The sequence below is a fragment of the Oncorhynchus tshawytscha genome, linkage group LG05 (assembly GCF_018296145.1).
Source record: "Oncorhynchus tshawytscha isolate Ot180627B linkage group LG05, Otsh_v2.0, whole genome shotgun sequence".
NCBI lineage: Eukaryota > Metazoa > Chordata > Actinopteri > Salmoniformes > Salmonidae > Oncorhynchus > Oncorhynchus tshawytscha.
Genome location: NC_056433.1, coordinates 13375495 through 13489587, shown reverse-complemented (window position 1 = coordinate 13489587; position 114093 = coordinate 13375495). Strand labels below are relative to the sequence as shown.

At 43.0% G+C, this 114093-nt stretch overlaps 4 protein-coding genes and 1 long non-coding RNA gene across 11 annotated transcripts; 1 reads left to right on the top strand and 4 right to left on the bottom strand.

Moving 5' to 3' along the window:
- Positions 1 to 7940: 7940 nt before the first annotated feature.
- sytl3 (synaptotagmin-like 3) lies at positions 7941 to 22975 on the top strand. Of its 6 annotated transcripts, none has more exons than XM_024419719.2 (17): positions 7941 to 8064; positions 14065 to 14120; positions 14318 to 14597; positions 15074 to 15289; positions 15907 to 15974; positions 16362 to 16413; positions 17006 to 17072; positions 17825 to 17903; positions 18532 to 18653; positions 19009 to 19152; positions 19467 to 19639; positions 19834 to 19936; positions 20133 to 20303; positions 20457 to 20565; positions 20792 to 20897; positions 21602 to 21804; positions 22312 to 22975. In XM_024419719.2, the coding sequence occupies exons 3-17, from the start codon at positions 14500 to 14502 to the stop codon at positions 22401 to 22403; spliced, it is 1803 nt and encodes a 600-aa protein (XP_024275487.1). In that variant the 5' UTR covers positions 7941 to 8064; positions 14065 to 14120; positions 14318 to 14499; the 3' UTR covers positions 22404 to 22975. The 6 variants fall into 6 exon arrangements, with proteins under 6 accessions (XP_024275487.1, XP_042177445.1, XP_042177444.1 ...); XM_042321511.1 differs by having other exon boundaries at positions 7986 to 8064; positions 13417 to 14120; XM_042321510.1 differs by having other exon boundaries at positions 7986 to 8064; positions 13417 to 14213.
- Positions 18834 to 19139, bottom strand: LOC112249960. Its single transcript, XR_002953457.1, has 2 exons — positions 19057 to 19139; positions 18834 to 18972 (listed from the first exon to the last, which is right to left on the bottom strand). It is a non-coding gene; the product is annotated as an uncharacterized LOC112249960 (long non-coding RNA).
- Positions 22976 to 23109: 134 nt separating the features above from the next.
- On the bottom strand, positions 23110 to 84316 carry ezrb (ezrin b). Of its 2 annotated transcripts, none has more exons than XM_042321513.1 (15): positions 84164 to 84316; positions 82936 to 83045; positions 75699 to 75782; positions 57647 to 57742; positions 55377 to 55499; positions 55099 to 55250; positions 54514 to 54597; positions 54153 to 54299; positions 47933 to 48029; positions 35894 to 36057; positions 33943 to 34073; positions 31738 to 31898; positions 28597 to 28689; positions 27614 to 27886; positions 23110 to 24883 (listed from the first exon to the last, which is right to left on the bottom strand). In XM_042321513.1, exons 2-15 carry the CDS (start codon positions 82945 to 82947, stop codon positions 24719 to 24721), a joined length of 1782 nt encoding a protein of 593 aa, XP_042177447.1. In that variant the 5' UTR covers positions 82948 to 83045; positions 84164 to 84316; the 3' UTR covers positions 23110 to 24718. The 2 variants fall into 2 exon arrangements, with proteins under 2 accessions (XP_042177447.1, XP_042177448.1); XM_042321514.1 differs by having other exon boundaries at positions 82936 to 83041; positions 84164 to 84296.
- Positions 84317 to 85007: 691 nt separating this feature from the next.
- On the bottom strand, positions 85008 to 91532 carry rsph3 (radial spoke head 3). The gene is made up of 9 exons (XM_024419716.2): positions 91276 to 91532; positions 90804 to 90891; positions 90568 to 90709; positions 90300 to 90445; positions 89655 to 89858; positions 88862 to 89024; positions 88302 to 88388; positions 87781 to 87888; positions 85008 to 86604 (listed from the first exon to the last, which is right to left on the bottom strand). The coding sequence occupies exons 1-8, from the start codon at positions 91386 to 91388 to the stop codon at positions 87812 to 87814; spliced, it is 1020 nt and encodes a 339-aa protein (XP_024275484.1). The 5' UTR covers positions 91389 to 91532; the 3' UTR covers positions 85008 to 86604; positions 87781 to 87811.
- An 8182-nt stretch (positions 91533 to 99714) lies between these two features.
- On the bottom strand, positions 99715 to 106640 carry LOC112249957 (T-cell activation Rho GTPase-activating protein). The gene is made up of 10 exons (XM_024419715.2): positions 106494 to 106640; positions 105537 to 105621; positions 104444 to 104497; positions 103833 to 103896; positions 103535 to 103704; positions 102654 to 102815; positions 102415 to 102524; positions 101731 to 101911; positions 101398 to 101494; positions 99715 to 101226 (listed from the first exon to the last, which is right to left on the bottom strand). Exons 2-10 carry the CDS (start codon positions 105561 to 105563, stop codon positions 100070 to 100072), a joined length of 2022 nt encoding a protein of 673 aa, XP_024275483.1. The 5' UTR covers positions 105564 to 105621; positions 106494 to 106640; the 3' UTR covers positions 99715 to 100069.
- Positions 106641 to 114093: the final 7453 nt, after the last annotated feature.

The window sequence follows — 114093 nt, the reverse complement described above, 5'->3', positions numbered from 1 at the left end:
ATACGGATGTGCAAAGCTTGTAGTGTCATACCCAAGAAGACTTGACTTTAAACGTTGCCAAAGGTGCTTCACCAAAGTACTGAGTAAAGGGTCTGAATACTTATGTAACTGTGATTTCAGTTTATTTTTTATTTTTACATTTGCAAAAATGTCTAAAAACCTGTTATTACTTTGTCATTATGGGGTATTGTGTGTAGATTGAGGGATTTAAACAAATCTATTTTAGAATAAGGCTGTAACGTAACAAAATGGACAAGTCAAGGGGTCTAAATACTTTCCGAATGCACTGTAGATCCATCTACCACTCTGCTGAACCCCAAACACCCCTCTTTCATCCCAGAAAAACAAGGGGAAAGAGTGAGAATGGAAGAAAATACGAGGAAACCGGCATATAAATAGGAATTCTATTTGACTAAGTGATTATAATAGCTGGGACATTCTCAGGAAAACTCAGACATTCTGGAATGCAAAAGCTAGTAACGGCCACTGGCCGAAGGACTGAAACACTGCCAAAGTTTTTGACTCAGATGTCTGTGATTCGGAGAGTTGGCTGAAAGACATGGCATGGATGCTCAAAAAAAAGTGTTTAGTCTACAAGAACAAAAACAGGAAAACCACACATTCCACACACATGTTCATGGTTGCACTTGCCAAATGGTGTCATTGTATGTTTGACTAGATAGTGTTTTTATTTTGTTAATATCAATGTTTTTATATATTGAGTTTATTTTTATTGCTCTGTCACTGTAAATTAAAGGTTGTGAAGTTGATGTGGGGAATTGGGATTAAATTCTTGACAGGACTATTGGTGTGTGCACATAAGTATGTGGTGTACATGTGTTGTGGTTGCAAATACATGTACATGTGTGTACTTTGGTCGTGACAGGAACTTAAAGTAATACCAAGATTAGCATGACTCTAAAAGACAAAGTATACAGTGTATGAAACAAGATATGCAGTACATGACATCCAATGTACAGTTGAAGTCAGACATTTACATACACTTAGGTTGGAGTCATTAAACTTGTTTTTCAACCACTCCACAATTTTTTGTTTTTCCAATAATTGTTTAACTTAGAATTCAGTGGGTCAGAAGTTTACACTAATTATGTAATGGCTTTAGAAGCTTCTGATAGGCTAATTGACATCATTTGAGTCAATTGGAGTGTACCTGTGGATGTATTTCAAGGCCTACCTTCAAACTCAGTGCCTCTTTGTTTGACATCATGGGGAAATCAGCCAAGACTTCAGAAAAACAATTGTAGAACTCAAGTCTCATCCTTGGGAGCAATTTCCAAACACCTGAAGGTACCACGTTTATCTGTACAAACAATAGTACACAAGTACAAACACCATGGTACCACATAGATGTCATACCGCTCAGGAAGGAGACGCGCTCTGTCTCCTAGAGATGAATGTACTTTGTTGCGAAAAGTACAAATCAATCCCAGAACAACAGCAATGGACCTTGTGAAGATGCTGGAGGAAACAGGTACAAAAGTATCCATATCCACAGTAAAACAAGTCCTATATCGACATAACCTGAAAGGCCGCTCAGCAAGGAAGAAGCCACTGCTCCAAACCAACATAAAAAAGCCAGACTACGGTTTGCAACTGCACATGGGGACAAAGATGGTACTTTTTGGAGAAATGTCCTCTGGTCTGATGAAACAAAAATAGAACTGTTTCGCCATAATGGCCATTGTTATGTTTGGAGGAAAAAGGGAGTGGCTTGCAAGCCAAAGAACACCATCCCAACCGTGAACCACGGAGGTGGCAGGATCATGTTGTAGGGGTTCTTTGCTGCAGGAGGGACTGGTACACTTCCCAAAATCATTGGCATCATGAGGTAGGAAAAGTATGTGGATATATTGAAGCAACATCTCAAGACATCAGTCAGGAAGTTAAAGCTTGGTCGCAAATGGGTCTTCCAAATGGACAATGACCCCAGCATACTTCCAAAGTTGTGGCAAAATGGCTTAAGGACAACAAAGTCAAGGTATTGGAGTGGCCATCACAAAACCCTGACCTCAATCCTATAGAAAATTTGTGGGCAGAACTGAAAAAGCGTGTGCGAGCAAGGAAGCCTACAAACCTGACTCAGTTACACCAGCTCTGTCAGGAGGAATGGGCCAAAATTCACCCAATTTATTGTGGGAAGCTTGTAGAAGGCTCCCTGAAACATTTGACCTAATTGAAAGGCAATGTTACCAAATACTGATTGAGTGTGTGTAATCTTCTGACCCTCTGGGAATGTGATGAAAGAAATAAAAGCTGAAATCAATCACTCTCTACTATTATTCTGACATTCTTAAAATAAAATGGTGATCCTAACTGACCTAAAATGGAATTTTTGCTCGGATTAAATGTCAAGAATTGTGAAAAACTGAGTAGTTACCTAACATTCAGAGATTCAGATTGTTTAATAGTCACATGTACAGGGTTGCAGGTGTGATTGCAGGGTACAGTGAACATCTAAGGCTTGGAGCTCCAACATGCAGGACTAGTGAAATAAAATAATGAAAGTGGTAATGAAAATAATCGAAATAGAACTATGTACATCATAACTGTAGCAGTGATGAATATATACATGTCCATTGGGGTGGAGGCAGAGTAAAGGCTTGAGGGTGTGGGGTGGAATGATCATAGGGCGAGCAGCAGCATGACCACTGAGTGAAATAAAAACTCAAAAGTAATAATATACATATTAACAACTGCCACAGGGGGTCAACACTGGCTCAGTGAAAAGCTCCCACTTTTAGTTGGTCTTCTACTGGCATTATGTAAGTTGTCAGTCTTTCAGCAGTGTGCACCAATTTATCCACAACAAGCAACTGAGAAGTCAAGAGCATTTTGACATGAGTTAAACTAAAACATTGAATACCTACATTATTTTCCCATTATGTAAAACAATTAAAAGTTTGCATTTTCCTCACACATCTGCCCATAAGTAATGACAGCTATAGCGACAGTGTACAAAAATCTCTGCAAAGGATGGGCAGGAACGACCTTGGGGACTCATAAAGCCTTGTTTAACACAGCAAGACTGTAGTGGACACTAATATTTGTCATGAATGATATTATAAATATCTTACAGGCAACCTGTAATAAGACCTAGCAATTAGCCTATTAAAATGGTTCTCTGACTCCATAAAGATACATTAGGCAATGAGTTGACGTTGACTAACAAGAATTGGTCTGAGAATGAAACGTCTTCCTTTGATATAGACAATTAACATTGTACAATGAATGGATTCATATAAAAGGCATTAAGCTTAAGTTACAAAGCAATAACAAGCATTACAAGGCATTATTCCAAGCATATAGATCCTAAGGTTAACTCATAGGACAAAGCATGAACAAAGAGATGTTTACTAGGGCAGAGGCCTAGAAGTCTAGGAAATGAGAACTGATCAAACAACCTTCCTCTGTGGACTGAATGCAGGATTAGAGAGAAAACAAAAGCATTTAATTCCATTTATAACATCTGAAGGTGTAACCTTTCAACACCAAACCAACCACCATTGACCAATCAAACAATACCAAATTTACAGTGACCAAAACACTCCCAGATCCAATCTCCACAGGGTGTCACGGCATTTACAGGCTTGTGTGGGTGAGCAAACCAAAGTAAATAAGACTGAATTCCTGGGAAACGTTGGCCACCTGTTTTATATGTTATTTTGGCATTAATACGTGTCACATACCAGTTTGCTAACAATGTAAAAAAAAAATATATATATATATATATATATATATACACTGCTCAAAAAAATAAAGGGAACAATAAAATAACACATCCTAGATCTGAATGAATGAAATATTCTTATTAAATACTTTCTTTTCTTTACATAGTTGAATGTGCTGACACAAAATCACACAAAAATTATCAATGGAAATCAAATTTATCAACCCATGGAGGTCTGGATTTGGAGTCACACTCAAAATTAAAGTGGAACACCACACTGCAAGCGGATCCAACTTTGATGTAATGCCCTTAAAACAAGTCAAACTGAGGCTCAGTAGTGTGTGTGGCCTCCACGTGCCTGTATGACCTCCCTCCAACACCTGGGCATGCTCCTGATGAGGTGGCGGATGGTCTCCTGAGGGATCTCCTCCCAGACCTGGACTAAAGCATCCGCCAACTCCTGGACAGTCTGTGGGTAGATGGAGCGAGACATCATGTCCCAGATGTGCTCAATTGGATTCAGGTCTGGGGAACAGGCGGGCCAGTCCATAGCATCAATGCCTTCCTCTTGCAGGAACTGCTGACACACTCCAGCCACATGAGGTCTAGCACTGTCTTGCATTAGGAGGAACCCAGGGCCAACCGCACCAGCATATGGTCTCACAAGGGGTCTGAGGATCTCATCTCGGTACCTAATGGCAGTCAGGCTACCTCTGGTGAGCACATGGAGGGCTGTGCGGCCTCCCAAAGAAATGCCACCCCACACCATGACTGACCCACCGCCAAACCGGTCATACTGGAGGATGTTGCAGGCAGCAGAACGTTCTCCACAGCGTCTCCAGACTCTGTCACGTCTGTCACATGTGCTCAGTGTGAACCTGCTTTCATCTGTGAAGAGCACAGGGCGCCAGTGGCGAATTTGCCAATCTTGGTGTTCTCTGGAAAATGCCAAACGTCCTGCACGGTGTTGGGCTGTAAGCACAACCCCCACCTGTGGACGTCGGCCCTCATACCACCCTCATGGAGTCTGTTTCTGACCGTTTGAGCAGACACATGCACATTTGTGGTCTGCTGGAGGTCATTTTGCAGGGCTCTGGCAGTGCTCCTCCTGCTCCTCCTTGCACAAAGGCAGAGGTAGCGGTCCTGCTGCTGGGTTGTTGCCCTCCTACGGCCTCCTCCACGTCTCCTGATGTACTGGCCTGTCTCCTGGTAGCGCCTCCATGCTCTGGACACTACGCTGACAGACACAGCAAACCTTCTTGCCATAGCTCGCATTGATGTGCCATCGTGGCTGAGCTGCACTACCTGAGCCACTTGGGTGGGTTGTAGACTCCGTCTCATGCTACCACTAGAGTGAAAGCACCGCCAGCATTCAAAAGTGACCAAAACATCAGCCAGGAAGCATAGGAACTGAGAATTGGTCTGTGGTCACCACCTGCAGAACCACTCCTTTATTGGGCGTGTCTTGCTAATTGCCTATAATTTCCACCTGTTGTCTATTCCATTTGCACAACAGCATGTGAAATTTATTGTCAATCAGTGTTGCTTCCTAAGTGGACAGTTTGATTTCACAGAAGTGTGATTGACTTGGAGTTACATTGTGTTGTTTAAGTGTTCCCTTTTTTTGAGCAGTGTATAATCATTGAGTTAATAAAGCAGCATACAAACAGTCTATTTTTTGCTTTCTTGAGTAAGGCAGCTCCGAAATGCAGGTGTTTCAGCCTAGCTCAGTGCTTTCTGTGGTGGTGGGGCAGCCAGTGGAAAATAAGGAGCGTATGGGGTTGGTAATGTTCTCTAGTTGCACTGTGATTGGCTCAGTGTTCTGTCACTCATAGGGACACTACGTCACTGCAAAATCTACAGGGAGAACTAGAAAATTCAAGCCCCTTTGGTGCTGCCATTGAGTTGCATTAGAGGTGCCCATCCAAGAAGACTCAAGGTCATTGACCACAGATAAAATGACTGATCATGCCAACAGACTTAAAATCTTAGGTAGCAGTCATCATCATGAATCAAGTCGACAATCTACTTGTAAATCCATTTCAATCCTTGTCATATGAAGAGAAATTATGGAGAGAAATTATAGATAAAACGTATCGGTGCTCATTAGCCATTGGACATAAACATTACACAAGTTGAAAATCGCAAATTCAACAATGAGTGGTTTGGAAGGGATCAGTGGCTAACTGCAAGCATTGCAAAGCAATCACTTGCCGGCTATTCAGTGGAGTGGGTATGTGGTCCAAGTCTGGGTTTAAGGGTCTCTTTTCCAAACTTAAAATTATAAACGGTCTACATTGGCCATGCTGTCAATCCAGCATGACTTCTGCCGTGTTCAAAACAACTAGAAACTCGGCACTGGGAAATCTCTGACTTCAGTCAGTTCAAGACAACCGGGAACTAGCTCCGACTGGGAAAATACATTTTGAACAGGCATCTAACTTGGAATTCCAAGTCAGGAACTTGGGCCTAGACATTGTTTTTTCCAGAGTTCACAGTTGTCTTGAAAGCACCTTAAATCTGGAGAATGCCAGATTTTGATGACAAAGTTTGATGTCAAGATTTGCCCACTAAGGACCACCGTGCCACCTTCCTGTTCAAGTGAGCACAGCACAACAAGGTGAATTTATGCTGCTGCATAAATGATGTAATATGCCAGGGAGATATGTATACTGTAGCTAAGAAAGTAATGCTAAGTGTATGTTGTTTAGTAATCTGTTAATAGCCCATGTGCCTCACCCTAATAAGTAGGTCCCTTTCCCCCTCATAACTTAGCCTACTGTTCTGACTTGGTGGTGCACATGTAGTCTATAGCCTGTTTTAGAGAAATGTCACCATCAAATATTGTAAGAGCTTTCATTGTCTGCTTATATGCCCCCTTTATTTATCCTACAGTTCTGTCTTGGTGTACAGGGAGAATACTGTAAGCCAATGTTCTGAATTCTGTCGCTGTACAGTTCAAAAGTGCTGAACACATAGTTATATTGACTACATCCATCCTAACCCGCTCAATGTCTTAATCGAAATTACGGATTGCCTCTTATCTGCTCGTCGTCCCCTTATGCCATAGTTTGTACATCTCAATTGTCAGTAGAAACCACATTTGCTTCAGCAATTCAGCCATATCATCTATGTTTTTTTAAAGGCAGTAAATTAAGCTGAATTAACTGTTTTGCTGCCAGACAAGGCTCTGCTGATAGCCAGATGTAGCAATGATAAGGATTCACTCCATGGTGCTGAAAATAAATCTCTGCTGTTGAGACAGCTTTATGTAGGTACTAACAATTTGTGGGCACCATTTGTCAGCTTCATAGTGCAATTAATGCATTGCTTAGTGTTGTGTTGTGGCTTAGAGTTTTCCACACCAAGATTGACATGCTAAAATCGCCACTGCCTGAGAGGACCATAAAAAGTTTTTGCATATAGTAATTCAGAGTTCACCCTGTACAGATAGATACAAGTTACCACTGAGATCATACATCCATATAGATAGCATCAGAGTTATCCTCAATAAACAAGTTTCAGTGCCACGACTTCTGACGAAGCTGGTTTGTTCAGGCGGCGGTCGACGTCACCGACCTTCTAGCTATCGACGATCCACTTTTCATTTTCCATTCCTTTTGTCTTGTCTTCCATCACACCTGGTTCCAATTCCATCAATTACATGTTGAGTATTTAACCCTCTGTTCCCCCCCCATGTCTGTAATTGTTTGTTGTTGTGCTTGTGCACGGTATGCTGTTAGTTACCGGGTTTTGTTTGACCCATTTATTGAATTATTCTGTTGACGGTGGTTTATGGTTATTAAACACAACCGTTGTAAATCAGTTTCTGCTCTCCTGCGCCTGACTTCTCTGCCACCAGTAGCATCGCATTACATTCAGACAGAAACCAGACATGGATACTATAGTAGTATTCTACCACATTCAGTGCTCTGGATACTGTACCAAAGAGATAAAGGGCTGACTAGTCCTTAAATAAAAAATGGTCCTTTGTTCCTTGACCGTTTTCCTTGCAACTCCAGGTGTCAGACAGCACAAATTAAGGCAGAGCCTACAAGACAACAACAAAACCTCTCACAATGGGGTTCCATTAACAATGGCTAATTTTACAAAAATACTTCCTCCTCTGCCCCACACACACCCTAAACCGGGCCCTCAACAAAGAAAACCAAAGGAAGAAGAAACTGCACCCGGGGCCACTTCTACCAACCTCATTCACCTCAGCTCTGTCAAGCAGCAGTTGTGTGACAGCAGGAAGGAAGGAAACAGAAAGTGAAGTGTTTTCCTTGTTACCTTGGCTGCACATAAGAATCTGCCTCTCTCAGGGTGACCACGAGTCATACAAACAGCACTGCACTGAGGCCTCAGCTCAAGAGGTAAGATCCTGTCTTCATCTGACTGTTTAACTTTTTTTGGTGGGGGGCTTTGAGAAGAAACGGCTCATGCAGCTGATACAGTAGCTGTTCTTCAGTAAGTGCCACAATTGGTTTTTCTTTGTTTGATTGGTTTGCACGAGGCAATTTTAAGGATAAGATAAGAAACTAGGTATTCCATGAGGTCAATGCCTCAAGGCCTTGTCAGCTTGGTGGCCTCTACCTAACCCTGGCATTGCTGGATGATTATTAGGATTTAGTCCTTCCAGTTGCCATCCACAGTATAGGACTATTGCATATTCCGTTACTGCAATGTTCAGCAGTATACTAAGGAGGTAAATTACTTTTAGAAGTGATCTACAGCCTCTACAGAGCATTTAGGATTTATCATTATGACTGAGTGGTACTGTAGGTGTTTGAAATTGCTCTCATTCTGAATCTGCTGCAAAGCAATGCATAGGTTTCTATTCTGTGGTTGTTTCATCTGTGCTCTCTTTTAGTTGTCTGCATAGCCATGGCTCGGCAGCCAATGGGCGCTAGATCTCTTCTGTGAGAAACACTGTTGGAGTCACCACATGTCAATTCCATTTCAATTGAGTCAATTCAGGGAGAAACTCATTGCGTATCATTTGCTAGATTGACTGAATTTAAATTAAATTGATCTCAACCCTGGTGAGAAATGCAACCTATTTCAGAGGAGCTTTATTTGGTATCTGTGTTGAACTGTGAGGATACAGAAATGCAATGGTGGAAAAAGACTCCAACACTCAGACATCATTTACAAACTAAGCACGTGTTTAGTGAGTCCGCCAGATCAGAGTTATTAGGGATGACCAGGAATGTTCTCTTGAGAAGTGTGTGAATTAGCCCATTTCTTGTCCTGCTAGGATTCAAAATGTAAATAGTAATTTGTTGGGGTGTCGGGAAAATGTAGGGAGTAAAAATAGTCATTTTTATAAGGAATGTAGTGAAGTAAAAGTTGTAAAAAATATAGTAAAGTAAAATACAGATACCCTAAAAAACTACTAAAGTAGTACTTTCAAGTATTTTTACTTCATTACTTTACACCACTGAAGAAATGGTGGTGTCTCCTGTTGCTATGTTCATCTCTTCGGACGAGTTGAGTAAGGTAAGTAAGTATTGGTTAGCAGCGAGGTAACTTCTTCCAGGAAACGTTTCTATGCTTGGGTAACGTGTCTGTGGGCCCCATGAGTTCTCACAGCAGACAGACACGTATGTGGTCCCACACACATACACCGGGCCGGCTCCAGGCATAAGCGACATAAGCGGTCACTTAGGACCCCTGGCTGCTGTGAGAACGCACTATACTCTCATGGTGCCCACTTTTTTTTTTATTAACTCCGTCAGGGTCTCAATTTACTATTGAGAGTAAGAATAGTCAAATTCAATTTCATTCAATTTTAAAACTTGGTTGTGCATCAGCAGTTTCTCTCTTATTATGTCAGTCACTCAATTAGCTGACAATTGGTCAGCTATCTAAACTTGTGTTAATCATGGCCGAATACCAACCAGGCACATAGCGCACATGACTAGGGGGCCTGACCACCATGTGGCCACATTGATCTTGTTAGTCATTCTCACTCATATCATATTAACATGGCATAAGACAAATTGTGTAGAATTGTAGGAATTTTGCTTTCTGTCCTATTGCGGAAATTCTCGTTTATGTTTCACCTCCGAAGAATGACACAGGCTGATAATGCGTATTCACTAATTGGGGATGGGAATGTTGTGGTGATTTCCACGTGGAGTGGAAAAATAAAAACAAGAATCTGTCAGTGTAGCTAGCTAGCATGCTAACTTTATCTAGATAGCTAAAGTTATATGTTGTTGCTACACTGTATTCAAAAGATTAGCCAGATGGCTAGGCTATGGCTGGTTCTGGATTTGTCAGAAGTAGTTAGGGAAAACTTTGCCACAGATGGATAGAAAGTATCTTTGACTTTGCCATCTATTGTAATCTCTAAAGTTTTGGCATATTCTATATATTGCGGCAGCGAATGAGCCATAGAAAGAATAACATGAAGCTCCAGTAATATGGCTAGCCTAACTATTGAACGGTTTGGACTACATTATGATGGACACGGTGCAACCTTTAGTATTCTGCTGCAGGCTATTCGGCTTAGCTACAGCAATATCAAATCAGCCCGTGCCAGTCTTGGGGAAGCTACACTGAAAATATAGTTTACTTAGCTACCAATTACTTCACACTGGAACTTCAGTTACATTAAAGTTAGAAAAAGTAGTTCACTACATCCAAACTACTAGATAATTATCATATCTAAATCTGAAATGTCAGACCATAAATTTAAAAAACGGATCACTCTGGAGTCCGATGTCAACAGAATGTGTAATTTAGCCTAAACACAAAAATAATTAGGCACACAAAAAGTGTTTCAAGCTAAAATTAGGCAGGTTTTATGTGAAACAAGTCTGTAAATTCTTGCCAACTTCACCCATATTTGGTTTTCATTTAGCAAAAAAAGGATTGTGTAGTTCCAGTAGTTAGCTATACCAAATGTCAAAAAGTAATGAACAATTGAAAACACTACCAAGATTTGAATTTAGTTAGGCTACCACCAAGCTACTGTAAAATTTAATTAAACTAGAAATGTAATTACATATAGTTTACTACACTGGCCCGTGCACATGACATGGTTCTCACAACTAGGGGGAAGTCAAATGATACAAAGTACAATGACTTTGATCATGATGCATGCCGCAAATTATACTGTTATGTATCAACAACCTGAACGCATCTGACACGAAACAACAATAGAAATGTAACAGCACAAAATAGATACATCCGTAAAAAAATAAATGTGCGGATGCCTTTTCATTATCGGATAGACACTTGTGATTTCTAGATGCACTAATCAAAGCAGTAGCCTCGTACGAACCATCCTGATCTCACGAGCTCACATTCTGTTTCTCTACACGAAACACAGTCTGCATTAAACACTTAAAATACACACCCTCAAATTAAGTGGACACTTTTTTTTTATTAACAACAAATCAATACAGAAAGTACATGTATATAGATTAGTAGCACAATTTCTAACTTATTCAAATTCGTTTTTACTTACATTTGTATGTTGACTCCATATTGACGATGAGGTTCCATGCTTTGGCGGACTTTTCTTAGTGGATGTACAATCATTGCGAATTGAATTATTGGGCGTTTCAGGCTTCGAAGTGAACATATTTGTACACTCGCAAACTCAATTAAAAACGAGGGCTGACGTTGCAAACTTCCTTGGCTTGGCTAATTATTTGGACTGACGACAAATATAACCGAGGGAATTCCCCAAAGGACATAAGGCTGAGGGTTTAGGGCCGTCTACTTTGAGCTTGCAACGGAGCCAGAATGTGAGCTGGCGAGATCAGGGTGGTTTGTATAAGGCTATCAAAGCAGTGGAGCATGGTCAAACCATTCATCTCGGAGCGACGGGGGAAGCGGGATTCCAAAATGCAATCAATTTCACCATTTACAAAATACAGACTGGCTCAAAAATAAGTGAAACTTGACAAATTATCTAATGGATTATGATAATTTGCTGGTAAAGAAAAGTGGAGGTGCAAAACAATCCATTTGCTCCATAGCTCAGGCGAAAAGCTGTTTGTCTCAGCTAAAGATCGATTGTATTGCTCAGCTCACTCGCGACTCGCAAAGAGGAAGAACTTTGCAAGTGTTTCTGATTAATAAATGCCATGCTGGTTGGTGGTAACATTCAAATAAAACCCAGCCCTGAATAGATACGTAGACTGGAAATTATTAGCTTGTCATATCACAAGGCCTGTAGCATACCACACTGCATCCGACTGCTGGCTTGCCTCTGAAGCTAAGCAGGGTTGGACCTGGATGAGAGACCAGATGCTGCTAGAAGTGATGTTTTGGTGGGCCAGTAGGAGGAACTCTTTCCCCTGGTCTAAAAAAACCAAAACAATTCTCCAGGGCAGTGATTGGGGTCATTTCCCTGTGTAGGGTGCTGTCTTTCAGATGGGATGTTAAACAGGTGTCCTGACTCTCTGTGGTTGCTTAAGATCCCATGGCACTTATTGTTAAGAGTAGGGGTGTTAACCCTGGTGTCCTGGCCCAAATACCATGCTGGCTACCTAATCATCCCCAGCTTCCAATTGGCTCATTCCCTCCTCTCCCCAGTAACTATTCCCCAGGTTGTCGCAGTCAATTTACTGGTAAAAAAAAAAAAATAGGGCAAACGCACTGAAAATATCTGAAGTTACCACATTGGATTTCCACATCAACCTGAAATATATAATACAATGATTTATTGACTTAAATTGTTGTGTAAATTATGGACATTGTCTTTCAGACAAAAAGTAATAATTTTGGATGTTTAAAATGTCAAAATGTTCTCTCCGCCCCATGGTAAAATTGCAAGAAATAAACTTTCAAACTTACATTTTCTCTCTGCCGTCAAGAGAAGGGCCACTAAATTGTTATGCCATCCAAGAGATGGGGGGGCCCCCCCAACCAAATCTTGCTTAGGACCCCCAGAAGGACCTAAGCGAGTGTGTGTGTGCGCACATGCACACACACACACACACAGTGAGGTGTTCTACTGTCATTACTGTGGTGGATTGAATCAGGTCACCGTCACGTCTGGGAATTCATCATCCTCATTAACCAAGCATAGCCCTCATCCCCATTATCTACACATGGTGGTCTGCTAGTGCCGGTAATCATTAAATTAGTGCATTTCACCATGACAGTTTAACGGTTTAATATGACGGTCAGAAACAGACTGACATTTGCCATTGAAATGTAGTGCTGTAAATGGTATTGAAGTTAGGCTAAAGTCTGATGCTGCATTTGAAAAACAGCTCCTGAAAATACCTCGTATTTTTTATAAGCATAATTTCAACCCCCGCACACAGTTGAGAAACAAGTGGAAGAGCTACTTTTAGTTATACATGGAATATTAATATATTGTAATATTGTATAACTACAGTATATTATCAAAAGATAGCAGTTAACTTAATAGAAAACGTGTTACACTTGTTGCACTCTTTCTGCTCAGTGTCTCCTGTCCACTCTCTTTATCAGAAATGCAGAAAATGCATCCCAAATGACACCCTATTCCCTATCTAGTGCACTACGTTTGACCAGTACCCATAGGGCTGTAGGGAATAGGGTGTCATTTGGGACAGAACCATAAAGATGCTGCTGCTTTGCCATGGGGGATTGATCACATTCATTTTGACACCGATTGTTTACAGTGGCCCTCTGCTGTCATGGAGAAAGTCAGAGACAACACATGATGGCATCCAGTCACTAATGAGGCTCTTTCCCCCTTTCTCACCATGCTTTAGATTACATCTCCTCTCCCAAACCAAAATACACTCTGATGACGCTCTTTCTCACCATACTTCACATCCCGCCTCCCAAACTAAAAAAAGAAAAACAAAGACATTAATAATGCAGCGGTTGGCATTTGGATAATGTGTGTGTGTGATGCCTTCACTGGAGCATCACTACATTACTGTGGCAGAGTAGTCAGCTTGCTGTGAGAGGATCGGTGCATGTGGGAGCTGTGGCAGGACCAAATGGGATTTACTATTCTGAGCAAAGCACTGTGACATTAAGGACAAGTGTACAATACAGGAGTCGGGAGGAAGGGCGAGATACGTTCAATGGGATATCAGATGGCTCTGATACTGTAGCATTATACACATCACCAGTGGAGGCTGCTGAGGAGAGGACAGCACATAACAATGGCTGCAATTGAGTTGATGCAATGGCATCAAACACATGGAAACCATATATTTGATACCATTCTACCTATTCCGCTCCAGCCATTACCACGAGCCCATCCTCCCCAATTAAGGGGCCACCAACCTCCTGTGCACAGCATGTGGCATTGTCATTCTGTTGGTCTTTCCCTGTTCTGCCATAGTGAGTGGGACGTTACTGTGAGGGCTACAATGACTAAATGACTGGTTGCTCTTTTCTTGTCCTAGTGAACAAAGTGAACATCAGTCATCGGACTTTGTGAAGAGGATCCCTGCGACTATAGGTCAGAGTTTGCTTCTTGGATGCAGCACTATGAATGGGTTAGAGAGCAGAGCGTAAGAGGTAGTGCTGGTCACCAGAGCAGAAACATATCAAGGTCTGTGATGCGAAGCGGAGAGAGCTTCTGTGAATATCGTGAAGGGGACATGGGATGTCTCTGACTGTGCAGTGAAATCAACATGACTTTCATTCTGCCCTCAGTCTGGTAACAAGTGAAGACGTCGTCCAGCTTGAGGAAACATCCGGCACCGAATAAAAAGAGAAAGAGGGTGGAACAAAGGGAGGAGACAGAAGAAGAATACGCGAGAGAGAGAGAGAGAGAAAAGGAGAGACTAGAGAGGTAAAGTGGGGACGAGAGAAGAAAGAAACTCACATTTTTACAGATGGATCTGGGCATGCTCAAGGCTCTGGAGAGAGAGAAGGTTCTGGAGGTTCTTCAGAGAGACAAACTTTTACGCAGCATGGATGACGACAGGATAAGGTAGACAACATAATTTACTTCAGCCAAGCTTTTCACATTTACTGCATGGACACACTGTATAACAACAACACTCAGAGGGTACTTCAGGATCTGTGGAGACAATGACAACGCTTAACTGATGCTCCTCAAAATAGTATTCACAATCGTTGGTGTAAAATGTATCATTAATACTATAATGCATTTAATTAGAATGAATTGCCAGTGGCTGACTGACAGCAAAAGTGGATGCGAAGAGATGATCAGTACAGTTATAGCACTGCATATATCATTACTGTACCTCAGGCTGCTTAGGGCAGGACGGCTCATAATAATGGCCAGAACGGAGTAAATGGAATGGCATCAGACACATAGAAACCATGTGTTTAATACCATTCCACTAATTCCACTCCAGCCATTACCACAAGCTTGTCCTCCCCAATTAAGTTGCCACCAAGCTCCTGTGCTGTATCCCCACCTGCGACCATCTACTGTTACAGGAGGCTGAAGACGGAGCTACAGGAGATCCGAAGGAAAGGTGCCAAGAGTTTTGCCCGGCAGTACAGCGAAAGGACTTGCGCCCGCTGTCAGAGGCCGCTGGGAATATTCTGGAACTCTGGCGCCGTGTGCCGAGGCTGCAGCCACCGCGTCTGCAACAAGTGTCGCGTGGGCGTGTCCGCCCTGGACTGGAAGTGTACCGTCTGCCACGCCTACAGGTAGGAGGCATGTCAGTGCCGTAACATAGACTTAGATGTCAGAACCGTAACATAGAAAGTTATGTCAATACCAAAACTGTAACATAGACTCACATGTCAGCACTGTAACATAGAATGTTATGTAATTGCTATAACATATACTTTTATGTTAGTGCAATAACATATTGTCATGTCAGTGCCGTAACATAGAATGTATGCTCTAACCTCTAACCTCTAACTGTATGCTCTAACCTCTAACCTCTAAATGTATGCTCTAACCTCTAACCTCTAACCTCTAACTGTATGCTCTAACCTCTATTATTGGTATCCTCTATCCTTTATTCAATATTTTAAGGCGTGTTAAGATGTTGAGAGAATGAACTGACAAAATGTACAGTATTTCCTTTGTAATCTAAACCAGGGCTGTTCAATATCGGTCCTGGAGGGCTAAAACACTTCTGGGTTTCATCCTGTCCTTCTTATAAGGGACTAATTCTAACCTGGGACAACAGGTGAGTGTAATTTTCTAGCAAGTAGAAACAAAAACCAGAAGTGTTTCGGCCTTCCAGGACCAGAATTTAACAGCCCTGGTAAACAAAGGAAAATTTATCTTAAATCCATTTCTTCACACTTCTTAGGAAGGTTAAGATCAGGTCCGGGGAGTGGTTTTTGGAAGAAAGGGACAAGAAATTTCCACCTGACTCGGGTTTGTTTTCTTTACCCCTCACATGCCTAATTCTCTCATAAGTAAAATGCCAGTATGAAAAAGTAAGAACCCATATGCACTCATGAAACTACAAAAATGTAAAAATGCCTTGTATGTCTAAAAACACAGCTATACAGTACAGGACTAGTCAAGTAATACATCATACAGCTAGATGTGTTTCAGTTGTTTTGCATGGTATTGAAAAGTGGTCTTCTACATAATCTTCTGATGTGTGTATGGTTTAGAGAACTGCTTTGACTGAATAATGCATTGTTGCTGTCTGCTAGGACATTGCCCGGGAGAGTGGGATAGAGTCCATAACAGTAATATTTAATAGTGTATGTGTACTGGTGTTGGCAGCTATAGCAATACTCTTTTAATTTACAGAAAGGCATGAGACTGTTGGGGAGAAGCTACTAAAGTCTTACCAGAGGTTGAGGTGAGTCAATGGGCAGTCATAATTTATAAATGTATTGTATACTACTGTATTATGTGACCATAGTGTCTGATAGAGATATTAGACACAGATGGATGCAGGTATGTACTTTATCAATATTTAAAAACATGTAATTTCATCAGAAATTGGTGGGCAAAACACTGTTCAGTGAAAATATCACTTTTAAAAGCTCATTCTGTTAAGTCATGCCCAAATAATGGTTGACTTATCCTATACTTGTGTGGCCAAAGCATACATTTGTGAGAGGAAAAAAAAACACTTAAAAAACCCCACTTCAAACTATCTGACTGTTTCAAAAATGTTTGGCATTTTCTCATATAACGTGATGTCACGTTTTTGGCCGAGACGTCTCATTGGCTGGCCTGGCCAATCAGCTGTTTACTTGTTATTACTATTTTTAGCAACCAGTATACACCCACACCATTCAAACACAGAAAAACTGCTTATTTAACTACTTAATTACATTTGGGGGGGGAAGAAGAAAAACTATTTAACTTATATTGTGATGAATTATAGGTCATGTTTAATAGAAATATGGAAATAGCATTCTCTGTGTGTGTGTTTCACTTTCCAGTCATATAACAGTCGTTCCGCCAACCGCTACACCCTATTACGATGGTCCATCCTTCAGCAGATCAGGGGTAAGGTGAAATAAAGATATCCAAATGATCTACCACTTAAAAGGCTTTAAAAACCATCTGAGAAGTAACATGTGCAAAAATGCTTAACTTATTGTAAAAGGGCAGGATAAACCAAGTAAAAAGGTACACAATGTATAGCTAAAACTGTCTCACCTTACACACACAATAATGTCTCAAACAATGACACACCTGCTGTTAAAGGCAATTCCTTCAATAATTAGGTCAGCGGGACCACACCTGTGTTAAAACAGCCACTCAATTTACTAGCTAATCAGGATACAGACCCAATTAAAGGGATAGTTCACCCAAATTACAAAATGGCATTGGTTTCCTTCCTCTGTAAGCAGTCTATGGACATGGTCTGGCAGCAATCCATGCTTTGGTTATGTTTCCCTAGCACTGTTTCCACATGCTAACATTTTAGCGTTTGTGGCACAAATCCCACTCAAGTCATGGGCCCGATATTAGCATTTTTCGCGCATCATGTCCAAATCATCCAAAAGTATCTCAAATTGATTGAAGCTCAACAAGGTCACTTATAGAGGATTTGAACATGATGTCCAAAAAATCCAAGAGGTGCAATTGACATTGCAGCTATAGAATTGCCTGGAATTATGAATTGTTCAAATGAAAGGGATTCTGCATACAACTTATTTTATTCAATAAATAGGTTGTGAAGGGCTCACTCCTTCACAGTTTCATGAAGCACAATTATGACTTGGTCTGTCAGATGTATTGTGAATCATCTCTAGGGACTGAACAATTCCTTTAAAAAACCATTCACCAAGTCTATGGAGGACCTGATGGTTTCTCTCACAAGCCACATGAGAAGTAAGTGACTCTTTTGAGCCATTTTGGTATTTACGAAGAAAAAGGCTGCATTCCAAACACTTAAAAGACACACCCTGAGCCTCCCGAGTGGTGCAGTGGTCTAAGGCACTGCATCACTGTACTAGCTGTGCCACTAGAAATCCTGAGTTCGAGTCCAGGAAACTTCTGTCGCAGAAGTTTTCGTTGCAAACTTCCCTTGCTTGGCTAGTCATTTGGACCGAAGAGAAATATGGCTACAGGGATTCCCCCAAGGGCATAAGGCGAAGGTAAGTGGACTAGGGTGTGTCTTTTATGATTTTGAAATGCAGCCAAGGTCTCTGTAAAAAAAAAAAACTGTATGATCTTTCAATGTGAAGTAATTTTATGTACATCTTGGTGAGAACTAGGATCCAAGAAAATCAAAACAGTGACACATTTCCTCTGAGCGTTATCGCAAACCTTAATGTAATTTGTCGATAAGATATCCTTGCGATCAGTTGTCAGTGTTAAGGAAACCGCACCTAGGAAATAAGATAAGATATGATACTGTATCTATATTGAAGCTTGTTCGCAAGCAGCACGTCAGAAGTGCTATGTTATGGATGGAGACGGTCTGTGTGTGTTATCCGCCCTACCGTTCGGGTTGCAGGGTTCTCCAGGTCGCAACAGGATGTACGAGTGGAACAGGATCTTCTTACAGTGGACAACAGGCAGGGACAGAGCACTGGCTGGAAAAGCCTCTCTGACACAAACATCAACAAATACAACAATGTAAGAGAAACCAAATACATATCAACCCCTCAACTTTGTCAAAGTATTACACTATCAAGTCACAGACCACATATATTTCGTCAAACCCCTGGGGTAAAATCAAAGAGACTCCACCTACATATGACACGTATGACACTGACAACTATTTCAGACAGGAAAGAGGGAGACTTTAGAAACAGCTATTGGAACAACCTTTAATAATAATACACATTTCCATCTTGTCAAGAGGTTCAAGCCTCTCAGTGGAATGGCTAAGATGTTGGACTGACAGACGCAGGGACCCGGATTCAAGTACCAGTTGCGCTTCCCTGGAAATTCACTAGAAAATGAACAAAAGTATATTATATTTCAACAGACACAACCTCTCTCCTCACAGCTTACCAAAGGCCCCAGTCTTACCAACCTGTTCAAGAAGAGCCGGAATGATGACCAGAGCAGTTCCTCGTCAGGGGCGGATGAGGATCTTTCCCTGGGTTCAGAGTACTCATGGGGAAAGAGGGTGAGTTGAGTGCCCTGATGACGAAGAAAAGAGACATAAAGAACACAGGGACTTGTGCAACAGCAGCTCGTGCCAAACTTCACAATCTATTTGACATTTTATCAGATAAGGATTGTTGTTATGTGGTTGTCGTGTCTTTTTCATGTCCCGCATAGCTGCATAGTCTTGTCGCTGGCGGAGAAGCTAGAAAGGAATGCATCCAAATCCTCTGAATACATTACGTAATAGACCTGCATTATGCTGTGATAACATCCTTTTAAAGAGGCAATGTGACATGTTGATTTGTATATAAAAATATATATATAATATTACAGGGCAGTAGTGCTAGTAGCACTGGTACAGACTGTGGTCTCTTGGAGATCAACAGAGTGACAGGGGAGCTAAAGCTCGCCATCGCCTTCAACCACATCACTTCCTGCCTGGAGATCACAATAAACGGCTGCAGAAACCTGGCGTATGGAGATATCAAGAGGAAGAAGTGTCACCCGTAAGCATTATTACTCAATACACCAGATTATAGAAATAGGCCCTACCCATCATTGAATGCTGACTTGATTGGGGAGGCCCATTCTAGTAATTCTATGTCTTTCATAACAGATTATTACTCTCTGTTGTACTGATATATCCATTTGCAAACTAGATCTCTTCACGCTGTACTGTATGTGTCAACATCATGGGCAGGTACGTCAAAGTCTACCTACTGCCGGAGAAGTCTCAGAGCAGCAAACTGAAGACAACTATCAAGAGGAACACAACGGATCCCATTTATAATGAAATTTTACAGGTAAGGAGACAAATATTATGGGTCATATTCATTTGGACACTACAAAACATAGTAAAAACTTGTTCAACTGTAAATCAAAACAAGCTTCAATTTAGTTTCTAAAGAATACCCTAAACTGGCTTAAAAGTAGTAGGCTACATGGCAATGAAATCTCCTGTTTTTCACCCATCTACATATTGTATTCCCTGATGCACAGTGCCAGATGGAGAGCCCCTTGTTGTCCAGGAGTACTCTGCAGGTGTCTGTGTGGCACTCTGCGACCCTGAAGAAGAAGGTGTTTCTGGGAGAGGTCCTCGTCCCGCTGGAGGGCTGTATATTTAAGGACAGCACCACCCAGGGTTCCAACTGGTACCCCCTGTGTCCAAAGGTAGGGTATAACTGCTGACCATGAAGAAACGTTCACACAATACCCTTTATCTTTATAAAACAATATTTTGGGGAAAAAGTTTTGTTCAACTTGCTGGTGTGTCTCCTCTGTCCTCTCTCTATCTCACTCTCTTATTTCACTCTCGGTCAATAGCCTGAGAGTCCAGAAGGGAATGCAGTAGAGCAGGATACAGCAGGAGAACTGCTGGTCAGAATGAAGTTCACCTCCTTGTCCCAGCCGTCCTGGGTTTGCCACACAGATGGTAAGTTGACTCTCTACCGTTCACGCACCGAAACGTTTTGCTACAGAAAACAAATGTTTATATCTCAGTTAGTCCCTCCCTGTTTCATTCTATTTTCACCTGTTTGTTGTCTAATGAATAAGACCTCATTTTGAAACAGTTTACAGTGTGTTTTTACAGCACCAGTGGTCAGAAGATCCTTATATTGGTTTGAAATGACCTTGATTTCTTTTGTTCCTCCTCACAGCGGTTCATATTGGACCACATGATGTTGGTCAACTGACTGTTCTTGTCACTGGTGCCAAAAATCTGCCCACTAAAGCAAACAACAGTCAGAACACCTATGTGAAAGGGTAAATGTATGATTAGCGTGTGTGTTTGCTGGGGTGTGATATTGTGTGTCTGTTCTGTGTTGTGTGTTTATGTATCTATGAGTACGTGTTTCATGCATACATACAGTACGTGTGTGTTTTATCAACTATATGTTTATGTTAGAGGAATTTAATTATTGTGTTCCTTAACCAATTCAATTAAAACACTGTCCGTTTCTAAGAATTTGTAAGATTCTTATTTGCATAATGGACAGAGACCAGTCTCAAAATTAATCAATAGCGTAGAGCTCTGGTCATAATACCATGTACATTGGTTTATATACCTCACATTTTGTCATAAATGTCTCTCTTCCTCTCAGATACAATGGCAATATAGTTCACAAGCCTTCTCACATTGTCTGCCACCTGTTAAACAATCTACTACAAGCCCAAGGTCTCTCCCCTCCCTGGGTAGGGACAGAATGTCCTGTAAGGAACACAGTATTCCAGCCGGTCTGACGATAGCTCCATTCGGTTCTAACAAGGAACAGAAAGTCCTTGTTCTAATTCTTGACACAAGCTACACACATTATATTCAGTATTATGATTATAATAAGATTCATACATTCATACAGTAACAGAGTAGTATTCTGTTTAGTTATAATTCTAAGCTAAATGTATACATAATTTAGTCATTATTCATAAAAAATCCCATAACAGTTTATCTTTACATGTTTGTATTTTAGGTGCTTGACTCTTCCCGGGCCCAGAGAGCTGGTCCAGAGGACCCCTGTCCTGAAGAAGCCCAGTCCGGCGTGGTCTCACCAGCTGCTCTTCAGCAGAGTCACGCCCTATGACCTCCAGATCTGCACTCTGGAGCTTGACCTCTGGGACCACGCCACCTTTACCTTCTCAGACCGCCTCATGGGCTGGGTCAGAATGGAAGCCGGTAATATGGCTGTCTGTCATACCTTTACAATCATACAGTAGATTTGAATCAATTTGCATGAAAATGAAATGGCGTAAATAGAAAAGTTTGACCAGGCCCATCCAAGGGGGCTGAGATATATTATTCGTTTTTAAATTCTTCAACTGGGTTTACTTCATCTAATACCAACTCCAGTTGTCTAAAATCCCAGACTGAGTCAAACGTCAATGATAATTGAATTAACAAGAGCACCAATGTCCTATTTCACACGAATGGAATTTAGAGAGCCATCTGAGGAAACAGGTTTCACCTATTTCACCTTACAGGGTATTGAGGACTCTCTCTCCTTAGCATATAATTTCTCTTTTCATTCTCTCGTGCTCTCTCTCTCTGTGTGATGGACTCAGCTTAGTGCCGTCTCTGGTTTCACAGAACTATAAAACATTGAAAAAATATTTGTGAGAGGAAGCAAGGAAGGACTGATGATGTCACTGACCTGGCACTCTCTGTTAACCACGTGTTTCTTAGGGTCATCATGGCAACTGGTGCTGCAGACACCCAACATGTGGCATGACTTCAGTTTACCCATGCAAGCCAACATCAACAGCAGGAGAACATGATGTCAGAGTCAACAGGGAAAAAAGCAACTGGACTGGACACGGTCTCCCCACAAGAAAAACCTTGGCACTTTAAGGCCTCTATTCAATCCGTATCGCAGAAATTCAGCATAATTTAAAGGCAATGCTCCCACATTAGCGGAGTCTGCATTTACGGTAAACGTTGCGGATGTCGGCTCAATATGAAATGACTTTTACATTTCTGCAATACAGACTGAATAGAGCCCCTACTCTACCTTTACCTCTATTTGCACTGACTGTCAGGCCCTTGCTTAGTGAAAGCCCTCCTATTAACTATTTATGTTCAATTGATGACCTTTTATGTATTAAAAGGATGTTCTACTCAAAAGGAAACCTATTGTTCTTTTACTGTTTTTAAAGGGACATTCCACTCAAACCCAACATGATTTTTCCACTTTCCTTGGAAAATGGCCTACAACTGAGGTGTTCAAGTGGAAAATCATGTTAAGTTGTATTTTGAGGGGAATATTCCTTGTGCTTTAAGCATGCTCACCTGATAACATTGAATGAATGAAAGTCATTAAACATCTGAGAAAGTGACTGTCTACAACATAAGAAAACATGTGGTTGTCTCATTCTTTCTTAGTTTCTTCTTGTCCATTCTATTCATGAGTTTCTGTAACCTGTAGTTAACCCCTAGCTAACGTTTTTACCTCAAGTCAGAAGATCAGAAAGTGAAAACACAGTATGAAGCTGTAATCATAGATCTTTATTGCCAATATGCTAAACACCTCATTATAAAATCCAGTTGAAATAAAGAACAGCGAGCCAGCGGCAGCACTGTGTGTTTTGGTTATAGTGTCAGTAATAACCGAGTCTAGCACACATCCACAGAGAGGGAACGGTGAGACTGTATTCACGGTAAACGCTGCATGTGTCGGCTCAATCGGAAATTACCTTTACATTTCTAAAACGCAATCTGTAACGCTTCAGTGATGCAGACTGAATAGAGTCCTAAGTGTTTTTGTATAAGCATTTTTCTCCTGGAGAAGATGCACGTATGCCTTGGAAATGCTGCTAGCTACCGTGAACTGCATGGCAAAATGCTGCTAGCTACCGTGAACTTCATGGCAAAATGCTGCTAGCTACCGTGAACTTCATGGCAAAATGCTGCTAGCTACTGTGAACTGCATGGCAAAATGCTGCTAGCTACCGTGAACTGCATGACAAAATGCTGCTAGCTACCGTGAACTGCATGACAAAATGCTGCTAGCTACCGTGAACTGCATGGCAAAATGCTGCTAGCTACCGTGAACTGCATGGCAAAATGCTGCTAGCTACCGTGAACTGCATGGCAAAATGCTGCTAGCTACCGTGAACTGCATGACAAAATGCTGCTAGCTACCGTGAACTGCATGACAAAATGCTGCTAGCTACTGTGAACTGCATGGTCTCCTTTGATTTGATGACATACAGTGGAATATGTTCTAAAGTAAAAAAGAAAGTTAAAATTTACAAATAAATCTCTTTAATTTACTGATCTAAAAGAAAACCTTATGGAACACAAAACTATCATTATTTTGGTTGATATAGAACCTGATACATTTTAAATGTTCTTGTGATCATTAGTAGAATAGCAGAAATATACAAACCAAGAGGAAATAACCCTTTTTTTAAATGAACCATTTATCGTATAAATATGAAACTATTCATGATTTCCCAGATACTGTAGAGCAATATTAAACATAAATGAAAGTGTTCAAATATTATGGAAAAACACAATGAAACAGAACATAGTACACTTTTCTGCAAGTAAGAATATGAAGTTAATATACTGTATGTTCCCCTTTCTGAGTGGTCCCTGTCAGAAAAAAATAAATATATATTACCCTTTTTCAAAATTGACACCACATTTAAGAAAACACCAAAAAGCAAGGCTCTGATTGGCTGTACTTGATGTCTATCAGGTGCACATCATGGCGTACTATTACTGTGTAGTCCCACAACTCATCATCACACCTCTGGTTAAAAATAATGGTGAGTGATTTTGTTTGATCGCATCAAATTACATACAACCAAAACAGAAAGAAGATTTGTTATGCTAAAAGAAAATAATATATATTTTGGCACTAGTAAGTTTTCTGACAAGAATTTGAAAAGCCTTTTTACAGGAGTAAGTTCTCACTAAGGAGGAACTGGTAAAAGTGGTGAGGCAGATGTGTGTATCACTCACTCTCTTTATACTGCTCCTGTGTGTGTGTGTGTGTGTGTGTGGGGCAGTGGAGGGATTAGTTCAGTGACCATTCAGAAAGGGTACGTGGCTGTGTGGCCCTCATGGCCTCTGGGGAGGGGCCTTCTTATAAGGCCTCAAACTCATCAATCCTCTGCTTGGTGTTGCCCGATCGGATCTGCCGCAGGGTCTTGTACTTGTCCCGGCCGGCGCGCACGTTCTCCGTGTGGAGCAGATCGTTCTGGGTATGCTTAGTGTCGTCGCGGGCCTGGGCCAGCTCCGAGCTCAGGGCCTGCAAGGAGGAACACGATGAGTCAAGAAGAAGTCAACCAGGGAGGAACATGCCAAGGACATGAGTGAACAACAGGACAACAAGCTGTTGAAGATCTGGATTTGAACCAGATCTTTATAATAATCCAATAAATATATCCAGAATATTCTATATATTATATTTAGACACAAATAGTACGTATGCAGTGTTAAACGCTTCACTTCTGCTCAGAAGCAGCGCTATTCTGAGAAACTACCACAATGCTGACAGAGAAATTCCTCTGCTAGAGCTGCTTATTCCAGACTGACAATGACACATTCTCCTGGAAGGGAAACTCGAGTTGTTAACCATATATTTTCACCTACCATTTTAGCTCCCTGGTAACATAATTTGAATGCCATATTTGGCTAAGTAGTTTTCACCTATTAGTCTATAATTATCTGTTGTAGTGGACTACCGAGTAAATATACGAATATATGTAACTCTGTACCATCCAATCAGAATTAGCGATGTGACAAATGGAAAAATGTTCTAAACGTTTTAAACTGCATTTTTATCTGTTTTCCGTTAAAACAACAAGACAAATTCATTTAATTCCACATGAATAAAAAATGCAGAATATGGTCCTATTTCGCATGGTGGTTCTATTGAGTATGTGACTGCTAGGGCGCAATGACGTTCTATCTATCTATCTCAGCCATAGGTTGAACCTCAAACCTAACACTTGAACCCTAAGCCCTTTATCACATGGCCACTTGCTGTTGTGTTCGATAGTGATCACAAATTTGTAAGTGTTTTGGGCTAAATGAGTATTGACATGATGTCCACTCGACACTTTTTTTGCGAGCATGGTCTCCCGCGACCTGTCTTGTGCATGTCTCACTCGCCATGAAACAGTGAGAAAGGTGTAAAAACTAAATTACATCTCTCTACTCCTGCACAAAATATGTGCAAGTATATTGGTTGCCAGTGAACTCATCAGCTGATTTAGCTTGTTGTAGCCTGCCTGCTGCTAACTAGCTTCACTGACAAACGCAGGGATGGAATTTTAGCTAACTAGCTAAGGATGTTGGGCACTACTGATAAACAGTGTGTAGCTTGGCACTTAATTACGATAGTTTGACAGCTTGCTGATGAAGTTGTAGACATTTTCCCAGCAGTCATTCTGTACTTTAGCATGTTTCCAAAGCACCAATTGCCATGTTGTAACGTTGGATAGCTAAAAGCGCAGCGCAGCAGCAGACTCAATAGGGGCAGAGTAGGCTGTTCGCTGCTGTCGCTTGCCTTTCTAGGCCATTTTTCCACACGATGATGTGTGGAGTGCTTTATATCCGTGGTAAGTAATTTCAAAGACTCATATCTCCTACTAACTAACATCACTGTTGCATTAGCTATTTGTTTCATTTAAAATTGTCCCTTCATGATGATGTTTGGGACCTGTTAGTAGTAGTTTTGTGACCTGTTCGTCATACCGCTCAGGAAGGAGACGTGTTCTGTCTCCTAGAGATGAACATACTTTGGTGCGAAAACTGGAAATCAATCCCAGAACAACAGCTAAGGACATTGTGAAGATGCTGAAGGAAACAGTTACAAAAGTATCTATATCCACAGTAAAACGAGTCCTATATCGACATAACCTGAAAGGCCGTTCAGCAAGGAAGAAGCCACTGCTCCAAAACCAACATAAAATAGACAGACTTCGGTTTGCAACTGCACATGGGAACAAAGATTGTACTTTTTGGAGAAATGTCCTCTGGTCTGATGAAACAAAAATAGAACTGTTTGGCCATAATTTCGTTTGGAGGAAAATGGGGGAGGCTTGCAAGCCGAAGAACACCATCACAACCGTGAAGCACGGGGGTGGCAGCATCATGTTGTGGGGGTGCTTTGCTGAAGGAGGCACTGGTGCACTTCGCAAAATAGATGGCATCATGAGGTAGGAAAATTATGTGGATATATTGACGCAACATCTCAAGACATCAGTCAGGAAGTTAACGATTGTCCATTTGGAAGACCCATTTCCGACCAGTCAGGAAGTTGAAGCTTGGTCACTAATGGGTCTTCCACATGGACAATGACCAAGCATACTTCCAAAGTTGTGGCAAAATGGCTTAAGGACAACAAAGTCAAGGTATTGGAGTGGCCATCACAAAGCCCTGACCTCAATCCTATAGAAAATTTGTGGGCAGAACTGAAAAAGCGTGGGCGAACAAGGAGGCCTAAAACCTGACTCAGTTACACCAGCTCTGTCAGAAGGAATGGGCCAAAATTCACCCAACTTATTGTGGGAAGCTTGTGGAAGGCTACATGAAACGTTTGACCCAAATTTAACAATTTAAAGGCTATGCTACCAAATACTAATTGAGTGTATGTAAACTTCTGACCCACTGGGACTGTGATGAAAGAAATGAAGGCTGAAATAAATAATTCTCTACTATTATTCTGACATTTTACATTCGTAAAATATAGTGGTGATCCTAACTGACATAAGACAGGGAATTTTTACTAGGATTAAATGTCAGAAATGGTGAAAAACTGAGTTTAAATGTATTTGTCTAAGGTGTATGTAAACTTCCGACTTCAACTGTAGGTTGATTTTCAACCAGTAATATATGATTTAAGACTGAGTAATTTAATGAATCAATGAATTAAACAATCAATCAAGTGATCAATCAAGTGATACTCAACCCATTAAGCAACCAACCAATCCCTGCAAATTCCCACGTCTTGCTGCAAACTAATTGCTCTTACCATGAGCTGCCTCTGCACACGCTCGTTCTTCTCAGCCTCGGTGAGGCGCTCCTCTTCCAGGCGGTGGTCGTTGAAGCCCTCGTTCTGCAGGTCGGCACTGTACGTGCTGTTGTTCTCGCTGTCGTTCTGCTCCTCCACCATCAAAAAGTCATGGTTGTCCACAAACATGGGCACCTCCACGAACATGGGGGGAGGGGGCGCCTGAGTGGGGGCCGTCATCACCATTTGCAGCTCCTCCTTGGTCTTCAGCAGGTCGTCCTGGGCCTCCTGAGCCTGGGGGGGGTGGGGTGGGAGGACAGGGAGAGAGAGAGGGTTATTACTACAGAACACTCTGGAATGCCCCACATTACAATACAACCTGTTCTCATCTTGAGCCACAACAAAAAGTGATTCCATATCAAAGGTAGAGTAACTACAGTTACTTGACTGTGTGACATAGGCTTAGACTCAATCAGATCAAGCGTTAACCGGCGATAACCGACACCCGCATAGCTGATATATTGGCGTTGTCGGAGGTGTAACTACGTTGGTGCTGTCAAATCGGTGAGCAGCTGACCTTGTTCAATGTCACGAAGCCACAGCCGTCCCACTCTCGTTAGAAGTTCAGAGCGAGAAAATGTAGGCTATCAAGAAATAATAGCGCTCAAATTGAAAAATCATTCAACAAAGTAATTAGGATTTCTATCAGCCTAACGGTGGTGTAGATTACATCTCGCATTCCAGTGTTCAAACTTGTAAACAAGGCTGCATGGGATTTATGTTAATGCGACTCCATGCAGCCAATGGCAATATCCGCTTTAGGTATAGTGCCGGGAGCCGCTTGTGGATTTAACAGCTCTAATGCAGTTTCACCTCCGATACCGGCTAAAGCGGATCTGATTTAATAGAGCCTGATCGTGTGTGTGCGTATCCAACTGTGCGTGCTTGTGCATGCGTACAAATGCGTGCATGCATTTGTTCATGTCTGTGTGTGGGCGACTCACCCTGTGTTGCCATGTGTCAGCCTCCTCCTCCTTGCGCCTCTTGGCCTCCTCCAGCAGGGCGATCCTAGCTGTGTGCTCTGCCAGCTCCGCGGCCTGAGAGAGACAACAGAGGAGAGAAGGGAAAGAGGTGAGGACTTACACATGTGGGAGAGACAAGGAGGAAGACAGAGGAGGAGGGCGACAGGTCATGTTGAGACAGTCCAATCTGTCTCAACATGTGCTGGGGCTGGCCAGAGTCCAATCTGTCTCAACATGTGCTGGGGCTGGCCAGAGTCCAATCTGTCTCAACATGTGCTGGGGCTGGCCAGAGTCCAATCTGTCTCAACATGTGCTGGGGCTGGCCAGACTCCAATCTGTCTCATCATGTGCTGGGGCTGGCCAGAGTCCCATCTGTCTCAACATGTGCTGGGGCTGGCCATAGTCCAATCTGTCACATCATGTGCTGGGGCTGGCCAGAGTACAATCTGTCTCAACATGTGCTGGGGCTGGCCAGAGTCCAATCTGACTAAACATGTGCTGGGGCTGGCCAGAGTCCAATCTGTCTCAACATGTGCTGGGGCTGGCCAGAGTCCAATCTGACTAAACATGTGCTGGGGCTGGCCAGAGTCCAATCTGTCTCAACATGTGCTGGGGCTGGCCAGAGTCCAGTCTGTCTCAACATGTGCTGGGGCTGGCCAGAGTCCAATCTGTCTCAACATGTGCTGGGATTGGCCAGAGTCCAGTCTGTCTCAACATGTGCTGGGGCTGGCCATAGTCCAATCTGTCTCAACATGTGCTGGGGCTGGCCAGAGTCCAGTCTGTCTCAACATGTGCTGGGGCTGGCCAGAGTCCAATCTGTCTCAACATGTGCTGGGGCTGGCCAGAGTCCAGTCTGTCTCAACATGTGCTGGGGCTGGCCAGAGTCCAATCTGTCTCAACATGTGCTGGGGCTGGCCAGAGTCCAGTCTGTCTCAACATGTGCTGGGGCTGGCCAGAGTCCAGTCTGTCTCAACATGTGCTGGGGCTGGCCAGAGTCCAGTCTGTCTCAACATGTGCTGGGGCTGGCCAGAGTCCAATCTGTCTCAACATGTGCTGGGGCTGGCCAGAGTCCAGTCTGTCTCAACATGTGCTGGGGCTGGCCAGAGTCCAATCTGTCTCAACATGTGCTGGGGCTGGCCAGAGTCCAATCTGTCTCAACATGTGCTGGGATTGGCCAGAGTCCAGTCTGTCTCAACATGTGCTGGGGCTGGCCATAGTCCAATCTGTCTCAACATGTGCTGGGGCTGGCCAGAGTCCAGTCTGTCTCAACATGTGCTGGGGCTGGCCAGAGTCCAATCTGTCTCAACATGTGCTGGGATTGGCCAGAGTCCAGTCTGTCTCAACATGTGCTGGGGCTGGCCATAGTCCAATCTGTCTCAACATGTGCTGGGGCTGGCCAGAGTCCAGTCTGTCTCAACATGTGCTGGGGCTGGCCAGAGTCCAATCTGTCTCAACATGTGCTGGGGCTGGCCAGAGTCCAATCTGTCTCAACATGTGCTGGGATTGGCCAGAGTCCAGTCTGTCTCAACATGTGCTGGGGCTGGCCAGAGTCCAGTCTGTCTCAAGTGCTGGGGCTAATAAACTGGTGATGAGGTATAATGACTTCAGTGTGGGCCATAGAGTTAGATAGAAGACTCATATTTGTATCTGTGCCAACCTGGCATCTCTGACAGCATGGGCAGCACCATTAAAACTGGTTATATTCATCTGGAGTCCTCTATCTAACTATATGGTGTGGGCCATATAGTAGATACACCATTGTACCAGGGAGACCTGCAGTAGAGTACATTCGAGTAGAGTACAGTGCTTAGTGCTTATTGTAGGGCTCAGTACGCTGCTTTGTTGTTCACACACACACACACACACACACACACACACACACACACACACACACTTGACCATAAAACACCTCTGTCAAGTGTGTTCAGCTGTAAAATTGGTGTCTGGCCCAAAAAGGGCCAACACAGCCTCTATTGAAAACAGTCAACAGGTTGCTAGGCTAGACTGCTGCTTAGTCACTGGAGATTCCAGTCTACCGAGTTAAAGCTGAGGAGATGTTGAGAGAAACAGTAGATTGTGTTGTAATGTTCATACTGGTGGTGCCTGTTGTATATATGGGTTCATAGCGAGGCATTACATGTTTGAGGAAAGCCCCATTAGAGCAAAGCCTGTAGCGTATCCTACATTCTGTTTCTTCACAGAGACGGACCATTTTGGTGTTTTATAGTGGCTTATTGTCTTGTGTCTTTATCTGTTTATCATGACACATTGCTCTGTTATGGGGTTGGTTCAGAGTGGCTGTTGTCCCAACTTTTCCCTGTAAAAACAGCCTCAGTGTTCCACTGTCAATAGTCTTCTCCCTAGACTACAGGTTTACTGTCAGGTCTGTTACAGTGACCCTGTGTGTGGTCTGGTGCAGAGCAGGGTGCAGGGTGCAGAGCAGGGTGGGGTGGACACTGTCTGGCATAAAGGGATGTAGTCCACTTTTACTGTGGTGAAGGACATTATTACAGTAAGGTACAGAGGCGCAGTCTTCAGTGCTGCATGGAGGAGTTCATTTCAGCTCTGCACAGTGTGCTAGTGAGGTGAGGTTTGGAGTTTTACATGTTGAAGAGGTGGTGTCTAGGCTTAAGCTCAGCAGGCTAACACAGTCTGCTAACACAGTCTGTCACAGATAGGTCAATTTCAGAATTGTACAGTATAGTAGGGTTATAGCAGGGTTTCAATTTGCTGTGACATGGTAGCGTTATGGTACAGTGAGGTAAGGTTATAGGGGGGTTGTGGCATGGTAGCGTTATGGTACAGTGAGGTAAGGTTATAGGGGGGTTGTGACATGGTAGCGTTATGGTACAGTGAGGTAAGGTTATAGGGGGGTTGTGACATGGTAGCGTTATGGTACAGTGCAGTAAGGTTATAGTGGGGTTGTGACATGGTTGTAACATGATTCTGACATGGTTATAACATGGTTGTAAGATGTTATAACATGGTTGTAAGATGTTGTGACATGGTTGTAAGATGATTCTGACATGGTTATAACATGGTTGTAAGATGTTGTAAGATGGTTGTAACATTGTTGTATGATGTTATAACATGGTCGTATGATGTTTGTGTGGTGGTTCTCACCAGCTGCTCCTGGTTGTGCATCTGGTCCTGGGCGTGGCGGGCCAGCTCCTCCTTGGCCAGCAGGGCAGCCTGACGCTCAGCCTCCAGGCGGGCAGCCTCGTCCTCCGCCATCCTCCTCTCCACCTCCAGCTGCATGGCACGCTGCATCTGCTCCTGCAGGTCTGGAGTGGAGTGGAGAGAGAGAGAGAGAGAGAGAGAGAGAGAGAGAGAGGGGAGTGGGAAGAGAGAGAGAGGGGAAGAGAGAGTACAGAATATATATTTAATATTGAATACTGCACTGTTGTGAAGGGCTTGCAAGTTAAGCATTCCACTGCACTTGTGCATGTGACAAATAAAACGTGAAACTTGAAACTAATGTGGTTTCAGAGATGCTGGTTTAACACTTTTTCAGGCGTTGTGAGATCTGATAGTAGCCTAACACGATACACAGACTAGTAAGGCATCAAGGACGACCTGGAAAACCCCTAAAACACCCAAACACATGCTCCTCATGCAGGTCAGACTCAGAGAGACACTGACAGATAAAAGACAAATACACTTCTGCAAGACAGAGATATTCATAAACACATATAGTAAATAGTACCAGACATACTACAGAACTACACTAAGAAACACATATAGTACTAGACATAGCACAGAACTACACTAAGAAACACATAAAATACTAGACATAGTACAGAGCTACACTAAGGAACACATATAGTACTAGACATAGAACAGAACTACACTAAGGAACACATATAGTACTAGACATAGTACAGAACTACACTAAGGAACACATATAGTACAGAACTACACTAAGGCACACAGAGTACAGACCTACACTAAGGAACACATATAGTACTAGACATAGTACAGAACTACACTAAGGAACACATATAGTACAGAACTGCACTAAGAAGCACATAGTACTAGACATAGAACAGAACTACACTAAGGAACACATATAGTACTAGATATAGTACATAACTACACTAAGGAACACATATAGTACAGAACTACACTAAGGAACAAATATAGTACTAGACATAGTACAGAACTACACTAAGGAACACATATAGTACTAGTTATAGTACAGAACTACACTAAGGAACACATATAGTACTAGACATAGTACAGAACTACACTAAGGAAGGAACACATATAGTACAGAACTGCACTAAGAAGGACATAGTACTAGACATAGAACAGAACTACACTAAGGAATGCATATAGTTTTAGACAAACACTACAACCACATAGTAAACATAAGGTCAAAAACAAACTAACATTACAATCAGAACCACCCTAACAACTCTCTAACATTACAATCAGAACCACCCTAACAACTCTCTAACATTACACTTAAAATGTTAGTAAGGACATAGGACCGACCTCTGAAGCAGACCTTCAAAACGAAGTACAAAATCTTAGAAATGTATGATTGCATTATGGATAGTATGGAACCACCAGGCACTTACTGTAGTTACAGGGTTGTTCTACTTCCATGATGTAATCCTAAACCCTCTCCACAGCTATTCATGGAAATAATAATACAATAATAATCCGGTTAAGTAAATCCGACAGAAGGTATACGCTGTCTGCTAGACTGAATATGGAGATAAACCATGGTCATATTCATTAGGGCTCACCGTAGCAAAATATTGCAGAAATGTTTTGCAACGGAAAACAAAAGCAAGCATTTCTTATTGGACACGTTCAGGTAGTCCCTTCCTGTTTTAGTAGCTTTTCTTCCATTTGATGCCTAATGAATATGACCCATGTATAGTATAATAATATATAAGGTTACAAACAAAGGTCGATGAGGAAGCATTGACAGTCAGTAAATGCCTTATCAACCTGATAACTGATATCTAACCATGCAGAAACAATACCGCCGGGCTATCTAAGGTTCACCGGGACATAAAGTCACACATAGCACAAGGTATAGCTGTATACTACTACTTCCAGTAAAATAGAACTTCAATAGAAATTTTCAAACTATTTAAATGCAAATTGTTGTCAACAGAGTAATTTTCTCAAATATCATTACTGATTTAAGCTATTTAATGCGGCATGAAAATGCAGCACACACACCAACAAACGCATGTACACACACATTCTCTGTCTCTCTTACTCACACATCTCCCTACATTTAGGTGATAAATGTGCTCTGGTTGACCCTAGTATCCTCACCAGTCAGACCCTGTTCTCCCCTGGGCATACCTTTCTCTGCCTTCTTGGTCTTCTCCTCAAACTGGTAGAGTCTCATCATCAGATCCTGCTTCTCTCTCTCCATCTGCTCCTTCTCTCTCTCTATGGCCTCCCTCTTCTTCTTCTCGTTCTCCAGCTGGGCCCTGCAGATAAGAGAGGGCCGGTGTGAGACACAAAGAGAGGCTGACGTGTGCTGGCTAATTAAGTAATAATCACCCTGGGGTCATTGGCCCCTCTCGCTGTGTGATATTACACACATTGAGTAGAGACACACTTTGTACACACACACACACACACACACACACACACACACACACACACACACACACACACACACACACACACACACACAGTAGCAGGCATAAACTGTCATTCTACAGATACCCTTCATAGTTTGTTCAGTGATGTTAAATAAGCTGGTTAGAGAATCTAGACTAATGACACAAAAACACCCTTTCCCCTTTATTGTTGATGGTTGGCAGCATAGGGTTAGGTTCCTGTGTAAGGTTAGGCTCCAATGTAGGGTTAGGGTTAGGCTCCAATGTAGGGTTAGGCTCCTGTGTAGGGTTAGGGTTAGGCTCCAGTGTAGGGTTAGGCTCCAGTGTAGGGTTAGGCTCCAGTGTAGGGTTAGGCTCCAGTATAGGGTTAGGTTCCTGTGTAAGGTTAGGCTCCTGTGTAGGGTTAGGGTTAGGCTCCAGTATAGGGTTAGGTACCCGTGTAGGGTAAGGCTCCAGTGTAGGGTTAGGCTCCTGTGTAGGGTTAGGGTTAGGCTCCAGTATAGGGTTAGGTTCCCGTGTAGGGTAAGGCTCCAGTGTAGGGTTAGGCTCCTGTGTAGGGTTAGGGTTAGGCTCCAGTATAGGGTTAGGCTCCCGTGAAGGGTCAGGGTGAGGCTCCAGTGTAGGGTTAGACTCCAGTGTAGGGTTAGGCTCCAGTGTAGGGTTAGGCTACAGTGTAGGGTTAGGCTACAGTGTAGGGTTTAGGTTGCAGTGTAGGTTTAGGGTTAGGCTCCAGTGTAGGGTTTAGGTTCCAGTGTAGGTTTAGGGTTAGGTTCTAGTGTAGGGTTAGGTTCTAGTGTAGGGTTAGGTTCCAGTGTAGGTTTAGGGTTAGGTTCCAGTGTAGGGTTAGGGTTAGGTTCCAGTGTAGGGTTAGGTTCCAGTGTAGGGTTAGGTTTAGGGTTAGGTTCCAGTGTAGGGTTAGGTTCTAGTGTAGGGTTAGGTTTAGGGTTAGGTTCCAGGGTAGGGTTAGGTTCCAGTATAGGGTTAGGTTTAGGGTTAGGTTCTAGTATAGGGTTAGGTTTAGGGTAAGGTTCTAGTGTAAGGTTAAGATTAGGTTCTAGTGTAGGGTTAGGTTCTAGTGTAGGTTTAGGTTCTAGTGTAGGTTTAGGGTTAGGGTTAGGTTCTAGTGTAGGGTTAGGTTATAGTGTAGGGTTAGGTTCTACTGTAGGGAAAGTCCTACAGGTGATTGTGACGGACCCTGGCCATCTAAAATCATGTTGAAGAGCTGTGCGAAGGCCATCCTGTCCCGCTAAACACTAGAAGATACAGCAGCCAGCTCCCACAACCTTGTCTTTAGGTCGCGTCACTCATCCCAGAATGAGGTCATGCTACTGAATCATCAGTGCTACGCTGGGATTACTCTAGTTATGCTAGTGGCCTATCTCTGCAGTACTTCATGTACCTGTGAAGCCTGCAAAGCTGCTGAGCATGTCTTGCTATAATGAAGAGCATGCTATGCTTTGGAGCAAGAGATACATGCTAGGATATGATTCATGGCATATTTTTGTAACTTTGGCCAACTCCGATCATAGGATACAATATATCCCTTTTCGTGAGTGATATTCTGAATCTGATTATGTGTGTTTGTGTAGGGATGGAGCAAAAGCATGCACATACAGTAATTCTCCAGGAGAGTTGGCCACCCTAATTCTAAACTCACACACACACACACACACACACACACACACCTCTCCATCTGTTTCTGGTGTTTCTCCTCGCGGGCCTGGGCCTTCATCTGCTGTACCTCGATGGTGTCTGGCTTGCGGCGGCGCATGTACAGCTCATGGTTGCCCATGCACAGCTGCAGGATACGCTTGTTGATGCGCAGGCGAGGGGCAAAGAACACAAAGTCCTGAGAGAGGAAGAGATTAGAAAGAGGGGGGTAGGAAAAGAGAGAGAATGGGTAGAGAGAAAGGGGGAGGGGTGAGTAGAGAGAGAGAGAGAGGGCAGGGGAGAGTGGTGGGTGAGAGAAAGGTGAAGGAGGGTGGAGAAAAGAACAAAACTCAGGTCAGACTAAATGTTTTTGCAAACAGCCATCTTTAGTGTTTCCATAACGTTGAAATGACAAAAGGCTCTACTAACAGTAGGCAGGTGCAGAGTCCGAAACTCGACAACACCCATAGCGACCATTTAGTTTGGAATGGAAAGTTAAAATGGCAGCTGAAAGGAACAGTAGGGATGACTAAACCAAACCTTTAATTTGAAGGAGACACATCCCATCTGCGGTTACTGAACACAGTTAGGCGCCCCGCCCCCCATTTTTTCAACATTTGTTTACAGACAGATTATTTCACTTATAATTCATTGTATCACAATTCCAGTGGGTCAGAAGTTTACATACACTAAATTGGCTGTGCCTTTAAATAACTTCCATTCCAGAAAATGATGTCATGACTTTAGAAGCTTCCGATTGGCTAATTGACATCATTTGAGTTCATTGGAGGTGTACCTGTGGATGTATTTCAAGGCCTACCTTCAAACTCAGTGCCTCTTTGCTTGGGAATGGGAAAATCAGAAGACCTCAGAAAAAAATTGTAGACCTCCACAAGTCTGGTTCATCGTTGGGAGCAATTTCCAAAAGCCTGAAGGTACCACATTCATCTCTACAAACAATAGTACGCAAGTATAAACACCATGGGACCACGCAGCTGTCATACCGCTCAGGAAGGAGATGCGTTCTGTCTCCTAGAGATTAACGTACTTTGGTGCGAAAAGTGCAAATCAATCCCAGAACAACAGCAAAGGACCTTGTGAAGATGCTGGAAGAAACGGGTGCAAAAGTATCTATATCCACAGTAAAACGAGTCCTATATTGACATAACCTGAAAGGCTGCTCGGCAAGGAAGAAGCCACTGGTCCAAAACCGCTATAAAAATGCCAGACTACGGTTTGCAACTGCACATGGGGACATAGATCGTACTTTTTGGAGAAATGTCCTCTGGTCTGATGAAACAAAAACAGAACTGTTCCGCCATAATGACTATCATTATGTTTGGAGGAAAAAGGGGGAGGCTTGCAAGCCAAAGAACACCCTCCCAAACGTGAAACACGGGGGTGGCAGCATCATGTTGTGGGGGTGCTTTGCTGCAGGATAGACTGGTGCACTTTACAAAATAGATGGCATCATGAGGAGGGGATATATTGAAGCAACATCTCAAGACATCAGTCAGGAAGTTAAAGCTTGGTCGCAAATGGGTCTTCCAAATGGACAATGACCCCAAATATACTTCCAAAGTTGTGGAAAAAGGGCTTAAGGACAACAATGTCAAGGTATTGGAGTGGCCATCACAAAGCCCTGGCCTCAATCCTTTAGAAAATGTGTGGGCAGAACTGAAAAAGTGTGTGTGAGCAAGGAGGCCTACAAACCTGACTCAGTTACACCAGCTCTGTCAGGAGGAATGGGCCAAAATTCACCCAACTTACTGTGGGAAGCTTGTGGAAGGCTACCCGAAACGTTTGACCCAAGTTAAACAATTTAAAGGCAATGCTACCAAATACTAATTTAGTGTATGTAAACTTCTGACCCACTGGGAATGTGATGAAAGAAATCAAATCTGAAATAAATAATTCTCTATACTATTATTCTGGCATTTCACATTCTTAAAATAAAGTGGTGATCCTAACTGACAAGGAATTGTGAAAAACTGAGTTTAAATGTATTTGGCTAAGGTGTATGTAAACTTCAGACTTCAACTGTAGATTATGGTAATTCATTGTAACAGAACATACAACTCCTGTAATGAAGCAGACAATAAAACGTCATTTTCAAACATTTGCCAAAATGCAATTGGCAGGAAAATACCAATCTAAATGGCCCACCTGATAGTGTTTCCATAGTTACACAATCTCTGTTAGAATCTAAATATGCAACAACTAGGATGGGTTGTTACTATGACTAAGACGGGTTGTTACTATGACTAGGACGGGTTGTTAATATGACTAGGACGGGTTGTTACTATGACTAGGATTGGTTGTTACTATGACTAGGATTGGTTGTTAATATGACTAGGACGGGTTGTTAATATGACTAGGACGGGTTGTTACTATGACTAGGACGGGTTGTTACTATGACGGGTTGTTACTATGACTAGGATGGGTTGTTACTATGGCTAGGATGGGTTGTTACTATGACTAGGATGGGTTGTTACTATGACTAGGATGGGTTGTTACTATGACTAGGATGGGTTGTTACTATGACTAGGATGGGTTGTTACTATGACGTGTTGTTTCTATGACTGGGATGGGTTGTTAATATGACTAGGACAGCTGTTACTTCCGGCGCCGATAGAGATGGCCGCCTCGCTTCGCGTTCCTAGGAAACTATGCAGTTTTTTGTTTTTTTAACGTTTTATTTCTTACATTAGTACCCCAGGTCATCTTAGGTTTCATTACATACAGTCGAGAAGAACTACTGAATATAAGATCAGCGTCAACTCACCATCAGTACGACCAAGAATATGATTTTCACGAAGCGGATCCTGTGTTCTGCCTTTCAACCAGGACAACGGAATGGATCCTATGCGGCGACCCAAAAAAACGACTCCGTAAAAGAGGGAAACGAGGCGGTCTTCTGGTCAGACTCCGGAGACGGGCACATCGTGCACCACTCCCTAGCATTCTTCTCGCCAATGTCCAGTCTCTTGACAACAAGGTTGATGAAATCCGAGCAAGGGTAGCATTCCAGAGGGACATCAGAGACTGTAACGTTCTTTGCTTCACGGAAACATGGCTCACTGGAGAGACGCTATCGGAGGCGGTGCAGCCAGCGGGTTTCTCCACGCATCGCGCCGACAGAAACAAACATCTTTCTGGTAAGAAGAGGGGCGGGGGCGTATGCCTTATGGCTAACGAGACATGGTGTGATGAAAGAAACATACAGGAACTCAAATCCTTCTGTTCACCTGATTTAGAATTCCTCACAATCAAATGTCGACCACATTATCTACCAAGAGAATTCTCTTCGATTATAATCACAGCCGTATATATCCCCCCCCAAGCAGACACATCTATGGCTCTGAACGAACTTTATTTGACTCTTTGCAAACTGGAATCCATTTATCCGGAGGCTGCATTCATTGTAGCTGGGGATTTTAACAAGGCTAATCTGAAAACAAGACTCCCTAAATTTTATCAGCATATCGATTGCGCAACCAGGGGTGGAAAAACCTTGGATCATTGTTACTCTAACTTCCGCGACGCATATAAGGCGCTGCCCCGCCCTCCTTTCGGAAAAGCTGACCACAACTCCATTTTGTTGATCCCTGCCTACAGACAGAAACTAAAAAAAGAAGCTCCCACGCTGAGGTCTGTTCAACGCTGGTCTGACCAAGCTGACTCCACACTCCAAGACTGCTTCCATCACGTGGACTGGGAGATGTTTCGTATTGCGTCAGATAACAACATTGACGAATACACTGATTCGGTGTGCGAGTTCATTAGAACGTGCGTTGAAGATGTCGTTCCCATAGCAACGATTAAAACATTCCCTAACCAGAAACCGTGGATTGATGGCAGCATTCGCGTGAAACTGAAAGCGCGAACCACTGCTTTTAATCAGGGCAAGGTGACTGGTAACATGACCGAATACAAACAGTGCAGCTATTCCCTCCGCAAGGCTATCAAACAAGCTAAGCGCCAGTACAGAGACAAAGTAGAATCTCAATTCAACGGCTCAGACACAAGAGGTATGTGGCAGGGTCTACAGTCAATCACGGACTACAAGAAGAAAAACCAGCCCAGTCACGGACCAGGATGTCTTGCTCCCAGGCAGACTAAATCACTTTTTGCCCGCTTTGAGGACAATACAGTGCCACTGACACGGCCTGCAACGAAAACATGCGGACTCTCCTTCACTGCAGCCGAGGTGAGTAAGACATTTAAACGTGTTAACCCTCGCAAGGCTGCAGGCCCAGACGGCATCCCCAGCCGCGCCCTTAGAGCATGCGCAGACCAGCTGGCCGGTGTGTTTACGGACATATTCAATCAATAATTGAACCAGTCTGCTGTTCCCACATGCTTCAAGAGGGCCACCATTGTTCCTGTTCCCAAGAAAGCTAAGGTAACTGAGCTAAACGACTACCGCCCCGTAGCACTCACTTCCGTCATCATGAAGTGCTTTGAGAGACTAGTCAAGGACCATATCACCTCCACCCTACCTGACACCCTAGACCCACTCCAATTTGCTTACCGCCCAAAAAGGTCCACAGACCATGCAATCTCAACCACACTGCACACTGCCCTAACCCATCTGGACAAGAGGAATACCTATGTGAGAAAGCTGTTCATCGACTACAGCTCGGCATTCAACACCATAGTACCCTCCAAGCTCGTCATCAAGCTCGAGACCCTGGGTCTCGACCCCGCCCTGTGCAACTGGGTACTGGACTTCCTGACGGGCCGCCCCCAGGTGGTGAGGGTAGGCAACAACATCTCCACCCCGCTGATCCTCAACACTGGGGCCCCACAAGGGTGCGTTCTGAGCCCTCTCCTGTACTCCCTGTTCACCCACGACTGCGTGGCCACGCACGCCTCCAACTCAATCATCAAGTTTGTGGACGACACAACAATGGTAGGCTTGATTACCAACAACGACGAGACGGCCTACAGGGAGGAGGTGAGGGCCCTCGGAGTGTGGTGTCAGGAAAATAACCTCACACTCAACGTCAACAAAACTAAGGAGATGATTGTGGACTTCAGGAAACAGCAGAGGGAACACCCCCCTATCCACATCGATGGAACAGTAGTGGAGAGGGTAGCAAGTTTTAAGTTCCTCGGCATACACATCACAGACAAACTGAATTGGTCCACTCACACAGACAGCATCGTGAAGAAGGCGCAGCAGCGCCTCTTCAACCTCAGGAGGCTGTAGAAATTCGGCTTGTCACCAAAAGCACTCACAAACTTCTACAGATGCACAATCGAGAGCATCCTGGCGGGCTGCATCACCGCCTGGTATGGCAACTGCTCCGCCCACAACCGTAAGGCTCTCCAGAGGGTAGTGAGGTCTGCACAACGCATCACCGGGGGCAAACTACCTGCCCTCCAGGACACCTACACCACCCGATGTTACAGGAAGGCCATAAAGATCATCAAGGACAACAACCACCCGAGCCACTGCCTGTTCACCCCGCTATCATCCAGAAGGCGAGGTCAGTACAGGTGCATCAAAGCTGGGACCGAGAGACTGAAAAACAGCTTCTATCTCAAGGCCATCAGACTGTTAAACAGCCACCACTAACATTGAGTGGCTGCTGCCAACACACTGACACTGACTCAACTCCAGCCACTTTAATAATGGGAATTGATGGGAAATGATGTAAAATATATCACTAGCCACTTTAAACAATGCTACCTAATATAATGTTTACATACCCTACATCATTCATCTCATATGTATACGTATATACTGTACTCTATATCATCTACTGCATCTTTATGTAATACATTTATCACTAGCCACTTTAACTATGCCACTTTGTTTACATACTCATCTCATATGTATATACTGCACTCAATACCATCTACTGCATCTTGCCTATGCCGCTCTGTACCATCACTCATTCATATATCTTTATGTACATATTCTTTATCCCCTTACACTGTGTATAAGACAGTAGTTTTGAAATTGTTAGTTAGATTACTTGTTGGTTATTACTGCATTGTCGGAACTAGAAGCACAAGCATTTCACTACACTCGCATTAACATCTGCTAACCATGTGTATGTGACAAATAAAATTTGATTTGATTTGATTTGTTACTGTGACTAGGATTGGTTATGAATAGGACTAGGATAGGTTGTTACTATGACTAGGATGGGTTGTTAATATGACTAGGATGGGTTGTTACTATGACGGGTTGTTACTATGACTGGGATGGGTTGTTACTATGACTAGGACGGGTTGTTACTATGACTAGGATGGGTTGTTACTATGACTAGGACGGGTTGTTAATATGACTAGGATGGGTTGTTACTAGGACTAGGATGGGTTGTTAATAGGACTAGGATGGGTTGTCACTATGACTAGGATGGGTTGTTAATATCACTAGGATGGGTTGTTAATAGGACTAGGATGGGTTGTTACTATGACTAGGATGGGTTGTTACTATGACTAGACTGGGTTGTTACTATGACTAGGACAGGTTGTTACTATGACTAGGACGGGTTGTTACTATGACTAGGATGGGTTGTTACTATGACTAGGATGGGTTGTTACTATGACGGGTTGTTACTATGACTGGGATGGGTTGTTAATATGACTAGGAAGGGTTGTTAATATGACTAGGACGGGTTGTTAATATGACTAGGAAGGGTTGTTAATAGGACTAGGATGGGTTGTTACTATGACTAGACTGGGTTGTTACTATGACTAGGACAGGTTGTTACTATGACTAGGACGGGTTGTTACTATGACTAGGATGGGTTGTTACTATGACGGGTTGTTACTATGACTGGGATGGGTTGTTAATATGACTGGGATGGGTTGTTAATATGACTAGGACGGGTTGTTAATATGACTAGGAAGGGTTGTTAATATGACTAGGACGGGTTGTTAATATGACTAGGACGGGTTGTTAATAGGACTAGGATGGGTTGTTAATAGGACTAGGATGGGTTGTTACTATGACTAGGATGGGTTGTTACTATGACTAGGATGGGTTGTTACTATGACTAGGATGGGTTGTTAATAGGACTAGGATGGGTTGTTAATAGGACTAGGATGGGTTGTTACTATGACTAGGATGGGTTATTAATATAACTAGGATGGGTTGTTACTATGACTAGGATTGTGCCTTTGGCTTCTGGACAACAAAATACAAAATACAAAACATGTTTCAAGTACATGTTCTCAAAATGCATACTGCTTCCACCTGCCTGCATACTGTTGCCTATGCAACGGTATGCATGGGAAACGTGGGCCCTTCTTGGTTTGGGATAGTTTTTTCTCCCGGTCAATTTGGCCGGCAACAATTCTATTTATTGGCTTTTAATTGTTTATATCTGCCAAAAGGCCGGCAATTACCGGCTAACGGAAACCCTGGCGCGCACACACACACACACACTGGCTTGAGCAGAAGAGATAAGGTGCCTTGAGCGTAGAGGCTTGATGGACATTAGGACATTAGAAGAGCACTTAGGGTGTGTGCACGTGTGTATGGATGCACATGTGTGTGTGTGCATCCTCATGCACGTTTGGGTGCATGTGTGTCTGGATTGCTCCCTATCTGTGCCACAGGGGCTGGAGCCAGGGTTCTGTTGACAATGGAAGATGGGATTGAGGATAGGGCTAATGGACCTGCTGCTCCCAAGGAGACAGAGGAGGAGAGGAGAGGATAGGGCTAATGGACCTACTGCTCCCAAGGAGACAGAGGAGGAGAAGAGAGGATAGGGCTAATGAAGGAGATGAGATAGGATAAGACTGAGAGGTTAGGATAGGGTTAATGATGGAGCCATAGGAGAGGAGAGAGGTTAGGATAGGGCTGAGAGGTTAGGATAGGGCTAATGAAGGAGACAGAGGAGGAGCGAGGTTAGGATAGGGCTAATGAAGGAGACCGAGGTGGAGAGGAGAGGATAGGGCTAATGGACCTGCTGCTCCCAAGGAGACAGAGGAGGAGAAGAGAGGATAGGGCTAATGAAGGAGATGAGATAGGATAAGGCTGAGAGGTTAGGATAGGGCTAATGAAGGAGACAGAGGAGGAGAGAGGTTAGGATAGGGCTAATGAAGGAGATAGCGGAGGAGAGAGGTTAGGATAGGGCTAATGAAGGAGACAGAGGAGGAGAGAGGTTAGGATAGGGTTAATGATGGAGCCATAGGAGAGGAGCGAGGTTAGGATAGGGCTGAGAGGTTAGGATAGGGCTAATGAAGGAGACAGAGGAGGAGCGAGGTTAGGATAGGGCTAATGAAGGAGACAAAGGAGGAGTGAGGTTAGGATAGGGCTAATGAAGGAGACAGAGGTTAGGATTGGGCTAATGAAGGAGACAGGTTAGGATAGGGCTCATGAAGGAGACAGAGGAGAAGCGAGGTTAGGATAGGGCTAATGAAGGAGACAGAGGAGGAGAGAGGTTAGGATAGGGTTAATGATGGAGCCATAGGAGAGGAGAGAGGTTAGGATAGGGCTGAGAGGTTAGGATAGGGCTCATGAAGGAGACAGAGGAGAAGCGAGGTTAGGATAGGGCTAATGAAGGAGACAGAGGAGGAGCGAGGTTAGGGCTAATGAAGGAGAGGAGAGGAGAGGAGAGAGGTTAGGATAGGGCTGAGAGGTTAGAATAGGGCTGAGAGGTTAGGATAGGGTTAATGAAGGAGAGGAGAGGCGATAGGAGGCAGGCAGGTAGAACTGGCAATATGGGAGGTGAGCGAGCCAACACCCACATAGTGTAATTGTACTTACAGTAAACATCTTCCTGTACCTCATACTTACACTGCATTGATTTGTTTGTGCTGTATAGCCAACTCCTATGGTTGTTGTTTGGCCAAACACAAACAGATCTGGGACCAGGCTTACTGTGTTTTAAATTCAGCTGCTGCAACTGTTTGCTGATGCTTTCAGATTGGTTTCATTGTGATGTTAAGTGTGGTGTGTGGAGACAGTGTGTGATGTGGTGAATGCCATCCATCATCAAAACAGTGTCATTGTGATTAAGGATCATGGCGACCTGCATATGATGCCTGATTCAGACTGTAGGGCTGACCCAAACTGTAATGTGTTGGCTCTAATACGTTTCTTTTCACATTGTCCTATACAGCACAGTTCCAGCAACTATGGTAGATGCATAACCAGGCCAGAACAGCTTGGCTTGGTTTGGCTCTGTAGTGTGGAACTATAGTGTAACTCACTGGAGTCTTCTTGGTTTGGCCCTGTAGTGTGGAACTATAGTGTAACTCACTGGAGTCTTCTTGGTTTGGCCCTGTAGTGTGGAACTATAGTGTAACTATAGTGTAACTCACTGGAGCCTTCTTGGTTTGGCCCTGTAGTGTGGAACTATAGTGTAACTCACTGGGGCCTTCTTGGTTTGGCCCTGTGGTGTGGAATTATAGTGTAACTCACTGGGGCCTTCTTGGTTTGGCCCTGTAGTGTGGAACTATAGTGTAACTCACTGGAGCCTTCTTGGTTTGGCCCTGTAGTGTGGAACTATAGTGTAACTCACTGGAGTCTTCTTGGTTTGGCCCTGTAGTGTGGAACTATAGTGTAACTATAGTGTAACTCACTGGAGCCTTCTTGGTTTGGCCCTGTAGTGTGGAACTATAGTGTAACTCACTGGGGCCTTCTTGGTTTGGCCCTGTGGTGTGGAATTATAGTGTAACTCACTGGGGCCTTCTTGGTTTGGCCCTGTAGTGTGGAACTATAGTGTAACTCACTGGAGTCTTTTTGGTTTGGCCCTGTAGTGTGGAACTATAGTGTAACTCACTGGAGCCTTCTTGGTTTGGCCCTGTAGTGTGGAACTATAGTGTAACTCACTGGAGCCTTCTTGGTTTGGCCCTGTAGTGTGGAATTATAGTGTAACTCACTAGAGCCTTCTTGGTTTGGCCCTGTAGTGTGGAACTATAGTGTAACTCACTGGAGTCTTCTTGGTTTGGCCCTGTAGTGTGGAACTATAGTGTAACTCACTGGAACCTAACGTAAACTCACTCACTTTTGTACATCGCCTTGGTCCGTACGATTTACTTTGTTTTAGCGCCCCAAAAACGTAACACTTCCAGATCAACTGTAATGTCAATACCATTGTAAAGCACAATTTTTCCCCTTTCCAACAAAATCAATTACATGACCTCCACGCTGCACATTTCTGCATGATTCAAGAAGGCAATGAGCTCCGTCGGGTCTTTGTTACTGTAATTTAATTATTCCAATATGTTTTCATTAATTTAATTGGCTTAATCTATTTTATGAGAATTTGTAAGATTCTTGTTTGCATAAAATAGACGGAGACCAGTCTTATCAATAATAGATAAAAGTATTTATTCTCGGAGCACGCTGCCACATTACCACGAGCAACAGTTTATATACAATAACATGACGTCATTTCATTGCTTCTAGAACGAATCCCCTCCTCCCGACCTAGAATTAAGTGAGTTTAAAAGTTCATTCCAACTCACTAACACACTCACAGGTCACACAACATAACTGAATTAACTCTTGACCCCTCCCTTGACCATTATCGATCACCACTTAGCTGATAGTTCTAATTAACAGAAAACCTAGGAATGCACTCACTGCCTTATCTAAAACACCCAGAGCTCAGTTTCGTCGGTTCAACCATAGGGTCGTTAACCTATGTGCTTACTTAACCCACTCCTCTCCAAACTAGTTTGGAATGGTGTTCGTTATATTTAATTACTCCTTGTCCGTGTCACACAATCCCTTCTTATGAACTCATATTGTTAATCAGATATAATAAAACAGAGTATAAGTTTACTTAGTTACAGTTCCATTTAAAATGAGAATATTGTTTAGTCATTTATTCATAATATTCCTAACAGTCTTTTTAGAAATGGCGGGTGGGGAAGAGAAACTAATGCGTGACAGTAGGAAGGAGAGATGTCGTATGGGAAAACAGCTTTTTTCCACTCGATCTGTCCAACTTATCACCTTATCGCCTCTAAAAATGTAAATAAAACACTATAAAGAGTTTATATAATGTGTCATTACATACCTATTTGAAGGTTTGTGTCGAATTTGAATCTGGTTTTTGGGGCGGTGCTAAAGTGATCTTCAGAAGTAAACATTGTCATTTGAGGGTCATGATCGCTTGCAGTGACTTGGTATCCCCCCTTACCCTGTCCCTGTCTTGTTTTTAAACGATGAGAGAAGTGCTACACCTGGTGGAGAGAGATTGTAAGACAGAAATAGTAGCTTTATGTGTGCTGTACATTACGACACGATACGTCAAGATGTAATGGAGGGTCAGTTTTTTCAACTTTTCTCCAATACTATAGAGCCATTACCATGTCGATCAACGCTTGAATAGAAACGGAGTTCACACCCCAGATTTTGAAGTCAACACAGTCGCTACAATCCCATTAGTTTTCTTTGTAGCCTCGTTTGAATGTCGCGGTTGCGCACATTTGTATGGAACGGGGTGAGTTCACGTTACTTGGTTTGGCCATGTAGTGTGGAAATATAGTGTAACTCACTGGAGCCGTTTTGGTTTGGCCCTGTAGTGTGGATCTAAACTGAGTGTACAAAACATTAGGAACACCTTCCTAATATTGAATTTCCCCCCCTTTTGCCCTCAGAACAGCCTTAAGTCATAAAGGCATGGACTCTAAAATGTTTCAAAAACGTTCCACAGGGATACTGGCCCATGTTGACTCCAATGCTTCCCACAGTGTCAAGTTGGCTGGATGTCCTTTGTGTGGTGGACCATTCTTGATACACACAGGAAACTGTTGAGCATGAAAAACCCAGCAGCGTTGCATTTCTTGACACACTCAAACTGGTGCGCCTGGCACCTACTACCATACCCCGTTCAATGGCACTTAAATATTTTGTCTTGCCCATTCACCCTCTTAATGGCACACATACACAATCCATGTCTCAATTGTCTCAAGGCTTAAAAATCCTTTAATAACCTGTCTTCTCCCCTTCATCTACACTGATTGAAGTGGATTTAGCAAGTGACATCAATAAGGGATCATAGCTTTAACCTGGATTCATCTGATCAGTCTGTGTCATGGAAAAAGCAGGTGTTCCTAATGTTTGTAGACTCAGTTTATAATGTGTAACTCACCGGGGCCTTCTTGTCGATGGGTTTGATGATGAACTTCTTGTCATTGAAGGAGATGTTCCTGATCTCGCTCCAGGGGAAGCCGATCTTTGGGGTCAGTCTGGTGGGGGAGGAGGCAAACCAGTGTAAGTATTGTGTAGGCCGCATGTGCTTTAAACAGGTTGTCATTTATTGGGATTACTCATGTACTGGAGGCAGCTCTGCAGGGTGGTCACTAGCTGACACAGCCACAAAGTCATAAAATCTCATTTTAAACCTAACCCTCACCTTAACCCTTAACCACACTTCTAACCTTATGCCTAACCCTAACCCTAAATTAAAACAAAAAAGCACATTTTTGTTTTCATGAATTCTTACGATATATAGCCAATTTTGACTTTGCAGCTAGCCCATCTAGTGGAAATCACTGCCTCCAGGACAAGCGTCTTTACGTGGCTAAATAGTGGACATTACAGTGTACATTTTCCATAGATTTATTCCAGATTATTTCCCAACTCACAATCCAGGGTTTTTGTAGCCAAATCTTTCAATTGAAATGATTTTAGGCACCCCCTGGGGTTTGTGGTATGTGGTATATGGCCAATATACCAAGGCTAATGGCTGTATCCAGGCACTCCACGTTGCATGGAACAGTCCTTAGCAGTGATATATTGGTCATATACTACACTTCGTTGGGCCTTATTGCTTAAATATAGTGCACTACTTTTGACCAGGGCCCCATAGGGCTATGCACTACATATGGACAAGGGTGCCATTGGTTACGCAGCCTGGGATGTGGTAGGAAACAATTGCAAATAGGATATGATTCATCCATGTGTGAGGCAGGACTGTGTGTTGTACTACTGTGTTGTACATGTTGGCCTCTGTATCATTAGGGCTAGGTGGGAGGAATCTGGGGTGGGGCTCGTCCATTGTGTACTAGAGAGAGACACACATTGACTGGATGCCAATCTCATTTGGCAATTTACGGACACACACACGCGAGAGCACACACACACACACACACAGTTGTTTGATCCGCCTTGCAGTGACACCCAGTGAGACACAGCGAAACCCTGCTGCTGCCTGAACTGGTATTTCAATTCCTGGGTGACATACACCTAACGAATCCCAGATCTGTTTGTGCTGTATAGTTAACACCTACGTCACGTTTTGTCACCTTTTGTACAAACAGATCTGATACCAGACTAGAGGTTATTTGAGCAGTTCTCTCTTCAACAAGCTTTCCATAGAGATCCAAACCTGAACTCTACAGGGTATTTTAGCATCAATGTTAGTGAACACTGTTAAGTTAAAGGGATAGATAATTTTTTTGCTCTGTACTGAAAGTGCTCCATCTTGAAAACATAACTGCTGACATGCTCCAGATCTCCAGTACTGGGATCTCCAGTAGTTGTCTGTCTCTCTGGGCGTTAACTCTAGGAACCTGGTTATCCTGTTTGTGGTAGATGTGGATCAGGTAGAGGAAGACTGAGACATAACACTGATCAAGGTCTTATCTAGAGACATAGAGGAGGACTGAGACATAATGCTGATCAAGGTCTTATCTAGAGACATAGAGGAGGACTGAGACATAACGCTGTTCAAGGTCTTATCTAGAGACATAGAGGAGGACAGACATAACACTGATCAAGGTCTTATCTAGAGACATAGAGGACTGAGACATACTACGGATCAAGGTCTTATCTAGAGACATAGAGGAGGACTGAGACATAACAATGATCAAGGTCTTATCTAGAGACAGAGGAGGACTGAGACATAACACTGATCAAGGTCTATCTAGAGAGAGGAGGACTGAGACATAACAATGATCAAGGTCTTATCTAGAGACATAGAGGAGGACAGACATAACGCTGATCAAGGTCTTATCTAGAGACAGAGAGGACTGAGACATAACGCTGATCAAGATCTTATCTAGAGACAGAGGACTGAGACATAACAATGATCAAGGTCTTATCTAGAGACATAGAAGACTGAGACATAGAGGAGGACTGAGACATAACACTGATCAAGGTCTATCTAGAGACAGAGGAGGACTGAGACATAGAGGAGGACTGAGACATAACACTGATCAAGGTCTATCTAGAGACAGAGGAGGACTGAGACATAGAGGAGGACTGAGACATAACACTGATCAAGGTCTATCTAGAGACAGAGGAGGACTGAGACATAACGCTGATCAAGGTCTTATCTAGAGACAGAGGAGGACTGAGACAGAGGACTGAGACATAACACTGATCAAGGTCTATCTAGAGACAGAGGAGGACTGAGACATAACACTGATCAAGGTCTTATCTAGAGACAGAGGAAGACTGAGACATAATGCTGATCAAGGTCTTATCTAGAGACAGAGGAGGACTGAGACATAACACTGATCAAGGTCTATCTAGAGACAGAGGAGGACTGAGACATAACAGTGATCAAGGTCTTATCTAGAGACAGAGAGGACTGAGACATAATGCTGATCAAGATCTTATCTAGAGACATAGAGGACTGAGACATAACAATGATCAAGGTCTTATCTAGAGACATAGAGAAGGACAGCCATAACGATGATCAAGGTCTTATCTAGAGGCATGGCTAAGTGTTAGATTAGACGTTGTATAACTTCTTGTGTGTAGGGGGCAGGATTTTCGTTTTTGGCCAAAAAATTTACCCATTTGAAACTGCCTATTTCTCAGACCCAGAAACTAGAATATGCATATAATTGTCAGATTAGGATAGAAAACACTCTAAAGGTTCCAAAACGGTCAAAATATTGTCTGTGAGTATAACAGAACTGATATTGCAGGCGAAAACCTGAGGAAAATCCAACAAGGAAGTGCTTTTTTCCCTGAAAGCTCTCTTGTTCCATTGGATGCCTTGCCTCCATTTAAAGGGATATCAACCAGATTCCTTTTCCTATGGCTTCCTCAAGGTGTCAATAGTCTTTAGACATAGTTTCAGGCTTTTATTTTGAAAAATTAGCGAGAAAGATCACATCGAGTCAGTGGATAGCTGGGTGTTCGCAGAGTTTTGCAACAGAGTGGGGCAGCCATTGTCTCTCCCTCTCCTATTGAAAAAGCTACAGTCCCGGTTGATATATTATCGATTATATATTTTAAAAACAACCTGAGGATTGATTATAAAAAAACGTTTGACATGTTTCTGTGGACATTACGGATATTATTTGGAATTTTTGTCTCCGATGTCATGACCGCTCGAGCCTGTGGATTTCTGAACATAACGCGCCAAACAAATGGAGGTATTTTGGATATGAAAATAATCTTTATGGAACAAAAGGAACATTTATTGTGTAACTGGGAGTCTCGTGAGTGCAAACATCCGAAGATCATCAAAGGTAAGCAATTTAATTTATTGCTTTTCTGACTTTCGAGACCAATCTACTTGGCTGCTAGCTGTTTGTAATATTTTGTCTACTGAGAGAGATGTTCTTACATAAACGCTTGTTATGCTTTCGCCGAAAAGCTGTACTGAAATCTGACACGCCAGGTGGAATAACAACAAGCTAAGATGTGTTTTACTATATTGCACTTGTGATTTCATGAAAATTAAATATTTTTAGTAATTTAATTTGAATTTAGCGCGCTGCAATTCAGCGGGTGTTGACGAAAATGATCCCGCTAACGGGATGGGTGCGTCAAGAAGATAAGGTAACCCCTTCCAATGACCCCTAACAACTGTTATCCACAGTACCCACAGAGGTTGAACAGAGATGTGTTCCATAGAGAATATATAAAGAATATATGGTGTGTTCTGCGTTATATAGAATCTCATAGAAATGTGAACATGTATGTGGATGACGTTATCCAGCAATCAGGGACAATATAGGACAAAAAACACAAAATAGACCTTATTTTCTACAAACTAAAAGGTCCCAGTGGTGTGATATAGGGTTCAAATGGAATCCTGTCCTGATAGCTAGCTATATGTCTTCTGCTAAATGAGGGTGTGTGTTTGTTTGACAAAGGGCCTAAGGACTAAAATCTTGGCAGAATGGCAATATCTGACACAAAAAGGAGCAATGCTACGCTAGTGTGTGTGTGTGTGAGTTCTTGGCAGTAATGGTGCTACATATTGTCTATGGCCTGGAACCCTCGTTGCGGGGCCTGCGCTCTAAGTTAGTCTCGGATTCTTAAGGCACAGCTTGAAAAACCAGTCAGCGTTGCCATGGTTACAGCCGAGCCCCAGAATGCACAAACACACACACACGCATACACATTTAAGGACACTAAGAACCCTACATACACACACAGAGCCCTGTGTTTGAGTGTCTCGCTCTTCTTTATGGTTAGCCAGATTTACAGGTATCAGACTACTAACTTAAAATAAGAGCGTTAGATTCATTTTAAAGCCATTCTATGGTACAAATGTTTCTGTAAATAAACACTTTGATGGAACTCTAACACCCATCAATGTGTGCTTTGTGTGGATTTAAAGCGAAACATAAAACCTCCAGACAATTTGGACACAAGCCACAATAATGTGGGTGGAGAGTAAGACAATGGGGAATCCCAAACAATCCAAGTTACAGCATTGCCATCTGTGGCCACTCAAGTTACAGAGTTACAGCATTGCCATCTGTGGCCACTCAAGTTACAGAGTTACAGCATTGCCATCTGTGGCCACTCAAGTTACAGAGTTACAGCATTGCCATCTGTGGCCACTCAAGTTACAGAGTTACAGCATTGCCATCTGTGGCCACTCAAGTTACAGAGTTACAGCATTGCCATCTGTGGCCACTCAAGTTACAGAGTTACAGCATTGCCATCTGTGGCCACTCAAGTTACAGAGTTACAGCATTGCCATCTGTGGCCACTCAAGTTAAAGAGTTACCATCTGTGGCCAGACAGAGTCTTCTAGGGGCTCTTGGATCAGACAGCTTTCAAGAGACCTTTGGCATGGAGGGTTTAAACGGTGCATGGAGCTGTAGGGAGGGAGTAACGGCCGTTAACAACACAATCCAGCAAGAGGTTAGTCCACTGCACCCAAAACACTACTTTGGCATGTCTTCCAGACATACTTTTCTGTGCTTTTATCTGTGCTTGATTGAGTGGAGTAGTCCCAAAAGTGCAAAGTGTAAACACCAATCATCTAGCACTCTGACAGGTTCACTCAAACGCTCAAAGTATTTGAAAATAAACAAATACTACTTGACTCCTCTGCCAGAGGGTCAGTGACTGCAGGGCCATCGGCTGTATAGAGAAGCTGGGGACAAATCAAATCACATTTTATTGGTAACACACATATTTAGCAGATGTTATTGCGGGTGTAGCGAAATGCTTGTCTTCCTAGTTCCAATAGGGCAGTAGAATATAACAATTCACAACAATACACACAAATCTAAAAATAAAATATATATTTATAGAAATATTAGGACGAGCGCAAAGTTGCTTAGGAGCTAGAAGCAGAGCTGCCATGTCTGTCATCTGGAACATTACGTCACAATCTACTTTAACACATTACCTTTAGTGACCTCAAAAGGAACAAGTAGTTAACACATTACCTTTAGTGACCTCAAAGGGAACAAGTAGTAAACACATAATCACGCAGTTACCGCATGTGTCGCTCAAGCAATCTCATAAAATATCGTACTTTTGAGCTTCAGCAAAGTGTTTGGTGGATCGCAGATTCACAGAGCAATCTTGGGTAGGAAGACACAGTAAAAGCTCATCAAAAGATAGAGAGAGTGGAAGGGAAGAGAGTTGTGGTAACTGTCTGGTGAGAATCATCTTCATTGGTACTGATTAAGTAAAGACGTGGGTTAACCTGTACGGCTCCAATAGTCAAATCCATTGGAATTAGGCTTCAATGTCTGACACAGAACTGTGGCTAAGGCCGGAAAACACACCGGTATCATTGACAAGCAGAACCAGAATGGGTAGATAGGCTACATTACTTTAGACCTGGGTTCAAATAGTATTTGAAATCTTTCAGATGTGTTTGATTGAGCCTGTCTGACTCAATGGAAGCATTAGGATAGACCCAGACGTGTAAACGTTGCCCAACTGGCACACCAGGCATTATCAAGCAAACCCAAATCAAGTTTTTCATGAATTGACCCCCTAGTGGTCAGTTCAGAGAGGGAACATGGGTGGTGTCCAGTAGGGAATAAATGTTTTGAAACAGACTGAAACTGGGAGGGACTACCTGGACATTTAAATGTTTCTTTGCAAAACATTTTGCTACGGTGTGACCTACTGAACAGGACCCTGTTTCTTACTTGTCCTCCTTCTCGTAGATGTTGAGTCCCAGGGCGTCTACTCCCAGCCACAGCTCGGTCCCCTTCTTGTTCTTGATGTCAAAGTAGTTGACTCCGTACATCTCCAGGTCCTGAGCTATCTTCAGGTACTCCAGCATGGCATCCTCCCTGCACAATCAAACATGACCAAATTAAGGAATGGTTTGGAATTGATTTGACTCCACACACACACACACAACGCTGCTGTACTATTCATTCAACTGCTCTACAAGAAACTATTCACTGCTTTTTGAGGTACAACAAATAATGCAATTGACCTGTTTCCTTATGACAGGGACACCAACATAGATATTCATACAAACCAAAACAGACCGAAACTCACTTGAGCATTCCACAGTGTTCCTCATGCCACACCTGGATCCTTTCCTCCCACTGCTCCCTGGACAGCTTGTGCTGCTCAAGAACCCTACAGAGGAGGAGGAGAAAGAAGAGGAGGAAAAGGAGGGGAAAGAGGGAGGAGAAGGAGGGAGGACAGAAAGGAAGAGAGGAAGAAGGAGGAGGAACAGAAGAGGGGGTAAAGAGAGAGTACACTGAATAAAGGGTACTCATGTTATGATCAATATCTGGATTCCTTTGTGTCTATGTATGTATGTATGTGAACACAAAACTTCATCCTGTTCTGATTTATAACAGCAGCACACTGAGCTATTGTCTAGTATCTGTACTCCTGGCTTCCTATGTTCCAATGTCGATACTAGCATACCACTTAGAATGCACCCACAATACATTGATATGAATGAAGCAAAGAGTATGCTTCATGCTACTGTGCTAAAATAGCTCTCGGATGTGTCCTAAATGGCACCCTATTCCCTATGTAGTGCACAACTTTTGACCAGGGCCTGGATAGGGAATAGGGTGCCATTTGGGACGCAGCCCTAGTGTGGGCTGGGAGTGGATTGACGCTCACCGCTGGGGCAGCAGACGGTCTGAGGTGAGGTAGCCGGGCCGGTGGAGGTCCCGGGTATAGTCTCCGAACTTGGCCTGGACAGAGTAGGAGGCCAGCAGCACGGCTGTTTCTGGGGGACAGTACACCTCATCGCTCAGGATGCCCTCCTTCACCTGGACACACACACACACCACACACACACACTTAACAACTTTGTTTGTATCAGCAATGAAGCATTGTGAGTACAAAGAATAGTATAACAGTGTGTGTGTGTGTGTGTGTGTGTGTGTGTGTGTTACCTGCATGAAGAACAGCTTCTGGGTGATGTCCTGGATGAGCTCCTCAGACACATCCTCGGGGAAGAACTTGGCGCGGAACTTGAACTGCAGCGGGTTCTCCTTCTTCACGTCCTGGGAAGACACCTGGTTGGAGAGAGACGATTTATTGATCATTGATTGATATATGTCCTTCAAGAATGATCTGCGTCCCAAATGGCACCCTATTCTCTATGTAGTGCACTACTTTTGACCAGAGCCCTGTAGTGCACTACTATAAGGGAATAGTGTGCCATTTGGGATGTAGCCCTATGTCTACTAGTTTTATGAGTAGCAAAGAATGATGGGATTGGATCAACTTTATTGTTCCCGAAGGGTTAAATTATCTTGGACGCACGGTGCTGCATTCAAAAAATGCACTGTTATATTCTTCCACTCTTTAAAAAAGGGATGGGTAACATGGTACTGATAAACTTGAATGATCCTCTGTAACGTTGTTTGTTTACTGGCATTGGTCTCTTCTTCTGTGTTGGCTCCGAAACAGGAACCATAAGGTATTGATGAGGCGAATGGGGTGGCTGTGTGAAGAATGGGGAGTGAATGGGGTGGCTGTGGGAATAATGGGGAGTGAATGGGGTGGCTGTGTGAAATCACTGGAATGTTCCTAAGTAACTAAGTAAAGTTACTCTACTACCCCTATAACCACTTATACACCATTCGCTGTAAACTAAGTAAAGTTACTCTACTACCCCTATAACCACTTATACACCTTTCACTGTAAACTAAGTAAAGTTACTCTACTACCCCTATAACCACTTATACACCTTTCACTGTAAACTAAGTAAAGTTACTCTACTACCCCTATAACCATTTATACACCTTTCACTGTAAACTAAGTAAAGTTACTCTACTACCCCTATAACCATTTATACACCTTTCACTGTAAACTAAGTAAAGTTACTCTACTACCCCTATAACCATTTATACACCTTTCACTGTAAACTAAGTAAAGTTACTCTACTACCCCTATAACCATTTATACACCTTTCACTGTAAACTAAGTAAAGTTACTCTACTACCCCTATAACCATTTATATACCTTTCACTGTAAACTAAGTAAAGTTACTCTACTACCCCTATAACCACTTATACACCTTTCACTGTAAACTAAGTAAAGTTACTCTACTACCCCTATAACCACTTATACACCTTTCACTGTAAACTAAGTAAAGTTACTCTACTACCCCTATAACCATTTATACACCTTTCACTGTAAACTAAGTAAGTTACTCTACTACCCCTATAACCATTTATACACCTTTCACTGTAAACTAAGTAAGTTACTCTACTACCCCTATAACCATTTATACACCTTTCACTGTAAACTAAGTAAGTTACTCTACTACCCCTATAACCATTTGTGTGACCTCTGATGTGATACCAGAGCCATTTGATACATACAGTACATATCCTGTATATACAGCTCTAGTGATAACCATCTGACCCATTTGGAAATGCTGCACATTGACACAGGCTCAACTCAATTCCACAAACACAGGTGGAAGTGTTTTACCTATAATGTAAATATACTGTAGATATACTGTAGCTATACCGTCGCTATACTGTCAATACAGAGTCTACATGACCTACAAGTGAATGAAGACAGAGCAGTGTGAGATTTCTGTTTGCTCAGGAACAACAGCAAGAGTGAAGTAGAACTAGTATTTTAGTTTCTAGCAGTTCACTAAGAGTTCACACTACCGACTGCACAGGAATTTCATTGCAGTGGATTCACTGGAAATTGCTTACGTCACAAATGGCGCCATATTCCCTATAGAGTGCACTACTTTTGACCAGAGCCCCGTGGGGATCCTTATGGGCCCTGGTCAAAAGTAGTGCACTAAATAGGGAATAGGGTGCCAATTGACAGAGTCCCTGACAGGATGTGAAAATAAAAGAAGAGAGATTAAGAATTAGCCACCGGCCTGCACAGGAGTGAGAGAGGGTGGCCATTGGGCAGCCGCAATGCATTATGTGAATTCAATAATGCAGTGAGTGAGTGGCAAGCAAATGTAGTGTGGAGTGATTTGACCCCGCCTTTAAAAGAATGTGCTCTTTTTGTATGGCCTATTTTATATTGTTTACCATAGAATGGTTATGGAGTCCAGCGGTTTAAGAATACAGCGGGAAATGGTTTGAGAATGCCTGAGCAGATATCAACAAATATTTGTACAGTACTACATCAGGCAAAATACAGGGGACTTGTAACATTTTTAGTCCTAGATTACCCTTACCTTTTTGTCAAGCTTCAGCCAGGTTAGGTATCCTTTACCGTCTACATACTGAAGACCAGAGTACCAGACCTCCCGCAAGCCGATGGTCTTCACCACCTGTGAACGAGAAAGAGACAGCACCATGAATCAACACTGTCAGTAAGACAGTTACTAGAGACAAACTGTACATACCAAACACAAAATAAATAGGATACACTGTGAAGGCAGGAACCCGAATTGAGATCTGAGCACTTCTTGATAATTGCATAAATCATGCATTGATGTCAATGGAAGATTTGAGTGAAAACTCAAGTTACATGCACAGATCTCCAGGCCAAAATTAATGGATATAAGTAAACAATGTATAGTACCTCTATATATTAAATCCACTAGCTTACACAACTGCTACACAGCAGTAGTATATACAGTACTGGTCAAAATATATACAGTACTGGCCAAACCTACTCCAAGGGTTTTTCTTTATTTAGACTATTTTCTACATTGTACAATAATAGTGAAGACGTCAAAACTATGAAATAACACATATGGAATCATGTAGTAACCAAAAAAGTGTTCAATCTAAATATATTTGAGATTCTTCAAAGTAGCCACCCTTTGCACACTCCTGGCATTCTCTCAACCAGCTTCATGAGGTAGTCACCTGGAATGAATTTCAATTAACAGGTGTGCCTTGTTAAAAGTTAATTTGTGGAATTTATTTCCTTCTTAATGCGTTTGAGACAATCAGTTGTGTTGTGCAAGGTATGGGTGGTATACAGAAGATAGCCCTATATGGTAAAAGACCAAGTCCATATTATGGCAAGAACAGCTCAAATAAGCAAAGAGAAATGACAGTTCATCATTACTTTAAAACACGAACATCAGTCGATACGGAAAGTTTCAAGAACTTTGAAAGTTTCTTCAAGTGCAGTTGCAAAAACCATCAAGCGCTATGATGAAACTGGCTCTCATGAGGACCGCCACAGGAAAGGAAGACCCAGAGTTACCTCGGCTGCAGAGGATAAGTTCCTTAGATTTAACTGCACCTCAGATTGCAGTCCAAATAAATATTTCACAGAGTTCAAACACATCTCAACATCAACTGTTCAGAGGAGACTGTGTGAAATCAGGCCTTAAAGGTTGAATTGCTGCAAAGAAACCACTACTAAAGGAAACCAATAATAAGAAGAGACTTGCTTGTGCCAAGAAACACGAGCAATGGACATTAGACCAGTGGAAATCTGTCCTTTGGTTCCAACCGCCATGTCTTTGTGAGACGCAGAGTAGGTGAACAGATGATCTCTGCATGTGTGGTTGCCACCATAAAGCCTGGAGAAGGAGGTGTGACGGTGCTCTTCTGGTGACACTGTCTGTGATGTATTTAGAATTCAAAGCACACTTAACCAGCATGGCTACCACAGCATTCTGCAGCGATACGCATCCCATCTGGTTTGCGCTTAGTTGGACTATCATTAGTGGGACTATCAACAGGACAATGACCCAACACACCTCCAGGCTGTGTAAGGGCTAGTTGACCAAGAAGGAAAGGGATGGAGTGCTGCATCAGATGACCTGGGTTCCACAATCCCCCGACCTCAACCCTATTGAGATGGTTTGGGATGAGTTGAACCGCAGAGTGAAGGAAAAGCAGCCAACAAGTGCTCAGGATATGTGGGAACTCCTTCAAGACTGTTGGAAACGCATTCCAGGTGAAGCTGTGCGTGTTATTTCAGAGTTTTGATGTCTTCACTATTATTCTACAAAGTAGAAAATAATACAAAATATAGAAAAACACTTGAATTAGTATGTGTGTCAAAACTGGACTGGTACTGTACATCGATTAAAAACTTGACCACTGCCTGGCACGGCAATTGCTCGGCCTCCGACCGCAAGAGGGTAATGCGTATACCCAGTACATCACTGGGGCAAAGCCGCATGCCATCCAGGACCTCTACACCAGGCGGTGTCAGAGGAAGGCTCTAAAAATTGTCAAAGACCCCAGCCACCCCAGTCATAGACTGTTCTCTCTACTACCTCATGGCAAGTGGTACCGGCGTGCCAAGGCTAGGGCAAAAAGGATTCTCAACAGTTTTTACCCCCAAGCCATAAGACTCCTGAACAGGTAACCAAATTTGCTAACCGGGCTATCTGCATTGTGTCCCACCACCCGCCAACCCCTCTTTTTACGCTTCTGCTACTCTGTTCATCATATATGCATAGTCACTTTAACGATACCTACATGTACATACTACCTCAATAAGCCCGACTAACAGGTGTCTGTATATAGCCTTGCTACTCTTTTTTCAAATGTCTTTTTACTGTTGTTTTATTTCTTTACTTACCTACACACACACACACACACACCATTGGTTAGAGCCTGTAAGTAAGCATTTCACTGTAAGGTGTATTCGGCGCACGTGACAAATAAACTTTGATTTGATTTGTAAAATAAACTAGATTGTACCACCAGTGCTGCATGATCACAAGCAGAGCAGAGCGTCTTGTATAAACAGGCCTTTGAGCCCTGTGGCATTATGTTGGCACGGCCCGGAGCGCTTGCCCTTAAAATGACATACTCAGGTACCAGGCTTAATCTGGCCAGGCCTCATAGGATTACACTTTTCCCAGCCACGGACATACGGGTTAGCTCCTTCTAGCCTGGAGCCAGATCCGCTTGTGCTGTCTTGCCAACTCCTATTGGTTCCAGATCCGTTTGTGCTATTTTGCCAACTCCTATTGGTCCCAGATCTGTTTCTTATGTTTTGCCAACTCGTATTGGTCCCAGATCTGATTGTGCTGTCTTGCCAGAGTTGATAAAACAGCACATACAGATCTGGGACCAGACTCGGCTCCTTCTCCACAGGAGACTTTGACTGGAAAAAGCAGTAAGATCAAATCTGCACTGACTGAAAGCAGCGAGTAGCTAGCCACAACAACGTCATATATATTAAGTTGTTGTGCTTCAATCTATAGCTAGAGGACTCCTGATATCTCCAGGAGTGATAAGTACAGTTTTATCCTAATCTGTTGTTGTCTAGTACTGTCTTTTTTCTAGCTAGTGCCATCTATTTTAAATGTTGTCTGTCTACCCAGTAGCCTACTTGGTGTGTGAACTGTTGGCTGCTCATAACTTGCAGCTGATTCTTGAGCATCTGGTTGTCGCAGTTCATCAGGTTGTTGAGGTGGTGGCACAGGGATACTCATTTCTCTTAAATGGAGATTTTCTCTTTTCTCCCTCACTCACCCTATCCATCTCCTCACTTGTCCACTCAAGCTTAACATCGTTGCCATCTACTGCCCACCAGGTAACCATCAAGTTCCTCAATGAGCTTGACACCGTGATCATCTAATTTCCTGACAATGGCTCAACACTCATTGTACTGGGCGACTTCAACCTCCTGGCGTCTGCCTCCGATTAATTTCTTTCCACTCATTTCCTCTTTTCCCAGTCCCCTCCCACTCACAAGGCAAGCAATGCGCTTGACCTCATCTTTACTAGATGCTATTTGCCTACTAATCTCACTGCAACCCCATTCTAGGTCTTTGATCACTACTTTGTTTCTTTAGTAGTTTCCCTCTCCTCCAACCCTACCAACTCATCCCCTACCCAGATGGACATCCGCCATCGGAATATTCATTCTCTCTCTCCCACTACCATCTCCTCTTCTATCCAATCATCTCGCTCTAAATCCTTCTCCCTCCTGTCTCCTGATTCTGCCTCTTCGACCTTACTATCCTCCCTTTCCACATCCTTTGACTCACACTGCCCCCTTTCCCCCCGGCTGGCTCAGCCCTTCCCTCCTGCAACGTGGCTGAGTGACTCATTGCAAGCTTAAAGAACAGTGCTGCAGGCAGCTGTGTGAAAATCGAGGGGAACTAAACTTACGGAGGACCTATCATCCTTTCACTCCCTCCTCCCTACCTTCTCTTCCTCTGTATCCTCTGCTAAAGCTACTTACTATTTTTACTAATGACATGGCACTGGCATTAAACAAAGCCTGTCTGTCTATGTATGCTGATGATTCAACCCTATATGTGTCAGCAACCACAGCAAATGAAATCCCTGCAACCCGAAACAAATAGTTGCAGTCAGTTATAGAACGGGTGGCCAGTAATAAACTAGTCCCGAACATCTCTAAGACTAAGAGCATTGTATTTGGTACAAATCATTCCCTAAATCCTGGACCTCGGCTAAATCTGATAATGAATAATGTGGCTGTTGAGTAAGTTATCATGGTCAAAACATATTGATTCAATGGTTGTAAAGATGGGGAGAGGTCTGTCCATGATAAAGAGATGCTCTGCTTTTTTGACACCACACTCCACAAAGCAAGTCCTGCAGGCCCTAGTTTAATCTTATCTTGATTCTTGCCCAGTCTTGTGGTTAAGTGCTGCAAAGAAGGACCTAGAAAAACTGCAGCTGGCCCAGAACAGAGCGGCACATCTTGCTCTTCTCTGTAATCAGAAGGCTAATATCAATAATATGCATAGCAGTTTCTCTTGCTAAAAGTTGAGGAGAGACTGACTGCATCACTTCTTGTTTTTATAAAAACAATGTGTTCCAAATAGTTTGTATAGTCAACTTACACACAGCTCTGACACACACACTTAACCCAGCAGACCTGCCACCAGGGGTATTTTCACAGTCCCCAAATCCAGAACAAATTCAAGAAAACTTACAGTACTATATAGAGCCATGATTGTATGGACCTCCCATTTCAGATTGCTCAAGGGAACAACAAACTTGGTTTAGATAGTTTGTGTACATACTCATATGTAGGCTATGTCAAATGTTTTAAATGTATGTAGTTCTGTCCTTGAGCTGTTGTTGTCTATTACTGTTCTGTATTATGTCATGTTTTAGGTTTTGTGTGGACCCCAGGAAGAGTAGCTGCTGCTTTTGCATTTTATCACTCTAAATTTCAAGCTTCTGCATCTAACCCTAGGAAACTCTTTTCCACCTTCTCCTCCCTCCTTAATTGTCCACCCCTCCCCCTCCCTCCTTCCTCTCTGAGGACGACTTTGTTAACCACTTTGAAAAGAAGGTTGACGACATCCGCTCCTCATTCAATTAGCCTATTGAGTCCACTGGTCCCACTCACACATAACTATCCTACGCCTTGACCTCATTCTCCCCTCGCTCTCCAGTTGAAGTTCTGTGACAAGTGAGGTTTGGCCGCCTGACAACCTGCCCACTTGACTCCAAACCCCCCTCCTCCCTTCTCCAGCCAGCTCTGGAGACCTTTTCCCATTCCTCACTTCCCTCATAAAATCATCCTCGACCACTGGCTGCATCCCCTCTGACTTCAAAATGGCTGGAGTCGCTCCCCTCCTCAAAAACCAACACTCTCACTGGTCTCCCTTATGTATCATCTTTCCAAAACACTTTGAAGTCTTTGACCAACTCTCTCGCTATCTCTCTCAGAATAATCTTCTTGACCCTAACCAGTCAGGCTTCAAGACAGGTCACTCAACCGAGACTGCTCTTCTAGGTGTCACAGAGGCTGTCCTCACTGCCAAAGCTGACTCATCTCCTCTGTTCTCATCCTCCTAGATCTCTGCCTTCCGCACCATGAAGCATCAGATTCTCCTCTCCACCCTCTCAGGGCTGGATGTCTCAAGCATCACATACTCTTGAACTGCATCCTACCAATATTTTGTCTTCTTTTTGCAACAACAAAAAAGTGAGTTAGTGTGTAGTTCCAGTAGTTAGCTACACCACTACATGTCAAAAAAGTAAATAACTACTGAAAACACTACCAAGATTTGAATTTAGTTCAACTACCACCAAGCTACAGTAAAATGTAATTAAATGACTACATATAGTTCACTACTGGTCTACTACAACACTATGCCTCTATCGTTTGACTTCTGAGGAACCCTAATAGTGAATGACTAGTGTGTACTGTCTGTATGACTGGTTTCTTTACAACACACTGGAACATTAGGAAATTATGGTCTGTGAATTGCCAGGGACCTCACGAACCAGTATTATTATGATACTTAGGTGCCGATACGATATGTATTGCAATTCGATACTATCATTCTATTGCGATTCGGTGTCACAAACATATTGCTCCCCATATGTTTGCTGCAGCAGAGGGAGAAGAGAGCCATGAGAAAACCAGTTCTGATCAGTCATGGAAATAAAAGGGCTGAAAACTAATTGGCTCCCTGTTTAAAAAGAAGATGGAGAACAAGCTATGAAGGAAAAATACTGGAGTTTTGGTGCAGGTACAGACAACTAGCACAACAATAATATTACTCTATTGTCAAAATGATAAGATAACATATATCGTAAAAGACTACACCCTGATATGTAACTATATCGATTTTATTCTCCCATTAATCAGGGATTAGCGTAGTGAGAGGGAAGAGTAGTCAATTACAGATCTGGGAAATCACTTGTTGCTGTAAGGAGAGGTGCTCTTTTCCGCTGACTTCGGAGCTCAACTGTGATAGACCAGAGACTTCTTTGATCTCTAGGTTTTTAAATTATTTTCCAAAATGACTGCAACATAGATATATGTATAGGCTGAAATGGCACCCTATAGTTATATATTATGGGTTATGGAGAATATATAGACCAGGCATTTCAATTAGGATGAGAAACTCTCACCAGTCGCCAGGCCATGTTCTGTTTGTGCCGCTGCCAGATTCCCCACCCAATCATCATGTGGGGTGCTTAGCTGGTTGGGTGAAGCAGCTTGAGTGAACACACACACACACACACACACACACACACCAAACCCATTCCTATCCGATAAGCAGTGGCCAAGGTTAACATAAAATCAAGCGCCCAGTACTTACTCAGCTGCCACCAAATATGGATCTGGGCTAACGTGCCAGAGTTGCAGGAGTTGAATGACTTTGATTCAGGTTAAGTTTTTTCTCTCCAAATTGTATTTTAGCACAACAAGCACTGACTAGTCAGGCCTGAAATGAGAGAGTGCATCTGACTGTGTTGTCTCCCCTGGAATGAAAGTCCTGAGGGTTTCAGGACACAAACAGCCCCTTTCATGGGTCTTTGGGACCGGGAACCACACAGAGAGGAGGTAGAGAGAGAGAGGGTATTGAGTCATCTAAATGAAGGATTCCTTTTCCCCAGGGGAATAAGTACAACTAGAGGCCTTTGTCCGTCTGCAAAAGCAGAACATGTCCGTCTAGGGATGGGTCAAACAGATTTTTATCAAATAACAATAGTACCTGTATTAAAGACAAAACCCCACCGTAAGTACTGGAATGAACTAATCAACCTTCCAGGAGTTAAAAGGCTGCAAAGTACTTGACCAAAGAGTTACAAACTGGGTGTGACACTCACTGCCAGGCCATCAGCCAATCATTAAACAGCTCTAAGACAAACATTTGCAGTTGAATCAATGAAGCTCAAACTGTAGATTACATGTTAGCTGTTCTCACCCAACACAAAAGACCTAGTTTAGTCCCACAATGGATTCAAGAATTGTGCCATGCATGACATCAAAAGATTCTCTCATTCTTTATCTTTGGGGCGCAGATCATTGTTAAATATGCAGTATTATTCAAAGGATTAACGATGTATAATATACACAATCTACATCCCGTATATAAAACTGGAGGGGAAAAAACTATTGAGAAGCAGCTTGAACCACCTCTGGACAATTTTAGAGAATCTCCCACTCTGCATCACATGCAGTCTGAACAGTGAGACAGGAGCACGAATGCCACACCTTGCACGGTCACTCCAGTCAAACTTCACAGTGAACGTTTCTCTCAGCAGTGTTTATGAGGGCAAAAGCCCAGAGAGAGAGTCATCTGTTTAGGTGGCCTGTCCTGAACGTATACATTCACAGTATCTAAGAAAAACTGTGGGGGAAAAGGCTTTAAGCAGTTCTATGGAAAAATCAAAGTGAGTGTGTTGAAGAGGTAGGGCTGAGGCAGCAGGGCTGCACGTCAATGGTCTATTAGGATATGATCCGGGCCCACCACAGAGAGGAGGATATGATCAGGGCCCACCACAGAGAGGAGGATATGATCAGGGCCCACCACAGAGAGGAGGATATGATCAGGGCCCACCACAGAGAGGAGGATATGATCAGGGCCCACCACAGAGAGGAGGATATGATCAGGGCCCACCACAGAGAGGAGGATATGATCAGGGCCCACCACAGAGAGGAGGATATCAAGCTGGTGGCTCTGATATTCAGCAGTCTCAGCCATGTACACAGGCTTGCGTGGCCTCCAGATTATAGGCCTCACAAAAACTAGGGCAAAGCAATTGACTAGGTACTGGTCTGTTTCAGCTGTCGTGGGCAGCCTAGCTGTTAGGAGAAGGAGACCAGTTGGCTAGGTACGGGTCTGTTTCAGCTGTCGTGGGCAGCCTAGCTGTTAGGAGAAGGAGGTGCCTTCTGTACACTTGAGTGCCACGCATACAGGGACCTTTGAAATGTTTGTACATTTGATTGGTGGATTCAAATAAAGTATTTAAAATGTGTGTGTGTGTGTGTGTGTGTGTGTGTGTGTGTGTGTGTGTGTGTGTGTGTACGCTTCTGTCTCACTGTCTGTTCTTTCTGCTACTGACTTCACCCGCTCATGCCAAGTTTCTAATTCAATTAGGTCACAGGCTTTGGACAGACACATTTCTAACCAGAGGAAGCAGTAGTTCAACGTCAGTAGACTTCAACTTTGGCTACTGGTGGTTATCAGATGGACAGTTCACAAGACAAACCCATTACGTGCACCTGTATTGTGAGCGTCGACAAACTGTTTCCAACACAATGTCTGACACACCCCACTGAGGCCTTTCAACACGTAGCGGACGGAATTCTTAGTGACACTGAAGTGGAACATCTGAATCTAATGCTGATATCTCTGCAGAGAGCCTGAAGGTAAAATTCCCTAGACATGTATCCACACACACATGTTATTCAGGAAGGGGCTATGCCAAGCCAAGATAAGGCCTTTCCTCTCCCCATGGCGTGGTGGAATAGAGGCCTGCTACAGATGTAGGATCTTAATTTGAGCCAGTTTGAACTGTACGGCAGAAAAATATTCCTGCAGCAACAGGAAATGTGAGTTATTATGTAGATCAGAATTATTGGACATTGTAGGGGCTGATACATTTTTTGTTAGGGCAAATCAAGTCTGACATTTTTTTGTGTGGAAATTACAACATTTAGAAGCCATTTATAAACCTTGAATATACTACAAGTTTGCATTTCTTACAGTGCAGGAAAATGATCATCAACAAAAGAGTGAGAAAATTAAGATCCTACATCTGTACATCCCATGATGCCTTTGGAATCCAGTCCATACTGTGGCTACAGACGTGACACCATGGGACTCAACCATTACATAAGCACATAATTTTTTTAATTTTTTAATTGTTCAAATACACCAGAAAGGTGCAGTGAAATGTGTTGTTTTACAAGGTCAGACATGGTAGTATGGCGCCCCTGGAGCACATAAGAGCTAAGTGCCTTGCTCAACAGCACAGACAGATTTTTCACCTTGGGTATTCGAGCCAGCAACTTTTGCTCTAACCACTAAGATAGCTGCCGCCTCCTCACATCCAGTACATTACACTGAAGTACCAACCAACAAGAGGTTACGGCAGCAACTTACTACAAGCTCGTCAATGTAAGGTAATCTGAGAACAATACGATATTGTCTTATTGTCCCTCTATACTTACTATACAAACATGCTGTATTCAAAGATGTTGTACAGAAAACATTGATGTCAGGAACCGGCTCAAACACATGTATTTCTGGGTTCCATGGGAAGGACAATGGTTGGGATGATTCACTTCTAGAGGTCGACCGACTATGATTTTTCAACGCCGATACCGATTATTGGAGGTTAAAAAAAAGTCGATACTGATTAATTGGCCGATTTTTATATATATATATATATACAATTACAACAATACTGAATGAACACTTATTTTAACTTAATATAATACATCAATAAAATAAATTTAATCTCAAATAAATAATGAAACATGTTCAATTTGTTTTAAATAATGCAAAAACAAAGTTTTGGAGAAGAAAGTAAAAGTTCAATATGTGCCATGTAAAAAAGCTAACGTTTAAGTTCCTTTCTCAGAACATGAGAACATATGAAAGCTGGTGGTTCCTTTTAACACGAGTCTTCAATATTCCCAGGTAAGAAGTTTTAGGTTGTAGTTATTGTAGGACTATTTCCCTCTATACCATTTGTATTTCATATACCTTTGACTATTGGATGTTCTAATACGTACTTTAGTATTGCCAGCCTAATCTCAGGAGTTGATTGGCTTGAAGTCATAAACAGAGCAATGCTTGAAGCATTGCAAAGAGCTGCTGGCAAAAGCAGTAAAGTACTGTTTGAATGAATGCTTACGAGCCTGCTGCTGCCCACCATCTCTCAGTCAGACTGCTCTTTCAAATCATAGACTTAATTATAATATAATAACACACAGAAATACGAGCCCTAGGTCATTAATATGGTCAAATCCGGAAACTATAATTTCGAAAACAAAAAGTTTATTATTTCAGTGAAATACAGAACCGTTCCGTATTTTATCTAATGGGTGGCATCCATAAGTCTAAATATTGCTGTTACATTGCACAACCTTCAATGTTATGTCATAATTATGTACAATTCTGGCCAATTAGTTCGCAACGAGCCAGGGGTCCCAAACTGTTGCATATACCCTGACTCTGCGTGCAATGAACACAAGAGAAGTGACACAATTTCCCTAGTTTAATATTGCCTGCTAACATGAATTTATTTTAACTAAATATGCAGGTTTAAAAAATATATACTTTGTGTATTGATTTTAAGAAAGGCATTGATGTTTATCTGGACGCTTTATCTGGACACGATTCGTCAGGACCTCCAACAGCCGAAGCTAAGTAGTAACATTAACATGATGCCTTCTAATTGCAGCCACTGTACTCGCCTTACGGCGAGGATAGCTGTGCTGCAAGCCCAGCTTCAGACGCAATCGTTAGGCAAGGGTAATTTCAGTGTAGGAAAGGATGAATCAGCGTCTGTGCCACCAGTAAGTACAGATAGTAGTATAAATCCCCTGACACAGTCCCCGCAGCCGGACAACTTTCTCACGGTTTCTGGAAGGAAATGCTGTAGGAACGCTCAACTGGTGTCGCTCATTCAGCCGACAGAAACTTTCAACCGGTTTTCCCCATTAAGCAGCGGGTCGGAGTCAGAGGCCGATTCTTCTCTGGTCTCTACTCCTCCCGTTACGGGGTCTGAGACGCCGAAGCTTCCCACCATTAGCTCTGACAAATTGAAAACTCTAGTCATTGGCGACTCCATTACCCGCAGTATTAGACTTAAAGCGAATCATCCAGCGATCATACACTGTTTACCCGGGGCAGGGCTACCGACGTTAAGGCTAATCTGAAGATGGTGCTGGCTAAAGCTAAAACTGGCGAGTGTAGAGAGTATAGAGATATTGTTATCCACGTCGGCACCAACGATGTTAGGATGAAACAGTCAGAGATCACCAAGCGCAACATAGCTTCTGCGTGCATATCAGCTAGAAAGATGTGTCGGCATCGAGTAATTGTCTCTGGCCCCCTCCCAGTTAGGGGAGTGATGAGCTCTCCAGCAGAGTCTCACAACTCAATCGCTGGTTGAAAACTGTTTTCTGCCCCTCCCAAAAGATAGAATTTGTAGATAATTGGCCCTCTTTCTGGGACTCACCCACAAACAGGACCAAGCCTGACCTGCTGAGGAGTGACGGACTCCATCCTAGCTGGAGGGGTGCTCTCATCTTATCTACCAACATAGACAGGGCTCTAACTCCTCTAGCTCCACAATGAAATAGGGTGCAGGCCAGGCACCAGGCTGTTAGCCAGCCTGCCAGCATAGTGGAGTCTGCCACTAGCACAGTCAGTGTAGTCAGCTCAGCTATCACCATTGAGACCGTGTCTGTGCCTCGACCTAGGTTGGGCAAAACTAAACATGGCGGTGTTCGCCTTAGCAATCTCACTAGGATAAAGACCACCTCCATTCCTGTCATTACTGAAAGAGATCATGATACCTCACATCTCAAAATAGGGCTACTTAATGTTAGATCCCTTACTTCAAAGGCAATTATAGTCAATTAACTAATCACTGATCATAATCTTGATGTGATTGGCCTGACTGAAACATGGCTTAAGTCTGATGAATTTACTGTTTTAAATGAGGCCTCACCTCCTGGCTACACTAGTGACCATATCCCCCGTGCATCCCGCAAAGGCGGAGGGGTTGCTAACATTTACGATAGCAAATTTCAATTTACAAAAAAAAAAATGACATTTTCGTCTTTTGAGCTTCTAGTCATGAAATCTATGCAGCCTACTCAATCACTTTTTATAGCTACTGTTTACAGGCCTCCTGGGCCATATACAGCGTTTCTCACTGAGTTCCCTGAATTCCTATCAGACCTTGTAGTCATAGCAGATAATATTCTAATCTTTGGTGACTTTAATATTCACATGGAAAAGTCCACAGACCCACTCCAAAAGGCTTTTGGAGCCATCATCGACTCAGTGGGTTTTGTCCAACATGTCTCTGGACCCACTCACTGTCCCAGTCATACGCTGGACCTAGTTTTGTCCCATGGAATAAATGTGGTGGATCTTAATGTTTTTCCTCATAATCCTGGACTATCAGACCACCATTTTATTACGTTTGCAATTGCAACAAATAATCTGCTCAGACCCCAACCAAGGAACATCAAAAGTCGTGCTATAAATTCACAGACAACACAAAGATTCCTTGATGCCCTTCCAGACTCCCTCTGCCTACCCAAGGACGCCAGAGGACAAAAATCAGTTAACCACCTAACTGAGGATCTCAATTTAACCTTGCGCAATACCCTAGATGCAGTTGCACCCCTAAAAACTAAAAAAAATTCTCATAAGAAACTAGCTCCCTGGTACACAGAAAATACCCGAGCTCTTGAAGCAAGCTTCCAGAAAATTGGAACGGAAATGGCGCCACACCAAACTGGAAGTCTTCCGACTAGCTTGGAAGGACGGTACCGTGCAGTACCGAAGAGCCCTTACTGCTGCTCGATCATCCTATTTTTCTAACTTAATTGAGGAAAATAAGAACAATCCGAAATTCCTTTTTGATACTGTCGCAAAGCTAACTAAAAAGCAGCATTCCCCAAGAGAGGATGACTTTCACTTTAGCAGTGATAAATTCATGAACTTCTTTGAGGAAAAGATTATGATTATTAGAAAGCAAATTACGGACTCCTCTTTAAACCTGCGTATTCCTCCAAACCTCAGTTGTCCTGAGTCTGCACAACTCTGCCAGGGCCTAGGATCAAGAGAGACGCTCAAGTGTTTTAGTACTATATCTCTTGACACAATGATGAAAATAATCATGGCCTCTAAACCTTCAAGCTGCATACTGGACCCTATTCCAACTAAACTACTGAAAGAGCTGCTTTCTGTGCTTGGCCCTCCTATGTTGAACATAATAAACGGCTCTCTATCCACTGGATGTGTACCAAACTCACTAAAAGTGGCAGTAATAAAGCCTCTCTTGAAAAAGCCAAACCTTGACCCAGAAAATATAAAAAACTATCGGCCTATATCGAATCTTCCATTCCTCTCAAAAATTTTAGAGAAGGCTGTTGCTCAGCAACTCACTGCCTTCCTGAAGACAAACAATGTATACGAAATGCTTCAGTCTGGTTTTAGACCCCATCATAGCACTGAGACGGCACTTGTGAAGGTGGTAAATGACATTTTAATGGCATCGGACCGAGGCTCTGCATCTGTCCTCGTGCTCCTAGACCTTAGTGCCGCTTTTGATACCATCGATCACCACATTCTTTTGGAGAGATTGGAAACCCAAATTGGTCTACACGGACATGTTCTGGCCTGGTTTAGATCTTATCTGTCGGAAAGATATCAGTTTGTCTCTGTGAATGGTTTGTCCTCTGACAAATCAACTGTAAATTTCGGTGTTCCTCAAGGTTCCGTTTTAGGACCACTATTGTTTTCACTATATATTTTACCTCTTGGGGATGTTATTCGAAAACATAATGTAAACTTTCACTGCTATGCAGATGACACACAGCTGTACATTTCAATGAAACATGGTGAAGCCCCAAAATTGCCCTCGCTAGAAGCATGTGTTTCAGACATAAGGAAGTGGATGGCTGCAAACTTTCTACTATTAAACTCGGACAAAACAGAGATGCTTGTTCTAGGTCCCAAGAAACAAAGAGATCTTCTGTTGAATCTGACAATTAATCTTAATGGTTGTACAGTCGTCTCAAATAAAACTGTGAAGGACCTCGGCGTTACTCTGGACCCTGATCTCTCTTTTGAAGAACATATCAAGACCATTTCAAGGACATCTTTTTTCCATCTACGTAACATTGCAAAAATCAGAAACTTTCTGTCCAAAAAATGATGCAGAAAAATTAATCCATGCTTTTGTCACTTCTAGGTTAGACTACTGCAATGCTCTATTTTCCGGCTACCCGGATAAAGCACTAAATAAACTTCAGTTAGTGCTAAATACAGCTGCTAGAATCCTGACTAGAACCAAAAAAATTGATCATATTACTCCAGTGCTAGCCTCTCTACACTGGCTTCCTGTCAAAGCAAGGGCTGATTTCAAGGTTTTACTGCTAACCTACAAAGCATTACATGGGCTTGCTCCTACCTATCTCTCTGATTTGGTCCTGCCGTACATACCTACACGTACTCTACGGTCACAAGACGCAGGCCTCCTAATTGTCCCTAGAATTTCTAAGCAAACAGCTGGAGGCAGGGCTTTCTCCTATAGAGCTCCATTTTTATGGAACGGTCTGCCTACCCATGTCAGAGACGCAAACTCGGTCTCAACCTTTAAGTCTTTACTGAAGACTCATCTCTTCAGTGGGTCATATGATTGAGTGTAGTCTGGCCCAGGAGTGGGAAGGTGAACGGAAAGGCTCTGGAGCAACGAACCGCCCTTGCTGTCTCTGCCTGGCCGGTTCCCCTCTTTCCACTGGGATTCTCTGCCTCTAACCCTATTACAGGGGCTGGGTCACTGGCTTACTGGGGCTCTCTCATGCCGTCCCTGGAGGGGGTGCGTCACCTGAGTGGGTTGATTCACTGTTGTGGTCATCCTGTCTGGGTTGGCGCCCCCCCTTGGGTTGTGCCGTGGCGGAGATCTTTGTGGGCTATACTCAGCCTTGTCTCAGGATGGTAAGTTGGTGGTTGAAGATATCCCTCTAGTGGTGTGGGGGCTGTGCTTTGGCAAAGTGGGTGGGGTTATATCCTTCCTGTTTGGCCCTGTCTGGGGGTGTCCTCGGATGGGGCCACAGTGTCTCCTGACCCCTCCTGTCTCAGCCTCCAGTATTTATGCTGCAGTAGTTTATGTGTCGGGGGGCTGGGGTCAGTTTGTTATATCTGAGTACTTCTCCTGTCCTATTCGGTGTCCTGTGTGAATCTAAGTGTGCGTTCTCTAATTCTCTCCTTCTCTCTTTCTTTCTCTCTCTCGGAGGACCTGAGCCCTAGGACCATGCCCCAGGACTACCTGACATGATGACTCCTTGCTGTCCCCAGTCCACCTGGCCATGCTGCTGTTCCAGTTTCAACTGACCTGAGCCCTAGGACCATGCCCCAGGACTACCTGACATGATGACTCCTTGCTGTCCCCAGTCCACCTGGCCATGCTGCTGCTCCAGTTTCAACTTCCACCTGACTGTGCTGCTGCTCCAGTTTCAACTGTTCTGCCTTATTATTATACGACCATGCTGGTCATTTATGAACATTTGAACATCTTGGCCATGTTCTGTTATAATCTCCACCCGGCACAGCCAGAAGAGGACTGGCCACCCCACATAGCCTGGTTCCTCTCTAGGTTTCTTCCTAGGTTTTGGCCTTTCTAGGGAGTTTTTCCTAGCCACCGTGCTTCTACACCTGCATTGCTTGCTGTTTGGGGTTTTAGGCTGGGTTTCTGTACAGCACTTTGAGATATCAGCTGATGTACGAAGGGCTATATAAATAAATTTGATTTGATTTGATTTGTTTATGGTTAGGTAAATTCGTGCAACGATTGTGCTTTTTTCACAAATGCACTTTTGTTAAATCATCCCCCGTTTGGCGAAGTTGGCTGTCTTTGTTAAGAAGAAATAGTCTTCACACAGTTCGCAACGAGCCAGGCGGCCCAAACTGCTGCATATACCCTGACTCTGTTGCACAGAACGCAAGAGAAGTGACACAATTTCCCTAGTTAAAAGAAATTCATGTTAGCAGGCAATATTAACTAAATATGCAGGTTTAGAAATATATACTTGTGTAATGATTTTAAGAAAGGTGTTGATGTTTATGGTTAGGTACACATTGGTGCAACGACAGTGCTTTCTTCGCGAATGTGCTTGTTAAATCACCTGTTTGGCGAAGTAGGCTATGATTCAATGATAAATTAACAGGCACCGCATCGATTATATGCAACGCAGGACAAGCTAGATAAACTAGTAATATCATCAACTATGTGTAGTTAACTTCTTAAGGTATAGGGGGCAGCATTTTCACTTTTGGATAAATAGTGTGCCCAATTTCAACTTCCTGCTACTCATACCGCTTCCACTGGATGTCACCAGTCTTTGGAATTTGGTTGAGGTTATTCCTTTGTGCAATGAAGAAGTACGGCCATCTAGGAACTGGGTGACACTGTTGAGAGTTGCGCAAGACTTGAAAAGTAGCGTTGGTTTGTTGTCTTCCTGTATTGAACACAAATAAACCCGTCTTCAATTTGATCGATTATTAACGTTTAAAAATACCTAAAGTTGTATTACAAAAGTAGTTTGAAATGTTTTGGCAAAGTTTACAGGCAACTTTTTTGTAGTGACGTTGTGCAAATTGGAAGCTGTTTTTTTCTGGATCAAACGCGCCAAATAAATGGACATTTTGGATATATATGGATGGAATTAATAGAACAAAAGGACCAATTGTGATATTTATGGGACATATTGGAGTGCCAAAAGGTACTCGTCAAAGGTAAGGCATGTTTTATATTTTATTTCTGCGTTGTGTAGCGCCTGCAGGGTTGAAATATGCTACTATCTTTGTTTACTGTTGTGCTATCATCAGATAATGGCTTCTTATTCTTTCGCTGAAAAGCCTTTTTAAAATCTGACATGTTGGCTGGATTCACAACGAGTGTAGCTTTAATTTAGTATCTTACATGTGTGATTTAATGAAAGTTTTATTTTTATATCATTTTATTTGAATTTGCCGCGCTGCGTCTCCTATCCTAGAGAGGTTAACTAGTGATTATGTTAAGATTGATTGTTTTTATAAGATCCGTTTAATGCTAGCTTGCACCTTACCTTGGCTCCTTGCTGCACTCGCATAACAGGTAGTCAGCCTGCCACGCAGTCTCCTCGTGGAGTGCAATGTAATCAATCGGCCATGATCGGTGTCCAAAAATGCCGATGACCGTTTTTATGAAAACTTGAAATCGGCCCTAATTAATTACGAATAATCGGTCGACCTCTATTCACTTCCATAAATAATGTCAATTTTACCTCTAGATTGTTATATATATTGTAATCTGATAAAAAGGAAAAGGCTTTTATCATGCTCTCTCTTCTAACACTACCGGTAATCAGTTTCAGTAGCCTCACACTACCAGTAATCAGTTTCAGTAGCCTCACACTACCAGTAATCAGTTTCAGTAACATCACTCTACCGGTAATCAGTTTCAGTAACCTCTTGGCTCGAAGCACAACACCCCTTTCGGGAAATGGTTGCTAGAGTACGTGAGGAGAGAGTGTCTGATAAGAACAATTCCAGTTCAAATCTCTTGAAACCCTGCCTTAGATAACATATCAATGGCTGTGAGTGGGTACAGGACAGGCCTGGAGGTATGGAGAGGTGGGGGAGTGGGCTTGGGGCCGGGTCACTAGAGCAGGGCAACTGATAAGCGCGCGCGCACACACACACGAGAGGATGGCTTCAAAATATATTTAATAAAAATGTCTGCAAAAATATATTGTAAATACTCTAGGTGCTCTGTTGTTGCTAGTAATAACAGGACCAACCCTATGAATATAACAGCAAGAAGGATACTGTAAACACTGACCTGGTCAAAGAGCTGTTTACCAGTGGTGCTGGGCTGGACGGCAAACTCCAGCTCAGCGTCCATGGTGGTGACACGAACATTGACCTGTGGAGGGAGAGACATGACAGAAAGACATTAGTAACATAAAAACATGACTATTTACTATCTAGTCAGAGAGAGAGGGGTTAAAACACTATAGGAACTAACAGTGACAGAGCAGCTGAGGAGCAATCTACATGTCACACAGACGTGTACTTCAAAGTACTGTAAAGACAGAATAAACACAACAGAGCATGTGTTTGTTTATCTATGCTTTGTAACAGACAGAAAGACTGATCGGAGGGAACTGAGTGGGAAAATCACAATGTGTTTTACCTCAAATATTTACTCCTGAGCTCTCGTTTCAGATTTCATACTAAGCTAGTCTGGTAAACTTCTCTGTTTGACTATAAAGTAAATTGTGTGTGGTTGTGAAGCACGTCAGCCTTTTGTAGCTACCAGCTGCAGTTAGCTAGTTACAGTAAAGGCACATGGTTGACTTCAGAGGGGGCCCCTGTCGGAGATAGCTATAGGTGGTGAGGGCGATAGTGTCATAACCCCTTGACACAGACCAGCCTATCAGGATAGCGTGGGTGGGCAGGGAAGTTTGTCAATACAGGCTATGTCCATTCACTGCAGTTTTGAGAGAAAAGGCATGCGTTTCCATTCTTCGGTTAATGATTGATAAGGCTGACCTATGCTGCACAAACAGTCCTTCTAGTTTTGGCCTGCTTACGGAGGTCCACTGAGGTAATAAAATGATTCAAACAACTAAAACGTTGAAAATACGGAGAAAAACGTATTGGAAAAAAACTGCCTTGTGAGTTGCAATGAGAGCATCTTCCCGATTTCCATGAATGAGACATGACATCAACTGTGTAAGGCTTTCACAATAGAGACCCGTGATAGGATATCACCACTTCAGTGACTAAAGTCCTGCTAAAATACATCATATTCATTACAATGTCAGCATTGTGAGCTCTCTAACACACACCAGTCCTTCAACTCTCTCTTCTAGGTCAGATGTTGTTTCAGTTATGATTCGGTTCTACAGTACAGTATTTACTCAGGTTATTGGTTAGCACTGACTGACAACCCTATAAAGAAGTGTGTGGACTTAGAGATGAGGGAGCGGAAGCCTGCTGTTAGCAGAGCCTTTGGTGTAATCTGTCATCTCCTGGCCATTGTGAATGACATTGAGGCTCTGTAGTGAGCAAACTCAATGGTGCCTAATGGAAACAGCCAAATGGGACGTCTGCTGGGCTGGGCCCTGGGCTCTTACTGACTGACTGTTGACTCACAGCCATGCTCCCTAGCTGCCTCGTAGGCTACATACTGAGCCTACACAGAATAACTGACGTGACGATGGCAGTAGACAATTATTCCATAGAAAGAACAATTCAACCCTTTCAGAACAAAGTGAATGTGAATGGACTACAAAGAGAAAATTGCATCTACATTTACATTTAGGTCATTTAGCAGATGCTCTTATCCAGAGTGACTTATAGTCAGCACATTCAACTACGGTAGATAAAAGGTAAGGTAGGTCATGTAGATAAAAGGTAAGGTAGGTAATGTAGATAGAAAGTAAGGTCAGTAATATAGATAAAAGGTAAGGTAGGTAATGTAGATAAAAGGTAAGGTAGGCAATGTAGATCAAAGGTAAGGTAGGTAATGTAGATAAAAGGTAAGGTAGGTAATGTAGATAAAAGGTAAGGTCGGTAAGGTAGATGAAAATGTAAGGTAGGTAAGTTCAGGTAAGTTAGGTAATGTAGGTAAGGTAGATAAAAGGTAGATGAAAATGTAAGGTAGATGAAAAGGTACGGTAAGTTCAGGTAAGGTAGGTAATGTAAATAAAAAGGTAGGCAAGGTAGATAAAAAGTAAGGTAGGTAAATTTAGGTAAGGTAGATAAAAAGTAAGGTAGATAAAAAGTAAGGTAGGTAAGGTAGTGTAGGTAAGGTAAGGTAGATTAAAGGTAAGGTAGGTAAGTAAGTTTAGGTAAGGTAGGTAAAATAGATTAAAGGTAAGTTAAGGTAAGGTAGGAAACATAGATAAAAAGTAAGGTAGGTAAGGTAGATGAAAAGGTACAGGTAGGTAAGGTAGCATGAAAGGTTGTTTATTTTTTGCATTGGAAAAGCCTCATAATGGACATACTGAATGTTGTGGTCAGCTGTGACTGGGTCAGTCTGAGTCTGGGAGTTCAGTTGGAGGAGGGGGGGTAGTTCATCAGGAATTCAGCATGGCACACCGTAGCAACACATTTTCCAACAGAAAAATGAAAATATGTGTTCTTATTGGACAAATTTAGCAAGTACCTACTTGTTTGACTCCAATTCAAAATGCTTTCTCTCTATTGAACACAACCAGAGACTGACAGTATCATCACTAAACCTCGAGGTGAGGGGCTCCTAGCTCACACTGTGGGAAGCAGCATCCAAAACAGAGGTAAAAAAGAGAGAGAGAGAAGAAAACTCCATTAAACAGCAACACAAAGATCCCCTTTCAGCTGGGCCTCCCCAGTGGTTCCTCTCCTATACCACTATGCCTTCTAAACAGACCTTAGGTCCCAGACTGCACACAGTCAAACTGACTCCAGATCAGCTGTGTGAGGGAGACAGACAGGCCTTTTCCCTGTGACGACACAGTTAAACTGACTCCGGATCAGCTAAGTGGAGGAAAAGGAAAGGAAACGTGCACAACGTTATCCCTCCACATCGTTGTATAATATACCTAGAGTAATGACTAAATCGGGGCACCCTAAGTCAACACACCCAGACCAACAGAGAGGAACAAGTGAGTGGGCACCGCCACACACACAAAACCAGTGGGTGAGTGACATCTGATCTCATGCAATTCGACTAACGGTAAGTCACTGAAGCCATTCAGTCAGAACATTACCAGAAAACATGACATTAATGATAAAAAATACACTGGGCAAAGACCTACATTTCCAGAAAGTGCAACTCTGGTGAGAATGACTATAATTATTATTCTGAAACCATAAGAGAAGTACACGTATGCTTATGACAAACTTTCCAACTGACTCGAAATGATCCTTTGTATATTAATCAACAAACCAAATGGGATTTGACTCAATGCGATACAATAACACTTGTTGCATAAACCCATTCATTTTCTATTCTAAATTATGGGCCTCTCTGAACTGTCTGTCTGTCTGTCTGTCTGTGTGTCTGTGTGTCAGTCACAGGAAAGGGGCCTGTAAATGATGTATATGTCTATGGTGTATGTAGGCACCTGAGCTGAGCCATAAGGGAAACTGAGCATCTACCACCACGATGGCAGTAGACAATTATTCCATAGAAAGAACAATTCAACAGGGGGGGGAGCAATCCCCCCCCCACACTTTCAATCTGAAATCCCCATCACCAACTCATGAATTTGTCATTATTGCAGATTAAACGTGTTTGATACATTACTGGCTCTATATTTATCTTTTAAAATTGCCCCCGTCTCATCTCAATCGAATAGTTTAGACTGTTTGGATGTGTTGACAGACTCGGAGTGAGTTGCTTCTACCATGCAGTGCGTGTAGCAAAAGTGATTACTGTCCTCGTCATGAAATTATCAACTTTACCCTGTATATCCAAAAATTACCATAATACTGATTGTTTCAAGCAAAACTACCAAAATTAGAAAGCGCAAGCCATTTTACAAACATTTGAATGCTGAAGGTGATGCGCAGGTGTGCCAGATCACTAGTGCTGAGCGATTAACCCAAATGGTTATTTTCCATTTTTTAAACAACTAATTGACCAACATTGGTTCAATAATTTGAATTCCATTTCATGTGGGGGTTTTTTGTGAGCTCAGTGCGCACATCGCACAGTTTTATCTAGAGATAAATCAAATCAAGACTACTAAAATAGTGATTTTGTCAGGCTGCATAGGCAGCCCCTCTATAGAGATAAGATGATGATTTGGAACAAAATAAAGTCATCAAATAAAACAAATGTAATATACACAACAACTGAAATATTTGATTAAAGTCATGTGAATAAATTATGGTTAATAAGTGTAATGGGCCGTCACTACCATCATGGTACTTTTATTAATAGTTTTATTCTGTGTTCTTAAGGCATTCAACCCTCATAATGCATAGTGCGTTTAATGTTTAAAATAATAATAGAAAACAGAGATTATTATTTTTATAATCTAACAGAAACCGAACAGAATAGCTCTAGTTGGTCATTGTGCAAAGCTGCATAGCATGCAGTTTGACTATGCTACTGATAGTGCCTAGGGTTGTTGGGAATGCAAAATGACTTGTAGATCAATGACTGTCAACATAATTACATGCTAAGTTCGACACTGAAGGCAAGGATGCGGTTGTCACAAAAGATGAGAGGTATTTTCGGAAGGTATAAAGAAAATAATACAAAAAAAGTAAACTCCGATTAAATACACTTGAATACATTTTCTGACCGATGCATGCCACATTTGGATCTTTTGGGGTCCCGCGGACCGTTGCACTCACATCTTATTAAACATTTGAACCGGGGACCGATGTGTATCTGTGAATCATTACATCCCTAGTCGTAACCAAATTGAGGTTGAGTGGATCGCAGGTGTCTAAGTAAAAAAATATATAAATAGATTTTTTTAAATATAATACATTTTTGGGGGGTGATAAAATACTGCAGTCTGAATTTAAACAACATACCAGGTAGAAAGTGTGTAGAAATGTATTCTTTGAAAAAAAAAAGCTTTAATAAATATATTTAATATGTAGTTATTAGCGCCAATTAGCAGATTTTGTGGTTTCAAACATGTGAGCTTGAAAACATTCTTCATGAAGAATATGATCAATATGGAATTATTGACAATGAAAAAGTTAGGAATGTTGTTCACTTGTGTAATGTAATTGCTACATTTACAGTCAATATAGCATTAAAACTAGTTTTCCAGATTGCATTTCGGCCTTAGAGATATGAATATTGGGTCACGACTGAGACAACCTGGTTAATTCTGGGTCCCGAGGCAAAACCATTTGAGAACATCTAGTCTAGTATGCAACACCCTTCACTGGTTAATGAGTTGGTTGACCAATGGTGATCATCATCTCACCACAGTTGCTCAACAGAATGGGCTACATGCTGCATTCCCATTCAATATTTAACAACGGTGTGGCTTTAAAGGAGTTGTTGCAATGTGGGGTTGTCATGGGAACATGTCTGCAATGCCCCACAGAACCATATAGCCATAAACTCCCACTGGGCTGGGTCCTACCTGCTGACCAGCTGAAGGTCCCATGGAGACTGGAGTGGGGGTAGAATACACCCCTGCTGCGTCCCTTTTAATAAGGTATTTAGGACTGAGACCTCTAATAGTGGGTTAGTTTTGCAAACTGGGGCACCTCAGCTTGGCCAACTTGTTGACTGAACATAGTGTATTAACTTTTGTTAACAACTAAAGACTATATAATGATGTCTAAATATATAATGATGTGATAAGTGCCAACATGATGACTCTTCGGAGTGACATGCCCAGAGGGCGTAACAGCAGGCATCGTCATATTATTGAGTTATCAATTATACACGAGAACAAATTATTAACAATGGGTTTCAGACAAGAGAAGGAAACACCCACATCTGTGTGTGTGTGTGTGTGTGTGTGTGTCAGACTGTCAAATGGATGTTCAAGGGGCCGTGAAACAGGATTCAGGGAGAGCCAAGGAGGGAACATGATTCACTTGATGACAATGTGCAGGTTGGCATTTATTGGGATGACTCATGTACTGGAGGCAGCTCTGCATGATAGTCAATAGCTGGCATAGCCACAAAGTAATACAATCTGAAATCTAACCCTAATCTTTACCGCACTGTTTACCTTATGCCTAACCTTAATTTAAGACAAATTTAAGCAATTTTTTGTTTTTGTGAATTCTTACGATATATAGCCAATTTTGACTTTGCAGCTGGCCCATCTAGTGGAAATCACTCGGCTCTGCCTCCAGGACAAGATGTATCCTATTAAAGGTCAACCTGCTGACAATGTGTCATTCTGACAAGTGTAAATTGAGAGAGAGAGAACACCAAACCAGGATCTCAATCTCAGCTGCTCAAATCTCAACTTTCTCTTGTCAGATTACTTTCTCTTCTAAACCAATGAAATCTACTCTAGTTGTATTTCTCTATATGATAGATACATTCTACCAGGTTTGATGTGTTTTTCACAGTAAATAGGATTTTGGCTTAAATGGTTGATAGTATTGCATCACAACTCACGATACTGAATCTCAATATGGGCTGATCATCATGTCAGTGAAACTCAGTTTGTGTTATAGAAAGCCCTTCTAGTCAGTAGTGAGCGTAGCAGCCACAGCCTAACAAAAAATGTTGACCAACCAATGCTATAAATAGGAGCAAGATCATCAAAAAAACATTAGCAATATTTAATGTCTTTCTTAACTCACGGTATATAGAAAGAAGCCAGTAAGTGGCAGTAAATCAATGCTTATGCCTCATCATTGATATTGTGGAGAGAAAATAAAACGGTCTGCCATTATATTACCAAAAAAGGCAGGTTGTGTGCCTAAATGTGGAGTACCAGAGAGTGCTAAGAGTGCTACTGTGTCATGTAGCCAGCACCACAATGATGTCACTTTCCAGTGATGCTCTTAACACTTTATGACTCCTAGTCTTCTAGTGTCTCAGATGAGAGACTGGGGGGTTAATGAAAGTCCATAGTTTTTTTGGGAAGTGCTGTCAAAGACAAATGTCACCCCAAAAAAATGACCAGCTTTAAACCCAGGTAGGCCTCAGCTAGGATATTACATTAAGTCAAACAAAAAGGTTCTGAGAGTAGGACTAATGAAGATGACTAAACTTCATGTGAGGAAGCACATATATTCAGACAGTGTGACCACTTACAAGAGGCCAACTTCTTATTCTCATCTTCAAGAGAATGTATTGATATCAATGAGGATGTTTGTATTTTCATCTACAAGTGAAACTACAAATTAAACCATAGAAAAATAATATATATTTGGTGTAAGATAGTCATTACAGCACAAATAGCTTATAGTATCTCCTCTTATCATGAGCAGACATCGTGTCTCTTGCCTGCTGGGGCTACTTGGATCTCGACTCAGGACTGCCAACGTATCCTCTTTAGTTACCAAGCATATGTTTAGACAACTCAGTAGAACTCTGACTACCTTAACATCTTTGAAATATATAAAATCACTGCAATACTTACAGCTTTAGGCATTTTGTGTCCTTTTCCTGGGTCCGTGCGCGGAGCTGTGAAGTTGGTTTCCAAATACTTCGGATAGTCTACTAAATGACGTCTCCACAGTCAGTGCCTTCCTGTCAGAGAGAGCGAAAGAGGATAAACGCGTTTCAGCCACTCCGGTGATAACCAGTCAGACGGGACTACCCTTCCTTCTTTAAACGCTGGTGCGAAATAGAGATTGGTTGACTCAGCCCTCGTACAGCCGTATGAATCATTTTTTATAAATAGTCTATGGAAATTCAGATTAAACGAGCCTCACCCATAACAGCCACAAAAAGGAGAGTCGAGCTTTAACACCGAAATAAATTAGGAGTCTCCACCCTTATAGGTAAACATCTTACTTCAGTACCACTACTGTGGTATCTAGGTGTGATCCTTGCTCGGATAAAATTATGAGGGGACGTTCGATATAGCCTACAGTATATAATACACGGTGTACTGCAGATACATTTTCCTTCAGAATCAATTAATATTGGCTACTACTGGGTGATGTGAAAGCCAATACAAAGTAGCCTATCCATCACAGGGACATCAAATATACTGTTGAGTATCAAATATACTGTTGCGCTTAGGGTCTGCCGTCTGTTACAATGTAACACATTGTCTATATCCTTTAACAGGGCAGTTGGGATCACAAAATAGCCACGAGCTTCATTAACTTCTGAAGAAAATACACATTAGGCCAACACTGTTTATTTCAAAAAGAACAAAACCTATTAGGTTACACGACGTGTGTAGAAGTAGACAGACCTACAAAGGAAACAAGTTGAGTCTACCTAACGTTACCAACCTAAATCTGTAGTTACCTAGCATAGGCTACTAGGCTAATCAGTGAATCTTCTTTGTTGTCAAATGTCATTATATTATTATCCAAGATAATTATTTTACCTACTCGAATAGGCTTTAATTGTGCATTTTGGAGCAAACATTCGAATAAAATAGCCGTTGCATCATGGATACATTTTTACACTTGCAAGCTACATACACTTCCATTTCTAGCATTTTACCAAGCCACAACCCACTACAATTATCCCAGACACCTGTTGTTATATTTCTCCCCTTTGTGGGAAGCGGCGGCAGAAGTGGTGCAACAAGTGCGGAAACAAAGTAGTGAGCATCCCTATTCTGTTCAACAGTCTCACGTTCACATAAATATTCGATCGCCTATTCATTAATAGGTGCAATGGCTTACCAGAGCAGGTGTGATTTAAGATGGTTCTACCGCAGGGCAGCCTCGGACACTCCTCTGCAGAACTAACAGCGCGGCAATATGGCTGACCCTCCGCTACTTCAGCGCTCCGACTATTGCCGCTTGCTTGCATGAGTTCCTGTTTGTCACCGGTGCCAGGCAAGAGGGAACCGTAATTCGTACAACAGCGACTCCCATTAATGACACGTAGTTTATACTGAAAACTGTTTGAACTCAAGCAAGCTTGTAGAGAAATGCAAAATAAGGGCAAAACCCTACAACTGATCTACTGTACGATTAAAATGGTATGTTTATTAAGGAGAAACATTATTTTAAAATTAGTAACCTAATTTGTGATAAGTAATTAAAATTAATTTGGGGTGAAAATATATGGCAAAGCTTTAAGATGATCATAGCAAAATGTTGACATTGAAGGATCAGTGATTCAATGTGGCACCCAATTCTGTGGTCAATAACTCTTTATGGGCACATTGTTTCTGGTACCCTGACAACCCTTTATGGGGCACCTACAGTATGTCATTTATCACAGTTGAAATCACTCAGTAGGCCTGCATTTATATCAAATCAAATGTATTTATATAGCCCTTCGTACATCAGCTGATATCTCAAAGTGCTGTACAGAAACCCAGCCTAAAACCCCAAACAGCAAGCAATGCAGGTGTTGAAGCATGTTGGCTAGGAAAAACTCCCTAGAAAGGCCAAAACCTAGGAAGAAACTGAGAGAGGAACCAGGCTATGAGGGGTGGCCAGTCCTCTTCTGGCTGTGCCGGTTGGAGATTATAACAGAAAATGTTCATAAATGACCAGCATGGTCAAATAATAGGTCTGGGACAGGTAGCACGTCCGGTGAACAGGTCAGGATTCCATAGCCGCAGGCAGAACAGTATAATCATTTATAATCTGAGTCTCGCTATATCAACCAGGCAGAATATAACTTTGGCTACAGTCAAAGCAAATTTTCTTAATAGTACATACTGCTCATTGTTGACTAGATCTAGCAAACAATTATACAATTGTTATATTTGGCTAATTATAAAAAGACAGGCACTAAACAGCATATTTATTTCACCAATGCAATGGCTTCACTCCATGACCTTGAGGATAAAACAGACCAGATGGAATAGTTGTGTCATTGTACAGAAGGGAAGACCTTGAGATAACCAAGAGGCCACATCATAAGAGTATTCAGATGAGAGCATTATGTGCCATAAGTTTATTATCAGAGTAGCTTTAACATGATTCATTGGGTTTAGGGTTTAGGCATACAACTACAAAAAAAAGTGCAACATTTAAAAAAAATGTAAAGTCCTTTATAAAGACACCCCATAATCTGAGAATTTTACGAATTGCTGTTGCTACATAAAATAGGCCTACTGTAGATTACGTCTATTATGGGAAGTGGTAATTTAATACCACACATTCATGCTAACAAAATAACTATGGCGTCATAAACAAACAAAAGCAAGATATTAGATGCACGTGTATATTTGTTTGGATTACCATTGTGTTTCTATTTGTATAGTTGAGTAATAGTGCGCGTCAGAAGTACACCCTCGAAAACTCAACCTAGGAAACGCTGTGAACGGGTTGGGGAGGTTTCATAAATGGAAACGGACCAATAGTTGAGTAGGATTAAAATAGAACAGTATATATCAGAGATAAACGCTGAAGTGCGTGCACTAAAATGCGCGCTATAGGTCACAACGCATGCATTCTATTGGACCGAAACAGCCACTTGTAAAGAGGAAATAGTTTACAATCTATTTACAAATTACAAGGATCGTATACATGTGTCCTGAAACACAGTTGTACTGTACTTTCCAGCATGTCTTATTTGTTAAAAAAATAAATAATAATAAATAGCATAATGGTATGACCGCAGGAGCTAATGTTTGGTAACCATTTTCAAGTAGTCAATATTTTTGGTTTAGCAGATTACTTTCAAGTTAAGGCACTGGCACAAATACTATAGGATTGTTGTTGAGGGATGTGACTTTTTGTAAACCGGAATTTAGTGATTGAACACCAGTATAATTTCAAGAGATACAATTTCGGGGAAAATGACTGTACCAGCAGGAAAAATAAGACAAGTCACCAATTGCAGATTATGAGCTACTGAAACAAGCCTCCAACACATTACATCAAAAGTCAGTAAACTCTGTCTACAACACTAAGGGTAAGGACAGGAAACTAATAGGCTATAAATGCACTGTCCATGAAACCAGAGACTAATGCGATTTGTGGAAAATGCTAAGAGTTAAATCTATAGTCTTTATTGTAGACAGTTGTTCGATATTTTCAAATCATAAATATAAGTAGAGTAAATATTTTTTAATAACCATTTAATGTACTGTGCTGCACAGATATGTAGAGATTTTCCTTTCGCCATTCAGCTCCTCAACTTTTCATTTGAAATGCATTCCCTGTAAAGAAAACAGACCAAAAAAGCATGGTTTGTGTTAACTTCCTGGACACAGTAGCAGCAGAGATGAACTTTGCAATGGATTACATTACTTACAGTACATATGATTAAAGGTGCTGTGCTGCCTGGGCTAGATTAAACACTTTAAAAATAATCAAATTGGTGTTCGTTCAGAATATCAACCAATAATGTGATTGGATTCTGTTTGGGGAAAGACAGAAGTGTCTGAATGGAGAGGAATGCCCTATACGTAATCTTGATGGATTTTTGCATTTAGCCAGGACCGCTGGATTAACAACATGCTGATGCAAATATTTTTATTTTTAAACACTGTGGCTTTAGACAGCACAATCAGATCTGGGACCAGACCGGCTATAATAGTATGGGTTATTTACTGTATATGCAATAGGCTCTAAGCCTCTTCTATTCTGACAGATGTGTGGTTAAAAACATTAACATGCTTTATCAGTCACTCTACCATCCTGATTTTGATTGTAACTCAAGGGAGGAGCTGTTAAGTGGTGTTGGCCAGCATGAGGAACATGTAGTACATCTCTAAGGACTGAATCATAATTTGAAAGGGTTCTATCTGGAACCAAAAGGATTCTACCTGCAACCAGAAAGGTTTCTTCAGAGGGTTCTCCTCTGGGGACAGCCGAAGAACCCTTTAAGCGTGTAGTTTGAAATCCATGCCTGCATAACTCAAGTTGTCATACAAATCATTCATGCATGTTAAGTCTGACGCACTTAAGGTGTGACAAAATTCAGACTTAAGTGCGCCTTTTAAGTCTGACTTGTGTGTAACATGGATGAAAGATTTGTATGAAAACTTGAGTTATGCAGGCATGGATTTCAAACTACACGCTTAAAGGGTTCTTCGGCTGTCCCCAGAGGAGAACCATTTGAAGAATCCTTTTCGTTCCAGATAGAACCCTTTCGACAGAGGGTTCTACACGGAATCCAAAAGGGTTCTCCTATGGGGACTACCAAATAACGGTTTTGGAGTCAGGCCTGACAGAATGGGGAGGTCTCTTTCATTCAAACGAACACACTCACAGCATCATTGGTTCTGGCTCCAATATCAAATAACTAGCCTTAAGAAGCATACAGGCAGTGGGTTTATTCATTTGTTTATACCATTAACAAATGCTGGTTCTTTCGAATTGGCTGATGTTACCTGTATGTCCCCCCCATAGTGGTACAGGCCCTCATTGGGTGGAGTGGTCGTGGGGCTGTATCTGTTGGAACAGCTCCAGCCTCTTCTGGGTGACATCATGGATAAGCACTAAAACAAATACGGAGAGGGTATGCTATAACTCTTTGGTCTGTGTCGGAGTACCCTGGTGGGTTTAACCCTCATGGTTCTAGTACCCCTTGTGGACATAACACAGATATAACACGTGTCTTTGAAATGGCATTTTATAGGTTGCATCAATGGTCTTTGTAGGATATTTGAGTTCAGAACTGCAGCACTGTAAATGCCAGGGGGGTGGTTCTCTAAATTACAATCGCTTCTGTAGTATTAAATAATAGCCACTAGATGGAGCCAAAACAATGTTTATGACCAGTTAAATCTCAAGACGGCCTCACAGCAAATGCACTTCTGTGGAAGGCTTATGGGAATGTGTTAACTGCACAGATACTAAGATTTAAAGTATTGATATTTGAAAAATCTCAGAAGTGCATTCATCCACTTACTGTCCAACACTGCTCTTGCCACGTATCTCTTCTCCAAAGTGTTACTGACATGAGCCATCAGCCACGGGAGGAAGCCAGTCTCAATATCTGGACATTAGAGAAGACCAGAGCACACACGCAAAAAAACATTGAATGTTAAATACTGTAAATATGCATGCATCTTTAGAACCAAATACTTAATATGTTGGTACTCGAACTATACATAGGGAGAATCTCAATTGCATACTCCTTGAGTCCTCTCTCCTCGCCTCCTCAAAACCCATTTGATGAGAAAGCCAGATGTCCCTCCCCTCTGACCTTCACCTCCAGGAGGCAAGGAGCAAGGATGCGAGGACTATGCAGCGAGATTCTTCCATGGATCTTCACGTGGATCCGAGGAAGACCAGCTGCTGACATCGCAACAGCTAATGGGAATTCCAATAAAATACCAAACTAATACCAGTCTTGGCAGTCTTCTCGTGCATTGTGTGCATTGAACATCTCATGTAGCACGACCGCTTATGTAACTGTTGGAGGAAAGGGTCAAGGGACAGTCAGCAGGGCCCTGGGGGAAGACGGACCTCTCTCCACAGGGTCGTAGAAGTAGCCGTGTTCCCTCAGCGTGGTGTAGACCGAGGGGAGCAGGTCGGCCAGGTAGTGCTGGGCAAACGCTCGCGCCGCAATCTTGTCCGCAGTCTCCATCTCCTTCTTCAGCACCTCTCGCTGCTGGGTGATCCGACGCTCCTGTTCAGAGAAGAGAGACAATGAAAGTCTTGGGTCTGTTTCCATCCAAAGAGTCTGTCTGGAACCTCATGCTATGGTGCCTGAGCCGGTATCAAACCCAGGTCAGGGATTGAGGGTTGCCTTATTGCCTGGGGAAAGTGCCCTGAGCAGTCGCTCAAGTTAAGCATGCTCTGAGGCTGCTCCATTCGTCAGGTGTTTTATTTTACTTGACTGATAACAACCAAAATGCAAAGAATTCCAATAGTCTGGTCTTTCTGGTTCCTCCCATGTGTGTTGGTAAAAATAGCTACTTTAAAATGTTCTGGCAAGTTATCATAATTTTGGGGAACCCCAAAATACTGCTGACTTGCCCAATCGGCGATTGCCTTTCAGACCTTAATGTCAATCCCTGCAGGCTGATTAATTGGCACTGTCTTCCCTAGTGAAAGCCTAGGCATTCACTCAAGAAGCAAATATTTTCAGGTCTCAGGCAAGCAGACCACCACTCAGCACCCTAACAAACCACCTCTGTTGCACTAGAGAGTAATGGACATTAACTTTTTTAAACTAATCTATCCAGTCATTTATCTTTGGCCTGAGAATTGGTTACATGTATCCGTGTGGCAGCAGCCATGTCTGGTGGTCCTGTACCTTCTCCTCACGGTGGCGTCTCTCTTGCTCCTCCAGCCGCTGCACCTCCACCAGCTCGGCGTTGCGGAGCTCCTCGAAGGCCCGCTGCTGTGCCCGCAGGCTGGCCAGCTCCTCCTCCTCCATGACCTCCAGCAGGGCCTGTTCCACAGTCTTCCCCACCAGCACCTCCAGCACCGGGCGCACCTCCATGTCAAAGTCAAACAGCTGCAGGGCAAGGCAGGGGACATGGGCAGGGGTTAGAGGGGTTAAAAAGTGGGTAAAAAAATAAAGGATTAAAAGTGTGTTGAATACATTTTCAAATATACTGTTTCAGATGAAACTACACCTTTTAGAACAATGCGGACTGTGAAGAGACACCCACACACACATTGTTATATTATACATTTTGTATTATAGATATGTAGTGGTAGAGTAGTGGTGTAATAATGTGTTGAATGATGTACTGTTTCGTTTATATTTTTTCTGATGTAATCGCCTTAATCTTGTTTGTACCCCAGGAAGAGTATGGGGATCCATAATAAATACAAAGACATGCCTAACACATTTTCAACCTGTTGCCAATCCATTTGAAGGAAGCTCCTTCACAAAATGTTGAATTGTTTTCATTGCACAGCAATGAAGAGGAAAAATAAAAAGATGTAATACCTCTCCCTCCTCTATCTGTGTGGCCACATCTTTACCGGACTTGGCAGGAATGAAGAGGGGGGTGGCCGGTTTGTCCAGGAAGGCATCGGTCTGGCACTCGACGCTGGTGTCCTCTATGCGATCATTCAGCTCCTCAAGATAAAGCTCTGAAATAATCCATGTAATTATTTCCAGCTCTGGAAATAATCCAACCTCTGTGTTGTCCTATCAATCAACAATGACAGTAGGCAGCTGAGATGTTGTTTTACCCATAGATTTAGGTTTTTACCTGTCTGTACATCTATGTGCTTCCTTCCCTCCAGAGCCTCTGGAGTCCTGGGCCTGAACTGCTCCATGGCACGCTTCCGAGCGACCGATCTCCTTCTGGACTCCTGCTGTCTCTGGACCTCAATAGGGTCAGGCTGAGCTGCCTGGCCAATACATAATTATACAAGACGTGATGGAAACATTTTTACCAATGTGGTTATCACTTTCAATATCTGACTTGGTGAGCTGGAAACTCACCAATGGTAGGATGTGCTGGGCATATGTGTTTCCCCTGACAACACGTCGGTCATACATGATGTTTCCATAATTGCTCTGTCCATCACTTCTGCATGAGAAGGAAACAGGTGCTCTTTTTTTTCTATGTACAATCTTGATACGAATTAGCATACACTTATCCACAGCCGTGCACTAACGCAGTTACATTAATGAACCAGGTTTTGCACCTGTTTTTTAATCAATCAAGACTGGATAGCGTACTTATTAAAAACCTGAACAATTGCTAGCACCATTTCAGCTGCCTGACCCTGCAAAATATACAGTGCAACAACTGGCAGGAATCGAAATGGAACTGACCCCAACTCTGCTATACTGGCAATAATCTAGCTACCCATTTCATTATGCAAAAAGTCTAGTTGTTTACGCTGCTGAAGTGAGCGTTTGGCTAAGCTATCAGTTACTGACAGCATATGTCGTTGTCTATCAAACTTACTGCTCCGCGGCGGGCTCTCTGTATTTGGTGCGGTTTTGAACAGGTCTTGGGCGACTGGCGAATGTGTAAGTCCCGTTTGGAGCCTCCTTTTGAGGCTGTAAAACGGATGTCATTCTTTGACTTACAGTTAGCAATTAACTAATCTCTAACTAGCAAAATTATTCTAATGAAAACAAACCGTATTATTTGATAAAAACATTCAAACTGGTAGCTAAATTAAAGTGAAGAAGAGTGTCTAGTTGTTGACGTTTGTCATAGCAACGATTTCCAGGAAGTGTAACTTTGCTGTTACATCACTTCCTTGGTTGCCTGCTAGTAGTTTTGTTTTTTTGGTTGGGGGGGCTAGCAAAGCAAGGCATTTACATTTTATGCAGGACTGACATATATTCAGCTCAAGTAATTTCATTTTAATATGATGGTCTTCAACTCCACTCTTATGGACCCTTATGTACAGTTCAATAATAAATAGAATCCTATGCACTGTGCAGTATGGAAAAACAAAATCTTTACTTTAATTCAAATATTGCCTAATAAAATGCATATAGGAGAAAAAGCTCATTATAACGTGGCTTCAATATAGTTTAGTTTGGAATGACCCATTATTTGATGGTTTAAGAAAGTTACATTTTGGCTCTGGATTTCAGACTCTTCCTCTTCATCCTCATATACCTCCCCCTCGGCGATGGCATCCTGGTACTCCAATACCAAGTCGTTCAAATTGCTCTCTGCCTCGGTGAACTCTATCTCATCCATGCCCTCCCCGGTGTACCAGTAGGAAGGCCTTGCGACGGAACATGGCAGTGAACTGCTCAGAGACACTTAAACAGCTCTTGGATGGCTGTATTGTTGCCTATGAAGGTGGCGGACATCTTGAATCCAGGGGGTGTGGTGTTACAGGCAGCAGTCTTGACGTTGTTGGGCATGAAGTGCAGACTCGGGAAGGGTACCATGTTGATGGCTAGCTTGTGGAGGTCGGCGTTGAACTGTTCTCGGAAGCGAAGGCAGGTGGTCACCCCGCTCATGGTAGCCGACACCAGGTGGTAATGAGGTCTCAGTAGGTGGGCGTGGGGAGCTTGAGCTTGCGGAAGCAGATGTTTCATTACGCCCTCCTGTAGTCCTAACATGGACCATTGGTGCCGTTCAGGAAACCAAGCCCACACACTGAGGCGGTGCGGTCTCAGATGCCACAGAGTTCCACCGGCCTGAGACAGTAGGTTGGGTCTCAGGGGCAGTTGCCAAGGTGTCCCAGACAACAGGGACAGGAGAAGGCTGATCAGGGGAAAAGGGGGGGAATGCGTAAAGCTCCTGCCCTGGCCAATGAGCCAGAGCATCCAAGGCCAGAGGCCCTGGTGGCTCCGACATGCAGTACCACAGGGGGCAGTGAGTGTGCATTGTCCAGGGAGGCAAACAGGTCCACCTGCGCTCTCCTGAACTTTTCCCATGGGTGCTGCACCACCTGGGGATGTAGGCTCCAGTCTCAAGGCGGTGGGCCCTCTTTCGAGAGCATATCCTCTGCCACATTCAGGATACCAGGTACACCTCTGCGGTGTTGTCCATTCTCACCAAGACATGTCTTCCCTTCAGATGTGGAAGGAAAGACCGCAGGGCCAGCAGTACAGCTCGGAGCTCTCGTGTATTGATGTGCCGGCCGCTCCAAGGGGGTAGCCAACAGCCACTGACCAACCTGCCCTAGGTCACACCCCCCAGCCAATCTGGGATGCCTGTGCTGACCAGCTCCCGGCGGCACATCCTCAGCATCTACACCCCACCTGAGAGAAAGGAGCGACAGCACGGTGACATTGGCGCTTCGGGTGCAGCCGGTGGGAGTTGAACCACCGTTGAAGAGGCCGGAGATGGAGCAGGCCCAGGGGAATCAGCAACGGGTGTTGGCAGGTCAGGGCAGCCCCTGCCGAAAGTGGTCGTGACAAGATAAGATTGCCTGAACTCTCCTGGTGGGCAGGTGTACTCTCATTAGGACTGAGTCAAGTTCCATGCCAATGAAGGCCACCCTCTGTGACACGAAGGCCCCTGAAGGACGGGGGCCAGCACCGGATTTGGAGTCGGTACCCCTCAAGCATTTTGGACAACACCCAGGGGGACTCCACACCCTCCTCCCACTTTTCCCTTGGAGAACGGGAGAAGCGGCTGAGGTCGTGTAATGGTGTGTCAGGGGTCCTGCCAGGGCCCGCCTCTCCTCTGGCGCACCGAGCTCCTGGGTCCCCCAGGCATGTCCCTACTAAGGCAGTGACGTTTTATAGGTTGTTGCTCCACCGCACGCTGTGCCCTCCCTGCTGTCGTCCCTCAGCACGAGGTGATGCGGCAGGAGAGGGACCCCAGCATAGTTCTGGTGTAGGTGGGTGGCGACGGTCCGTCTGCCTTGAACCCAGGACCTGAGGAGGCAGCATGAACCGCCACAGGGTCTCGCCGGTCCCTACAAACGTTATCGGTCTGCTTCAGAATGTCATCAACCCCGGCGCCAAACGTCAGCCCTGGGGTAATAGGGAGAGTGGCAAATGTGCTCTGGAGAGCAGCTGGCAGATGGGATTGGGTCAGCCACGGATAATTCCGGGAGTTAACCACTATGGCCCGTCTGTTGGCGCAGGCCACATCCCTCTGGAGCAGGGAAAGCATGCAAGACACCTCCATCGCTTCCCGGAGGAGTTCCTCTGTGCCCTCCTGCAGCTGGGGCAACAGAGTCTGCTAGTAAGACGGCCAAGAGAGCAGAGGGACCCATATTTTCTTAACTCTTCTTGAACTGCACTGTTGGTTAAGGGCTTGTAAATAAGCATTTTACAGTAAGGTCTACACTTGGTGTATTCGGCACATGTGACAAATAACATTTGATTTGATTCACCCCCCCCAAATTATCATACCCAAATATAACTGCCGAAATGCTCAGGCACTGAAGCAAGGATATGCATTTTCTTGGTACTATTCGAAAGGAAACACTTTGAAGTTTGTGAAAATGTGAAAGGAATGTAGGAGAACACATTACATCTGGTAAAAGATAATACGAAGAAAAAAACAAACGTTTTTTTGTGTACCATCTTTGAAATGCAAGAGAAAGGCCATAATGTATTCCAGCCCAAGTGCAATTTAGATTTTGACCACTAGATGACAGACGTGTATGTGCAAAGTTTTAGACTTCCAATGAACCATTCCATTTCTGTTCAAAATGTTGTATGAAGACTGCTCAGATGTGCCTAATTTGTTTATTAATAAATTATGTAAAACTGTGCACTCTCCTCAAACAATAGCATGGTATTTCACTAGTTACTGTAAATTGGACAGTGCGGTTAGATTAATAAGAATGTAAGTTTTCTGCCAATATCAGATATGTCTATGTCCTGGGAAATCCTTGTTACTTACAACCTCATGCTAATCGCATTAGCCTACGTTAGCCCAACCGTCCTGCAGGGGACCCACCAATCCTGAAGAAATTTAAATCTATTTGAATCCCACTATATATGCATACGTAGATACTGCATACGTAGATACTCATATATATGCATACGTAGATACTCACATACTCATATATGCATATACTCATACGTAGATACTCATATGCATACGTAGATACTGTACTCTATATCATCGACTGCATCCTTATGTAATACATGTATCACTAGCCACTTTAACTATGCCACTTGGCTTACATACTCATCTCATATGTATATACTGTACTCGATATCACCTACTGTATCTTGCCTATGCTGCTCTGTACCATCACTCATTCATATATCCTTATGTACATATTCTTTATCCCCTTACACTGTGTATAAGACAGTAGTTTTTTGGAATTGTTAGTTAGATTACTTGTTTGTTATTACTGCATTGTCGGAACTAGAAGCACAAGCATTTCGCTACACTCGCATTAACATCTGCTAACCATGTGTATGTGACAAATAAAATTTGATTTGATTTGATTTGATTTGATTTATAACAAAATGTGGAAAAATTCAACGACTGTGAAAACTTTCTGATGGCACTGTATGTACATAAGTGGTATACTGTATCCTGAATTGACACTTTGTTTAGCATTTGAAACATTCTCACTGACACCAGGAAGCAGTTGTGGTCTCATAGTAAACAGAGAGAACACTAGTCATGCATGAGTGAAATGAAACCACATTTGAAATGTTTTTATTTTGCTCTGCTTATATGGCTTTAAAAAAAGGCTTAACAAAACTATATGAAACTGTAACAAAATGTGCATGTCAACCACAAACAGCATAATCAGTTCTCTAAAGGTGTCCGCATGCAGGTTTGGCTTGCTCCTAGCAGAACTCGGCTAGGCAAAGGAACGTCTGTGCTCGCATACTCCCTAAAGACATTTGCTTGAAAAATGAGAAGGAAAAAAAAAATACTTCTGTTGTAGTTCCCTCCTCAGCCACCGTAGCAACAACATAGCCATAACACCTCAGAATAGTCTGTATGAATCTGTAAATATGTAATTCATTTCGATGTTTTTGCAGAGTGTAGATATTGTTAATGTTATAACATGACTATTGTAGCTGGAAACGGCAGCTTTTTTAAATGGAATATCTACAACTACGACTAGTTGCGCAATTTTACATCTAAGATGTTTGGTACAGTATTAGTCGTCTCTCATTGAATAACAAACACATAATTCAAGAATCCGTCCATAGTTCCCACTCCTACTAGTAGTACTGTTGACCAATCACAGAAAAAGGGGCGTAGACTTCGGCTATCGCACTTCGACTTGCCACAAAAAATATGTCAAGAAAGTTCATAATATATGAGCTGTCACGCCTGCTCCCGCTGCCCCTCCCTGCCCGTCTTTACACGCACTTGTCACTATCATTACGCGCAGCACGCTCTTCACGTGGTTGATTGCCCCTGTATATCTGTCTGTTCCTCTGTCTGTTCCTCGGTGGTGTTCCCTGTGTAAACATTAATTGTTATTATGTGTTCCTGTCCAGACACTGTTCCTGTTCTGTTTTGTGTCTGTCAGTTATTAAACCTTCACTCCCTGTACCTACTTCTCATCTTCTGTGTCAATCCTTTCAAGATAGCTGTTTTGAATGGAAAGCATGAGACAAACCTAATCTGCGTTTACACAGGCAGCCCAATTCTGATATTTTTTTCCACTAATTGGTCTTTTGACCAATTTTCAGAGATGATCTGATTGGTCAAAAGACCAATTGGTGGAAACAAATATCTGAATTGGGCTGCCTGTATAAACGCAGCCTAAATAACCCCAAAAGTGAAAGAATGGAATATATGCCACAGGAAGTAGACGCAGGCTAGATCTATGTAGTGACAGAGGTGAAACCACTGTGGTAAAGGTAAACATTGTATTTCTATGCCTTTGTTCTATGCCAGTGGTTAGCTGCAACTATTCAAGTTTGTACAAACAGTAATGATCCGATATTTATGGTTACACTCTGTTATCTTTTAAACTAGGTTCTCTGATCCTCACCACTCACACACAGACATTTTCTCCATATTTAATTGTATTTGTGAATGTTTATTTACATGATGTAGTGTACATGCCTATATTCCATTATTCATATTCAAACCATAGTTTATCTATTTCCAACCATTTCATCCCATTCAGTCTATTCTTTGTTGTGTAATTGTTGTTCATGTATGTTTGAACAGTTATTGGTTCATTGATAATTAATAGCCCTCCCACCGATTTGGCCTGCTAATTATATGTGGGAGAAGCACATGGTTCTCAGTTCAGGCAAGGATGGATGACATGGATCGTGACTCCTATCCTTGTTTTTTAAGTCTGTGTATTTATTATATTTATGGAAAATAAAATTGATATTTTTGAGTAAATCCTGTTCCAGTCATATTGTAAAACTCTTTAATGTGAGAAACATCGGCCAGCTTTGTCACACTATCCCTTCTGTGTTAAATTTATACGCTATGGCAAAGCAAACATAATTGCTTGTTTTTTGTTTTGTGTGTTATTAGCTGTTACAACACTAAGCAAATTAATTAGGCTACATCAGTTGTGGGGGTTATGGGGTCAACATTTACATGATTAGTGGGAAAGAAAACCTGCCGAACACCAAAACGAAAGAAAACATCATACTATATGTGCAAACTGCTTCAACTGGAACGCATGAGGCATGCCTTAGGCCACGTTTACACAGGCAGCCCAATTCTGACAAGAGGCCAATATAGCACATGGACACTTTAATAAAACATCTCAGAAGGGCTATTTTCAAACCATCCCTTTACGTCCTCCTTTGAATAGCTGGAGGGATACGGTCTCCTATTCATTAAAAGTATGTGATGCTGGCCTCCCGGCGGGCGCAGTGGTTAAGGGCGCTGTACTGCAGCGCCAGCTGTGCCATCAGAGACTCTGGGTTCGCGCCCAGGCTCTGTCGTAACCGGCCGCGACCGGGAGGTCCATGGGGCGACGCACAATTGGGCTAGCGCCTCTGCTCGTTAGTCATTTCTGTAGACACCATGTTCTTATACTGACGTAGAAACTTCCATTAATTCTTTCAATCACTCAGTCCAGCCCTTTACTTTACAAGGCTCAATGGCTGCGTTTACACAGGCAGCCCAATTTTGATATTTTTTCCACTAATTGGTATTTTGACCAATAAAATCAGATCTTTTCACATTAGATATATATATATTTTTTTTTACCTTTTGTAGTTGTAGGTATAGAGGTCATGTGTGCAGGTACGGTAACCTGGCTGACCCCTTTCTCTGTAGTCTCAATCTCAGCCTCAGTCCCCATCATGCTTTATTCCATTGTTATCTATGGTCAGTAAAGCTCATAATGGTTAGGTTCAACATAAAACATTGGATCTTCATGTGCTGTAAAAAAAAATAAAAAAAATACATGTACTGTAATCACAGGTGGTTGGTGGCACCTTAAATGGGGAGGACGGGCTTGTGGTAACATCAGGACATAAGAACATTTTTCTAAAGTCAGGTTGTGCCACGCCTGCATGATGCTAGTGCCTCAACTGTCAAATGCAGATGTATAGTGGCAGTTAGGCTAGCGGTTAGAGCAGGACAGCCCCAGATCTACTCTCCTGTAGGTTTTCAGTCCAACCCTAATTGAGCATATCTGATTCAGCTGGTTAAGGTCTTGTTGAGCAGCTAATTAGTCAAATCAGGTGTGTTGAATTAGGGTTGGACTGAAAAAGGACGGTAGATCTCCAGGAAGAGGGTTGGGCAGCCCTGGTCTACAGGACCTGAAAAACATCACATAGCCTTTTGACTATAACTTCATATTCTCTTCACACAGTCCCCAGAATGTGTTCAGAAAACCAACAGCATGCTTTGTGTGTTAACCCAGCTCTCTTCACCTCTCTCTTTCCCATTGCTTAAGTATTGTAACGACATTTGCCAAAATAATAATATGGTGGGTACTTATATTTGTCCTCTTTCACACATGTGCAAGTGTGTATTAATACGCATGACCCTGGAGCAATTAGTGTTAAGTGCATTGCTCAAGGGTACATCAACAGATTTTTATGGACGGTCACGTTGCACTTGGTCGGTTACTCTCTTTCTCATCATGGCTACTGGCCTAACAGGCATCTTGGATTTTAGGAAATGAATCATGCTCCTAGTAAATTCATCTAGGAAAGATTCTAGGAAATTAATCCTTCTTGGTGAGAATAGTCATGAGTAGGTAAGGCTTTAATAATCACAATTAAATTAATACTTTAGTCCATTAAGGGTGTTTGCCCTGCAGGAAAATTAAAGCCTACTAGAACTGAACACCATTAATGAATTAGAGACCAACGCTAAGAGAGGAAACATCTAACTAAAAAGTTGAGAGAGGAAAGGGAAGCCATGGCATCGGATTGGCTCATCAAGGCAGCCACGACAACAAGCAATTCAGAGAAAAACCAAATCCGTCCACGTGATCAGTGTCTGGTTTCCTCTTCTGCGAGCCACCAGCCAGAACATGCTGTTCTCTTAATGAAGGCTGTTAGATTGTGTTGCGTAACTGGCCTAAAAAGGAGAAGAAAGCCGGGCCTAACTGGTCTAATACTCACAGCCCCGACCCCGCATGGCCCATATTAGTTCCTCATTAATGCATTTGCTAATGGCGTAGTTGAATGGTGAGAGGAAGTCCATCTAACCTAGCCTGGTTCCAGATTGGTTTGTGTGTTCTTGGTGTGACAATAGTAAGACAACGCAAACATCTACAAGCCTACAATCCTTCTAAAATGGCTGTGTTAATGTTGGTGGAGCCCATGGGATGAACTGAGAAAGCAGTATGGCTTATGTATGTATGGGAGCTCATTTCTTGTACTTGCATGCACACAAGGTTGTTTTTGAGTGGAACTGCGTGCTTGGGGTTGCAATGGCCAATCGATTCTAGCCAAAGCTGCAAAGTCACAGGACTTGAATGCTCCTAGGGCTTCCCTCCCCCCAAAAATCCCCAAAAAAGTGTACAGACTTTAATAACTGGAGAACAAAGTAACAATGTAACATAAAGGTGCTTTATTGTAGTGGAAAGAAATATGTTATAGAGTCAAGACACAAAAATACACACATTTTTACAAAGTTACACATTTATGTACAGTACATATCAGTATATTAACAAAAGTAAAACTGGAGGAGATATGTCCAAAATACCTGCAGATTCAGATTGTGATTATTTACATAGCTTTTCTGTAGATACACTAGAGGAGTATCTACCTTCATTAATAGCTTTTCAGGTGAAATATCTTTTATTCTGTACTCTAAACAGTACTACTCAGCAAGTTCAACCTAGCAGTTGTACATTATAGTTTGTGTATATTCAAAGTGAAAAGTGAGATATAATGTCAGAAAAAGGTCATTAAACGTAGGACTCCTTAGCGTAAGAATACTCCTCGAATACGGGCTGGCTGCACCTCCGTGACACAGTCTCATGGTGTGACATGGTCTCATGGCGTGCTCTCGACACAGACTCAGACATCGCTCGCTGGCGGAACCCTCCGGAATGTTGTTGGACTGCGGTGACATCATCACTGTCTGTCCCCTGAAAGAAGCAGTCTGTGTATTGATTGACGGTACAGGAGTACATAAAGTTTGCGTTCATAGAAGCTGGGCGGGAATTCCTGCTAAGAGTGGCGGCTGCGGCCTTGACAGTCATGGAGCCGTAATGTGACAGGGTGAGCTGAGCCACACTCTGGACTGCCTGCTCGTACGAAGGGGGCTGCAATGGCAGTCTGCTATCCACCTGCTGGAAGGCCTCCATGGCAGACAGGGGATGCTTCTGCCTGAGAGGAGCCTCGGCCTCACTCTGGGAGTCCTCCTGGAGGGTTCCACAGGGGAAAGGTTTCTCCTTCTGGAGGTGGCCTTTCTTCAGACTGATTCGGGCGAAGGTTCCCAGGTTCTTGGTCGTCATCGGGGCTTTGCTGTTCACCTTCATGGACTGGGTGCGTCGCTTGGCCACTTCCACCGTGTCCGCCCTCGGATGTGTGGACTGGGCCCTGCGTGGGCAGCCCGGGGAGGCCAGCGGCGAGCTGGTAAACACAGAACCCTCCGATGCATTGGAGGTGGTGCTCTCCAGGGAGCAGGATGACGAGCTTGACGGATGGCTGCCGCCGAGTTTGGGAAGGGACAGCGTGGCGGCAGGCCTGGTAGCGGCACCATGCCCCGGGAGCAGGAAGGAGTCATTAGAGATCTGCTTTTTGAGTGGCTGCTCCTCAAAGTCCCGGCCCTCCACAGAGAAGTCGTCATGGCTACGGGCCAGGTTCCTTCTCACAGCAGAGGGGAAGATGATTGGCTCTGAGCAGCGGCGGTTAAAGGGTGTCTTGTTGGTGAAGGTGTGGAAGATGGCATTGGTAGGGCAGGAGGGGACAGTGCCATGTTCCATCCCGCACGCGGAGAGGAGAGATGGGGACGAGCTGCCACTTTCCCCCTCTCCCTGCATGGACCCCATGCTGTCCCCCTCAGAGTCCGGGTCAGTGCTGTCATAGGCAGAGTCGTGCCGCTGTGACAACACAGATTCTGAGGAGAAAGAGGCAGAATGTTGATCAGTTGCAGTGTATGATTCCTATTCCCATCGTTCTACTTTGAAATGTGTTCCCAGAAATCTGTGTTCACAGAATGTTTTCATTTTCTGTGATACAATGTGTAGCACTGCAAAGAGTGGTGCCTAAAGCAGCCCAGTTCTCTTACCTGAGCTATCTTCATCAGGATCTCCCAAAAGGCTCAGGATGTCTTTTCCAAAGATCTCACTGCAATGCTCTATCAGGAACTTTGTCAGCTCTACCACCTAAAGGAAACATCACAAAGAACATAAAAGGTCAACATTGCTTAGAAAGAGGATTGGCATCTCCTTTCACTGAACAACTCAGTCCTGTTTCAGTGCAGACTACTGTAGGGTAAAGTTCTTGCGAAACCACAGGCCTATACACAGACACACAAAACACACATACACACACTGTGGTTTTCAGTGCATGAAAACCACATTGGCAGCTTCAAAGAGTCCAGTTAGAACCGTATTCTCACCTTGTCCACGGTCTGCACGTCTAAGGACATGTCGTCCTTCCGCAGCAGAGTGGGAGCGATGCACACCGCCAAATTATTGGCGTCCATCATGTTGGCGTGCCCGCTCTTCGTGATGTGGTGGAACACACACAGAAGGTTCCTCAGCAGCAGGATGTTGGGCCCTGGTAGCTTGTCAACCACCCTGAGAGGAGGAGGGAAGAGAGAAGGGAGGAGAGAAAGAAGAAGAAGGAAGAAAGGGAGGAGAAGGAAGAAAATGTAGATCAGTTTGCCGCTCTTTTTAAAAATTATTATTTTAAGCTTCTCTTTTTGAGAGGGGAATTCAACGAAAAAAGAGAAGTGCCTTGTCTGAAATATACACATTGAGGGGAGAGACACTACTTCCTCTTTATCTGAATCTCTGAAAAAACCCATTCAAAAGCCCCTTGAATATATACTTTGCCACACCTACAATAGCAATGGAAAAGTTCAGAGATTTTTGTATTCAACCAAACGCCTACATTAGTCTTACATTAGCATAGCTTACAGTTTTATAGGTCACCAATGGGGGTGACTGGACAGGTGGTATTGTAGCTAGTAGCTATAGTAGCTAGTGCTAATGCCACATTTAGCATAGCATTAACAGTTGGTCCTAGTAGTGGCTAGCTAATGCTACTTTTAGCCTAGCATCAGTGTTTGGTAGCTTACCTCTTGAGCTGCAAGCCTCTCTGGTGGACATCCTCACTCTCGAGGGCCTTCATCCAGGTCTCAAACAGCTCCGACACTAGCAGACGTCCCGGGAGCTCGTTCAGAAAACTCTGTAATTAGGAGGGAAGGTGTTGGTGGTTAGAACACAATGGAAGACTGCTGATAAGTGGCGAGAGTGTCCAATGGATGTATGGACGGACAGATGGGACAGATGAGTGAACAGATGGATGACTCTTTACCTTGAGTAGACCCACCAGGAGAACCACGGGCAGGGCATCCATCTCCACCTCCGTCCCACTATTGAGCTGCTCCCTGATGGCCTTTAGGGTCTTATTGTTGCATGTCGTCCTGAACACCCCCTCTGTGGAGGGGCCTTTCTTCCATAGAAGCACCAATATCTCCTGGTGGGGAGAGAGAAGAACAAGCAGAGGTCAGACCAGGCTGAGAAAAGGCATGAACAAATCAAACAACCTGCTGTGTGTGTGTGTGTGTGTGTGTGTGTGTGTGTGTGTGTGTGTGTGTGTGTGTGTGTGTGTGTGTGTGTGTGTGTGTGTGTGTGTGTGTGTGTGTGTTCTGTGTTCTGTGGGGGAGGGGGAGGGCAGGGTCAGAGTGAGACAGGAGGTTGGTGCATTGTGCGTGTTCATCAGCTGGAACATCACATGTAAATCAAATCAATGGTTGGGTTGCAAGACAGGCAGGTTCTTAGCAACCATTATCAAATGCTTTGTTAACTGCACTTATTAGTGACAATTTAATGACCTGATTAATCAAGTGCCCTAATCAATAAATCACTTCATAAACTGAACTACCATAATGATTCCTAGTGATTCCTAACTATTGAATTGACATGCACCTCATTCTACAAAGGTGTTTAGTTAAAAGGGTTTATTTATGTTAGAGGACGCTACCTAGTGGGCACTACCTAACAGACACTTGGTAGAATGAGGTGCGGGTCAAATCAACTGCTCTCACTACAACTCATTATGGCAGTTCATTATGGCAGTTCAGTTCATGAATTGAAAGTGTTATGTTATATCGCACAATCAATCAAATCTTTCTCACTCAATGCAGACATACAAAGATAGTACAGAACCAAGATAGTTGTGGTAGAGTGACGTACTGTGATGGTCTTGGGAAGCATCCCATCCTCTGGGCAGATCTTGGAGAGAGGCTGCCCAAACAGTTGGCTCTTGGAGTCTGTGTCTGGACAGGAGGACATGCTGTTGAGGGTGGAACTCCTCTTCAATTTCCTCAAGATGCTGATTCTTCTCTTACTGTTGCCGCCCTTTTCTGTTATGAAAGAAGCCAAATGATTAGAGAACTTGAGTAGGTATAGATGTAGTGTGCAGTATTGGGCACAGTATACATTAATGCTAACTGATACCATGACTTTGTTTTTCAGCAATGTTCAAACTCACCAATGGGCTGCGTTGCTTTTGTGTTACATAACTCCCTGGGCAGGGTGGGGATCTTTGTGCCGCCCTGGAAACACAAAACAGGAGATGTTGTCATGAGAATGTGTGAGGAACGTGTGGCAGGGGAGGGAGGGGAGGAGCCTCTGCTCTATGCCCCTAAACCACACCCCCTGTGTCTGCACGCCTGTTTCCAAGTGAGGGTGCAGGGTGGTAAGAGTGTTACTCGCCCACACACCCTCCTTAAACTCCTCCATCACAAACAATTTACCCCTCAGAATTTACCCCGCCAGAAACCCCCCTCGAAACACCCACCACTTTCACACCAATATGTACTCAAGATCAACACAAGGTTCTCCATTTGAACGAAACAACACAAACCCTCCAAAAAGCATCATCACTGTACAGTATCAATCAACTGTTACAACGAATACACTTGTGTTATGTAAGTGCTTATTATCTGAGCAACAGATTGCAGTAGTTAGAATTCCCCCATTAAACCTAAAAATAAACTTGATATTTTCCCCCTGAGGTCTAGGGAAACCAAAGGTGTTTCCAGAACAGTTGACACATGGATGAGAGAAGCAAAAGCGGGGTCTGTACTGTACGGTACTCACATCAAGGGGAAACTCGATAAACGGGTCCATGCCACTTCCTGTTAGAGTTTTAGCCTTAAACACACACAGAGAGAGAGAGAGAGAAAGAGAGAGAGAGAATTATCTATAATGCAGATTAAAGTTGTTGAAGATAAAGTTGACTCCTTCCAGAAGCAATTATAATATTTCGGTAAAGGTCAATGTATGCTCATTCTAATTCTATATTTACATGGTGTCAAACAAAGGCCTATATATGTCTGAATGACCATAGATCATGTTTTGACGTACTGCAATGTGTGTCTGCATTGAGTGCCTTTCTAAGAATGTCCAATACTCCGTCCTTACTGATAATGGCCCTTTCTAGAGGTTATATCCTTACTGATAATGGCCCTTTCTAGAGGTTATATCCTTACTGATAATGGCCCTTTCTAGAGGTTATATCCTTACTGATAATGGCCCTTTCTAGGGGTTATATCCTTACTGATAATGGCCCTTTCTAGAGGTTATATCCTTACTGATAATGGCCCTTTCTAGAGATTATATCCTTACTGATAATGGCCCTTTCTAGAGGTTATATCCTTACTGATAATGGCCCTTTCTAGAGGTTATATCCTTACTGATAATGGCCCTTTCTAGAGGTTATATCCTTACTGATAATGGCTCTTTCTAGAGGTTACAGTATATTCCTCTTCAGAGCCATCAAAGCCCATCAACATGAGAGAAATAGATTGAATAAGAGTGAATATTATGAAGTGGCAACACAATGATATCTTGAAATCAATGGCCGAGCAATACAACGGTATCTCGATATCAATGACCGACTGCAGACAGGCGAAAGCAGATCCATCTTTTCTACAGTATCTGCCATCACCCCGTTTGGTAAGGAGAATCTGAGTGAGGTATCAGGGAATAGGTCTACATACGACACAGTATGTGGTAATAAATCACACAGCTCTTCTCTGTTTCAGCTGTTCTAATTGCTGTTATTGTATATTTAGCACACAGTAAGCTAAAACTTCATCCCAAATGGCACCCTGTTCCGTATAGTTTTGTTCAGTGTACTGTATACAGAATAGGGTGCCATTTGGGACGGGACCCTAAGTGAGAAACTTACTGTGATACTGTTGCTCAGCACCTTCATCAGAACACTTGGGAGGGGTGTGATAGAACCTGCCCTCTCTGTTGCTGCTTTAATTTTCCTGGAAAGATTAAAAGGCATACATACAAATATTAATATTTGATTGACCTCAAGTAAATCCCTAGTTATTCTGGTGAGCCATAATGGAGAAAGATGGATAGAGACTAGTCCCTGTTTAGAAGGGTGTGGATAGAGACTAGTCCCTGTTTAGATGGGTGGGGGGGACCATCAAAAAGATGGTCAAATGGATATTGTCAATATGATAAAATCTTTATTATTATTTATGAGTGAAAATTTATGAGTGATTATGAGTGAAAAGGATGATTACCACTAATAATTGTATGACAGAAAATGTTTAACTATATACGATAAGTTGTGATATCATGAAGAATGGTAATATTAACTAAAATACAGTTCCTATCTCCATCACAGATGTCTTTATACTACCTTTCAATACTAATTATACACTTAGCCCAATACAAATTAATATAATCATATGTGCCATTTAGCAGACGCTTTTATCTAAAGAGACTTACAGTCAAGCATTTTATATCTTATACTGTATGTAATTGAATGACATAGACAGTACAGTCCCATTGATACTGCAAGTTACTGCAAATACATTGATAGATCCCACAATGTTTCTATAATACGTAAGCAGAGACCCCCAAAAATAAAATAAAAGGGTTATTATAAATAATTGTATAGTATAACCCAGTAACCAGGTTAGCCATTTACGGCACAATCAAGGGACATTTACAGTATCTATAGAGGTAATAGTGCTGTGTTTTAGTTAGTTCTTTTATTTTTCTGTGTTTTTTTTGTTTATGCATTGTATGTGCAGGGCTCCCTTGCGAAAGAGACCTTGGTCTCAATGGTGACTCTCTGTTTAAATAAAGGTCCAATAAAAACTAACAAAATAGTAGTGCTTACCTGTGAAGTGTATCCAACCAGCGTTCTTTCACCTCAGGCAAGCTGCAGGCAAAATAACAGCGTGGCGTGAGTTACTAATCCACAGTGAAAGAGGAACAAACCAAACGCACGGACAGACAGACTAACAGACTGAAGAGACACAGTACGCCCTCTGGCTCTTTTAACTACAGCCCGTTGGAAACTCTAACTCAGTCATGGGGACAGGAAGCAGCGTCATGGCGGCCCCCGACCAAAGACACCACTTCCTCTTGGGTTGGGGCTGCTGCTGTCATCGCCATGTGGAAAGAGACACGTGGAGACTAAGCCTCAATCACCTGTATAGATGATAGGAATACCTTTATTTGTAAAAGGGGATCACTTCACTCTGGGGAAGCCTGGATGTCTGAGTGAAGCCTTTAGAAATGATGTTTTCTTTTGGTGTCTTTGTTTTCCTTCACCTTTGGCCTACACTAGGGAGTACATTAGGGCCACATTAGGGCCTACACTAGGGCCCACACTAGGGCCCACATCAGGGCCCACACTAGGGCCTACATCAGGGCCCAGACTAGGGCCTACATCAGGGCCCACACTAGGGCCCACACTAGGGCCTACATCAGGGCCCACACTAGGGTCTACACTTTGGCCCACATTAGGGGCAACACTAGGGCCCACACTAGGGCCTACATCAGGGCCTACATCAGGGCCCACACTAGGGTCTACACTAGGGCCTACATCAGGGCCCACACTAGGGTCTACACTTTGGCCCACATTAGGGGCAACACTAGGGCCCACACAAAGGCATACATCAGGGCCTACATCAGGGCCTACATCAGGGCCCACACTAGGGTCTACACTAGGGCCTACATCAGGGCCCACACTAGGGTCTACACTTTGGCCCACATTAGGGCCTACACTAGGGACCATACTTTTGGATTACTGTAAAAGAGAGCTGTAAAAGAGGCTTTTACATACCCTTTCCCAAAAGACCAGCTCATGTACAGTTGGTGCTTACTGGTAAACAGTAGGCTGATGAACTGGTGAACCCCAGACTCTAGTCAACAACGGTCACACTTATTTGACTAGTTTGTATGACAAGAAACCGTGGGAGTCTATGACTCAGACCCCAATAACATGACTAAATTACCCATATCTACACCAACAAGGGATAGCTATCATTCCTGATCAAAACAGGCACTGATTGTTATTAGCCATTTATAACATTAATAACTTTTCAATCCCCTTCAATTTTGTTCCATTCAATGTTATGTCTGTTTGTCTCCATGTGTGACCATGCAATTTCCAACCTCTATATTTATTTGAAAGACCCAGGTTTCCTGATAAAGTCCATTGCTGTAAAGCCTCTGACATGTGACCTGAGGTCTGATGGTCAGCTTCACACTTCCTGTTTCACCAGCCATTATCTTGTGATGGTGTAGATTTGTCTAACTTCCCTATTTCATTCAAGACCTTATGGAAAGCATCTCTGAAGAACCTCAATATGTTTTTAGGTCAATCCAAGGATACTGGATTTTTGTGCTGCTTGTACACAGTATATCTCCCAGGAAAACCAAAAGGGTCAAACTTAACTTAAAGGAACTGTTCATTTGAATCTTGAATTTGAACTTATGAATGATAGAGTTGACTCTATTATCCTCGTATTGTAATAGTTGTACTTTGAAATGCCAGCAAGCTGAACTTACTGCTCAGTAGTGGCTCATTGTGTAGTTTTCTAACCTTTAAACTTTGGGAGTTCAGAGAATTAGTCATTGTCATGTAATGTCAGTAGTGAGAAAAAACAGAGAAACATCACTTGTTATTTGTTATGTCTATGTTGAGAACGATGAGTGAGAAATGTTTTTCACTGAGTTAAAAGAGACGTGTTTCCATCTGAGAGTGTGCCTGCCAGTTCATATGTCTCTCTCTCTATGTGTGTGTGTGTGTGTGTGTGTGTGTGCCTGCGCATCATGTGTGTGTGTGTGCCTGCACGTCTTCTATGTGTGTGTGTGTGTGTGTGTGTGTGTGTGTGTGTGTGTGTGTGTGTGTGTGTGTGTGTGTGTGTGTGTGTGTGTGTGTGTGTGTGTGTGTGTGTGTGTGTGTGTGTGTGTGTGTGTGTGTGTGTGTGTGTGTGTGTGTGTGTGTGTGTGTGTGTGTGTGTGTGTGTGTGTGTGTGTGTGTGTGTGTGTGTGTGTGCATGTGCGCCTGTCTGCATACGCGTCTATGTGTGTTTGCACATGTGTGAGTATGAGTGGGCACTCATGTATGGACACGGAGGATGGCTGTTGCTCACCAGAAGGACACCTCACAGACGGCGAGTGGCCAGGCCAAAATGAGGAAGGTCCTGAGGTCGATCTCTCCCCCTCCTCCCTCTTCCTCAAAGCCATAAAGCCACAGATCCTCCAGACTCACCCTATGCTTCAGACGGTAGCTAGCACTGGATCTAAACGAGAGAGAGAGAGAGAGAGAGAGAGAGAGAGACAGAGAGAGAGAGAGATAGAGAGACAGGGAAAGAGAAAGAGAAAGAGAGACAGAAGGAGAAGCTTAGGTGGCCATGATGGAATATGAAGGCTAGTAGGCCTGACTAGGACTGCATCTCTGCTCATCAGGACTAGATAACTCCACTTCTCTATCCAATGGCTTCTATAGGTACTAATGTATTCCTCATTATTGTCATCTATTTCTGAATCAGTGATTGGTTATTTATCACTCAGAAACAGGAAGTGATCTTATTTCTCTCTCTTTATGAATGCATTGTGTTCCATGACAAGCTTCCTGTCTGTCTGTTTGTCTGTCTGTCTGTCTGTCTGCTCGTGAGGAGGAAGGCACGCTCTCATGGCCTAGGTCACCATTTTTGATTTGCTACGAAATTCAAATTGTCACCTTGTCGCGTGTGGATCCACAGACCTACGCATTTACTGTAGGGCTGGTCGTGGAAACATTTTGTGATTTTGTGTAGAGCCTAGAATCAAAGTGTTCCGGTAATCAGGGTCCATTCAGGCAAAGTAAATAGAATGGAAAGTGGTTGCATCCAAAATGGCACCCTATTTCCTCCCTGTGAGCTCTAGTCAAAGTACTGTTGTGCACTATAGAGAAAATAAGGTACCATTTGGGACACAGAATCGATGGAAGGTGGGATGGGGGAGAGAGAGATGGGAGGAAGGAAATTGAGGTTGCATAATTATACTGGTTAGTGAGGAAATCTACACACAATACCTCATAATGACAAAGTGAAAATGTGTTTTTATAAATTTTTGAAAATGTATTGAAAATGAAATGCAGAAAAATCTAATTTACATAAGTATTCACACCCCTGAGTAAATACATGTTAGAATCACCTTTGGAAGCGATTACAGCTGTGAGTCTTTCTGGGTAAGGCTCTAAGAGCTTTTCACACCTGGATTTTACAATATTTGCACATGGTTATTTTTTAAATTCTTCAAGCTCTGTCAAGTTGGTTGTTGATAATTGCTAGACAACCATTTTCAGGTCTTGCCATAGATTTTCAAGCTGATATAAGTCAAAACTGCAAGTAGGCCACTCAGGAACATTAGAGGTCAGGATAGAGGTCAGTGACCTGGAGTGTGGTGCCGGAAGAACAACCTCTCCCTCAACTTCAATAAGACCAAGGAGCTGATTGTGGACTAGATGAAACGGGGGGGCGAGCACACCTCCATCTACATCGACAGGCCGCAGCGGAGAAGGTCGACAGCTTCAAGTTCCTCACTAGAGACTTAAATTGGTCCTAACAGACGCACAGTTGTGAAGGCGCGACAGCGCCTCTTCCCCCTCAGGAGGTTGAAAAAGTTTGGCATGGGCCCTCAAATCTTCAAAAAGTTCTACAACTGTACTATTGAGAGCATTTTGACTGTCTGCATCACTGCCTGGTATGGCAATAGAACCGCCCTCAATCGTATGGCGCTAGAGAGGGTGATGCGGACAGCCCAGTACATCACTGGGGCCAAGCTCCCTGCCATCCAGGACCTCTATATCAGGCAGTGTGGTAGGAAGGCCCGGAAAATTGTTAAAGACTTCTCTCTGCTTCCGAACGGCAAGTGGTACCGGTGCATCAAGTCTGGCACCAACAGGCTCTTGAACAGCTTCTATCATCAAGCAATAAGACTGCTAAATAGCTAACTTAATAGCTATACGGACTATCCGAGTTAACCTTGTATCCTTATTGACCTTTTATTTTTGCACACTCACAGGGCCCTACATACTCACACTCACAGGGCCCTACACACACACAGGGCCTACACACTCACAGGGCCCTACATACTCACACTCACAGGGCCCTACACACACACAGGGCCTACACACTCACAGGGCCCTACATACTCACACTCACAGGGCCCTACACACTCACAGGGCCTACACACTCACAGGGCCCTACACACTCACAGGGCCCTACATACTCACACTCACAGGGCCCTACACACACACAGGGCCTACACACTCACAGGGCCCTACATACTCACACTCACAGGGCCCTACACACTCACAGGGCCCTACATACTCACAGGGCCCTATATACTCACAGGGCCCTACACACTCACAGGGCCTACACACTCACAGGGCCCTACACACTCACAGGGCCCTACATACTCACACTCACAGGGCCCTACACACTCACAGGGCCCTACATACTCACAGGGCCCTATATACTCACAGGGCCCTACACACTCACAGGGCCTACACACTCACAGGGCCCTACACACTCACAGGGCCCTACATACTCACACTCACAGGGCCCTACACACTCACAGGGCCTACATACTCACACTCACTCCATCATCTGCTCACTCACACCTAACATGCACATACAGTACATTTATACTGACTCCATGCACACCCTCTTACATTCAAGCTGCTGCTATGTTTATCTTAAATCCTGATTCCTAGTCACTTTACCCCTATACATATCTACCTCTATCACTCCAGTATCCCTGCACATTGTACATATGGTATTGGAATTGACTCTGTATATAGCACACATACTTAATGTATTCTTCAAATTTCAGGACATAAAGTTCATTTCTTTGCCACATTTTTTGCAGTTTTACTTCAGTGCCTTGTTGCAAACAGGATGAATGTTTTGTAATATTTTTATTCTGAACTGGCTTCTTCCTTTCACTTTGTCATTTAGATTAGTATTGTGGAGTAACTACAATGTTGTTGATCCATCCTCTGTTTTCTCCTATACCAGCCATTAACCTCTTCAACTGTTTTAAAGTCACCATTGGCCTCATGGTGAAATCCCTGAGTGGTTTCCTTCCTCTCCAGCAACTGAGTTAGGAAAGATGCCTATATCTTTGTAGTGACTGGGTGTATTGACACACCATCCAAAGTGTAATGAATACACCAAGCTCAAAAGGATATTCAATGTCAGTTTTTTAAATGTATTTTTTATCTACCAATCAGAGCCCTTCTTTGCAAGGCATTGGAAAACCTCCATGGTCTTTGCGGTTGAATCTGTTTGAAATTCACTGCTTGACTGATGGACCTTACAGATAATTGTATGTGTGGGGTACAGAGATGAGGTAGTCATTCAAAAATAATGTTCAACATTATTATTGCACACAGAGTGAGTTCCATGCAACTTACTACATTTTTACTCCTGAACCTATTTAGGATTGCCATAACAAAGGGGTTGAATACTTGACTGAAGACATATCAGCTTTTAATTTAAATGAACTAGTAACACTTTCTAAAAACATAATTCCACATTGACATTATGGATTATTTTTTGTAGATCAGTGACACAAAATCTACATTTAATACATTTTAAATTCCCAGCTGTAACAAAATGTCAAGTGGTGTGAATAATTTCTGAAGGCACTGTATTCAGAAGAAGACATCTGCATTCGTCACAAATGTACTGAGCCTCTCGTGGTGCCTCTGCTGGAAAAGAGGGAAGCAAAGAACAGTAGAGTGAAAGGAAGACCTGCCTACACAATGGACCAGAGTGATTGATTCAACTCCCACTTGAGACGTGAAGAATGCATCCACTGTTTTCGTTGAAACAGAGAACTTTCTGAATATTTTATCTTGGTTAGCATCAAGTTTTACAATCTAAATTTAGATTACAGTAATCTACTTTCATACTGTATTGTTTAACCTACGAGCTTACTACTGTCAATATCTCATAATAAGAGAAACTCTGACCTAAATGTGCACTGTCTATTTTTTTTTTTTAATGTAGTGGGGTAAAACTTCAGAGGTAGAGATGTCAAATATTATCTTAGATATTTATATCACATTGAAAAAGGAGAAGACAGATGAAGAGAAAATGAAAGTTCCTCCAGTCATATCCATTTCCTGTTTGGGCTAATATAACTCTTAGAGGAAATCACCCTGCTTTCTGCTTTGTATTTAGCCAGCCAACGATGACTTTACTGTTTACTATAATAGAAAAGCTGTTAGGAAAGAGAATTCCCCGGACTCCCCGAGCATATACCCTCCTGCTGCGCTGTTACACTAACTTCACCTTTCAGACTCCCCTACTGTAAACCCTCCTGCTACGCTGTTACACTAACTTCACCTTTCAGCCTACCTTTACTGTAAACCCTCCTGCTACGCTGTTACACTAACTTCACCTTTCAGCCTAGACTAAACCCTCCCTACGCTGTTACACTAACTTCACCTTTCAGACTCCCCTGTAAACCCTCCTGCTACGCTGTTACACTAACTTCACCTTTCAGCCTACCTTTACTGTAAACCCTCCAGCTACGCTGTTACACTAACTTCAACTTTCAGCCTACCTTTACTGTAAACCCTCCTGCTACGCTGTTACACTAACTTCACCTTTCAGACTCCCCTACTGTAAACCCTCCTGCTACGCTGTTACACTAACTTCACCTTTCAGCCTACCTTTACTGTAAACCCTCCTGCTACGCTGTTACACTAACTTCACCTTTCAGCCTACCTTTACTGTAAACCCTCCTGCTACGCTGTTACACTAACTTCACCTTTCAGACTCCCCTACTGTAAACCCTCCTGCTACGCTGTTACACTAACTTCACCTTTCAGCCTACCTTTACTGTAAACCCTCCTGCTACGCTGTTACACTAACTTCACCTTTCAGCCTACCTTTACTGTAAACCCTCCTGCTACGCTGTTACACTAACTTCACCTTTCAGACTCCCCTACTGTAAACCCTCCTGCTACGCTGTTACACTAACTTCACCTTTCAGCCTACCTTTACTGTAAACCCTCCTGCTACGCTGTTACACTAACTTCAACTTTCAGACTCCCCTACTGTAAACCCTCCTGCTACGCTGTTACACTAACTTCACCTTTCAGCCTACCTTTACTGTAAACCCTCCTGCTACGCTGTTACACTAACTTCACCTTTCAGCCTACCTTTACTGTAAACCCTCCTGCTACGCTGTTACACTAACTTCACCTTTCAGACTCCCCTACTGTAAACCCTCCTGCTACGCTGTTACACTAACTTCACCTTTCAGACTCCCCTACTGTAAACCCTCCTGCTACGCTGTTACACTAACTTCACCTTTCAGACTCCCCTACTGTATACCCTCCTGCTACGCTGTTACATTAACTTCACCTTTCAGCCTACCTTACTGTAAACCTTCCTACTATGCTGTTACATTAACTTCACCTTTCA

What these genes read in the sequence shown, in the direction of transcription:
- sytl3 (XM_024419719.2), top strand. Translation starts at nt 14,500, where the DNA reads ATGGATCTGGGCATGCTCAAGGCTCTGGAGAGAGAGAAGGTTCTGGAG. An exon ending in GGTACCCCCTGTGTCCAAAG is followed by an intron (nt 20,304 to 20,456) that starts GTAGGGTATAAC and finishes CTCGGTCAATAG; the next exon opens with CCTGAGAGTCCAGAAGGGAA. An exon ending in CTGGGTCAGAATGGAAGCCG is followed by an intron (nt 21,805 to 22,311) that starts GTAATATGGCTG and finishes CGTGTTTCTTAG; the next exon opens with GGTCATCATGGCAACTGGTG.
- ezrb (XM_042321513.1), bottom strand. An exon ending in ATCTACGAGAAGGAGGACAA is followed by an intron (nt 48,030 to 54,152) that starts GTAAGAAACAGG and finishes CTCCCCCACCAG; the next exon opens with ACTGACCCCAAAGATCGGCT. An exon ending in CCATCGACAAGAAGGCCCCG is followed by an intron (nt 36,058 to 47,932) that starts GTGAGTTACACA and finishes TTCCTCTCTCAG; the next exon opens with GACTTTGTGTTCTTTGCCCC.
- rsph3 (XM_024419716.2), bottom strand. Translation starts at nt 91,388, where the DNA reads ATGACATCCGTTTTACAGCCTCAAAAGGAGGCTCCAAACGGGACTTAC. An exon ending in CACAGATAGAGGAGGGAGAG is followed by an intron (nt 89,859 to 90,299) that starts GTATTACATCTT and finishes CTTGCCCTGCAG; the next exon opens with CTGTTTGACTTTGACATGGA. An exon ending in CTACGACCCTGTGGAGAGAG is followed by an intron (nt 88,389 to 88,861) that starts GTCCGTCTTCCC and finishes TCTAATGTCCAG; the next exon opens with ATATTGAGACTGGCTTCCTC.
- LOC112249957 (XM_024419715.2), bottom strand. Translation starts at nt 105,563, where the DNA reads ATGAAGGTGCTGAGCAACAGTATCACA. An exon ending in AAAAGCAACGCAGCCCATTG is followed by an intron (nt 103,705 to 103,832) that starts GTGAGTTTGAAC and finishes CTTTCATAACAG; the next exon opens with AAAAGGGCGGCAACAGTAAG. An exon ending in TGCTTCCCAAGACCATCACA is followed by an intron (nt 102,816 to 103,534) that starts GTACGTCACTCT and finishes TCTCCCCACCAG; the next exon opens with GAGATATTGGTGCTTCTATG.